Source organism: Muscardinus avellanarius (assembly GCF_963383645.1).
Source record: "Muscardinus avellanarius genome assembly, chromosome: 5".
Taxonomy (NCBI): domain Eukaryota; kingdom Metazoa; phylum Chordata; class Mammalia; order Rodentia; family Gliridae; genus Muscardinus; species Muscardinus avellanarius.
In genome coordinates this window covers 76,706,287-76,814,486 of record NC_137790.1, presented here as the reverse complement: position 1 = coordinate 76,814,486, position 108,200 = coordinate 76,706,287, and the positions used below count along the sequence as shown (strand labels likewise).

Genomic DNA, 108,200 nt, shown 5'->3' with positions numbered 1-108,200 from the left:
TTTAATTCCCAGTCTCTCTCTCTCTCTCTCTCTCTCTCTCTCTCTCTCTCTCTCTCTCTCTCACACACACACACACACACACACACACACACACACACACCTGGGCATGGTGGCACATTCCTGTAATCCCAGTCTTGGGAGACTGAGACAGGAAGATCACCGGTTCAAGAACAACTTCAGCTACTTACACTCTCAGCAATCTATCAAGACCCTGTGTACAGATCATGGGATATAAAACAGTTTTTAGGAACTCATAAACAATGTGTTTAAATGTTCCAGTGTTCCAGTGAAAGTGTTACAGGGGCCCTGTTGGGCTTCCAAACTGTAACAGCGAGAGATGTGCAATGAGATGTAGCTGCGGGTTCCTGTTCTATGTGTAGAAACAATAGCCCAAACTCCTGTAAGCTTAAGCATTTTTTTTTTATTATTCCAAAGATGGAAAGATAGAAAGACAGATTAAGCACTGCATTAGAGGAATAAATGCAGTGGAGTGACTTGGAAATAAGTCACTGAAGAATTTTGGATACAGAGCCTTTTACAGCGAGTCTTCTGACCTGACTAGATCCGCCCCTTTTCCGGGAAGGTCTTTTGATGTGGTGATTCTTTCCTGTAGGCCTGCCCTGTCTCTGGTAAAGACCCCAAGCCTTTTGTTACACCCTAAAATGTGGTAATTGAGTCTGGGATCTCTTGAAGGCTTATGCATCCCCCAGATCCTTGGGGAAGTTTGTTTAGCTTTAAAATGTCAAAGACTTGCTGGGCGTGTAATCCCAGTGCTTGGGAGGCAGAGACAGGAGGATCACGCAGGTCCGAAGCCAGCTGTGCTGGCTTAAGAGACCCTGTTTCCAAATAAAATATAAAATAGGTCTGGAAGCTGGGCGTGGTGGTACACGCTTGTAATCCCAGCATTCAGGAGGCTGAGACCCAAAGGATCGCGGTTCTTAGACAGCCTCAGCTACTTAGTGAGGGTCTCTGCAACTCTGTGAGACCCAGTTTCAAAATAAAGAATAAAAAATAGGGCAGGAGGTGTAGCTTGGAGGTAGAATGCTCCTGAGTTCCATCCCCAGACCCTCAAAAAAATAAAATAAAATAAAATAAGTCTGGGAGTGTAGCCCGGAGGTAGAAGGGTTCCATCCCCAGTACCACCAAAAATTAAAAAAATAAAAATAATAATAAAATAAAAAATAAAATAAAATGTCAAAGACTCTGGGCTTCTCTATTTTCTTGCTTGTCACCCTTGGTACCTGGAACTTTGCAGCCCTTTCCCAATACCGACACATTAATACATTTTGAACCCCTTTCCCAATATTGGCACCTTAATACATTTTGAAGCGCTGTCCCAATACTGGTACAGCCAGCATATAGCTCAAACAAAGCTCATAAGCAGCTTGTCCAGGTGTGCCAGCGTAGAGCTTCAGAAACTTGTCCTGGCACGTCAACATGGGGCCCAGATCAGCACTTCTGTGCTGGGGTTGAAAGTAAAATGCTTTCTCACCTCTGATGGATTTCGGTCATCAATAAATTTGATCTGATGATAAGAGTCTGGCAGATTTGATAAGCCTGGATGAGCTAGCAAAAGACAATAGAAAAAAACAGGAAGCCCTATAAAAGACCCTGGCCTTCTATGAACAGTGTGCTGAGCTTTGGCTTTGCTTATGCCACGACAGTCGACAGTCGTGTGTATGACTGAGATCTAGCAACTGGCTCCAGCAGTCTTGCTCTGGCCAAGGATCAGTGTGACTTCTTCTTCTTCTTTTTTTTTTTTTTTTCAATGCTAGGGATGAAACCCAGGTACATTCAATCTCTGAGGTACGCCCCAGCCCTATTTTTTATTCTTTATTTTGAAACAGGGTCTCACTGAGTAGCAAAGGGCCTCACTGAGTAGTAGCTGAGGCTGTCTGTGAACCGTGATCCCCCTGTCTCAGCCTCCCAAATGCTGGGATTACGAGTGTATGCCACCACACCTGGCTTTATGTGCTGTTTAATACATTTATTCGACCTAAACTGTTAAATTTGCTAGTGTGATGTGTGTTATTTGATGCTCATTTGTTGTTAATCGGCTTTGGCAAAGCAGCCACCCAGCATTCAAACCTAGAACTTAGCTTAACTTTACTTAGCCGATTTCCTGATAAGTTCCTATGGGCTATAACTTTTGAGAGTATTGAATAAACCTGTGATATTGTGGAAGGACACAAATTGTGTGTGACATGACTCATTGGTCATAGGAACTTCAGCCTCACTGCTCATAACACCCTGTTTTAAAACAAAAAAAGGAAGCCAAGTGTGGTGGCGCATGCTTGTAATCCTAGCATTTGGGAGGCTGAGACCAGAGGATCGTGGTTCGTGGACAGCCTCAGCTGTCCTGTTTCAAAATAAAGAATAAATAAGACAGAGAAGCCAGGCGTGGTGGTGCACACTTGTAATCCCAGCATTCGGGAGGCTGAGACCGGAGGATCACAGTTCGTGGACAGCCTCAGCTACTTAGTGAGGCCCTCTGCAACTCAGTGAGACCCGGTTTCAAAATGTAGAATAAAAAATAGGGTAGGGGGTGTAGCTTGGAGGTCGAATGCCCCTGGGTTCCATCCCCAGACCCTCAAAAAAAAAAAAAAAGGGCAGGGGGTGTAGCTCAAAGGTAGAATGTCCCTGAGTTCCATCCCCAGTACCCCTCAAAAAAGCATAAAACTAGTACTCCATTAAGATGCATGACTACAAGGCACCAATAAAAAATATATATCATTCAGGAGGCTGAGACAGGAGGATCATGCCCCTGGGTTCCATCCCCAGTACTGCCAAAAAAAAAAAAAAAAGAAAAACAAAAGAATTAAACCTAGTACTGCATACTCTGTTAAGATGCATGACTACAAGGCACCAATAAGAGAAAAGTAGCATTCAGGATGCTGAGAAAGAGGACTGCGGTTCATGGACAGCCTGAGCTACTTAGTGAGGGCCCTTGCAACTCAGTGAGACCCTGTTTAAAAAAATAAAATATAAAATAGGACTGGGGATTTAGCTTGGGAGTAGAATGTCCCTGAGTTCAATCTTCAGCACTGCAAAAATAATAATAATAATAAATATTAAACATGTAGATGCCCAGAACCAACTTGATCTGTATTGCAACGTTTGCAACGTACATAAAATGTTTTAGCAGACACTGTGCAGTGTTCTTATAAAAATATTTACACCCCAAGTCATCAGCACCCAGTCAGAAAGGTCACAGTCTACAGGCAGCTACTACAAGGGTATCTATTATACAGAGCTCAGTTAAAACCTGTAGTCTTGCTAACAAGTAGAGTGACGAGCAGGAGTGTGTGTGTGTGTGTGTGTGTGTGTGTGTGTGTGTGTGTGTGTGTGACTGAGGATCGAACCCAGGGTGTTCTGCAGGTTCTATCAGTGGAATGAGGCTTTGCAGATATTTGGATCAGCTAATGGGTTTAGAAACGTGCTGCAGGCTCTTGCCATGAACCGGGTATGAGAATCTAGTGCAGCTGCGCTGACCTCCTCCTAGGAATGGCTCCGTCCCTAAATGATGTAGGTTCCTGGGTCAGCCCCGGGTTAGGAAGATGCCTGGTTATATGATGCCATCTTTAGGGGTAACAAAATTCTGGCCTCTGGAATGTTTTCTTCTTTGGTCAAGAGAACCTTTAAGGCAAGGTTGTGAGCAGAACACATAAGGGGATGGAGGGCCTGGATTGCATGAGGTACGGGACAGGTGCATGAAAGCTTTGGCTGTACTGCTTACTTAACTCACTCTAGGTATGTGGTAAAATTTGGTCTGACACTTGCTTTCATTTGTGTGTGTGTGTCACTGGGGATTGAACTCGGGGACATTCTACCTCTGAGCTACACTCCCAGGCCTATTTTATTTTTTATTAGGAAAAAGGGTCTTGCTAAATTGCTGAGCCTGGCCTGAGATCTGCAATCCTCCTGTCTCAGCCTCCCAAGTATTGGGATTACAGGAGTGCACCATCATGTCCAGCTTTGCTTTCCTTATAATTTTGCAGTGAGACTATTAGAGGCTGGTTAACCCTCACTACTTGGAACTTTTTGGGTGGCTGACTTTACAAATAGAATCTAAGCAGTAACAAATTGGCTTAGGTCTATTTGCAACAACTTGTCATGGTTTTCTTTGTCTGTTACTGACGAGCTCAGTCCTTGTGGAGGGGCAAGTCCACTCGCGGCCGGGAGCCTCAGAAAGATGGGGCAAAAGGCAGGTGATGTCCTGCAGAAACTTATCTGCAGCGATTCTTTCCCCTCTATGAATTCCCTAAGTTTTTAGGTACGACGTTTGGGAAAGAATCTGAGGCGGACAAAGGCTTCTTGAGCCAATGACACTTTATTACAAAAACTCCAAGAAATTTATACCCTTCACCAGTAAAGTTAATAATAAGAGAAAAGGGAGGTGGGTGTAATCATTGTGAAATAATAATGAATGACATGTAAACAAAGGTAATAAAACTAGTCCTTCAGCTGGCTGTTGGCCTTCGAGAGATTGACTCCAGATTCTTTTCCAAGGTCTTTGCAGATAAGCAGTCCCAGGGGGCCACTTCCCAAAATAAACAAGCATGGCCAAGGCTTGGGGGTTTCTCGGGGAATCTTCTTTGGCTTTCTTGGAACTTTCCATCTTTTGGGCTCAGTTCATATAGCAAGTGTGGGGAGATGTGGTGATTCAGGTGGATGTGATAGAGTTTCTCCAGGTGTTGGCATTTTACCTTCTAAATCTGAAAGCTTAAGCAAACTCACAACACAGTTTGGCAGGCAAAATACCACAAACAACACCACAGGGTTCTTGGTTTTAATTGTCAGATGTATTTCCTTAACTGCTGAGCACTCTTCTTTAGACAATAAGCCTATTAAAAGCCTACTCATCTTTAATAATCCATTTCTCTGTCACAAACCCTCTGCAACCTGCTTCTAACTTTCTAATTCCTTTCTTTCCCAGTTGGGACGTTCTTATGATAAGCTCTTCTTCATGCAAAAATGCTTTTCTTACTCTTACGGTATTTCATTTCCTTCATACATATATACTTAAAACGTCTGTCCTTTATTTTGTCATATTAACCATGCGGTCAGCCTCTCTGTCTTCAGGAATATTTACACTGGGCGTAAAAGTCACCAATCTTTTTCCTTGAGTCTATTGTATTTGGGCAACTAAGTTGTTTATCAACTAAATTGCTTTAAGGTCACACACAAGGTTTTTATCTTCTCTGTCTCTAGGCAGGATCTCAAGGGTAAACAGAGTTACCTTAAACTGAGCTACCTTACCGGAGTTAATAGCTTAACCTAAATTAGTGATTGGAATGAGGGTCGGAGGCCATTTGTGATTGCTGCAGCTGGAGTGCTTATCACAGCATCTGAGTTCTGGCCAGTTTTTATTATTATTGAGCAGAGCCAAGGACGTTTAAACAAATTATTAGAGAATTTATTTCCTCAGACTCAATTTCTTTCATAGTCCTGTTCTCACATCACCGGAGCAATTCGTGTAGAGAGTTAAAAGAATACTAGAAGAATAATAGTTATGCAAGAATATCTAAAAGTGGAAAGATGCTTTTGGCCAGCGAGCACACCTTCTCTCGGGGCTTATTTCTCACTTTGAGATTTTGCCTATTTAACTGCGAAAATGCAGATGCCGAGAGAGCGTGGCTTTTGCTGGTATCTGCATTTGTCCTTTCTACCTCTTCTCCAAAAGTCTATATAATTGCAAAAGCAACCACGAGGATGGGTGTGGTGTAACCCCCAATACTGGGAGGCTGAGACAGGAGAATCACAGGTTAAAAGCCAAGCCTCATCAACTAGCAAGACCCTGTTTCAAAATAAAAATAAATAGGGCTGGGAGATACAGCCCAGATACAGAATTCCCCTGGATATAATCCCATTACCTCCCCTCCCAAGAAAAAAAAAGCAACCATGAAACTCTGATAAAGTCCATAGAAAGCCAGGCATGATGGCACATGATTGTAATCCCAGCATTCAGGAGGCTGAGACCAGAGGATCGCAGTTACTGGACAGCCTCAGCTACTTAGTGTGGCCCTCTGTAACTTAGTGAGACCCGGTTTCAAAAAATAAAGAATAGGGGTTGGGGATTTGGCTTAGTGGCAGAGCGCTTGCCTAGCAAGCGCAAAGCCCTGGGTTCGATCCTTGGCCCCATAAAAAACAATTGAAAAAAGTATAAAAAATATACAAAAAAAGAATAAAAATAGGGCAAGGGCTGTAGCTTGGAGGTCGAATGCCCCTGGTTCCATCCCCAGACCCGCAAAAAAAAAAAAAAAAAAAAAAAAAAAGTCCATAGAAAAAGCTGGGCATGGTGGTTCACACTTGTAATCCCAGCGTTTGGGAGGCTGAGACTGAAGGATCACAGTTCACAGACAGCCTCAACTACTTAGTGAGGCCCTCTGCAACTCAGTGAGACCCTGTTTCAAAGTAAAGAATAAAAAACAGGGCAGGGGGTGTAGCTCGGAGGTCAAATGCCCCTGGGCTCCATCTCCAGATCCATACACACACAAAAAAAAATTCCATAGATGGACTGCAGTTCTTCTTTTCTTTAATATAGAAACCCCATTTATTATAGGCTAAGGATGTCTTAAATGGTAGAGCCATTGGTCTATCAATTCCTTCAGCCTTCTGATGGCAGACTTGGCTGTGACAGCAGAAGTTGTGTTGTAGGTCCCGGCACCACCAGCCACAGTTTTCATGCAGGAGCCACAGTGCCAGGTCCCTACTGTATATCTCTTCATCTTGGTTTTGCCGCAGAAGGAGCAGGTGTAGTCGGGCGTGGTGGTGCGCACTTGTAATCCCTGCGCTTGGGAGGCTGAGACAAGAGGATCGTACAGGTTCAAAGCCAGTCTCAGCTGTTTAGTGAGGCTCTCCACAACTTAGTGAGACCCTGTTTAAAAAAAAAAAAGAATAAAATATAGGGCTTGGGGTGTATCTTGGAGGTAGAATGCCCCTGGGTTCCAACCCCAGTACCACAAAAAAATAAAAAAATAAAAAAGTAAAAAAGTCTGGGGATGTAGCTCAGTAGTAGAGCTCTTGCCTAGCAAGTTTAGGGCCTGGGTTTGATCTGGGGGGAAGAAAGGTGATATACTAAAGTTCATCTGAATGAGGAATACTAAAACTGTTAAACTGGACATGGCGGCACACGCTTGTAATCTCAGTACTTGGGAGGCTGAGACAGGAGGATTGCAGGTTTGAGGACTTACAGCCACAGAAACTAGTGAGATTCTGATCAACCTAATGAGACCCTGTTTCTAAATGAAAATGAAACAGGATGGGTGGTTAGCTCAGAGGTAGAAAGCCCATGGGCTCAATCCCCAGTACAACAAACAAACAAATAAAATAAAATTGGTACCAAATTATGCTGAACAAATGAGGAAGAGGCATACAATGGCCCTTTTATCTCTTTGCCTTCTCTTTCTCCTAGAAGCACAATGGTAGGAAGTGAATTAGGATATACTAAAATTTATGTCCTTCCAAATGATTCCCCCCCCCTGTTTGTTTGTTTGTTTGTTTGTTTGTTGGGGTTTTTTTTAGAACTGGGAATTGATCCCGGGGCAGTCTACCTCCACATTACACCTATTTTTTATTGTGTGTGTGTGTGTGTGTGTGTGTGTGTGTGTGTGTGTGTGTGGTGCTGGGGATGGAACCTGGAGGCATTCTACCTCCAGGCTACACCCCCAGCCCAATTTTTTTTTATTCTTTATTTTTGAAACAGGTCTCACTGAGTTACAAAGGGCCTCACTAAATAGCTGAGGCTGTCTGTGAACTGCGATCCTCCTGTTTCAGCCTCTCTATAGCTGGGATTATAAGTGTGTACCACCACGCCCGACTTCGACTTCCTTTTTTTTTTATATATACAGTACTGGGGATGGTTACCTCTGAGGTACACCTCCTGCTCTATTTCTTTTTTATTCTTTATTTTGAAACAAAGTCTCACTGAGAGTTGCAGAGGGCCCAAGTAGCTGAGGCTGTCTGCAAACCGTGATCCTCCTATCTCAGCCTCCTGAATGCTGAGATTACAAGCGTGGGCCACCATGCCTGTTTGACTTCCATTTTCTAATGTTATTGACACAGAGTTCTTACCCAAAGTATCTTGAGAAGTAGCCAATTTCTTTTTTTTTTTTTTTTCTTTTTCTTTTTTTGTGGTACTGAGAATGAAACCCAGGGGCCCTTCTACTCTGGGATACACCTCAGACCTATTTTACTTTTTATTTGGAAATGGGGGTCTCACTAAGTTGTTGAGAGCCCAAGTTCCTGAGGCTGGCTTTGAACCTACAATCCTCATGTCTTAGGCTCCCAAGTACTGGGATTACAAGTGTGTGCCACCATGCCCTGTAGTTAATCTAATGCCTGGTTAGCTCCAAGCTCATATTAGGCTAGATGATAACCCTGTATCAGCTTTAATGGTCTGCCTCCGAGGGCTTCTAGAAGGTCGCCAGTCTCCTATATATATTCAACATCTGAGGGGGCATTTGGAATTGTCTGGATTTTTAACCTCTGGTAATGCACGGGCTGATCAATTGGCATTTCAAAGTATCAACATATCCACTTTACAAGAGGCTTCTGCTTTACATGACCTTACACATCTAAATTGGGGAGGATTACACAATAGGTTCCCCTTAGTACCAATAAAAGATATTAAAAAGATTATATATACATGCAAATCTTGCAAACCTTTTCTTAATGTTCCCCCTTTACAGTCAATGGGGGTCAATCCCAGAGGACTCAAACCTAATGTGTTATGGCAAACCGATGTTACACATTATCCTGCCTTTGGAAAGCTTAAATATATTTTTGTGTCCATAGATACCTTTTCTCAGGCCTGTTGGGCAACCACACATATGGGAGAAAAGGCTAAACTTGCTCAGTCTCAGTTTTTACAATGCTTTGCCACATTAGGCCTTCCACAACAAATCAAAAGAGATAATGGGCCCTGCTTTACAAGCTCATCTTTAACTTCCTTTTTTGCTCAATGGCATATTAAACACTTTACAGGTATTCCATACAACCCACAGGGACAAGCTATTGTTGAAAGAAATCATTTAAACCTTAAATACAGCTACAAAAACAAAAAGGGGGAATCGGCCCCCATCAGCAATTGGGTTTGGCCTTGTTTACTATTAATATTTTAAATTTGCAAAAGGGTCGATCTGAATCTAAATTTCAAAAACATTGGGGACACATATGCTCCAAGCCTCAAGTAGAGGTACGCTGGAGGGCCCCCCTCACCCATCATTGGCGGGGCCCAGATCCCTTACTAACAATGGGAAGGGGATTTGGATGTGTATTTCCCACGGGAGAAACTACACCTATATGGGTTCCTGCCAGAAATCTTAAATTCTCTCCCCAGGGTCTGTTACAGGACTAGCATGGCACGGGGTTGGCAAAAACCAATAAGCAAAAAAAGAGAGAATGGTGGATCCATAATGTAGTCAATTGCCCAAGAAAAAGAAATACGAAAAGTAAGTTGTCTTTAAAGCATTGCCAAGGGCTCCATACCCTTGAGAAGGCATTCTCTATGATTCGTGTTTCAGAGATTCCGGTAAAAGATGAACATTTTTCAACCAAGGAAGCTGCCGCATCTTCCACTGATGATCCCGATCCACCTTGCAATCCCTGCACTACCTATGATGATCAACCTACCTATGATGATCAACCCACATCAGCCCCAGAGAGCTCCATGGTGATCAACTCGGCTACAGGCAGTGTAATCAACAGCACAAGAAAGACTGCGCCCGGGACAGGATGGCCTGAGCTTTTCTTTGACCTGTGTGATCTGGCTATAGGTTCACAGGATGTCGGAGACTGGACACCTCAACATCAAGGACGACCAGAGCGCGGTGGCAAAGGCACCTTGCCTCTCACCAAAAATCCTACTCTGCCGGGTTGCTCACATGTTCTAAAAAGACATAGACTGCTACAAACTCCATTTTATGTATGTCCAGGCAGTAACCTCTCTGCCACGGCAGTGAGTGACTGCGGAGGTGCAAATGGTTACTACTGTGCCTCCTGGGGATGTGAGCATACTGGGACTGGACATTGGATTCAACAAAGGGGACAGATTAAAGTTTGTAGGGTCTCCTTGCCTCCCTTATCGACAAACCCTTTATATGGAAAATGTGCCAAATATCAATGTAATCCCATAATGGTCCAATTTACCACCGAAGGCCAACAAAGTCAGGGCTGGGATACTGGAAAACTGTGGGGATTAAGGTAATATAAATCTGGGGAAGAGCCGGGTGTCGTGGCGCACGCTTGTAATCCCTGCGCTTGGGAGGCTGAGACAGGAGGATCGCACGGGTTCGAAGCCAGCCTCAGCTACTTAGTGAGGCTTTCAGCAACTTAGCGAGACCCTGTTTCCAAATAAAATATATAAAAAAGGTCTGGGAGTATAGCCCAGAGGTAGAAAGCCTCTGGGTTCCACACCTAGTACCACAAAAAAAAAAAAAAAAAAATCTGGGGAAGATATTGTTGGTCTTCTTTTTACAATCAGACAAGCTGTTTATCCTATAGACAAAACAGAATTTGTAGCCCCAAACCAAGAGCCTAATCATTTAATGCCAACACAAACTCCAATATCAAGAGTTACAAGAATTGTTACCTCCATTCCAGATATTGACCCGGAAGATAATAACCCGGAACCAATGCAAAATGATAATACTATTCTTTATTCTGAAGATAATAGTATTTATCAAATAATTAGGCTTTCTTTCATGGCTCTTAATCAGTCAAGACCAGAATTAACCAATCCCTGCTGGCTTTGCCTAAATAATAGGCCCCCTTTTTATGAAGCAATAGGGATAATAGGAAATTATACAATAGAAAATTCACATAGTAAGTGTAGGTGGGGAGACCCCTCAAAGTTAACTCCTTCAGGAATAACGTTGCCTCTTACAAATTTAAACATGACTTGTATAGATGCCTCAGAACAAGAGATGGAATGGGAAAGATGTGTCAGTATGTCTACAGAAGACACTTGACATCCCACAGGATAAGGGAGCATATCGGCTTTGCAAGAGAACGGGTTTCACTCCCTGTGTAGCTCTACAGGTGCTGCAGAGTAACCGGGATTCTCGCGTCCTGGTTACAGTAATTCCCTGTGTGTTGTTTAATACTACGGAAGATTTAGAGGCAAAAACACATAACCGGATTAAAAGAGAACCCTTGAGTACCTTAGCCATATCCACCCTTTTAGGACGGGGAGTAGCAGGCACTGCCCCGGGTACCTCACCTCTAGTGTTGTCTCAGTCTGGGGTACAAGGACTTAGGGCCGAATTCGATACCAACTTAGACAAGCTTGAGGCCTCAGTGAGATACTTACAGGAGTCCCTGTCCTCCCTAGCCCAAGTAACACTCCAACACAGAAGGGGCCTTGGCCTATTGTTCATGCAACAAGGAGGGCTCTGTACAACCTTGGGAGAGGAGTGCTGCTTCATTCAGGAGTGGTAACAAAAAATTTAGAAGAGATTCGTAGGGGAATAGAAGAGCGAAAACGATCAAAATCGCAAACATGGTATGAACAATGGTTTACTTGGTCACCTTGGCTAACCACACTAATTTCAACTGCTCTCGGCCCCTGTATCGTCATAGTGCTAATATGTATATTTGGCCCCTGCATTATAAATAAACTAGTGAGGCTAATAAAGGCCCAAACTGAAGAAATACAGCTCATGACCCTCCGGTATCATTGTGACAAGCTACCATCTCCTCCTCGTTAGACCTACCTAACTCAAGGTGGTCTGAGAGTCGACCTAATCCAAGGTGACTCAACTAAAACAAAAAGGGGGAGATGTATGGCACATGTCTAAAGATGGCGCCAGACGGGAGAGCCAAAGGAGGGGCCAAAGAAGGGTTTAAATTAACATAATGTCGGGTGTATTCATTTCGAGTCACCCCCTCATGCCATTTTGGCATGGGGCTGTATTTCTATTTTCTGTATTCCTATCTTTTAATAAACTTCTTTAAATCTTCAAAAAAAATAAACATAATGTCATATGATAGGCTAAAGGTATGAGCCCGTGCATGATCAGCACGTGAACAGTGCTTGCTCGCAATGTCAAATTAAGAAAAAAAAGCCTGCGTGATAGAAGTGACCTGTAAGCCGATTGGTAGACAGCCCCCCGCCTTGGAATTCCCCCGTGCGGTCTTTGCTTTATAAGTTACAGTGTAAATGTAATAAACGGGAGTTCCTGCTTTGACTTAACTCCCTGTCGTGTCTGATTGTCTCCGGGTCGGAGGCTGGGGAACGGGCGGACAGCGCACTTACCTCTCTCCGGACCCCCGCGACCCTAACCTTAGGGTGGTGGGCACTACAATGCCCAGCTAGAGAAGTAGGCAATTTCAATCAAGAGACTCTTTCAAAAACGTTGCCCTCTTCTCCCATTTTATACATAGTACAGTCAAAGTCCTCTTTACCTGGTGACCTTTTATTTTTATTTTTTATTTTTTTGAAGATTTAAAGGAGTTTATTAAAAAGATAGAAATACAGAAAATACAGAAGACAGTTACAGGCCCATGCCATTAAGGAGTGGCATGAGGGGGTGTTTTGAATGAATTCACCCCGGTGACCTTTTATAAAGGTCTCTTTCTGGCCTTAAACAAAGCATCTGTTCTCTGAGCAATTGTATTTATTTATATATTTATTCATGTATTTATGTATTTATTTATTGTGGTAGTGGGGTGGAACCCAGGAGCTTTCTACCTCCGGGCTATACTCCCAGACCTATTTTATACTTTATTTAGAAATAGGGTCTTACTAAGTAGCTGAGGCTGGTTTTGAACCTGTGCGATCCTCCTGCCTCAGCCTCCCAAGTGTGGGGATTACAAGCGTGCGCCACCACGCCCGGCTCTATTAGGGTTTAGATTAATAGACTGATGAAATTCATAACAAGACTGAAGTGCGGGTGGTGTCTAAATCCATCAGGGTCCTGATGTATGTGGTGGCACACGCTTGTAATCCTAATACTTGGGAGGCAGAGACAGGAGGATTGGAGGTTCAAAACCAGCCTCCGCAACCTGGTGAAAGCCAGGCATGGTAGCACATGCTTGTAATCCCAGCATTTGGGAGGCTCAGACAGGAGGGTCAGCAGGTTCACGGCCAGCCTCAGCTACTTAGTGAGGCCCTCTGCAACCTAGAAGACTCTGGTTCAAAACAAAGAACAAAAGGTAGAGCTTAGGGTGTAGCCCAGAGGTAAAATGCCTCTGGGTGCAATCCCCAGTTCCAAAAGGAAAAAAAAAAAAAAAAAAAAAAAAAAAAGGAATGTTTCTGTAGAAAGTAAGTGCCTCAAAAAATTGAGAGTAGCAAATGAGTAGTTATGTTTCATGTTGACTGAATAATATGTGCAAACCCAAACTGCTCTCAAAAGGAGCTATATTACTCAGTACTTGGGGGGCTGAGAAAGGAGGATAAAAGATTTGAGGCTAGCCTCCACAATTTATTAAGACACCGTTTTATACTAAAAAATAAAAGAGCTGCGGATAGCTGGGAATGGCAGTGTATATCTGTAATCCCAGTATTTTGGAAATTGCAGGTTCAGTAATTTAGTGAGACACTGTTTCAGAATAAAAAATAAGGGGGCCAGGCATGGTGGTGCACACCTGTAATCCCAGTATTTGGGAGGCTGAGAGAGGAGGATTCCAGGTTTGAAGACAGTGTCAACAATGTAGTGAATGTAGTGAAACCCTATTTCAAAAATAAAAAATAAAAAGGGATGGAGGTGTAGCTTGGAGGGACAATGCTCCTTGGTTCAATTACCAGTACCACATACACACACAACTACCTTCAGGTCATGTGTATAAGATGTAATTTCTTTGTTTAGACTTGGATCTCATACTTAAGAGATCTCATTATAGATAAGCAAATATTCTAAGCTCTGAAAAAGTCAGAAATCAGAAACACTTCTACTCCCGAGTACTTTGGGTAAGGGATACTCAACCTGTATGCCTGAAATTTTATATCTCCATTAATATTGTTACTTTCAAAATAACCAGCCTTAGCTGGGTGTGGTGGTGCACGCTTGTAATCCCAGCCTTCAGGAGGCTGAGACCTGAGGATCGCAGTTCACTGACAGCCTCAGCTACTTAGTGAGGCCCTCTGCAACTCAGTGAGACTGTTTCAAAATAAAGAATAAAAAATAGGGCAGGGGGTGTAGCTCGGAGGTCAAATGTCCCTGGTTTCCATCCCTAGACCCGCAAAAAAAAAAAAAAAAAAGGCAGGGGGTGTAGCTCGGAGGTCAAATGCTCCTGGGTTTCATCCCCAGGCACCCCCCGCAAAAAAACAAAAACAAAAACAAAAACAAAAAAACCCTTAGCCGGGTATGGTGGGGCATGCCCAGTACTTGGGAGGCTGAGACAGGAGGATCGTGTGGTTCAAAGCCAGCCTCAGCTACTCGAGGCTCTGGGCAATTTAGTGAGACCCTGTTTCCAAATAAAATGTATAATATGTCTGGGAGTGTAGCCCGGAGGTAGAAAGCCCCTGGGGTTCCATCTCCAGTACCACAAAAACAAAGCAACAAAAAAACCACAAACTTTCAAGTTACAAGTTTATATAAACGTGGTCATTGTTTACTGAAAAACTTCACACACACACACACACACACACTTTTTGGTGATTCTGGGGATTGAACCCAGGGGCATTCTACTTCCGAGCTATACCACCAGCCCTTTTTTTTATTCTTTATTTTGAAACAGGGTCTGAGTTGCAAAGGGCCTAAGTAGCTAAGGTTGTCCATGAACCACGATCTTCCTGTCTCAGCCTCCCGAGTGCTGGGATTACAAACTGCACCACCACATCTGGCTCCTTATTTTTTACTTGGAAACAGGGTGTTGCTAAATTGCTGAGGCTGGACTCAAACCTGCAGTTCAGCACACTTTTTTTTTTTTTTTGCGGTACTGGAGATTGAACCCAGAAGTGTTCTACCTCTAATACCTCTGAGCTACACCCCCAGACCCATTTTTTATCCTTTTATTTTGAAACAGGGACTCACTAAATTGCAGAGGGTTGCTGTGAATCTGAGATCCTCCTGTCTCAGCCTCCCAAGTACTGGGATTATAAATCTGTGCCACCATGCCCAGCTCCTGGCCTTTTTTTTTTTTTTTTTTTTTTCAATACTGGGGATGGAACCTAGGGGCATTCTACCTCTAAGTTACACCACCAGTCCTTTTATTATTTTGAAACAGGGTCTGAGTTGTAAAGGGCCTCACTAAACTGAGGCTGTCTGTGAATTATTTTCCCATTACAGCCTCCCAAATGCTGGGATTAAAATCTAGACTTATTTTTTGTGGTACTGGGGATGGAATCCAGGGGCCTTCTGTCCCCGGGCTACACCCTCCAAACCTGTATTTTATTTGGAAACAGTGTCTTAAGTTGCTGAGAGCCTCACTAAGATGCTGAGGCTGGCTTCAAACCTATGACCCTCATGCCTCAGCTTCCCAAATACTGGGTTTATAGGTGTGCACCACCATGGCCAGCTATATTTTTTGTTTGTTTTTGTTTTGGTAGTGGGGATTGAACCCAGGAGGATTTTACCTCTTTTTTTTTTTTTTTGTACTGGGGATGGAACCCATGGGCCTTCTACCTTCAAGCTACACCCCCAGCCCTTATTTATTTTTTTTTTATTACTTTGAAACAGCATCTGAGTTGCAAAGGGCCTAAGTAGTAGCTGAGGCTGTCCATGAATCTTGATCTTCCTGTCTCAGCCTCCTAAATGTTGGGATTACAAGCATGTGCCACCACGTCCGGCTAGCCAGAATTATTTTAAGTTTATTCTGATTTAGAAGAGGGAAAGTCAGTATCCTAGAAACATCCCTAATTTGGAGCTCTGTAATACATTCAAAATAGCTCTTTAGCTGGGCGTGGTGGCGTACGCTTGTAATCCCTGCACTTGGGAGGCAGAGACAGGAGGATCGCGCAGGTTCGAAGCCAGCCTCGCTGACTTAAGAGACCCTGTTTCCAAATAAAAACATAAATAGGTCTGGGAGTGTAGCCCAGAGGTAGAAGGGCTTCCAGAAACCCCAGTACCACCACCACCACCACCACAAAATACAAACAAACACCGCTATACACCATTAAAAGGTTTAAAACAATTATCCTAGCCCAGCATGGTGGCACATACTTATAATCCCAGTACTTGGGAGACTGAGACACAGAATAGCAGGTTTTTTTTTTTTTTTTTGGTGGTACTGGGGTTCCTGGAAGCCCTTCTATGTCCGGGCTACACTCCCAGACCTATTTTTATATGGAAACAGGGTCTCTTAAACCAGCAAGGCTGGCTCCGAACCAGCGTGATCCTCCTGTCTCCGCCTCCCAAGCACAGGGATTACAAGCGTGCGCCACCACGCCCGGCCAGAATATCAAGTTTGAAGACAGCCTCAACGGGTAGTGAAAATTTTACCTAGCAAGACCCTGTTTCAAAATAAAAATAAAAAATAGGGCCGGGAGTATAGCTTGGAGGTAGAATGCCCCTGGGTTCAATCTTAGTGCCCAAAAGAAAATTATCCTAGCTGGGCATGGTGGAGCACGCTTGAAATACCAGCATTCAGGAGGCTCAGACAGGAGGATCGCAGTTTGCGGACAGCCTCAGCTACTTAGTGAGGCTCTCCACAACTTAGTGAGACCCTGTTTCAAAATATAAAAAAAGAGGGCAGGGGGTGTACTTGGAGGTCAAATGCCCCCTGGATTCTATCCTGCCCCCCAACCCCCCAAAAAACCTTATACTATCATGCCCTTTGGAAACCTATTAGACTTTTAAATATTCTTTTATGCTATTCTGATTGAAAAATGGAAGTTTAGAAAAGGTAAGAATGGACATTAAAATAAGTTTATTTCTAGCCTGAAAGAACAAAATTATAGAATGAAGTCTCAAATACAGCAGTTAATGTCAATGTAACAATAATTGAAGGGATTAAAACTAGAAGGCAATATAAAATTTGAAGACAAGTATTAGACAGGCTACTTTCACTTCCATTTATATCTACCAAAACAAGAAAAAAATTAAAAAATTTAAAAACACATTCCAATCAAAGACGTTGAATTTCTTTGATTTCTTAATATAGAAAAATTTGTTTGACAGGATTATCATACATTTTTATTCTTCCTGAGTCTTGCCTCAGCAATATTCCAGAATGATGAATGAGAAAGACTTCAGTTCTTTCAAGGCCAGGCCAGTGCTTGATTCTCCTATGTAACTCCAATATCATCTAACACAGTAACTTTGCCAGAGTGTTCAGTAAATGTGTTGAGTGAGCAAGAAATGTGTATTTTTTATATACACGTGTGTATGCACATATGTATATATGTTATGAAAATTTTAACTGTTTAAAGACCTACTGTGGGAGTAATGGAGACAAGGAAGAAAATCTACTTTTTATATTACTATAAAATTCCGCTATAAAAACCCCAAAAGAATATTCATTTTACCTACCATCTACAATGACATTTTGACACTTCATTGGATAGGGATCTCAGTACATTTAAAAATGTTTAGATTAAAAAAATTGACAAATTCTGTAAGCATCTACTTTTTTTTTCTTTTTCTTTTTTCCAAACTACAGCTACTGCCTGATCAGATCTAAAGTTATTCTGGCTAGAGAACAGTACACAAGCATGTATTTAAGTAGGCCCTACAGATACTCCTAGGTAGTTTAACATCACTTATTAAAGGCACAGGTTTAGTCAGGACTGGTGGTTACTAATGACTTTACAGCAGCTTAATATTGATATGCTGGAGGGAAGTGGAGTCGCGTGTGTGCAGGCACTCGACACAGACAGTGGTCAGCCACCGAGGCACTCGCTTACTATCTCAGGAGGATAAAATGTTCAATGTTTTCTAGGTTTCCCAGTTTTATTGTCCCTAAAAGCAGCAAAAGAAACAAGAGAAGATAACTCTAGGACAAGACAGTTTACAACATAATAAATAATTACTATAGTAATATCGACCTCATAACACGAGAGGACTCCTAATGTAGCTTTTAAATTTAAATGTGAATTTTCATTCTAAAGTGATGACAAAGAGTGAAAAGGCAATTATTATAAAACATGAATTTTGATTCAGATATAACTGTTCTTTTAACAAGATCTAAATATTTTAATTTAAAGTGAATCACAATTCTGAATTTTTAAAAGATTATTTTGTTTAAAAATGACACATTTCAGAATTAACCCAAGTGTATTCCTAGTACAGGTTAGTTTATCCAGTAAGTAACGAATAAACCACAGTGCAACTCCTTTTACCTAGGAGTCAGGTTTTAATGAGTCCGTTGCCAGCAATGGACATGCAGATAACCATCAAAGAAGTTGTAAATACAAATCCAAACTGCTCCTATCAACGGAAAAGCCCTCTGTTGAGCCACAGCACAAGATGGGGCATGGCACGCATTCTGAGGATGTGCTCATCAGACGGAAGGGGGACATGCTTTCTTGGGTGGCCATGAAGATCACAGTCTTATCTAGTTGGTTTCTATTTCATTGGTAGCATCTTCTTGATCAGGATCCATCAGACAACTATTTACAAAGAATGTTCAAATATGGGACTCAAGAGGCACTGTAGCTTTCCAACAGAAATAAACCAGCTTTTTTCTGTAAATTTAGTAATAGGTATAGAAGGTCAAATGTAATTGAGAAAATGAAATCAAGAATTATATTGAAAACAGGCCGTTAAGTGCTCTAGATAAATTTCATTAATTATTTTACTAATTTTTTTTTCTGAAAACTTTCCTATATTACCAATAAAAAGCTGTTTCTCCTTATACCTGTATCTTAACACAGATAAGTTGGGAACAATAGGAAATAAAACCTGCTAGCTTTCCCAACACTCCATACAACAAAGTTCCATTTTTTTCATGATTTGTACTACTGCAGGGTGGAGGGCAGGTGAGGAGCCCACTGGGAGGGGTCGGTGGGAGCAGAACACCACACCAAGCACAGATTCTCACTTTCATGGTTCCAGGCATGTCAGGACAGATGACACTTTCTCCAAAAGCAAAACAACAAAACAAACAAACAAAAAGGAGAGGAGCAGAGGAAAGGGAAAAAAAGACGGGGAAGGAAGGGCACTTTAATATAATGCTACAGGTCACAGACCTTTCATTAAATCTTTAAAATAAAAGAGTATTACTATCAATAAGCACATTTCATTTGTCTTCCTTCTCCAGTTTTTTTTTTTTTTTACATGAACATTCTCCTTGAAAAACAAAAACTAAAGTAACTCAACATCTCAAATGATCCATGAATCCGGCAAGTACTCTGCTATTTCTCATAGTAAAACATTGCTAATGAGTTAGGAGCTCTGTAAAACTCATGACAAATCTCACCTATTTCATGATTCTATTTTAGAACTCAACAAGGTTCAAGCCTCTCAAGTTTGTTTTTTGCTAGTCCCAAATATCCTTCCTTTTAAGTAGATAAAAAGGGTTAAGTTTTAAATTTTAAAAATTCAATGGTTATTTTATTATTTGTCCTGGGGTGGGTGGGGTATAAGTGAGGTGAGAGTTAATTAAAAACAAAACAAAAAACCCTAAAGCCTGAAACTGCAACATATACAGAAACATATTTCCAGAGTGAAGCTAGGAACAAGAGGGCAAGGGCGGGCAGGCACCCAAGTCACAAAGGCCAAGTTAGAACAAGAACAAATTACTTTGGTTTCTGAAGCCAAATTTAGGAAAACAGGCAGAAGGGAAGACACAATTGCAAAAATGCACAGTTGATGGGATTGTTTTTGTTTCAATGATTTAATTATAAATATAGGTTATTAGTCTCTCTATACAAATGCCAAACTCACTACCATAAAATTTCTAAAACTGACTCTTTCACATTTGTTAAAAAAAGGTAAAAACCACATACTGTTCCCCCCACCCTTCTTTCAGTTCTAGTTCTGAACTGAAATTGTTACATGTAACAATAGCTGGTCCTAACTTCTATAAAAAGTTAAACCATATAGACTTTTGCCATTATAAAGAGCTACATAATTTCTCTTATATTTGCTTTGAATTTAGGCATGAGAAAAACTCAAAGCAACTCAAAAGGAGTAAGTCAAAGAAAAGGAAAGCTATGAGGGAGAGAAAAGAAGACTAGCAGATGAAACAAATACTCCAAAGAGCTCGACTCTGCCATTCAAGTATTGAACATACTCCAAAGAGACAATGAATGGGATCTATTGTAACAAAGTCAGCAAAATAAAATGCAAAATCTCAAGCATGATGAGTGGCCTTGATAGGCTGTCTGCTGAAATATGTAAGGCTAGTGATTCAGTACACAATTCCTTTTGGACCCTAAAGAAGGGGTTCATTTGAAAGTCATAATTCTCTTTTTGCAGTTTTCTCTTGGTTGTCTTCAAGAATAGTAGTTTTTTTTTCTTCCATGTTATGCAGACCATCTCTTTTCACCCCCAAAAGAGTAATAATTTTCATATATTAAAAGGCTTCTTTTAGAAAATGGAAAAAAGAACATGAGGCCACAGCAATGGTGTTAACGGTTGCTCTTCATTGCTTCTTTAGCTGCCATGATCAGTGGTGTCAAGCTAGATAATGGTTTGGCCAGTTTCAAAAAGGGGTGCTGTTAGAGAGAGCGGGGAGAATGCACAAAGGTCATCAGTTTAGAAACAATTTATGTTCTTTCAAACAAAGCCAAGACCACTTATGGATTATAACTTATTTAATAAACTAAACACATATTTTAATACTTGCCACAAACCCTCAGTAAGTACATCATTTAAGGCACTGAGTATTGAACCCAGGGGTATTTTACCTCTGACCTACACCCTAGCCCATTTTTTTTTCATTTTTTATTTCACAATAGGGTCTCGCTAAGTTTTTTTTTTTTTTTTTTTGGTGGTACTGGGGTTCCTGGAAGCCCTTCTACCTCCGGGCTACACTCCCAGACCTATTTTTTACATTTTTATTTGGAAACAGGGTCTCCTAAGTCAGCACGGGCGGCTGGCTTCGAACCCGCACGATCCTCCTGTCTCTGCCTCCCAAGCGTGGGGATTACAAGCGTGCGCCACCATGCCGAGCGTCACTAAGTTTTTGAGGTTGGCCTCAATCTTGTGATCCTCCTGTCTCAACTTCCCAAGTGCTAAGATTATAGGTGTGTGCCACCATGCCAGGCTAGCACATCACTTTTATTTTTTATTTTCTGCAGAACTGTGAACCCAGGTGCATTCTACTTCTGAGCTACACCCCAAGTCTTATTTTTATTCTTTTTTTTCTTTTCTTTTTTTTTTTTTTGCGGCACTAAGGATGGAACCCAGGGGCATTCTACCTCTGAGCGACACCCCCAGCCATAGTTTTTGTACTTTATTTTGAAACAGGGTCTCACTGAGTTGCAAAGGGCCTAAGTAGCTGAGGTTGTCTTTGAACCATGATCTTCCTGTCTCAGTTACCCAAATGCTGGGATTTACAAGTGTGCACCACCATGCCAGTTCTATTTTTATTCTTTATTTTGAAACAGGGTCTCACTATGTTGCAGAGAGCCTCATTAAATAGCTGAGGGTGACTGCAAACCTGAGATCCTCCTCAGGTTTCAGCCTCCTGAATGGTGGGATTATAAGTGTGTGCCATCACGTCGGCTTAGTATATTACTTTTATAATTAAAAACAGAATTTAGTTTTTCTAATTTCATAAAATCTCAATTAAATGATATACAGAAATATAAACACACTAGCATTAAACCAATCTGAGATTTGATAATATGTATAAACTTATTATCATGGTATTAGAATTTATCCCCTGCAGATGAAATTGTAGCAGTTGCTTTACTGCTGGTAATTAATTGATAGTGAAATATGATTAATGCTTTGAAAACTTTGTTCGTTACTCAGAGAAGTCAACTTTTTGCAAAAATGGCATCATTACCAAACTTACCTGTAACAATTCTTTGGCTGAACCCCTTTTCTCCACATCCATTTCCAAACATCTATTTAAGAAATCCCGAAATATTGGAGAGAGCTTCTCTGGATTCTGAAGTTCTGGGGTTCCATTAGTTGCTATAAGGTATAAAGCCTATAAATAGAAAAACATCTCTGATATACTTAAAGGGGTTCAACATAGTGATTGTACACTTAATCAAGTTCATGGATTTATTTATTTATTTATTTTTTGTGGCACTGGGGATCAAATCCAGGGCTACATAATTTGTTAGTCAAGCACTTTCCCACTGAGCTATACCTCCAGCCCTCTCTCAATTCTTTAAAGACAGTCATCACGCCAGGCACAGTGGTGCACACTGGTAAGGAGGCTGAGACAGGAGAATCGCGATTCACGAACAGCCTCAGCTACTTAGTGAGGCCCTCTGCAACTCAGTGAGATCCTGTTTCATAATAAAAAATTAAAAATAGGCTGAGGGTGTAGCTGGGAGGTACTATGCCTGGATCTTCCTGCCTCAGTCTCTTGAGACGTTGGGATTAAAGGCATGTACCACTTGTCTGGCAGCTTCATCTTTTTTTGTGTGTTAATGCAATGCAACACCCAGCATTCGGAAGGCTAAGACAGGAGAATTGAGGGTTGTGGACAGCCTCAGCTACTACTTAGTGAGGCTCTTCACAACTTAGTGAGACCTGTTTCAAAAAAAAAAGAGTAAGAGCTGGGCGTGGTGGCATACGCTTGTAATCCCTGCACCTGGGAGGCGGAGATGCGAGGATCACGCAGGTTTGAAGCCAGCCTTGCTGGCTTAAGAGACCCTGTTTCCAAATGAAAAGTATAAAATAGGTCTGGGAGTGTAGCCTGGAGATAGAAGGGTTTCCAGGAATCCCAGTACCACACACACAAAAAAATAAATAAATAAAAAATAAAAAATAAATAAATAAATAAATAAAATAAAATAAAATAGGGCTGGGAGTATACCTCAGAGATACAATAACCCTGGGTTCCATCCCCAGTACCAGAAAAACAAACAAGCAAGCAAGCAAACAAACAAACAAAAAAACCCAAAACCCAAAATAAAGACAAAAACCCAAGCTAGGCTTAGTGGTACATGTTTGTAATCCCAGGGAGGCTGGAAAGGTTCATGGCCAGCCTCAGTTACTTAGGCCTTCTGCAACTTAGTGAGACCCTGTTTCAAAATAAAGACTAAAAATAGAACTGGAGAGCTGGGTGTGGTGGTGTGTGTTTGTAATCCCTGCATTCGGGAGGCTGAGACTGGAGGATTGCGGTTTGCAGCCAGCCTCAGCTACTTAGTGAGGTCCTTCACAACTCAGTGAGACCCTGTTTCAAAAATAAAATGACTAGCTGGGAGTGGTGGTGCATGCTTGTAATCCCAGCATTCGGGAGATTTGAGACGGGAGGATCATGGCTTGCAGACAGCCTCAGCTACTTAATGAGGCCTTTTGCAACAAAGTGAGACCCTGTTTCAAATTAAAAAGACTAATAGAGCAATGGATGTAGCCAGGGAGGTAGAATCTGGGTTCTGTCCCCAGACCTGAAAAAAAAACAAAAACAACAAACAAACAAACAAACAAACAAAACCCCAAAACAAAACACAAAACAACAACAACAAAAAAAAACAGACTAAAAACTAGGGCTGGGGGTGTAGCTCTGAGGTAGAATGCCTCTGGGTTTCATCCCCAGTACTGGGGAAAAAAAAAAAAAAAAGGTGGGGAGGGGGGAAGAGTAGTCAAAACTGACTTCAGCTAGCTAGGCATGTGGCACATGCTTGTAATCCCAGCATTCGGGAGGCTGAGTCAGGAGGATCACGGTTTGCGGACAGCCTCAGCTACTTAGTGAGGGCCTGTACAAATCAGTGAGACCCTGTTTCAAGGTAAAGGATAAAAAATAGGGCTGGGGGGGTGTAGCTCAGAGGTAGAATGCTCCTGTGTTCAATCCCCAGTATTACCGGAAAACAAAACAACAACAACAAAAAAACCCGCCAAAAAAACCCAACTGATTTCAGTTACGAAGTCTACTCTTCTGTTTTGAATGTTTTGAATATACAGTCTTCTCAGAAATAGAATCCTGCTTTCCCGTGTTCTGGACCCTGCAGTATAGAGGCCAAGGTTCAGAGTTGATAACCTGATCTATCTTCCTTCCTATCTTCCTTCCTTCCTTCCTTCCTTCCTTCCTTCCTTCCTTCCTTCCTTCCTTCCTTCCTTCCTTCTGCACTGGGAACTAAACCCAGAGGCATTCTATCTTCAAGGTATACCCACAGACCGATTTTATTTCTAATTTGAAAACAGGATTTCGAGCCAGGCGTGGTGGCACACGCTTGTAATTCCCGCGCTTGGGAGGCTGAGACAGGAGGATCACGCAGGTTCGAAGCCAGCCTCAGCTACTTAGTGAGGCTCTCAGCAACTTAGTGAGACCCTGTTTCCAAATAAAATATAAAATGGGTCTGGGAGTGTAGCCCGGAGGTAGAAAGCCTCTGGGTTCTACCCCCAGTACCACCAAAAAAAAAAAAAAAAAAAAAACACCAGGATCTCACTAGGTTGCTGAGGACCTCACTAAATTGCTGAGGCTGTCCTTGAACCTGCGATCCTCCTGTCTCAGCATCTGTACTGGGATTATAAGTGTGCGCCACCAGGTCCAGCTGACCAGCTGATTCCTATATCCAGGGTACTTGAATGTGTAGGAAAAGGTATCTTAGTTGTATAAAATCATGAGAACCCCTTATTAATCATATGTAAAACAAGAAACCATACAGTTTACTATTAAAAATCTACAAATTCTTTTTCTTTTTGAGTACTGTGTATTGAACACAGAGGCATTCTTCCTCTGAGCTACACCCTCAGCCCTATTTTTTATTCTTTATTTTTGAAACAGGGTCTCGCTAAGTTGCAGTGGGCCTCACCAAGTAGCTGAGGCTGGCCGTAAACCTTAGATCCTCCTGCCTTAGCCTCCCAAGTACTGGGATTACATGTGTGTACCACCATGCCCAGCTAAAAATCTACAAACTCTTTAGCTAACATTTTCAGCTCTGTAACTCAGAAGCAATGATTTGTGGATACATAGTAAGATCAGAGATTAGTTTTTATCAACTTCTATTCTAAACTCTTAGCTGATACCTAACATAACAAGTCATAAGTACATGCATTAAGAAAAGGTATTTTTCTCACAGTAAACAGTAAGGCCTGTGTTTAATTGGTCTTACCCTCAAGGGATTTTCATTGAGGTATGGAGGTTCTCCTTCGACCATCTCAATAGCCATGATCCCCAGAGACCATATGTCGACTTTAGGGCCATATGCTTTTCGTGTGACCACCTCTGGTGCCATCCAGTAAGGTGTTCCCACCATGGTGCTACGCTTGCTCTGCTCAGGGGTGATCTGAGCACAAAAGCCAAAGTCGGCTATGAAACAAAAAACACAACATTTAGAGTTAGTATTTTTCATGGATGATTTTACCAAAAGAGTTCACTGCAGATGACAGTATATTTTGACTATCCAGCCTTTTTTTTTTTTTGGTGGTACCAGGGATGGAAAGCAAGGGCATTCTACCTCTGAGCTACACCCCAGTTCTATTTTTTAGTCCTTTTTATGTTTGAAACAGGATCTCACTGAGTTGCAAAGGGCTGCACTAAGTAGTATCTGAGGCTGTCTGCAAACTGCGATCCTCCTGTGACTCCCGAATGCTGAGATTACAAATCTACGCAACCACGCCCAGCATATTCTCTCATTCTCTCTCTCTCTCTCTCTCTCTCTCTCTCTCTCTCTCTCTCTCTCTCCCTCCCTCCCTCCCTCCCTCCCTCCTCCCCCTCCCTCTCCGTCTCCCTCTCCCTCTCTCTTTGCAGTACTGGGGATGGAACCCAGGGGCATTTTACCTCCAAGCTACACCCCAGCCCTACTTTTTATTCTTTATTTTGAAACAGAGTCTCACTAAGTTGCAGAGGTCCTCACTAAGTAGCTGAGGCTGTCCGTGAACCCCGATCCTCCAGTCAGAGCCTCCCGAATGCTGGGATTACAAGTGTGTGCTACCACGCCCGGCTTGCTTTTCTTTTTTCCCCTTTAACTGAGTAGCTGAAGCTGTTTGAACTGTGGTCATCCTGTCTCAACCTACCAAATTCTGAGATTACAAGCTTGTACCACCATGCCTGGCTCCCTGTCTATTTTTGTTATTTTTTTATTTTGAAACAGGGTCTCACTAAGTTGCGGAGGGCCTCACTAAGTAGCTGAGGTTGGCCATAAACCTGTGATTCTTCTGCTTCAGCCTCCCAAACACTGAGATTGCAAGCATGTGCCACCATGATCGGTTGTTTATGGCCTCTTTATGAAAGAAATGCCTTGAATTTTGCAGACTGGGAGAAATCTTGGTAGTGGCTCTACTCAAATCCCCTAGAGGGAAAGCCGGGCCTGGTGGCACGCGCTTGTAATCCCAGTATTTGGGAGGCCGATACAGGAAGATTTCAGGTTCCCGAACAGCCTCAGCTATACAGTGAGGCCCTTTGCAACTCAGTGAGACCATGTTTCAAAATAAAGAATAAAAAACAGGGCTGGGGTATAGTTCAGAGGTAGATTGTCCTTGGGTCCCATCCCCATATCACAAAAGAAAAAAAAAAAAATCCTTTAGAGGGCATAGCTGGAATTGAGGGATTATAACTGCCGAGGAGAGAAGGTCTGGATTTTTTTCATGACTTTACTGTTTCTGATACATACGATGACTAGAAAAGTGGGATTTCTAGCCAGATGTGATGGGCATTTATAATCTCAGTATTTGGGAGGCTGAGACAGGAGAACTATGGATTTGTGGCCAGTCTCAGCTACTTAGTGAGGTCCTCTGCAACTTAGTGAGAGACCCTGTTTCAAAATAAAGAATAAAAATAGGGCTGGAGATATAGCTTAGAGGTAGAATGCCCCTGGGTTCAATCCATAGTACTGTAAAAAAAAAAAAAAAAAAAAAAAAATCCTTGAGGTCAGGGTCACACAGCCTTCTGATTAGGCCACACTGTACACAATTTTAAGAAGGCTGAAGAGTGTTAAGAAAAGCTAGTTTAACAGATAACAGAAATAGATTCAAGTTTATGTCTATGAAATAGTAACCATACTGTGAGTCCCAGACACTGTCCTAGGCAATGATGTTTAGCAATTTACACTGTCAACTGACCCAGAAGTCTATTATTTTTCTTACTGAACAAATGAGAAAAAAAGATACAAAGAGATTAAGTAACATGTCACAAATTATTCAGCAAATAGTGGCAGACTTTCTATTTAAACCCAGGCTGCCCAGTTCATGGTTCATACTCTTTACCACTAGATTCCCTCCCACATGTTATATTGTAAAAGTATTAATAAAAGAGCTTTTAAATTGAACAAAAGGTAGGAAAGAATAACAACAAGTAAATGCTTTTCTTTGTTACTCACTAAGTTTAACTGATCCTTCCATCCCCAAAAGCACATTGTCACTTTTGATGTCTCTGTGGATCACCTGATTAGCATGTAAAAACTCCAATGCCTGTAAACACTGAATAGAAGAAAACATTTTATTAATGCAAAAGACTTTTCATCTTATCTGAAAAGTCTAAAGCAGGCTCACAAATGAGATTCCTTCCTTCCTTCCTGTTGAAGCAGGGTCTCACTGAATTGCAAAGAGCCTTGCTAAGTACCTTAGCACCCCAAATGCTGGGATTACAAGTGGACACCACCACGCCTGGCTTTCTTTCCTTTCTTTCTTTCTTTCTTTCTTTCTTTTTTTTTTTTTTTTTTTTTTTACTTTGAGACAGGGTCTTGAAAAGTTGTCCAGGTTGGCTTTGAACTTTTGATCCTCCTGCCTCAGCCTCCTGGGTATCTAGGATTATAGGCCTGTGCCACCCCACTCAACTTTAATCAGATTCTTGAACAGAATAAAATTCTGGAAAAATACTTGTACAAACAAATAAAAACAAATTTGCCACAATTTAAAAAGTTTGGTACATGAAAGAGAACCCAAGTGAACGGCAGTTAGAAAAACTCCAGCAAACGCACCTCTCTGCACACAGCAGCGATCTGTGCTTCATCCATGCAGGTTTCTGTGACAACATCAGTGAGTGAGCCCCCTGCGAGGTACTCCATTACCACAAACAATTCATCTCCGACCAGGTAACTACAAATGCAACAGACAAAATATACTCACATTTAATTTTTCTAAGCATATGGCACTCTATGTTGAAGAATTCAAATGTTAAGCACCATAATAATAAAAGTAGAGAGCTGACAGCTTGAGCACTAGGAAGAAAACTGGAAAGCTATATGTTAAAAGCACAAAAAAAGAACTGAAAGTCATCAAGATGTTTCTGAATCATCTTAGTTTGCCCATACTAGTAGTTGAAGTATATACAGATTTTTTTTCCCAATTAGAATAGCCTTGTTTTACAGATAAAGAGGCTTGAGAAGTGAAGAAACTCATCCAAGGTCACATATTTGGGAAACGACAGAACCAGAATCTGAAGCCAAGTCCTGAGATTGCAAAGTGCACGGGTCATCTTTTTTTTTTTTTTTTTTGGATCCTGGGATGGAACCCAGGGGCATTCTACCTCTGAGCTATACCCCCAGCCCTACTTTTTATTCATTAATCCTCCTATCTCTGCTGCCCAAATGCTAAGATTACAAGTGTGTACCACCATGCCTAGCTCCCCAGCCCTATTTTTATTATTTGGAAATAAGGGTTCACAGGGACAGCTGAGGCTGTTCACGAACTGCAATCCTCCTGTCTCGGCCTCCTAAGTACTGGGATTACAAGCTTGAATCATCTTAACCACTACTCCACTAGAACTCAAAATATTTTTTTTTTGGTAGGTCTGGGAATGGAACCCAGGGGCATTCGACTTTTGAACTACACCCTCTGCCCTATATTGCATTTTTACTCTGAAACAGGGTCTAAGTTTCAAAGGGCCTCATTAAATAGCTGAGGCTGTCCACGAATCACGATCCTCTGGTTTCAGCCTTTCTTTTTTTGGTGGTACTGGGGTTCCTGGAAACCCTTCTACCTCTGGGCTACACTCCCAGACCTATTTTTATACTTTTTTATTTGGAAACAGAGTATCTTAAGCCAGCAAGGCTGGCTTCGAACCTGCGTGATCCTCCTGTCTCCGCCTCCCAAACACGGGGATTACAAGCGTGCACCACCACACCTGGCTTCTTCTTCTTCTTTTTTTTTGGTGATACTGGGGTTCCTGGAAATCCTTCTACCTTCGGCCTACGTTACCAGACCTATTTCATATATTTTTCTAAATTTGGAAACAGGGTCTCTTAAGCCAGAGAGGCTGGTTTCTAACCTGCACAATCCTCTTGTCTCTGCCTCCCAAACGCGGGGATTACAAGCGTGTGTCACCACACCCAGCCGATTTTAGCCTTTTGAATGCTGGGATTATAAGTGTGTGCCACCACACCCAGGTGATATAATATTTTTAAAAAGTTTATTTCTGCCAGGTGTGGTGGGGCACGCTTGTAATCCCCATGCTTGGAAGGCCAAGACAGGAGGATAGGACAGGTTTGAAGCCAGCCTGAGCTACTTAGTGAAACCCTGTTTCTAAATAAAGTATAAAATAGGTCTGAGAGTATAGTCCAGAGGTAGAAAGCCCCTGGGTTCCATCCTCAGTACCAAAAAAAAAAAAAAAAAAAAAAAGACAAAAAGGAAAAAAGTTATTTCTATGGTCTCCGTAATTAGGACTAAAGTCTTAAAATATATTTGCTTTTCCCAACCTAAACAAATTTATATATGGAAGAAAATCACCCGTAATCCTCTATCTCCAATACAACCACTAGTATCATTTTCTTCTACTATTCTTTCATTCACATATATAATTACTTAAAAAAAAAAGTTGTAATAATATACTTATATACTTAATTTTCTTTTCTAGCTCTTTCTTAGTTTTTAACACCAATTCCTAAGCTAAATGAGCTTTTGACAAACAAAAAGATTTTCCCATAAAGAATAGCAGGTGAAAGCCAGGCGTGGTGGCACAAGCTTGTAATCCCCGCGCTTGAGAGGCTGAGACAGGAGGATCGCGCAGGTTCAAAGCCAGCCTCAGTTACTTAGTGATGCTCTTAGCAACTTAGTGAGACCCTGTTTCCAAATAAAATATAAAAAATAGAGATGAGAGTATAGCCCAGAGATAGAAAGTCACTGGGTTCCACCCCTAGTAACACACACACACACACACACACACACACACACACACACACACAGCAGGTGAAATAAAAACTGATCTAAAATAACTGTGTGGACAGTCACCTCCATGGGTAGACATGAACCACAGCTAACCAGTCCTTAATGGTTTTGCTTCTGATAATCTGCAATGAATATAGGTACCACCTGCAATGCCCCTCATTTAACTGTCTCCTCTCACTTGCCAAATGATAATCCTTATAGAAAAAGGACCTCCTACCTCCAAGCTATACCCACAGCCCCATTTTTTATTCTTTTTCTTTGCAGTACTGGGGATGAAACCCAGGGGCATTCTACCACTGAGCTATACTCCCAGCCCTATCTTTTTTTAGTTTATTTATTTTTTATTTTTTTTGCGGTACTGAAGATGGAACTCAGGGGAAGTCTACCTCTGAGCTACACCCGCAACCCTATATTTTATTCTTTATTTTGAAACAGGGTCTCACTGAATTGCAAAGGGCCTAAGTAGTATCTGAGGCTGTCTTCAAACCGTGATCTGCCACGCCCTGCCTCCCTTGGAAGTCTGCATGATTAGTGCACGCATGACGTGGTACATGCTTATAAAAAAGCAAGCCCTGAGGGAGCATGGTTCCTGGCCAGACTACTCCTTGCTCTTAGATGTTCTTTCATAAGCTATTGTTCTTTTGGTAATGATTCTATTAACTTTCCACACAAATGGCTCCAGTGATGTAAAACGAAGTCTCAAAAAATCAGGACTGTGGGAGAAAATATGTCTGGGCCCTTAGACTCCCTCTGCCTTGCTCCAAGCTATAATAAAATCTAGTCAGAGCTTAGGTGCTGTGAAGGCATTCGGGCAGGGAGTGATTACAATGCAGAGTTCCTCTCTATCTTTGCCTTTGATTCTAATCATTAACCTATAGTAAAAGCCTTAAGAGTCAACTGAAGCCATTAGCCCTAAAACTACAATAGAGGCACCACCTGGCTAAGGAATAAGTATGTCAGAACAAAAGCCTCCCACTTGTGTATTCCCAAGAAAACTCTCCATCAGATATATTGAGGAGAGGTAATTCTTTAAAACTGGCTTCAAGGTTATTTATCAGAAAACAGTTACAGGAATCAACTTGCCTGTGTCTTCTTGTCATGTTGCTTTTTGGGCTCTGTCTGCTAAACTGTGTTGTGAGTGTTGTCTCATAGGCTTGAAGCTTTCAGACATCAGATGGTGTTACAGATAGGACCTGACAGACATCTATCGCAGACCTTTGGATTGTCATAGATGTACACAGCACGGACCCATCTGATTCCCCCATGCCAACTACATGCATGAATGTTACCCTAAAGCTGGGACCCCCAACTTCATTCCCGTCCAGCTCAAAGAAGTTACTAGACAGAGGAGGACATGGACAAAGCCTACGGAACGGAGGGTTCCGAAAGGGTTAAAGGAGATTCTAAAGGCCGCATTCTCCAAAAATTCTGGGTGTGACTCCTGTCCTTTCTGGAATTTGCCCCTTAAGACCCACCTGCAAGGTCAGGGGGCTGATATCAATCACAAGATCCACCTGCAAGGTCAGAGGGCTGACCTTAATCACAAGACCTGCGATGCCACAGGCCTTAATTTTGTCTTGTTTATGGTTGGTGATTTACATGTCTTTCACTCTATGCTTCACTATTATTCTTTGGTGTTTACACTTTTCTATTAGGAATCTCACTGGAAAAGGGTATAAAAATCTTGATTTTGGAAAATAAATTTTGTCAGTTGCACGAGAGGCAATTGTCCGGGTCCGTCATTTCAGGTCTCTCCCTCCCAAGTCCCGGAGAGGAATCTCCACATTTAGGACCGTGAACAGGGACTTGAAGGAGTTTTATTTGATAAGACGGAGAAATCGCTGCAGAAAAAGCCACTGCAGAACACAGCTGACTCCTTGCCCATCTTCCAAGAACCCTGTCCCAACGGTCCCCAGTGCGCCGGCCGAGCCAGTCCGTCGCAGTGATCCTCCTGTCCAGGCCTCCCAAATGCTGGGATTATAAGCGTGTGCCACCACGCCCGGCTTAGTCTTTTTATTTTTGAAACAGGGTCTCACTGAGTTGGGAAGGGACTGGCTAAGTAGCTGAGGCTATCTGCGAACAGTGATCCTGTCTCCACCTCCCAAATGCCGGGATTACAAGCGTGTGCCACAACACCCAGCCCTATATTTTATTCTTTATTTTGAAACAGGGTCTCACTGAGTTGTAAAGGGTCTCACCAAGTAGCTGAAGCTGTCTGCAAACCACAATCCTCCTTGTCTCAGCCTCCCAAATGCTGGGATTACAACTGTGTGCCACCACGCCCGGCTTCAAGAAAGGACCTTCTAAAGTAAGGTGTTACTGTGTTTGTGCGTGCGTGCGTGCGTGCGTACGTGCGTGCGTGCGTGTGTGTGTGTGTGTGTGGTTCTGGGGATTGAACCCAGGGCTGTTCTATCTCTGAGCTATGTGTGTAATCCTAGTACTTGGAAGGTGCTACTTTTATCTTCCCTCTTCTTCTTTGAAGCATTGATACTTTTAACTAAAGTGGCTATATTCTGCCAAACCATGAAACTATGAATTTCCACATTTTCATTTCCATGTTTGTTTGTTTATTTATTTATTCATTTATTTATTTTTTGCTGTACTAGGGATGGAACCCAGGGGCATTCTACCTTCGAGCGACACCCCCAGCCCTAATTTTATTCTTTATTTTGAAACAGGGTTTCACTGAGTTGCAGAGGGCCTAAATAGCTGAGGTGAACCTACACAATCCTCCTGTCTCCCAAGTGCTGGGATTACAAGCATGTGCCACCACGCCCGACCTCATTTCCACTTATAAACGATACTGATATTTACCTGTCCAAGAAGTTAACTATGTTGGGGTTCTTTAATTCTTTCATCACCAAGATCTCATTAATGATCAATTCCTTCTTTGGCTGTTTCTGTAAATTAATCTGTTTGATAGCAACCTACAATGGAAACAATAAAAACCAATCAGATCAGCTTTCCTAATTGTCTATTAAGTTTCAAACACCAAATGGTTAAACAATTATTGTCAATATGCTGTATTACATGGTGAGAGAAAAAAAATTGTTTGGGCCTATATATTTTTTGTGTATTTGGTACTGGGGATTGTATCCAAGAGTATTTTACCTCTAAGCTACATGTCCAACGCAATTTAATTTTTTTTCTTTTTTTTTTTTTTTTGCGGGTCTGGGTATGGAACCCAGAGGCACTTAACCTCTGAGCTACACCCTCTGCCCTATATTTTATTCTTTATTTTGAAACCGGGTCTCACTGAGTTGCAGAGGGCCTCACTAAGTAGCTGAGGCTGTCTGCGAACCGCGATCCTCCGGTCTCAGCCTCCCGAATGCTGGGATTACAAGCGTGCGCCACCACACCCGGCTGCAATTTAATTTTAAAACAAGGTCTTTCTGGGTTGATGAGAGTCTCACTACTTAATCCTCTTGTTTTAGCCTCCTAAGTACTGGGATTACAGGCATGTGTCACCACGCCTAGCCATAGGTGTGTGTATAATATATATATATATATATATATATATATATATATATATATATATATATGTATAAAAATTTTTTTTTTGCAGTACTAAGGATTGAACCTGGGGGCAGCTACCTCTGAGCTATACCTCCAGTCCTATTTTTTATTCTTTATTTTGAAAAAGAGTCTCACTAAGTTGTAGGGTGTCTCACTAAGTAGCTGAGGCTCAGGGCTAACCTGTGATCCTCCTATCTAAGCCTCTCAAGTACTACAAGTATTACAATTGTGCCCTACCATGCCTGGTCCATATATATATATATTTGCAGTACTGGGGACTGAACCCAGGGCATTCTAACTCTGAGCTACATCCTCTGCCCTATTTTTTATTCTTTATTTTGAAACAGGGACTCACTAAATTGCAGAGGGTCTAAGTAGCTGAGGCTGTCTGCAAACCACAATCCTCCGGTTTCAGCATCTGAATGCTGAAATTAAAAGCATGTGCCACCACGCCCGGCCTTTACAGAGTTCTATTGATTATCCTAACTTCATGTAGTTTTCTCGTACATAGAAAGGTAATTTTAACATCCATAAACATGAAAACATAGCTACCTCTTGTCCCAGTGCCACATCAGTAGCAGTGAAAACTGTTCCAGAAGCCCTAAGGGGAGAAAGACACAATCAGATTTAAGGTTTCTAAATCACTGCCACTTAACACCCAAAGACTACATTTCTTGCAACTGAGAAAGCAACAACAACAACAACAACAACAACAACAAAAACCCCTAGAGAACATTAAAGACTTAACATTTTTAAAAAAGTAAAACCAAAAATAAAAGGTAAAAGAAGAAAGAATAATCCTTGTGGCTGAAACTTATATTTGAAACATTTCAGATCTACAAAAATGTAGAGAAAAACAAAGAAAACAAACTATAATATACACTCAATAATACACTTTCTTGTTTAAGAAACAGAACCACAAACAAACTTGGAAGGACCTGTCTTGTCCGTTCTGACCACACCCTCCTCCTCCTCAAGAGTCCCTGCGTGTGGAGCTTGTCCTGTATTAAATGTGCATCGTTCCTACATGCTCTTCAACACTTCTTTTTTTGGTGGTCCTGGGGATTGAACTCCGGGGTGTTCTACCTCTGAGCCACAACTACAGGCCCATTTTATTCCTCATTTTAAAACAGGGGCTTGCTAATTTGCTGAGGCTGGCCTTAAACCTGCAATCCTTGTCTCCATCTTCCAAGTACTGGGATTACAGGTGTGTACTACCATGTCCTACTTCAGGTAGTTTCATTTTATGTATTTTTCTGCAAACTGCTTTTTCAAATTCAACTTTGGATTTGTGATAGCTATTCATATAGGTATGTATTATTTTTGGTTATTCATTATTGGTAATTAGTCAATTCTTTTTTTTTTTTTGGGGGGTGGTACTGGGGTTCCTGGAAGCCCTTCTACCTCCGGGCTACACTCCCAGACCTATTTTTTATATTTTTATTTCAAAACAGGGTCTCTTAAGCCAGCGCGGCTGGCTTCGAACCTGCGCGATCCTCCTGTCTCTGCCTCCCAAGCGTGGGGATTACAAGCGTGTGCCACCATGTCCGGCTAATTAGTCAATTCTTAAAACATCATTCTTAAAACATTATCATTCTTAAAACATTGAGGTGATTTTCAATTAAAAAAAAAAATTTTTTGTGTGTCCTGGGGATTGAACCCAGAGACATTCTACCTCTGATCTAACCCCCAAGCCTGATTTATTTCTTATTTGGAGACAGGATCTTACTAATTTGCAGAGAGCCTCACTAAATTGTGGCGGCTGGCTTCAAACCTGCAATCCTCCTGTCTCAGCCTCCCAAGTACTAGTATTACAAACATGTGCCACCATGCCTGCCCCAATTTTTTTTATTATTAAAGCTAAGTGCTGTGCCAGGTGTGCTGGCACATGCCTATAATCCCAGTACCCGGGAGGCTTGGACAGAAGTCAGGCCAGTCTTACCAATTTAGAGAGGTCCTCAGAAATTTAGTGGCTCTATGTTTCAAAATAAAAAATAAAATAGAACTGGAAGGTGTAGCTCAAAGGTAAAACACCACTGGGTTCAATCCATAGTACAATACACAGGAAAAAAGAAATACAATGTTTTTAAACTGGGCATGGTAGAGCACTTGTATTTCCAGTACCTGGAAGGCAGAGACAGGGTAATCCAGCTTCGTGGCTAGCCTCAGCTACTTAGCGAGACCCTGGTTCAAAATAAATAACAAATAAAATGGGGCTAGGGAGGTAGCTCAGTGGTAGAATGCCCCTGGGTTCAATCCACACTAAAACACACACACACACACACACGCATGCACGCACGCACACACACACACATCAAAGAAATAAAATGTCTTCATTTGCTCTCAAACAATAGAAGAAAAAGTTTAGTTAGTATAGTTTAAAAACACAATTATTAGCTGGGCGTGGTGGCGCACGCTTGGAATCCCTGCGCTGCTAGGGAGGCTGAGACAGGAGGATCGCAGAGGTTCAAGGCCAACCTCAGCTACTTAGTAGCTGTAAACCTAGGAAATTGAATATATTTATAATATAGTCATAAACACTTACCCTTGTCCAATTTTTTCATATCTTGTGTATTTTTTCTTAGGGTCACCTATGCTCACAATAGTTCCTATTTTAAAAACAAAATTGGAAGCTCAGTCAAGCATTTGAAATGCAAATTTTTATATCATATTCCTTTTAATAAAATCCATTGGTCTTAAAACAGTGATTTTGAAATATCCACTTTCAAAAACAATTTGTTTCAAGAACAAAACACTGAAGAAACCGAAGTAATCAAACTAAAAAGGTAGCTGAAGCTGGGCATCATGGCACATAGGGCATAGCTTAGAGGCAAAATGCCTCTGGGTTCAATCCCCAGAACCAACCAAACACACTGTAATCCCAGTACCTGGGAGGCTGAGAGGAAACAGGAGGATTGCAGGTTCAAGGCCAGCCTCAGCAAGTAGTGAGACTCTTGACCTAGCGAGCCCCTGTTTCATAATAAAAACAAAAGAGGACTGGGGGTGTAACTCAGAAGCAAATTGTTCCTGGATTTAATCCCCAATACCACAAAAGATAAATGGAGGTAACATACTTAATTTTTCCATAATCTCTTCATCTGTCATCTTGGTCTTCTTTTTCTGTTTGTCTGAGGACTTGGCACCACTGTCAACATGAGAATCACCAGCTGGCGCAGGAATAGGGTCAATTACAGACCGTGTGTAAATCTGTGGAGAGACAGTTCATTATTGAGATTGGAGAAAAAATATTTTCAGATATTCTCACTTGTACACTATTTCATTTTTTCAATTTTTTAAAAATTTTCGGTACGGGGGGTGGAATCTAGGGGTACTCTGCCTCTGAGCTACACCCCCAACCCTATTTTTCTTTATTTTGAAACAGGGTCTCACTGAGTTGCAATGGGCCTAAGCAGCTGAGGCTGTCCGAGGACCTGTGATCCTCCTGTCTCAGCCTCCCAAATCCTGGGATTACAAGTGTGCGCTACAACACTCAGCTGTTTTATTTATTTGTGGTACTGGGGATGGAACCCAGAGGCATTCTATGTCTGAACTACACCCCTACCCCTATTTTTAATTCTTTTTTTCTTTTTCTTTTTTGGTGGTACTGGGGGTGGAACCCAGGGGCTTTTCTACCTCCAGGCTATATTCAAGACCTATTTTATACTTTATTTGGAAACAAGGTCTCACTAAGCTGCTGAGAGCCTCACTCCATAGCTGAGGCTGGCTTCAAACCTGTGTGGGATTACAAGCGCGTGCCACCATGCCTGGCTTGGCTTATTTTTCATTTTGAAACAGGGTCTCACTGAGTTGCAAAGGGCCTCACTAAGCAGCTAAGGTTGGCTGTGAACCATGATCCTCTTGTCTCAGCCTCCCAAATGCTGGGATTACAAGTGTGCACCATCACACCAGGCTGGACCCTATTTCAAAATAAAAAAACAAAACAGGGCAAGCTAGGCATGGTGGTGCACACCTGTAATCCTAGTACTTGGGAGGTTGAGATAAGAGGATAGCAGCAGGTTCCCAACCAGCCCCAGCAACTTAGTGAGACTCTGTTTCTAAATAAGAAGTAAAAATGGCTGAGGGTATAGCTTGGAGGTAGAATGCCCCTGCCTTCAACTCCCAGCACCAAAAAAAAGGGGGTGGGGCTGGGTATGTAGATCAGAGGTAGAATGCTCCTGGGTTCTGTCCCTAGTACCACAAACCAAGTAAGCAAGCAAACAAATGAAAGAATTCTAAGTATGATCAGATTTCAAATAATATAACAATGTAGGAAAAATAGCAGTTTAAAACTTTCTTACTAAAAAAGATAAATAAAATGCAAAAAAATAGATATCTTGATGTTTAAAGAACTAATTCCCACATGAAATTTTACACAAATATAATGTCTCTATCCTTTCACTTGAAATAGCCAGTTCTAAAGAATGAAAAATAAATAAATAAATAAATAAATAAATAAATAAATAAAGCGGCCCTTTGTGAGTAGATGAGGACTCGCTGGCAGTCTCCAGAGCTCTTCTGCACAGGTGCACTGTGCAACCCTGTGCGCACCAAGCAGCTCACTGCAAGCACCTTCCCTGCCGGTCACCTGCAGTGTAAGGACAGCACACGAGCAGGTTCTTTTCCCAGGCCACCTGAGGCCTTTACTCTTTTAATTCTCCCTTCTCTGGTAAGGAATCTCACTCTCATTTGCCAATAGAATAACATCAAGGCAGCCACGCATGGTGACACATGCTTATAATCCCAGTACTTGGGAGGCTGACAGGAGGATTGCAGGTTCACGGACAGCTGATTCTACTCAGTGAGGCCCTCTGCAATTTAGTGAGACCCTGCTTTAAAATAAATAAAAAAAAAATAGGGCTGGGGGTGTAGCTGAGAGGTAATGCCCCTGGGTTTCATCCCCAGTATCGCTAAATAAATAAATAGAATAACATCAAGGCTTTGAGAGAATAAAATGGGAGATAAAACACCTAATATGGCAAAATTAATGCTTAAGTTTTAGATATAATAGTTACTATATTGGGAAACAGAGCCAAAGCGAGGTGTGGTGGCGCATGCTTATAATCCCAATACTTGGGAGGTTGAGAAAGGAGGATTGCAGGTTCCTGGTCAGCCTCAGCTACTTAGTGAGGCCCTCCATAACTTAGTGAGACGCTGTTTCAAATTAAAGAATAAAAAATAGAACTGGGGGTATAGTTAGGGGGTAGAATGTTCCTGGCTTCAATCCCCAGTACCTCCCCTTCCAAATAAAGCAAACAGAGCCAGATAAACTCTCAAGAAAAGAAAATGAAATAAAGAAAGTGAAAGACTCAATGAGTTTTTGATACCTCTCTCTCCTCTATCTGTGGACTGAATTTAGGCACATTGTACCCCTCAGCTATACCCCTAGCTACACACCCAGTCCAATTTTTTATTCTTTATTTTGAAACAGAGACTCACTAAGTTGCAGGGTGTCTCACTAAGTAGTTGAGGCTGGCAGCAAACCTGTGATCCTCCTGTTTCGTCCTCCCAAGTTCTAGGATTACACACATGAACCACCACACCTGGCCTAGAAGTTTTGAATATTTTTAGTACTAGGGATTGAACCCAGGGGTATTCTATTCTAAACTATACCTCCAGCACTTTTTATTTTGAAACAACATCTCAATAAAATGTTGAGGGCCTCACTAAAATACTAAGACTGGCTTGGAATCTGCAATCCTCCTGCCTCCTTCTCTCAGGTACTGGGATTACAGGAGTGTTCTACCACACCCGGTTTTATTTTTTATTTGAAACGGGACCTTTTTGCTAAGTTGTTGAGAATGGAAGTATTTTAACTTTTAAAAAAGCTGTTAGAATTAACTAGTTTTTGATAAGTTCTCCTTAGGTAAAGATCTTAGGTTAAATTTCTCCATACTAGAAATTTTTTTTTTTTTTGTGGTACTGGGGGTGGAACCCAGGGGCTTTTCTACCTCCAGGCTATACTCCCAGACCTATTTTATATTTTATTTGGAAACAGGATCTCACTAAGTTGCTGAAAGCCTCACTAAGTAGCTGAGGCTGGCTTTGAACCTGTGCGATCATCCTGTCTCAGCCTCCCAAGCGCAGGGATTACAAGCGTGCACCACCACACCCGGCTTAAAATGTTTTAAACTTGAGTGGTTTTCAAATGATCACTGAAAGTAATATGGAGACAGCTGTTTTTAAAATGCATATGCACAGACACGCAAATTAGGTCACTAGCGAATCACTCACTGATTTTGTATGATCTGGCCGTGGGGCAATGACAGGAGGAGGAGCCTCTTCATCATCGTCATCTTCCTCTGTTACCACTGCTGATGTTTCTGAACTCTTGGTATTCAGCTGCATTCATCACATGAACAAAGAAAAAAAAAATAAGCCAACAAAATGAAAGGGGAAAAATGTGACTATCTCTTTATCTCTTTGGTTAACTACTTTTTTTTTTTTTTTTTTTTTGGTGGTACTGGGGTTCCTGGAAGCCCTTCTACCTCCGGGCTACACTCCCAGACCTATTTTTACATTTTTATTTGGAAACAGGGTCTCCTAAGCCAGCGTTCGCGGCTGGCTTTGAACCTGCGCGATCCTCCTGTCTCCGCCTCCCAAGCGCGGGGATTACAAGCATGCGCCACCACGCCCGGCGTGGTTAACTACTTTTAAGTTTCTTTTTCTGTATGTATGGTACTGGGAATGGAACCCAGGGGCATTGTACCTGAGTTATAACCCCAGCCCTATTTTATTTTGTATTCTGAATCAGGGTCTCATTAAGTTGCTGAGACTGACTTGGAGCCTGTCTCAGCTTCCCAAGTAGTAGAATTACTGACCATGCCTGGTTACTTATTTCTTTAATAGTTCTTTTTTTAATTTTTACTTGTCATACTGGGGATGGAACCCAGGGGCATTCTACCTCTGAGCTACACCCTCAACCCTATTTTTTTTTTTTTTTTTTGCGGGTCTGGGGATGGAACCCAGGGGCATTTGACCTCTGAGATACACCCCCTGCCCTATTTTTTATTCTTTATTTTGAAACCGGGTCTCACTAAGTAGCTGAGGCTGTCCGCGAACCGTGATCCTCCAGGTCTCAGCCTCCCGAATGCTGGGATTACAAGCGTGCGCCACCACGCCCGGCTCATCCCTATTTTTTATTCTTTATTTTGAAACAGGGTCTCACTGAGTTGCAAAGGGCCTTACTAAGTAGCTGAGGCTGGCTGCGAGCCATGATCCTCCTGTCTCAGCCTCCCAAATGTTGGGATTATAAGCGTGCACAACCATGCCTGGTGCTCATTTTATTATTTATTTATTGCCGTACTGGGGATAGAGCCTACCTCCGAGCTACACCCCCAGCCCTATTTTGGGGTGGGGGGTGTTCTTTATTTTGAAACAGAGTCTAAGTTGCAGAGGACCTCAATAAATAGCTGAGGTTGGCTGCGAACTTGTGACCCTCCTGTTTAAGCCTCCCAAGTATTGGGATTGCAAGCATGTACCACCATGCTTGGCTAATAGCTACTTTTATTTTTCTTTTTGCATCCTTTTACTGAGGATGGAACACAGGGGCATTCTAAATCAGAGCTATATCCCCAGCACCCCCCCCTTTTTTTTTGCAGTACTGGGGGATGGACCTGGGGGCATTCTACTTCCAAGTTACATCCCAGCCCTATTTTTTATTCTTTATTTTGAAACAGGGTCTCACTGAGTTGCAAAGGCCCTCACTAACTAGCTGAGGCTGTCCGTGAACCATCGATCCTGTCTCAGCCTCCTAAATACTGTACACACGTGCATCATCATGTCTGGCTCCCCAGCCCTATATTTTATTCTTTACTTTTTTTTTTTTGGTGGTACTAGGGGTGGAACCCAGAGACTTTCTACCTCCGGGCTATACTCCCAGACCTATTTTATATTTTATTTGGAAACAGGGTCTCACTAAGTAGCCGAGGCTGGCTTCGAACCTGTGTGATCCTCCTGTCTAAGCCTCCCAAGCGCGAGGATTACAAATGTGCGCCACCACGCCCGGCTCATTCTTTACTTTGAAATAGGATCTCACTGAGTTGCAAAGGACCTCATTAAGTAGCTGAGGCTGATCATGTACCATGATCCTCCTGTCTCAGCCTCCCAAATGCTAGGATTACAAGTGCGTGCTACCACGCCTGGCTAATACCACATTTTAAATTGATTAAACTGGATGTATGTATGTATGTATGTATGCATGCATGCATGTATGTATGTACATATGTACATACATTATGTATGTATGTTGCAGTACTGGGAATTAAACCCAGGGGCAATTTTATCTCTAGTCTATACCCCCAGCCTTATTTATTTATTTATTTATTTATTTATTTATTTATTTATTTTCCTAGGGAATGAACCCAGAGGCATTCTACTTCTGAGCTATATGCCAGCCCTATGTTATTCTTTACTTTGAAGCAGCGTCTTGCTTGGTTGATGAGAAATCCACTACTTGTTGAAGACTGGAGTGGTGGGGCAGATATACTTGCAAATTCTATGGTGCTCCTGTCTTAGCCTCCCAAGTACTGGGATTACAGGCATGCATCATAACATGTGGCTACTTTTTATTTTTGAAACAGGATCTCGCTAAATTGCTGAGGCTTGCCTTGAACCTGTAATCTTCCTGTCTCAGCCTCTCAAACACTGAGATTACAGGCATCTGCCACCATAACCAACTTTAAACTTCACTGTTTCTAATATCATCAAAGAATAAAAGTGATTTTGTAAATTACAAAAAAGTGTATGAAATAAATGTATATGATGAATATAAAAAATCCTGAGCTTTATTTATGCCCTTTACTAAAGCACACACATATAGTGCCCTAAATGTAAATAATTTATTAAAACCTCAAACAAAGATCCTTTGGACTATGTATTTATTAGAGTAATTTTAGGGTATTTAAAATAGATTAACCATAAAAAATGGTAGATAATGAATCAAGAGGAGAAGGAAACAACAGGTTTCAGTTGTCTAGTATGTCTCCATAGTGTAGGATGTTCAGTAGAATGGTACACAGGAGGACTGGAGTGGTAGGGCAGATATACTTGTAAATTATTTACTTCTATGCTTTTACGTAAGCATTACCAAAAATAACTGAACTATTCTGAAGATCACTATCGATTTTAGTTACTTTAAACATTCTATCAAGGAAATTCTATCTACTTAATGCGGCTTCAACTATGATCAGTGGCTAGCTAAAAAAAAATTAAGTAGTTATTTAACTATAATAGTTGAATTTATTTTAGAGAGCAAAATAAAGACAGATTTGTTTGGGGTAACCTAAAAAGAGCTAAAAGAAGTAAATTATTAACTTACTGCTGGTGTTCCAGAAGGGAAGCCATCTTTTTCTGAATGTGAAACAGAAAAGAATGTTAACAACTGAAGAAAAAAAAAAAAAGCTTTTTTTTTTTTTTTTTGTGGTACTAGGGATTGAACCCAGGAGCATTTTATCTCTGAGTTACACTCCCAGCCATATTTTTTTTTTTTTTTTTGTGGTACTGGGGGTGGAACCCAGAGGCTTTCTACCTCTGGGCTATACTCCCAGCCCTATTTTTATATTTTATTTGGAAACAGGGTCTCACTAAGTTGCTGAGAGCCTCACAAAGTAGCTGAGGCTGGCTTCGAACCTGCGTAATCCTCCTGTCTCAGTCTCCCGAGCCCGGGGATTACAAGTGTGCACCACCACGCCTGGCTTCCAGCCATACTTTTTATTTTGAAACAGGGTCTTGCTAGGCTGATGATTCTTACTACTTGCTGACGTTATCCTCAAACCTGTGATTCTCCTGTCTCAGCCTCCTAAGTACTGGGATTACAGGCATGTGCCACCACACCCGGTTAAGAAAAAGTTTTTACATGACCAAAAAACAACAAAAAAGAAGAGCAAAGAAATTGAAATGTGGTCAAATTGATTTCACTTTAAACTGAATTATCTCAACAGAACAGCAATTTTTTTTAAGGGGGGAAGTGGTACTGGGGATGGAATCCAGGGGCATTCTACCTCTGAGTTATACCCTAGGCCCTAATTTATTATTTTATTTTAAAACAGGGCCTCACAATAAATTACTGTGGCTGACCATAAACATGGGATCCTCCTGTCTCAAACTTCCAAGTACTGCTATTATAAGTATGCACCACCACATTCAACTAGCCCTACTTTATTTTGAAACAGGCTCTCACAAAGTTGCAGAGGGCCTCACGAAGTTGCTGAGGCTGGTCATGAACTGAGATACTCATGTCTCAGCCTCCCAAGTACTGGGACTGCAAGTGTATGCCACCATATCCAGCTCACAATACCAATTTTCAAATAAGAATTAACTAATTTATTTAGTTGGTACTAAGGATTGAACCCAGGGGGCATTCTATCTTTGAGCTATGCCCCCAGTCTTGCTGAGGCTGTCCTCAAACTTTTTATCGTCCTGTCTCAGCATCCCAATACTGGGATTACAAGTGTGTATCACCATGTCTGGCTTCAAATACAAATTTAGAAAAGACTGAGCTAGCCGGGCGTGGTGGCACACGCTTGTAATCCCAGCATTTGGGAGGCTGAGACCAGAGGATCGAGGTTTGCGGACAGCCTCAGCTATTTAGTGAGGCCCTCTGCTACTCAGTGAGACCCTGTTTCAAAATAAAGAATAAAAAATTGGGCAGGGCGTGTAGCTTGGAGATCAAATGCCTCTGGGTTCATCCCCAGACCCGGAAAAAAAAAAAAAAAAAAAAAAAAAACTGAGCTAATTACTTGCAAATTATAATAAAAATCTCTTAATTTTTATTTTGTGTGGTACTGGGGATTGAACTTTTGAGTTACAACCCAGGCTGATTTTATTTCTTATTTGGAAAGAGGGTCTCATTAGGTTGATAAGAGTTTCACCACTTGTTGAGGCTCTCCTTGAACCTGCGATTCTCCTGTCTCAGCCTCTCAGGTACTGGGATTACAGGCAAGCACCACCATGCCCAGCTTCATAAATTTATTAAAACTCACTGAATATGCCAGGCGTGGTGGCGCATGCTTATAATACCAGCATTTTGGAGGCTGAAACCAGAGGACGGCAGTTCGTGGACAGCCTCAGCTAGTGAGGCCCTCGGCAACTTAGTGAGACCCTGTTTCAAAATAAATAAAAATAGAGCAGGGGATGTGGCTCCGAGGTCAAATGCCCCTGGGTTCCATCTCCAGACCTGGGGGGGGGAAAAAATCACTGAATACTTTGGTTGAATTTTACTATACATAAATTATACCTTAATAAAGTCATTAAAATTTAAACAAAGCCGGGCATGGTGGCTCACGCTTGTAATCTCAGTACTTGGGAGGCGGAGACAGAAAGATCTAGGTTTGCAGCCAGCATTAGCTATATAGTAGTGAGGCTCTCCCCAACTTAGTGAGATCCCCGTTTCAAAATAAAGAATAAAAAATAGGGCTGAGGGTGTAGCTTGGAGGTAGGAGGAGGCCCTTGGGTTCAATCTTCAGCACCACAAAAAAAATTTTTAAAAAAAGGAATTATAACTATTGATCTATATTAAACAAAACGAGCTAGGCATGGTGGCGCATGCCTGTAACCCTAGTAACTTGAGAGTGAGACAGGAGGATTGTAGTTTGTAGACATCCTCAGCTACTTTTTTTTTTTTTTTGGTGGTACTTGCTAACCCAGAGGCATTCAACCTCTGAGCTACACCCTTGTCCTATTTTTTATTCCTTAGTTTGAAACAGGGTCTCACTGAGTTGTAAAGGGCCTCACTAAGGAGCTGAGGCTGTCTGCGAACCATGATCCTTCTGTCTCAACCTCCTGAATACTGGGATTACAAGCATCTGCCACTACACCCGGCTCAGCCTCAGCTACTTAGTGAGGCCTTTGCAACTCAGTGAGACCCTGTTTCAAAATAAAGAATAAATAGGGCTGGGGGTGTAGCTGGGAGGTAGAATGCCTCTGGGTTCCATCCCCACTAATACAAAAATAAATAAGTAAATAAATATATAAGTAAAAAATAAAAATAAGCAGACTTGGAAACACACATTTATAATCCCAGTACCTGGGAAACAGACAGGAGGGTATCAGGGTCACAGCCAGCCTCAAAAACTTAGTGAGGCTCTCAGAAACTTGGTGAGACTCTGTTTCTCAATTTAAAATAAAATAGGTCTGGGAATATAGTCAAGAGGTAGAAAGTCGCTGGATTCTACCCCAAGTATCACACAAAAATAAAATGAAAAATAAAAATAAAATAGAGCTGGAGGTGTAGCCTGAAGGTAGAATGCCTCTGGGTTCAATCCCCAGTATGAAAAATATGAAAGAAAATAAAAATATTTTAAAAAATACTTTTTTTTTTGTAGTACTGGAGATGGAACTCAGAGGTTTTCTACCTCCAGGCTACACTCCCAGACCTATTTTTATTTTACTTGGAAACAGGGTCTCACTAAGTTGCTGAGAGCCTCACTAAGTAGCTGAGGCTGGCTTCCAACCTGTGTGATCCTCCTGTCTTAGTCTCCCAAGCGCTGGGATTACAAGCGTGCGCCACCACATCCAACTCATAAACATATAATAAAACAAAAAATTTATTGTTGAGGATACTTTCTCAGAAAATCACCTACCCAGGAATAAAAAATATAAAGCCACTGTTCAAACAATGGCTTTTTTTTTCTTTTTTTTTTGGTGCTGGGAAATGAAACAAGGAGCTTGTTACCTCTGAGCCACACCCCAGTTCTATTTTATTTTCTATTTTGAAACAGGGCTTTGTAAAGTTGTTGAGGCTGGCTTTGAACCTGTGATCTTCCTGTTGCAGACTCACATGTACTGGAATTACAGGTGTGTGCCTCTGTGTATAGCTAAAAAGTTAAAAAAATTTTTTCATAGTACTACGGACTGAACTTGGGAGTGTTCTCCTTCCAAGCCACATCCCCAGGCCTATTTTATTATTATTTTGAAACAGGGTCTCAAGATAAGTTGATGAATCTCACTACCTGCTGAGGCTGTCCTTTAACCTGTAATCCTCCTGTCTCAGCTTCCCAAGTACTGGGATTACAGGCACGTACCAACATGCCCTACAAAGTAAAATTCTTGAGTGAAAAATGCCTAGAGACTTTAATATGTTTATGTTAGATAAGAAGACCTATCATTTTCTTTTTTCTTTTTTTGGCAGTACTGGGGATGGAACCCAGGGGCATTCTACCTCCAAGCTACACCCCCCAGCCCTATTTTTTTCTTCTTTATTTTGAAACCGAGTCTCAGTAGGTTGCAGAGGGCCTCACCAAGTAGCTGAGGCTGTCCGTGAACCATGGTCCTCTTGGCTGAGACAACAAGCATGCCCCATCGCGCCTGGCTGGACCCATCATTTTCTAATCACTGATTTTTTTTTTTTTTTTTTTTTGTGGTTCTGGGGATTGAATCCAGGGGCATTCTACCTCTGAGCTATATCCTCAGCCCTATTTTTCATTTTTTATTTGGAAACAGGGTCTCACTAAGTTGTGAAGGGCCACACTACGTAGCTGAGGCTGGCTGTGAACTATGAACCTCTTGAATCAGCTTCCCAAGCACTGGGATTACAAGCATGCACCACCACGCCCTGCTTGGTTTTTAAAAAATTATTAAGTCACGTACTTACTACTTGACATTAAAGTTCTAAGTACAAAAAGAAATTAAAAAAAAAGTTCTAAGTACAAGTCTGATCTTTTCCTACAGATGTACTAAATTAAAATAAAAAAGATCAAGATCATGATCACTTGGCAAAGAAGTCTCTATTTCTTCCCTGAGTAGAACTCTTATTTTTGTGATGCAAACATATTAGATATAAGCAATTTGAGTTACATGCATGATTTTAACATAATTATATTATTTTTAAATTGCTTTAGCCTGGTCTGGTGGTACATGTCTATAATTCTAGTACTTTGGAGGATTACAGGGTTGCAGCCAGCCTCAGCAATTTAGTGAGGTCCTCTTCAACTTAGTGAGCCCCTGTTTCAAAATAGAAAATAAACAGGTTGGAGGTGCAGCTCGGAGATAGAATGCCCCTCCCTAGGCTCCATCCCTAGTACCGCCAAAAAACAAAACCACCTAAAAAACAAACAAAAAACAACAAAGAAAAAAAAAAAAAAGAAACAAACAAAAATCAAGTCATCTCAACTTTTTAATCTGTGTTGGGGCCAGGTATGGTGGCACACACCTACAATCCCAGTACCTGGGAGGCTGAGACAAGAGGATTTCAGGTTTATGGACTATTTTGAAACAGGGCCTTGTAAAGTTGCTAAGGCTTGCTTTGATAAGCAAGACTATTTCAAAGCCGGGCATGGTGGCGCACGCTTGTAATCCCAGCATTCGGGAGGCTGAGACCTGGAGGATCGTGGTTCGTGGACAGCCTCAGCTACTTAGTGAGGCCCTCTGCAACTCAGTGAGACCCGGTTTCAAAATAAAGAATAAAAAATAGGGCAGGGGGTATAGCTCGGGGGCCAAAAGCCCCTGGGTTCCATCCCCAGACCCGCAAAAAAAAAAAAAAAAAAAGACTATTTCAAAACAAATGATAAAAAAAGGGCTAGGGGTTTAGCTCAGAGGTAGAATGCCCTGGGTTCAATACCCAGTATTACAAAAGAAATAAAACAAAAAAACCCCCATATATATATATATGACTTCAGTCACAGAGAAACATAATTAACTTCCTGGTGATATAATTAGGAAAATGGACACTGAGGTAAACAGGACAAATGATCTTGTTTTAACAAATAAACCACATGGAAGAGAGCCTAAGAAACAGCAGAAGGAAAGAGCGCCCAAATCTCTAAAAACATTCCAGAGACCTATCAACTGCACATGTGAACTTGATTTTAATAATTTAAACAAATAAGCTATTTTTAAAAACCATTATATTACAATTCTCCTTTTCATTGTTTATTTTGAAAGAGGCCCTTGCTAAATTGCTGAGGCTGGCCTTCAACCATGATTGGCTTAGCCTTCCATGAACCGGGATTACAGGTATGTGCTACCATGCCTGGCCAGTTATAATGTGCTTTTATGTATTTTTATGTTTGATGCCTTTCAATTTTTTTTTTCCTTTGTGATATTAGGGATTGAATCCAGGGACATTCTACCTCTGAGCAACACCCCAGCCCTCTTCTTATTTATTCTTTTGGTGTTAGGGATTGAATCCAAGGGCATATCTACATGTTATCACGCCTGATAACTTTAAATTTTTACTTTTTTTAAACATCTGTGCATTTATATAGTAAAACAACCTTCCTTCTATTCCACTGATAATAAACATATCCCTAGTATGAGTATGTCTAAAGTCCACACCTTGTCCTTTTATTGTTGAAAGTCACTTAAAAGAGGAGAGAAAAAACAAAAAATTAAAATATCAACTCCATTTCTAGCAAAACTATGAGATTAATACAACATTCGGAGTCCAAAGTATTCTTAAGAACCACACCATCAGTTTATGAAAGTCAGATCCTACGAGTAATCTTTCTATCTAGCAGTGCGTCACAGTCTCTTCATGTGATTAAGCCTTTCATCATTGTCTGATGCCTTACCAGGAGGAGTAAAACTTAGATATTTCTGCTTCACTGTGTTAGAGTCATAAAACTTTAAGACATCCAGCACAGCCTGAGGGTTTTTCTTTTGCTCTAGTTTGGTGATATTGGAGGTCTGTAATAACCGAGCCCACTGTTCTGGCATGCCCTAAGAAAGAGAAATGCAGAAATTAGTTCAGAGATAAAAAATTAAAAACATAAAACAAATCAATACATATAACTTTAGATTGACTAAATTCTAACAGATCTAAGTTTTCTAGAGGTTTATTTTTATATAAAAGGCTAAACTCTCTAGAAAAGATACATAAAACCACTAACAGTTACATAATATCAGTTAAGAATTGACAATTAACATGTGAATAGAAAAATTAAGATTTCAATACTGGAAAAAAAAAGGGTTTTTTTTTGTGGGTACTGGGGACTAAACCCAGGGGCATTCTACCTCCAAGCTACACCCCTAGCCCTTTTTTATTATTCACTTTGAAATAGGGGTTTGCTAGGCTGGGTGTGGTGGTGCATGCTTGTAATCCCAGCATTTGGGAGGCTGAGACAGGAGAATTGGGGTTCAAAGCCAGCCTCAGCTACTTAGTGAAGTTCTCCACAACTCAGTGAGACCTTGTTTCAAAATACAAAATAAAAAATAGGGCAGGGGGTATAGCTCGGAGGTCGAATGCCCCTGGGTTCCATCCCCTGTATTACAAAAGAAATAAAAAAATAAAGAAATAAAGAAAGAGGGCTTTGCTAGATTGCTAAGAGTCTTGCTTGTCAAAGCAAACCTCAGCAACCTTTTTTTTTTTCCCCCCCCCAGTACTGGGAATGGAACCCAGGGGCATTCTGCCTCCGAGCTTTACCCCCAGCCCTATTTTTTATTCTTTATTTTGAAACAGGATCTCATTGAGTTGCAAAGGGCCTCACTAAGTAGTTGAGGCTGGCCTCAAACCCTTGATCCTCCTGTCTCAGCCTCCCAAGTACTGGGATTATAAGCATGTACCACCATGCCTGGCTTTGAAGAAAAGTTTTCTTTTTTTCCTCTGGTACTGGGGATGGAACCCAGGGGCACTGCACCTTTGAGCTACATCCTAGCCCTATTTTTTAGACTTTTAATTTATTTATATTTATTTATTGTGTGTGTGTGTGTGTGTTACTGGAGATGGAACCCAGGGGGCATTCTACTTCCGAGCTATACCCCTACCCTCTATTTTTTTATTCTTTTTTTTTTTTTTTTTTTTTTGGTGGTACTGGGGTTCCTGGAAGCCCTTCTACCTCCGGGCTACACTCCCAGACCTATTTTTACATTTTTTTATTTGGAAACAGGGTCTCCTAAGCCAGCGCGCGCGGCTAGCTTCGAACCTGCGCGATCCTCCTGTCTCTGCCTCCCAAGCGCGGGGATTACAAGCGTGCGCCACCACGCCCGGCTTTATTCTTTATTTTGAAACAGGGTCTCAGTTAGTTGCAAAGGGCCTCACTAAGTAGTAGCTGAGGCTGCCTGCATACTGTGATCCTCCTGTCTCAGCCTCCCAAATGTTGGGATTATAAGCATGTGCCACCACACCTGGCTTTAGACGTTTTTATGTTTGAAACAGGGTCTTAATGACTTGCAAAGGGCCTCACTAAGTAGCTGAGGCTGTCTGCAAACCTCCGGTCTCAGCTTCTGGTCTCAGCTTCTGGAAAGCTGGAATTACAAGCATGTGCTACCACGCCCAGCACAGGAAAGGTTTTGATGGTTTTCTTTCTTTTTGTGTGTATGTAGTACTGAGATTAGAACCCAGGGGTGTTCTACCTCCGAGCTCTTCCCCACTTTTTTATTCTTGTTTTTGAAACAGGACCTCCCTAGGTTGCTGACAGTCTCACCAAGTTACTGAGGCTGGTCTTGAATCTGCAATCCTCCTGTTTCAGCCTCCCAAATACTGGAATTATAAGTGTCATGTCCGACTGATACAAACAAACCCCAACTAGGTAAACTTACAGTAAATTCTCCAGTAACAGCATCAAAACCAACATGAATGGTGTGCTCAAAATCAGATGGAGGAGAAATCTCTGGCCGTTCTTTTTCTTTCTTTTTACTTCCTAGAAGACATTAAGGAAAATAAATAAATAAAAAGAACTTATTCAAGGAAGGTTAGTAAAGGCCTTATATGTTTATATTTTTCCTAAAACAGATTAGAAATGAAATAGTTCTAGAGAAGTTTCCTAAAAACACAGGCTGATGGAAAACTGGTAAATGAAATGAAGTAAGCTATTTTGCTATAAAGCAAACATGGGACCTGTAAAGACAAGTAGTTTGCAGAGTCCAATTCTTTCCTGGGCACATGTAATCCTTTCTTCTCATCACAGCTAACAACTGCTACATTTTAAAACTACCCAGTTGCCGGGTGTGGTGGCACACACTTGTAACCCCAGCATTCGGGAGGCTGAGACTGGTGGATCGCGGTTGGAAGACAGCCTCAGCTACTTAGTGAGGCCCTTTGCAACTCAGTGAGACCCTGTTTCAAAATAAAGAATAAAAATTAGGTCTGGGGTGTAGCTTGAAGGTAGAATGCCCTTGGTTCCATCCCTAGTACTGCAAAACAACAAAAACTACCCATTTTTTCTATGGTCCCATTGTTTATTATCTTATGCAACATTTCTGCCACCAAACTATCAATAATATTCTCTGTATCCAAACATATTGGTTTCTTCTCTCTAATCCTAATCCCCTCCTCTACAGTTCATATACGTGTGGATCTATTAAAATGATCTGTTTGTCTACCTTTATGACAACTCTGGCCTGCCTTGTTGTTTTATAGTAACCACTCAGAGAACATAGTGTTAATTCACTTTTCAAATCTGCTTGGATATTTCAGATCCTCTGCATTTCCATGTGAATTTTAGGATATTATTGATTTTTACAAAAAAGCCTGCTAGACTTCTGAATGGAACTGCATGAATTTATAGACCATTTTAAGGAGAACTGACTGATTCCCTCCTTCCTTCCTTTGTATGGTACCAGGGATTAAATCTAGGGGGTTCTACCTCTGAGTTACACCTTTTTATTTTGAAACAGGATTTTGCTAAATTACCTCCACTAGCTTGGAACTTTTGATCCTCTTGCCCCAGCCTCCCAAGTACCGGGATTGCAGACATGCACCCTCATTCCTGGCTTAGATTTCTTAGCACCAGTTTTGTGACCACTCCCCATTATTTAGGTCTTCTTTAAAATTTCTTAGCAATGGTTTTGTAGCATCAGTATACAGAGAACATATCTTGTCAATGCTAATTTTTTATGCTATTGTAAATTGCTTTTAAAATTTCAATTTTGAGCTGGGCGTAGTAGCACACACTTTTAATCCCAGCGCTTGGGAGGTTGAGATAGAAGGATCACACAGGTTCGAAGCCAGCCTCAGCTACTTAGTGAGGCTCTCAACAACTTAGTGAGACCCCGTTTCCAAATGAAGTATAAAATAGGTCTGGGAAGATAGCCTGAAGGTAGAAAAAGCCCCTAGATTCCAACCACAGTACTAGATACACACACACACACACACACACACACACACGCACGCACACACACACACAAATTCAATGTTGGGGCTAGGAAAGTAGCTCAGTGGTAGAGCACTTGCCTATCTTACACAAAGCCTTAGGCTCAATCCCCAGAAACATAAAACAAACACCCCCAAATTTTCAATCACTTAATTTTTTTTTTTTTTTTGCAACACTAGGGATTGAACCTAGGGGCATTCTACCTCTGAGCTGCACCCCTAGACCTATTTTTTATTCTTTTCTTTTTTATTTTGGGTACTGGGAATGGAACCCAGGGGCATTCTATCTCCAAGTTACACGCCCAGCCCTATTTTTTATTCTTTTTTTGAAACAGGGTCTCACTAAGTTATGGAGAGCCTCACTAAGTAGCCGAGGGTGGCCGAGAACCCTGTGACCCTCCTGTCTCAGCCTCCCAAGTGCTGGGATTACAAGTGTGCGCCACCTGCCCAGCTACAATTTCAATCACTTAGAGCTGGCATGTGGAAACAGAACTGATTCTTGAAAACTGATCTTACATCCTGATACCTACTAGAAATATATTTATTTCTAGTAGTATTTTTTGCAGCTATCACAGAATTTTCTATAAAACTTTAAACATGTTACCGTGAACAGACAGGTTTACGTCTTCCTTCCTAATCTAGATTCCTGTAATTCTTTTTTTTTTTTTTTTTGGTGGTACTGGGGTTCCTGGAAGCCCTTCTACCTCCGGGCTGCACTCCCAGACCTATTTTATACTTTTTTTTTTAAATTTAGAAACAGGGTCTCTTACGCCAGCGCGGCTGGCTTCAAACCTGCGCGATCCTCCTGTTTCCGCCTCCCAAGTGCGGGGATTACAAGCGTGCGCCACCACGCCTGGCTTAGATTCCTGTATTTCTACTACTAAAATCTTACTAAAATTCTCCAGTAACAACATTAAAGGCAACATGAATGGTGTACTCCAAATCAGAGAGAGAAGAAATCTTTCTTTTCTTTTGTTATGTCTTTGATTTGGGTATCCAGGCAATGGTAGTCTCATAAAAACAAGTTAGAAAGCATTACCTCCTATTCAACTCTCTCTCCCCCTCTCCTCCTCTCCTCTCCTCCCCTCCCATCCTTCCCCCCCCCCCCCCCGGTACTGGGATAGAATACAAGGATATTCTACCTGAGCTACACTCCAGTCCTATTTTATTCTTTTTTTCTGAAACAGGGTCTCACTAAGTTGCAGAGGGCTTCTCTAAGTAGCAGAGGCTGGCTGGAACCTGCCAATCTCCTTTCTCAGCCTCCACGTACTTGGATTACAGTGTGCCACCACCCATGTGATCCTCCTGTCTCAGCCTCCCAAGCGCGGGGATTACAAGAGTGCGCCACCACGCCTGGCTTATGGCTACATTTTTTTTTTTTTTTTTTTGGGTAGTACTGGGGGTGGGACCCAGGGGCTTTCTACCTCCGGGCTATACTCCCATCCCTATTTTATATTTTATTTGGAAACAGGTCTCACTAAGTTGCTGAGAGCCTCACTAAGTAGCTGAGGCTGGCTTTGAACCTGTGCAATCCTCCTGATTCAGCCTCCCAAGAGCGGGGATTACAAACTGGGTGTGCGCCACCACACCCGGCGACATGTTTGTTTTTTTAAAGAGAAGCAAGGTTTTTAGATTATTTATTGCTCCTTGAATAAGCTTTGGAAATTTGTGTTTTAAAAAACATTTCAAGCCAGGCATGGTAGCCCACGCTTGTAATCCCAGCGCTTGGGAGGCTGAGACAGGAGGATTGCATAGTTTCAAAGCCAGCCTCAGCTACTTAGTGAAGCTCTCAGCAACTTAGTGAGACCCTGTTTCCAAATAAAATATAAAATAGGTCTGGGAGTATAGCCCGGAGGTACAAAAGCCACTGGGTCCACCCCTAGTACCAGACACACACACACACAAATCTCATTTTATCTACTTATTGAATTCACTCGTACACATTTCCTTCTCTAGCTCCCTTTTTTGGTACTGAGGATTAAAAACCGTTTGAACATTTTTTCATGTATTTTTCAATTGACACTGTATGTACAAAATCAACACCACCCTCAATACCATGTGTGGAGAAGGGAGGAAGCGGGGTGAGATGGGCACCAAGTGCTCTGTGCATGTATATCTCTATCACTCTAAACTTCATTATGATGCTCGATTACAATGCACCAATAAAACAAGCTGTGATGGGACATGCCTGTAACCCCAGGATTACTTGGGAGGAGACAGGAGGATCAAAAAGGTTTGACCACAACCTCAGAAAGAGGCAAGACTCTCATCAACCTAGATACCCGATCTTAATAAAAATAAACCGGGTGTGGTGTGCACGCTTGTAATCCCAAACTTGGGAGGCTGAGACTAGAGGATCGCACAGGTTCAAAGCCAGCCTCAGCTACTTAATGAGGGTCTCAGCAACTTAGTGGGACCCTGTTTCCAATAAAATATAAAAATAGGTCTGCCCAGAGGTAGAAAGCCCCTGGGTTCCACCCCAATACCATAAATAAATAAATAAATAAATAAATAAATAAATAAATAAAGAAAGTAGGGTTGGGAGTGTGGCTCAGAGGTAGAATGCCTCTAGGTTCAACCCCCAGTATCACCAAACAGTTTTGCACATGCTAACACACACTCTACCACTAAGCTATACTACCAACCCCTATCTACTTTCCCTTTTAATGTCTATAAAATCTAGAGGGAAGCTAAGCATGGTGGCACACACCTGTAATCCCACTACCTGGGAGGCTGAGATAGGACAGATTGAAGGACAGTCTCCGCAAGTAGTAAGACTCATCAACCCAGGGAGACCATTTTCAAAATAAAAACAACAGATAGCCTCAGCTACTTAGTGAGGCCCTTTGCAACTTAGTGAGACCCTGTTTCAAAATAAAGAATCAAGCCGGGCGTGGTGGCGCACGCTTGTAATCCCCGCGCTTGGGAGGCAGAGACAGGAGGATCGCGTAGGTTTGAAGCCAGCCATGCGCGCTGGCTTAGGAGACCCTGTTTCCAAATAAAAATGTAAAAGTAGGTCTGGGAGTGTAGCCCGGAGGTAGAAGGACTTCCAGGAACCCCAGTACCACAATAATAATGATGATGATGATGATGATAATAATAATAATAATAATAATAATAATAATAATAATAAATCAAAAATAGGTCTGAGGGTGGAGCTCAGAGGTAGAATGCCCCTGGGTCTCAACCCCAGTACTACAAAAATAAATAAACAAAAGAGGTCTGGGGATGTAGCTCAGAGGTAGAATGTTTCTTGGTTCAATACCCAGTACCTGCCCCAAACACACACAAACAAACAACAAACAAAAATTCTGGAGGAATGCCACTTTTATTTTTAATTTGGTAATTGTATCTTCCCCCTCCACCTGGGATTACAGGCATATGTCCATAGAGTCCAACAACAAGTACTTCATGTTTTCTTTTCTTGGTATTAGAGATTGAATCCAGAGGCATTTTATCTCTGAGCTACACCCCTAGACCTATTTCATTTGGAAACAGGGACTTGTTAAGTTGATGCAAGTCTTATGGGTGCCACCACGCCCAGCTCAACTGTTCACTTTGACTTCAGTCTTTTCTGAATTTCATTTTCGACGGTTTCTATTGCTATGCCTTCAAATTCACTAATCTTTTCTTCTGCAATGGCTACTCTACTCTGCTGTCCTATTATCTGTTTTTTCTCAACTCAGGGAGATCACCAGATTATCCTGGCTAGTGCCACTGCCTAGAAACTGTCTCCAGGCAGAAAGCTGGACCAGCGGTAGGACTCACCTCACTTATTTCTTCTCTCTTAGGAATCCTATTTGTTCACTGCCTGATATCCACTGTCTTGAAAACTGTTGCTTTGCATGTTTTCTCCAATGCTTTAGCTCCTTAAGGTGAAAGGGTAAATTTAGTCCCTGCTGCTCCACCTTGACTGGATGTAGAGGAAGTTGTACTGTCTTTTCTGTGGTATCATAAAACTTGAGGGAGCTGTGATCTCCATGCACTCACTGTGGTGAGTTCTCAGTGAGTATCTGGGAATCACATTCTTCAGACCTTTGAGACTTTTTCTATTATTTCCTCCACTTTAATTTGTTCATTATTAGTAACTCATAACTGTTACCTTTTCTTTCATATTTTCCATCTATATATTCTTGTATAACTCTCTAGGAGCATTTTCTTGATTAGATTCCAATCCTCTTACTGATACCTTTTGCTTTGATGCTCCTCTCAAACCCCCAGTACTAGAGATTGAACTAAGGGGCATTCTACCTCTGAGCCACACCTTCAGCCCTTTTAATTTTTAATTTTGAAACAGAGTCTCACTAGGTTGCTGAGAGTTCTAGCTAAGGCTGTTCCTAAGGCTGATCTCGAACCTTCAATCGTCCTATTTCAGCTTCCTAACTACTTGGAATTACAGACATGTGCTACCATGCCTGGCTCATTTTGGTACTTTTAATATTGATTTCCCAAAAGTTATTTCTCACTGTTCTTTGAGAATCCCTTTTCTGTTTCATTATTTTCTTTGACGGCTATACGGTATTTGGTGCTTTTGCCATCTGGATATTCTATTTTTGGTTTTTTTTTTTGTGTGTGTGGTCCTGGGAGTAGAACCCAGGGGCCTCCTACCTCCAGACTATACCCCTAGCCCTACTTTGTTTATTATTTGGAAACAGGGTCTCCTTAAATTGCTAAAAGCCTAAGTTGCTGAGGCTGACTTTGAATCTGAGATCATCCTCTCAGCCTCCCCAAGTACTGGGATTACAGGCATGCACCACCAGGCCTAGGCTGGGTATTACTAGTTTGTTAGTTTTCTCCCTACATTATTTGTTTCTTCAAAGTGTCTTTAAAAATCTCTCATGTTTAAAGGGTTCTGGCAAGCTGAGTGTTGTGGAATATGCTTGTAATCCCAGAACATGGGAGGCCAAGGCAGGAGGATCATGAGTTTGCAGACAGCAACTACTTGGTGAGACTTCATTTCAAAATAAAGAATAAGCCAGGCGTGGTGGCACACGCTTGTAATCCCAGCATTCGGGAGGCTGAGACAGAAGGATCACAGTTTGCAGACAGCCTTAGCTACTTAGTGAGGCCCTCTGCAACTCAGTGAGACCCAGTTTCAAAATAAAGAATAAAAAAATAGGGCAGGGGGTGTAGCTCGGAGGTCGAATACTCCTGGGTTTCATCTCCAGACCTGCAAAAAGAAGGAAAGAAAGAAAGAAAGAAAGAAAGAAAGAAAGAAAGAAAGAAAGAAAGAAAGAAAGAAAGAAAGAAGGAAGGAAAGAGAGGGGGGGCAGGGCGTGGGGGCGCACGCTTGTAATCCCAGCATTCAGGACTCAAGAGACTGGAGGATCATGGTTTGCGGACAGCCTCAGCTACTTAGTAAGGCCCCTTGCAACTCAGTGAGACCCTGTTTCAAAAATAAAGAATAAAAAATTAGGGCTGGAACCAGAGCTAGAATGCCCCTGGGTTCCATCCCCAGTACCACAAAAAAAAAAAAAAAAAAAAAAAAAAGAATAAGCTGGGCATAGTGGTGCATGCTTATAATCCCAGTGCTTGGGAGGCTGAAACAGGAGGATCACATAGGTTCAAAGCCGGCCTCAGCTACTTAGTGAGGCTCTCAGCAACTTAGTAAGACTGTTTCTAAAGAAAATATAAAAGAGGTCTGGGAGTATAGCCTGGAGGTAGAAAAGCCCCTGGGTTACACACACACACACACACACACACACACACACACACACACACACACACAGAATAAAAAATGGAGCTAGGGTTCAATCCCCAGTACTGTGTGGAAAAAAAAGTTTTGGCCTCTTATATCCTTAATTATTATTTTCTATCTGTTCATACAAAAAAGTATTAAACAGCTAATGGGGAGATAAACTAGTCTTTTTACTAAAGATAGGGATGGGTAGTACCTAAAATATTTTTCCCCTAGAGCATTTTGTTTATCCAGAGAAAAATCTTTAACCTCTTGTGTTAGCGCTATGAGTCAGGCTACAAGTATTTGGAGAGCAGGGCAAATTTTTTATGCCAATCCTTCAACCTTTCCCGATTCCCCTGAAAATAGAGGCCTCTGGTTTAAATTCTCATGAAATAAATGCAAACATCAGTCCCCCTTCTCCAAGATGGGGGTTATATTTGCATGGCTAAATGGGGTAAGAGAGGACTGAGCCTTTGCTATTTCCTGTGTAGATTTCCAACTAATTCCCTGACTTTTCAGCCTGGCTGTCACACCCTCCCCTCCACAGAGTACTGTATGACTCTAAATCCTGAGTCTCTGGGGGTTTTTAAAGGAAAGCTGCTTCACTTCCCATAGACAATAGGCTCTCCTAGTGCTTAGGGGCTCTTTCGGCTCTGCGTAGCCAGAGGCCTATTTCCCACCATTCTAATCTTCCAAATGTATACTGAAAACTTTACACCATTGTCTCCTCTCCTGCTCTCTGCCCTTATAATAATAATATATATATATTTTCCCTTTTTTGGGTGGTACTGAGGTTCCTGGAAGCCCTTCTACCTCCGGGCTACACTCCCAGACCTATTTTATACTTTTTTAAAATTTGGAAACCGGGTCTCTTAAGCCAGCATGACTGGCTTTGAACCTGCGCGATCCTCCTGTCTCCGCCTCCCAAGAGCGGGGATTACAAGCGTACGCCACCACACTTGGTGCTAATAATAAATTTTTTTACACCCATTTTAGTTGAGTCTTTGGAAGATAGTAAATAGAATGTGGTCAATACTTATGTTTGAATATTCTATAAATTACAAACTGTAAGCCGGGCATGGTGGTGCACGCACACTTTTAATCCCCGCGCTTGGGAGGCGGAGACAAGAGGATCGTGCAAGTTCGACCCTGTTTCCAAATAAAAATATAAAAAATAATAGGTGTCTGGGAGTGTAGCCCAGAGGTAGAAGGGTTTCCAGGAACTCCAGTACCACCAAAAAAAAAAAAAAAAAAAAAAGAAAGAAAGAAAGAAAGAAAGAAAGAAAGAAAGAAAGAAAGAAAGAAAAAACAACTAAACCAACCAACCAAACAAAACCTGTAGCTGGCCGGGAGTGGTGGCACACGCTTGAAATCCCAGTACTTGGGAAGCTGAGACATGGGGATGATGGGTTCGTGGCTAGCCTCAATTACTTAGTGAGGCCCTCCACAACTCAGTGGGACTGTTTTTAAAATAAAGAATAAGATCTGGCTGGATGCCGCCACCGCCGCCATGATCATTCCCGTGCGCTGCTTCACCTGCCGCAAGATCCTGGGCAACAAGTGGGAGGCCTACCTGGGGCTGCTGCAGGCCGAGTACACCGAGGGGGACGCCCTCGACCTGAAGTGCTACTGCTGCCGCCGCATGCTTCTAACCCACGTGGACCTGATCGAGAAGCTGCTCAACTATGTGCCCCTGGAGAAGTGACCGGCGGAGCCGTGGGGCTCCCGCCACGGGCAGCGCCTGGCCACAGCTTCCTGCTCCCCTGAAAGCAGCAGGCCAGTGAAAACTCCTACAGATCCCCTGCATGTCCTGCTGCCTGGCCTGGTCTGTGGGGCTCCCTGTGCCTGTGAACCTGCACCCTCACATCTGGGTGGCCGAGCCCCAGCCTGGCTGGGTGCTGGGCCAGTCTCACCCATGGGTGGCCTTCCAGAAGTCTTCTACCCCAAGGCTCTACATCCCTTTCCTCCTGCCAGTCCATCGGGGTGGACGGCGGTAGACATGGCCTCGCTGCCCAGGGGCGGGCAGCAGCCCAAGCCTAGAAGGTCCCTCAACAGCCAAGAGCACTCGGAGGCCTACATTTCACGCTCATGTTCTGGACTCCAGGCCAGGCACAGAGGCCCACGCCTCTGGGATCTAAACCAGATTTTCAGCCGGTCATGGTGGCGTACACCTGCCATCCCAGTACTTGGAAACTAAAACAGGAGGATTGCAGGTTCACGGCCAACCTCAGCAATATAGACCCTTTGCAACTTATTGAGACTCTGTTTCTAAATAAAAAATGAATAAGCCGCAAAAAAAAAAAAAAAAAAAAAGAATAAAAAGTAGGGCTGGGAGTGTAGCTTGGAAGTAGAATGTCCCTGGACTCAATCCCCAGCACCACAAAACAAAACAAAACAAAACAAACAAAGACAGAAAAGAAAAAATGTTGCCAGGAGTGGTGGTACATGCCCAGAACCCCAGTATGTGGGAGGCTGAGACAGAGAGATCACGGGTTCAAACTAGCCTCAGCAACTTAATGAGACTCTGAGTAATCTAGTGAGACCTTTTCCAAACAAAACAAAAGGGGTAGGGAGGCTGGAGTTGTATCTCAGAGCAAGAATGTCCCTGGGTTCAGTCCTCAGTACCACATGAAAACAAAACACAACAAAACAAAAAAGCTGCTTAATAACTTTGTACATACTTACTTAGAAATGTTACTGCATACCATTCTTTACTTACAAAGATACTAATGATCTAGTGTTTGTAGGAAACTTGTCTTTTTTTTAACCAGTGTTGACAGATTTGTGCTCAGATGTCCACCTCTTCCCTAGGTCTTTGAGGCACATATACTTACTTGTAAGAGGTGTGGCCACAATTAAGAGAGCAGGGCACACCAATCATGGAAAGGAGCAGAGATAAAAAATGCAACTGTTAAGCCTGCAGAAAATTTTGCTGTCTTTACTAAAACATACAATTATATCTACCACAACCAACCTCTCATTTTCTACTAGTCTGTCTCCGAGTAACATCAGGTTATGCCCTCTACTTCTTTTTATGTCCCTTGGCTTTTTTTTTTTTTTTTTTTTTCTTGTATGTTTTTATGGTTCCAGGGATTGAACCCAGGGGCATTCTACCTCCAAGGTATACCTCCGGCCCTTTTTATTTTGTCCTTAAGCCTAAGATCCTCCTGTCTCAGCGTGCATGTACTGGGTAACAGGTGTGTGCCACTGCGCTCAGCCTGTACCTTGGCTTCTCACTCAGTACACTGAATATATGAGAAAACATCTGTTAACCAATTATAAACTAATAGTTTAATTTGTATACTGTTCCTAGCCAGTAGAAATACAATTTCATGTACCTTAGAAATATGTTTCTTATTTATTTATTTATTTATTTATTTATTTATTTATTTATTTATTTTTGTGGTGCTGGGGGGTAGAACCCAGGGGCTTTTCTACCTCTGGGCTATAATTCCAGACCTATTTTATATTTTATTTGGAAACAGGGTCTCACTGTGTTGCTGAGAGCCTCACTAAGTAGCTGAGGCTGACTTCGAACCTGTGCCATCCTCCTGTCTCAGCCTCCCAAGCCCAGGGATTACAAGTGTGCGCAACCACGCCCAGCCTTTTGTTTCTCCTTTAAAAAAAAAACCCCATTTAGTATCCCACTTCTGGGATTGTCCTTTATCCTTTCTCTATGCATATGGCTGGGGAAATGACATTTTCTTATATAACTCTGACACAGATAATTGGTCCAAGGTGGGCATCTAATTCAAGCCAGGTAAGCCATAGTTTCCCATACTGCCAACTGTGGTTAAGTGCTTCAGGGGCAATACATGACCTAAACAGATATCACACCCTGAGAATAAGCCTACCTCCATGATTAAAGTTCTAAGAAATCAAGCCTGCTTTCTGTTGAGGGCTATCATTTCCTAACATACAGAGCAAACCTACACTGAAATAAGAAAGAAACAGAAATCAGGTACATGCAAAGGGAAAGTATAAGATTCACAGCAAAAAAATAATCCCTGGTTCTTGTTTCATTTAAGGGCCAACCACATTTTTCAACATGGGCATGATAAGAATTTAAAGAAACAAATTAAGGAAAGTGTCATGTATGTTAGGGATATAAAATGAAATTACACCTAACAGATTAATCTACTTAAAGGAAAATGACATAATATCCTAAAAATCTGTTCTTGTTTTGTGGTGCTGGGGATTGGACCCAGGGGAATTTTACCTCCAACCTACACCTTCAGCTCTATTTTTAATTTTAATTTTGAACCAAGGTCTTGCTAGGTTGAGAGTCTCACTACTTACTACTTACTGAAGTTGTCCTCCAACCTGGGATCCTCCTGTCTTAACCTACCAAGTACTGGAATTATAGGCATGTACCACCATGCCCATCTTAAAAATCTGCTGAAAATCATTTGTTTCCATAAGTACTTCCTATATTTTAGTATTAATGGGGATATTATGAAACAGTATGTAAAACAAAAATACTAAAACAAGTCTCAAACTGAACAATGTTCTGAAAGGATCTTACTGTATAAACTGGCTATATACTTTAGAATAACCAGAATATAAAAAAATAATTTTATGCAGACATTTTAGCTTTGGAGAGGAAATTGTTCATGTTTTATAAAATAAAAGCAAGTCGCCGGGCGTGGTGGCGCACACTTGTAATCCCTGCACTTGGGAGGCTGAGACAGGAGGATCGCACAGGTTCGAAGCCAGCTGTGCTGGCTTAAGAGACCCTGTTCCAATAAAATATAAAATAGGTCTGGGAGTGTAACCCAGAGGTAGAAGGCTCCTAGGTTCCATCCCCAGTACCACTAAAAAAAAAAAAAAAAAAAAAAAAAGAGCAAGTAAACTTTCCATTTTGCTTATCAACACAATCCTCCACAGGGTATCTCCCAGGCAATCAAATCACTCAAAGGGAAGTATTGGACAACAGATAAAACTTCTTTTAATAAAAAGCACAACTTAAGCCGGGCGTGGTGGCACAGGATGAGACTGGAGGATCACGGTTTGCAGATAGTCTTAGCTACTCTTAATGAGGCCCTCTGCAACTTAGTGAGACCCTGTTTCAAAATAAAGAATAAAAAAGAGGGCAGAGGGTGCAGCTCAGAGGTCGAATGCCCCTGGGTTCCATCCCTAGACCTGAAAAAAAAAAAAAAAAAAAAAAAAGCACAACTTATTAGCGTCCCGGGTATAAGGGGGGGGAGATTCTTAGAATCATTTCCCAACTGTAACCCCAACTCCATTAGACAATAAAAATGGCAGCAGGCAGGCAGCAACCTTTAGCCAAGTGGTAAAGATTCTGAGCCTCATGTTGACAAAAAGTACATTAAAAAGCAGCAGATGCAACCAGGTGTAGTGGCACATGTGTAAGCACAGTACTTGGGAGGCTGAGACAGGAGAATAGCAGGTTCAAGGTCAGCCTCAGCAACTTAGTGAGACCTTGTTCCATAACTAGAAATAAAAAGGAGCTGGGCGTGGTGGCTCACACTTGTAATCCCAGCCTAGCATTCGGGAGGCTGAGACTGGAGGATCAAAGTTCGCAGACAGCCTCAGCTACTTAGTGAGGCCCTCTGCAACTTAGTGAGACCCTGTTTCAAAATAAAGAATAAAATATAGGGCAGGGGGTGTACCCTGGAGGTTGAATGCCCCAGAGTTCCATCCCAGACCCACAAATAAATAAATAAATAAATATTTAAAAAAGGGTTGGAGGGTGTAGCTCAGAGGTAGAACTCCCTTGTGTTCAATTCCCTGCAACACCCCCCCACACACACACACACCCATATGCTACTATCACAACCTTTAGGTTCTTCACCTCTCAGGTTACTGAAGCCCCAGTCCAAGGTTAAGAAAACCCCTATCTGTTTAAAAGGAAAAATGGACTGTTTTTTGTAACAATTAGTGGTTATACTCCTTTGTACTTTTGACTTAGAATAGCTTCATATTGTGAAACTAAATTTTTTTTCTATTACACAAAAGAACATTCTTTAAGAAATAGGTAGAGAAGTATGGTCTAGTATTAATATAAGAATTAGATCTCTGGATAAAAAAGGATGTTTACATATCTATTGTCTTCATAACCAACCAGAAGTGAAGGTGCATATAAGTTAAATAATTAGATGTGAAAACTGTTTTGGTTAATAAATTCTACACGCTAAGCACTAGTTATCTGAATAGAGTTTAGAAAAACATGCCAGGACAATGGCTCACTGCTATTTTCATTATTGAAACTATAAGACTGGCTAAGCCATTTCTCACCTGGGCTACTGCAAAAGCCTCCTAACTAGTTTCCAACTTCAATCTTAGACTTCCAACAAAATCTGTTTTCTATACAGCTATGAGTTTCTCCTACCTAAAACAGAAATGTGACGAGGACTTTCCCCTGTTTAAATTCTCTAATGGTTCCCCAGGAAACAAGACAAAATCTGAGCTGTGTAGCATAGAATACAAGGCCCTTTGTGACCTGGTCTCTGTCTACCTCTGCAGCCCCTCTTGTCTGTAACCCCCTACACACACCATGCTAATTCTCATCTATCTCTCCTCTGTGCTCTCAAGTCCCACTGGACCGCACCTCAGCACCATGACAGTGCCGCGGTCCCTCCTGTGGCTGGGCACTGAAGCACGCTCTTTTCTAGCCACACAACACTTACTGTTGTTTCACTTATTTGTGCTTCAGCTCTATTTTATTAGGAAGCCTTTTCAAATACAACAGATTAGGCAAACATCTTACACCAATCCTTCATCACTCTTCACAGTTCCACTCTAGAATTTGCTTGGTGTCATGAGGGTAAGGACACTGTCTGCTTTGTTTATCGCTGTATCAGATCACTCACAAAGTACATGCAATACATATCATCAAGCAAGTGAAAAAAATTTGTTCAGTCAGGTTGCCATAAAAGATAGAATTTTATGTGCTTTTACATATAAAGAAAAAAGCCTCTGTACAGCAAAGGAAAAAACAAAAAAGATCCAGAGAACAACCTGCAAAATCGGAAAAAACATTTGCAAATGCTGGGCCTGGTAGTACATACCTGTACTCCTAGTATTTGGGAGGCTGAGACAGGAGGACTGCAGATTCGAGGACAGCATCAGTGACTTAGCAAGAGTCTCAGAAAACTAGTGAGACTCTTTCAGAACAAAAAATAAAAAAGGAATGGTGGTTTGGCTTAGAGGTAGAATGCCCCTGGGTTCAACCTCCAATACCACTTACACATTAAAAAATATTCGCAAACTATTCAACAAGGAATTAATATGCAGAATATACATGAAACAGCAAAAATGATACATAATCTGATTAAAATGATCTGAATAAACATTTCTCAAAGACATGCACATGGCCAACAAGTATATGAAAAAATGCTCAAAATCACTAATCACTTGGGAAATGCAAATCAAAACCACAAGGAGAATCATCTCATTCCACGTTAGAATAGTTATTAATATAAAGCCCAAAATAACAAATGCTAGAGAGAATATGGAAAGGGGAATTCTTATACACTGTTGGTAAAAACGTAAATTAGTACAGCCACTATAGAAAACAGAATGGAGGTGCCTCAGAAAGCTAAAAACAAGTCAGGTGTGGTGGCGCACGTTTGTAATCCCAGTATTTGGGAGGCTGAGACAGGAGGATTGCAGGTCTGTGGCCAGCCTCAGCTACTTGGTAAGGTCCTCTACAATTTAGTGAGATCTTGTTTCAAAATAAAGAATAAGCCGGGTGTGGTGGCGCACGCTTGTAATCCCCACGCTTGGGAGGCTGAGACAGGAGGGTTGCGCAGGTTCGAAGCCAGCCTCAGCTACTTAGTGAGGCTCTCAGCAACTTAGTGAGACCCTGTTTCCAAATAAACTATAAAATAGGTCTGGGAGTATAGCCCGGAGGTTGAAAGCCTCTGGGTTCCACCCCTAGTACCACCAAAAAAAGAAAAAAAAAAAAAAAGAAGAAAGAAAATGTGATGTATGTGCATGATGTAGTATTATTCACCCACTGGAAGAAAAAAAAAAAAAAGAAGAATGGAAAGCTGGGGGTGGTGGCACACGCCTGTAATCCCAGTACTTGGGAGGCTGAGACAGGAGGATTGCAAGTCCAAAGCCAAAGCCAGCCTTGGCAATTTAGTGAGGCTCTGAGCAATCTAGTGAGACCCTGTCTTCAAATAAGAAATCAGGTTGGGGTTGTAGCTTGGAGGTAGAAAGCCTCGCAGTTCAATCTCCAGTGACAGACAGACAGACAGACAGACAGACACACACACACACACACACACACACACACACACACAAAACAAAAAGTAGGGCTGGGAGTGTAGTTCGGAGGTAGAGTGCCCTGGGTTCAATCCCCAGTGACACACACACACACACCCCAAAATGTAGGGCTGGGAGTGTAGTTCGGAGGTAGAGTGCCTTAGGTTCAATCTCTAGTATTGCCCCCCAAAATAAAAACCAAAAAAGGATTAAGCCAGGCACAGAAAGACAAATACTACATGCTCATACTCATGTGTAAAATAAAAAAGCTGATCTCGAAGATGTAAAAAGCAGAGGAGTGGTTAATAAAGGCTGGAAAAGGGGAAGAAAGGATGGAGAGAAGTTGAAGTTGGTTAATTAATTATAATTAATTTTGGTACAAACTGGAAAAATAAGTTCTGGATTTGATAGCACAGGAGGGTGACTATCAATAACAATAATTTATTATACATTTTTAAATAGCTAACAAGGAGGATATTTTTTTCTCAGTACTAGAGATAGAACCCAGGGGCATTCTACCTCTGAACTACATCTCCAGCCTTATTTATTTATTTATTTATTTATTTATTTATTTATTTATTTATTTAGTGGTACTGGGGTTCCTGGAAGCCCTTCTACCTCCGGGCTACACTCCCAGACCTATTTTTTATATTTTTATCTGGAAACAGGGTCTCTTGAGCCAGCGTGGCTGGCTTCAAACCTGCGCAATCCTCCTGTCTCTGCCTCCCAAGCACGGAGATTACAAGCATGCGCCACCATGCCCAGCCCCCAGCCCTATTTTTATTCTTTATTTTGAAACAGGGTCTCACTAAGTTGCTGAGAGCCTCACTAAGCAGCTGAGGCTGGCCACAAATCTGTGATCCTCCTGTTTCAGCCTCCCAATCACTGAGATTACAAGCGTGCATCACCACACCCAGCTTAAATTTAAAAAAAAAAATGAAATAGGGTTGCATGAAATTGCTGAGGCTGGCCTCAAACTTGGAATCTTTCTATCTTAGCCTCCTAAATACTGGGATTATAGACACGTCCCACTGTGCCCAGCTTTCCCCACTTTAAATATACTGACTTAATTACTACGGAAGGTGAGGATTTGGTTCTCTCCGGCATATTTCTTTACTTTCTTTCCATGCATAATTTTTTGGTTCATTTTATCTTTCCCTCTATCCTTTAATTAATCCACTCTATCCTCAAGTATGCCAAGTACACACCTGATCATTTCTGTTACATAAACAATTCTTTATTTTTGCAGTACTGGGGGTTGAACCCAGAGGCACTCTATCTCCGAGCTAAACCCCCTAGTCCTATTTTTAATTAATTAATTTTGTAGTACTGGGGATGAAACCCAGGAGTTTTTTTTTTACCTCCAAGCTACACCCCCAGTCCTATTTTTTTATTGTTTATTTTGAAACAGGGTCTCACTGGGGGCTGGCCGCAAACCTGTGATGATCTTGTCTCAGCCTCCCAAGTACCGAAATTACATGCAAGTACCACCATGCCTGGCTCGTAAACTTTAAAAAACACACTTTTGGCTCGTAAACTTTAAAAAACACACTTTTACCAGGCTCTTTGGTTCTAACAAAGAGTTTTTCTGGGGGTTGGGGGAGTGCTAGGGATCAAATCCAGGGCCTCATGCAGCATGTAATTCCACTGAATTACATCCTTAGTTCCTCATGAAATCTTAATAAAATTAGAAATAAGTGATATATGATTATCTGAGTAAGTTTTTAACCGATGATTATATTATCTTGTTTACAAATCTAAAATTTCCAAGATTTTATCAATGTTAATGTAAATTTCCATCAATTATATAATCTCAAATTAATTGCATATTAAGTATTCTTATATTAAAAAAAACACCATTCTTCCCCTTCGGTTTACCTCTCCATGTAGGCTTAGGAGATTTATCTTTATCGCTGCTTATTCTATTAGAGCTGGATTACCATATTATTATGATAAATAAATCCCTTATTTTTATTCAAAGATAACAGTGTCCATAATACCTTATCTAATTCTAAAAAATGAAACAGCTCTGCAGACCAAAAGTTTCTTCCTTAAATTTGACACCAAAACTAATTTAGTGATTTCAACTTTGATGACACTATTTATAGCCTTTATCTCATTCGGTATGATAAGACCAGTGGGTTCTTGCCCCCTGGGGATATTTGGTAATGTCTGGGACATTTTTGGTTTTCACAATTGAGGTAGGTGCTACTGATATGTACTAGGTAAAAACTAGGAATGCTGATAAACATCATAGAATGCATAGGGGCAGATTGCTGCAACCACAAATTATTGGTCCCAAAATGTCAATAGTGCAAAGGCTGAAAAAGCCTGGAATAGACATGTTTTGCTGAAGACACTGATTTTTTTTCGGTACTGGGGTATTTTACCTCTGGGCTACACCTCCAGCCCTATTTTTTAGTCTTTTTATTTCTGAAATAGGGTCTCACTAAGTTTCAGAGGACCTCATTAAGTAGCTGAGGCTGGCCTTTAACTGCATCCTCCAGTTTCCACCTCCTGAATGCTGGGATTACAAGTGTGCACCACCACACCCAGCCACTGATATGCTGATTACTGAGCTGCTTCAGATTCTTCTGAGAGCATTATAGAATACATGATAAAAGATACTACTCAAAAATAAGAAAAACTTTTCATTCCAAAACTTTTCACTGAGGGAACTGTGGCCCCTCAATTAACATTTTTTATAATAATGGCCTTCCTTCCTTCCTTCCTTTCTTTCTGTGGGTCTGGAACCCAGGGGCATTCGACCTCAGAGCTACACCCCCGCCCTATTTTTTTTTTTATTCTGAGTTGCAGAGGGCCTAAGTAGCTGAACACTAAGTAGCTGAGGCTATCCACAAACTGCTATCCTCTGGTCTCAGCCTTCCGAATGCTAGGATTACAAGCGTGCGCCACCACGCCTGGCTATGGTTTTTCTTAAATACTACTTTTATGGCTTAGATATGGTTTGTCCCTATGGTTTGTCCCTGTGAAACCAAAGGTTCATGTGCTAGAGGACTGGTCCCCAGTTAACAGTATTGAAGGTGGTTGGATCTCTAAGAGGTGGGGCTTAGTGGAAAGTAACTGGGTGGTGACCACCTCCAAATAGGTTGTTAGTTCTTGAGTCAGGAGGCTGCCATCAAAGAGTGCACACCCCTTCTGCAAGTAGCTGGTTTCCTTCTGCTACTCTGCCATGCTGTGATGCTGGGGTCCCTCTGCAAAGGGGCCATGATGTTTAGACTTTCCAGCCACTAGACTTGAGAGTCAAAAATACCTCTTTTCTTTATCAAGTTCCCAGCCTCAGATATTTGTTAAAGCTAATGGACTAAAATAAGCACAAACTCCATTAATGTCAGGAAGCCATAAACTATGGCCCAAGGTCTCAGAAAATGGAGATTGAGTATGGAAACCCACAAGTCATAACAAGTAGGATGAGCAACAACTTTATAGCTTTATTCTATTTCAGTTTAAACTAGTCTTGTTTGTTTTTGTTTTGTTTTAGAGACAGAATCTTACTATATTGCCCAGGCTATCCTAAAATTCCTGGACTTAAGAGACCCTTCTAGCCGGGTGTGGTGGCGCACGCTTGTAATCCCTGAGCTTGGGAGGCTGAGACCGGAGGATCGTGCAGGTTCAAAGCCAGCCGCGCTGGCTTAGGAGACCCTGTTTCCAAAAATAAAAAAAATAGGTCTGGGAGTGTAGCCCAGAGGTAGAAGGGCTTCCAGGAAGCCCAGTACCACCCTTCTTCTCAGCTTCCTGAGTAGTCTGGACTATAGGTGCATACACTGTGCCCAGTTAAACTACTGTTTTACAATAGTGCCTACGTACCAGTATCAACTGTCTGTATATGTTCATCATTCTCATCCTGAAACATTAACACAGGTAACATACAATAACAAACCAATGGTGGGGTGTCTGAAACCACAATAGCGATTTACCTTTCTCTGTGCTTGAGAATATGGAGATGATTTTATGCCTGGGCTTTTTCTCCTCTGGAACTGAGGGCAAAGGTTTCAAACTGTGATTGGCTGACAAAGGATCTTTGCCCCCAGTGCTAAAAATGGTACTGCTCATTCGCACAGGAGGTGCTGGAGGCTTGTCTTCTAGTTCTCCGTTGTCAGACATGATTCAGAATTATCAAATGACCTGAAATAGGCAAAAACCCCACACAATTAATAATAATGTAAAAAGCAGTATCAGCAAAATACAGTAACAACTAACCCCAACTCCAAATCAGAAAATGTTATCCATTTAGAGTGACACTGCAAAATCTGGGGGGGAGGGAGAATCAATGTATAATAGGGGAGGTTACTGGAGAGCGAAGCTGATCAAATGATGCTTTTGTGTATGTACAAATATGCCACAATGAAACCCATCACTCTGCACAGTATAGACCAATTTAGAAAAAGGAGCTATTAGCCAGGCGTAGTGGAACATGCTTGTAACCCCAGTACTTGGGAGGCTGAGACGGGAGGATTGCAGGTTTGAGGCTAGCCTCAGCTACTAAAGTGAGTCTGTTTCAAAATAAAGAATAAAATAGGGTTGGGGTATGGCTTGGAGGTAGAATTCCCCGGGTTCAATCTCCAGTACCACATGTAAAAGAGAGGGGGGGGGGAGAAGCTACTTAGGCCCTTCACAACTTAGTGAGACCCTGTTTCAAAATAAAGCACAAAAATAGGGCTTGGGGTATAGCTCAGAGGTAGAACACCTCTGGGTTCAATCCCTAGTACAAAAAAAAAAAAAAAAAAAAAAAAAGAAAGAAAGTAAAAGAAGAAAAACCAACGAGCTGGGTGTGGTGGCATCAACTTGTAATCCCAGTATTTGGGAGGCTGAGACAGGAGGATCACAGTTCAAAGCCACCCTCAGCTACTACTTAGGCCCCTAACAACTCAGTGAGACACTGTTTCAAAATATGGAATAAAGGCAGGCAAGGTGGCGGAGGCTTGTAATCCCAGCATTTGGGAGGCTGAAACCAGAGGATCGTGGTTTGCGGACAGCCTCAGCCACTTAGTGAGGCCCTCTGCAACTCAGTGAGTCCCTGTTTCAAAAGTAAAGAATAAAAAATTGGGCAGGGGGTGTAGCTCAGAGGTCAAATGCTTCTGGATTCCATCCCCAGACCGGTAAAAAAAAAGAAAAAAGAAAAAAAGAAAGAATAAAAATAGTGCTGGGGGTTTAGCTTGGAGGTAGAATGCTCCTGGGTTTCATCATTGGTAACACACACACACACACACACACACACACACACACACACACACACACACACCACACACACAAAGACAGAAAAAGAAAAACCAATGAATATGTTATGTAACTTTTTTTTTTTTTTTTTTTTTTTGGTGGTACTGGGGGTGGAACCCAGAGGCTTTCTACCTCCAGGCTATACTCCCAGACCTATTTTATACTTTATTTGGAAACAGGGTCTCACTAAGCTGCTGATAGCCTCACTAAGTAGCTGAGGCTGCCTTCCAACCTGTGTTATCCTCCTGTCTCAGCCTCCCAAGCGCGGGGATTACAAGCGTGCGCCACCACGCCCGGCCGAACACTACCTTTCTCAACAAAGGTTAAATGGTTAGCAGGGCCGTGGTGTAATCCTGGCATTTGGGAAGCTGAGAAAGGAGGAGCTAGGATAGTGGTTCAGGACAGCCTCAGCTACTTAGCGAGGCCCTTCACAACTCAATGAGATGCTGTTTAAAAAAAAAAAAAGGTTAAATGGTAGCTCTGGAAACCAAGAGGGAAGTATGAATACACTACGTATCTAAAGAAATGCCCCTCATGGTAAAAACAGACAAAAGCTGGATGTGGTGGCGCACGCTTGTAATCCCAGCATTCGGGAGTCTGAGACCTAAGGATCGCGGTTCGCGGACAGCCTCAGCTACTTAGTGAGGCCCTCTGCAACTCAGTGAGACCCGGTTTCAAAATAAAGAATAAAAAACAGGCCAGGGGGCGTAGCTCGGAGGTCGAATGCCCCTGGGTTCCATCCCCAGACCCACAAAAATAAAAAACAAAAAAACAAAAAAACAAACAAAAAAACCCCACACAGACAACATGGAGTCTTGAGAAAAAATTCCAAAAAGGAAGAATATTTATCTCTGATGGGTCCATCTCTAGAAGAAATGGATGTTTGGCCTTTAAACTCATCAACCAAAACCCTCCAACCAGATTCTATGCATTATGAGCCTTGTGACTTAACTGAGCCTTCATATAAACCTTCCTAAAAGAACATGCGACTGATGCAATATTTTGTCTTGGAAAATTTGACATTCTGGCCTAGACACACTAGTTGCTTTTGAGTTTTGCAAAGTGTCACATGAAGCTTGATCAATTTGGACACAGTGACAAAATTAAATTTAGAGCATGAAGCATGGTGGTGCACTTCTGTAATCCCAGTATTTGGGAAGCGAGACAGGAGGATAGCAGGTTCATTGCCAGCTCCAGCAACTTAGTGAGAACCTGTTTCAAAATTAAAAAATTAGACAGGACTGAGGTATAGCTCAGAGGTAGATTGCTCCTGAGTTCCATTTCCAGTACCAAAATAAATCTAGAGCATGGCTAAGAACCAGACTGTGGCCATCACTCTGGTTGTCACTATGTAATGGTCTATCCAGGTAATCAGATAACCACTCTTATTCAAAAGGCTAATTTGCTAGAAATTTCAACCTTTTTTGGGGGGTGTGGTACTGGGGTTCCTGGAAACCCTTCTACCTCTGGGCTACACTCCCAGACCTATTTTTATACTTTTTAAAATTTGGAAACAGGGTCTCTAAAGCCAGTGTGGCTGGCTTTGAACCTGCGCGATCCTGTCTCCATCTCCCACCACGCCTGGCAAACCCCAAACCTATTCTATATTTTATTTGAAAACAGGGTCTCACTAAGTTGCTCAAACCCCAAACCTAGTTTATATTTTATTTGAAAACAGGGTCTCACTAAGTTGCTGAGAGCCTCACTAAGTAGCTGAGGCTGGCTTCGAACCTGTGCGATCCTCCTGTCTCAGCCTCCCAAGAGCTGGGATTACAAGTGTGCGCCACCATGCCCAGCTCCTCAACTTTGTTTACATACACTTATGTTGTGGTACTGGGGAACTAACCTAGGGGCATTCTACCTCTGAGCTATGCCCCCAGTCCCATTTATTTTCTTTATTTTGAAACAGGATCTAAATTGTGGGGGCCTCACTAAGTAGCCGAGGCTGGCCATGAACTTGCAATCCTCCTGTCTCAGTTTCCCAAGTTTTGGGATTATAAACATGCACCACCATTATTGGCCTTAAGTCTTCGTTATTCTTTATCTACACCACCAATTCTTTCAAGGCTCAATAAAAGATTATTTCCTATAAGGTCATTTTCATCTATCTCTGTCCTCTGAATGTGAGATACATAAAAAAAAAATAAATTCAGGGAGTATTAAGTTTATAAAGGATTAGCCAGGTGTGGTGGCCCACGCTTGTAATCCAGCATTTGGGAGGCTGAGACAGGAGGATCCGGGTTCTCGGCCAGCCTCAGCTACTTAGTGAGAGGCCCTTGCAACCTCCAGTACTGGGAAAAAAAAAGAAAAGAAACACAAAATTATAAAGGATTAGAATTTATCTTCCTATTTCCCCTATTTTATATGTAAAAAGTACCAACCCAACAAAAAGTAAATGGTTTGCCTAAAGTCATACAGATTGAATAACTGAGACCAGAATTTATGTTTCTTAACAACTCATAATCTTATGTTCTTTTTTCTTAATTATGCTAAAACAATACACGGGACCATTCTTTGGCAATGAATTGCAACTATGCATTAATTATTATTTCATGTGTTTTTCTAACTCAAGACTTCAAATAATCCAAGGGCACGAGGCAGTAATGATGACTAATTCATGATACCACACTCTGTCCTCAAGTGAAATACAGTTCTTCTTGAATTAGTTCTTTCATCAACAGCACTCCACTAGACAATATATTAACTACCCTACCTTAACATAAATATCTTTGGAAAGATTTGTAGTTTTCCCTCACAGTGGATAAAGCAGTTTTTGTATGTGTATACTGACAATATGAAATGTCTAAAAAGTGCTAAATGAGGCTGTGATAAGGTTCTGTATATGTTCTTCCTATATTTTATTCAGAAACACTATTAAAACAATCATGATAAAATACTGATTTACCTTATGTTTTGTTCTACCATTACTCAAAATGTTTTATAAAAGAAAGCAAATAATGACTTCCAATCTATTCACTTTTTGCTACTTTTCAGTAACAAACAAGTAGGCGAAACAAAAAGTGTGCCCAAACACAACTGTACTCTTCTAACGGTCCATTGTTTAACTGTGACACAACTCAAACAGAAACAATTCTTCAATTGTCCACCGAAGGAGGCGCGGGGTAGTTAAATATACAGCAGAAAGTGAAAAAAGTGGTGGTGTCTGGAACCAATCAATCCAACTAGTGGAAATTATTGAATTTATTATAATCTACTAGGATCACAAGTACGGTACACCAAGTACAAACACATACTACTGAAAAACATTTAAAAAGCACAATTTTAATTTGTATTTTTGCTTATATTTTTTATAAATGACAAACCAATTTTTCAGTATTTTATGACTATAACAACAATAATCAACCAAACCTCTAACAGTCTCTCAATAAGCTGCAAAAGCCAACGGTGGCCCTTCCTCACTTAAAAAAAAAAAAGAAAAAGCCTCCAAAATTCGTGGGAACATAAGCATCAACGAATTGCCTCCAAGTCACCTGATGGTGAACGACACACATTGTAAACAGAAGGTTCACAAACCAGAAGGAAAGGAGTGTCTTCATTTGGTGAAAACAGCCAGAACCTTAGGCTTATTAGTAGCAAGGTTAAAAAGAAAAGAGGAAAAAGAAGTATAGAAAACACAATCAGGGGACTGGTTAAAAAATAAATAAATAAATAAAAATAAATAAAACTTTGCTTTAAAATTAAGTAGATACAGGGCTGGATAACATATAAAAAATTTTTTTTTGTACTGGGGCTGAAACCCAGGGGCATTCTACTTCTGAGCTACACCCCCACCCTATTTTTTATTTTTTTTGCGGGTCTGGGGATGCAACCCAGGGGCATTCAACCTCTGAGCTACACCCCTTGCCCTATTTTTTTCTTCTTTATTTTGAAACAGGGTCTAAGTTATGGAGGGTCTCACTAAGTAGCTGAGGCTGTCTGCGAACCGCCATCCTCCTGCCTCAGCCTCCCAAATGCTGGGATTACAAGCATGTGACACCACACCTGGCTTTATTCTTTAATTTGAAACAGGGTCTCACTGAGTTGCAAAGGGTCTTACTAAGTAGCTAAGGCTGTCTGGGAATTGCAATCCTCCTGTCTTAGCCTCCCAAATGCTGGAATTACAAGCATCCGTACCCGGCAAGGAGGTAGTAAAAAGGAGAGTAATTCTATTGAGCTCAAAGGAAAAAGCTACCAAAGACAGTAAGCAATTTAGTAATCCAGTTTTTCTTAAAGGATTTTGACTAAAACCCTAGAGATCTTATGCTTCCAGTTTAGTGGCCACCACAAGGGACAGATGATAAAACCCAGAGTCTGCCTAAGTTAAAGAATCTAATAGGAGTCTCACTCAATGAGAGGTTACTGTTTAATGAATAAAAAGTTTCTATTTAGGATCAAGCTGGGCGTGGTGGAGGATGCTTGTAATCCCAGCATTTGGGAGGCTGAGACAGAAGGATTATGTGGTTTGTGGCCAGCCTCTGCTACTCAGTGAGGCCCTTTGCAACTCAGTGTGACCCTGTTTCAAAATAAAGAATAGCTGGGCGTGGTGACACACACATGTAATCCCAGCATTCAGGAGGCAGAGACCAGAGGATCTCAGTTTGTGGCCAGCTTCACCTATTTAGCAAGGCCCTTTGCAACTCAGTAAGACCGTTTCAAATATAAAGAATTAAAAAAAAAAATTAGGGCTGGGGGTGTCACTCAGAGGTAAATGCCCCTGAGTTCAATTCCCAGTACCACACACAAGAATAAAAAATAGAGCTGGGGGCGTAGCTTGGTAGTTTGGAGGTAGAATGTCTCTGAGTCCCATCCCCAGTACCACCACCAAAAGAAAAAAAAAAGGGGATCATGAAAAGGCTCTGAAAATTGATAGTGATGATGGATGTACAACACTGTGAATATACTTAATGCCACTAAACTGTATACCTAAAATGGTTGAAATGATATATTTTATGTTATATGCACTTCACCACCACAAAGAAAAACCTCACAGGATGTGAAGCACTTAAGAACACTCAGAGGACTGAATTTTTTACACACAAGCACGCACATACACATACCTGAAAATTAACGAGTTGAGTTTCCAGCCTAAGATGTCCTTCAAAACAGAAAAATAAAACAAAGAAGGTAGGAAGGAAGTAGTAATTACGATCAAAGATAAATTGCTGTGTAGAAAACTAATACACAAAAGAGAAGATCAATAAAACTAAAAGTAAAATCAGAGAGAAGGCAAAAACAGTATCAGCAACGACAAGGGGTTCTACTGGCATTTAGTGAGCAGAAGTCACAGATACCAGATGTCCTGCAATAGGCTCACAATTCCTGAATGCTCCCCCATGCACTGATTACACCTTTTAAAGAAAACCACAAGTAACTGGATCCTATTCTACAGTTTTACATTTGAAAGATACTTTTTGTAGTTTTAACATACACAGAAATTTTCAGATATGTAATCACTATGTAAGCCACATCAGTACCAAAAGCTTGTTCTTTGTTTTGTTTAGACTTTATCCAAGAAGTTAATTTATTCTCCATTTGGAAAATCATGTCACCAAGAGTGCTGAGTCACCAACAGCAGTCTACATGTATGAGGCTACACTGCAGCCAAGCCCCTGCGCATACCAGGGTCTGGTCACTTCACAGTGACTTTTAGGGTAATTGTGATTAAGTATTTACAAATGGAAATACCTATTTTCCTTTTTTTCTATTATAGTTAGGAGATTACATTGACACTCTCACCCCCAACATTCTGTGGGTATAAAATTAATAAATCTATGAATTTCATTTAATAGGAAGCAGTATAACATCATGATTAAAACACAGATTATAGCCAGGTGTGGTGGCGCACGCTTGTAATACCCCGCTTGGGAGGCTGAGACAGGAGGATCGCATAGGTTCAAAGCCAGCTTCAGCTACTTAGTGAGGCTCTCAGCAATTTAGTGAGACCCTGGTTCCAAATTAAATATAAAATAGGTCTGGAAGTATGGCCTAGAGGTAGAAAGCCCCTGGGTTCCATCCCTAGTACCACCAAAATAAATAAATAAATAAATAAAATAAAAATAAAAAATACAGATTAAAAAATACAGATTATAAATTGGATGTGGTGCCGGGCGTGGTGGCGCATACTTGTAATCCCCGTGCTTGGGAGGCTGAGACAGGAGGATCGCGCAGGTTCGAAGCCAGCCTTAGCTGGCTTAAGAGACCCTGTTTCCAAATTAAAAATATAAAATAGGTCTGAGAGTATAGCCCAGAGGTAGAAGGCCCCTGAATTCCATCCCCAGTATCACCAAAAACAAACAAATCAACAACCCCCCCCCCAAAAAAAAAAAACAGGTGTGGTGGCACACGCTTGTAATCTCAGTATTTCGGAGGCTGAGACTGGAGGATCATGGTTCGTGGATAGCCTCAGCTTCTTAGTGAGGCCCTCCACAGATTAGTGAGACCCTGTTTAAAAATAAAGAATAAAAAATAAGGCAGAGGGTGTAGCTTGGAGGTCAAATGCCCCTGAGTTCCATTCCCAGACCCGCAAAACAACAACAACAAAAGAGAATATAACCTCTGACACATATCTTTTTTTTTTTTTTTTTTTGGGGTGGTACTGGGGTTCCTGGAAACCCTTCTACCTCTGGGCTACACTCCCAGACATATATATATATATATATATATATATATATATATATATATATATATATATAGCAAACAGGGTCTCAATCCAGTGAGGTTGGCTTCAAATCTGCTCCATCCTCCTGTCTCCGGATCTGCCTCCCAAGCAAGGGGATTACAAGCATGCGCTGCCAAGCCCAGTGCTCTGACACATATCCTATTTTGATACACTGGCAAAAATACAAAAAGGCATAAGCTGCAGGCTCTAACTGTAGCATTATTTGTAACAACAAAAGACTGACACTAATTCAAATAGCTCTAATAGAGGACTGGCAGAACTAACTACATCACACACTAAAGTATTATGAAGTAGTATAAACAAATGTGAGTTTAGTCTGCAGTGCGTGCACCCCCCCCACACAGAAAATCACTCTGTATACTGCCACATTTGCATATGTGGGTGCACACAATCACAACTGAGAGGCAATCATACCAGCAAGATGAATGTATTGCTTCATATACTGCCATATTCACCAGCATGTAGCAGGTAAAGATGCAAGATGGTGTGTGTGTGTGTGTGTGTGTGTGTGTGTGTGTGTGTGTGTTTGAGGGGGATATCAATATATACATATACACATGCTTATATTTAAAAAAAAAAAAAGGGTGTGGTGACTCACACTTGTAATCCCAGTACTTGGCAGGATCACAGGTTCAAAGCTAGTCTTCAAAGCTAGCCCGGAGGTAGAAAGCGGGTTCCATCCCCAGTACCCTCCCCACACACAGTTTTCCTAGCTTTGTGTTATAGTTGACAGACACTGTTTGCATTCAAGGTATACGATCTTTCATTTCTTTCTTTTTTGTGGTACTGGAGGTTGAACCTAGGGGCATTCTACCTCCCAGTTATACATCCCGGGCGTGGTGGCGCACACTTGTAATCCCCATGCTTGAGATGCAGAGACAGGAGGATCGCACAGGTTCGAAGCCAGCCTTGCTGGCTTAAGAGACCCTGTTTCCAAATAAAAAAAAGTATAAAAATAGGTCTGGGAGTGTAGCCCAGAGGTAGAAGGGCTTCCAGGAACCCCAGTACCACCACCAAAAAAAAAAAAAAAAAAAAAAAAAAAAGCAACAACAACAAAACAGTCTCACTACTTGCTAAGGCTGTCCTCAAACCTGCCATCCTCCTCTCAGTACTCCCCTCTCCTCCCAAGTACTGGGATTACTAGTGTGCACTACCAATTGAGGCTGGCTTAATTTTTTTCTTTTAGGAGTTATTTGGTAAACACTAAAGTTTATATGGAAGACTAACCCCTAACCCTAACGCGTACAGAAGAGTAAAAACACACTAGAGAAATAATAATATGGAATAACTCAACTTGGTCTTGTTATCAACATTTTTTTTGGTACTTTGTATGGAACCCAAGAGCATTCTACTTCTGAGCTACACCCCCAGCCCTATTTTTCATTATATTGAAACAGTGTCTCACTGAGTTGCAAAGGGCCTCACTAAGTAGCTGAGACTGTCCACAAACCGTAATCTTCCTGTCCCAGCCTCCAGAATGCTGGAATTATAAGTGTGTACCACCATACTTGGCTTGTGGCTAGCTTTTCCATGCATGCCTACCATATTAACATGTAACACTGTATCTGAGCTGCAAAAGGCCAAGGTATGTGGCACCCATACAGGTGCAACCTGGTAGTGCTGGAGAGTTAACTGTGGGGGTGATTATGGTGATGGGATACATCACTCCTCTTTCTCACTCTGTTAGATGGTCCTTTAACTTACTTTATACAACTTCCAGGGGATAATACAATGAAAGTGAGCCTTTAGTGACATTTTCCTGATAGCTTTTAATCTTTGTCTCACTCCCTCTTTCTCATTCCTCTGCTCCTTGAAAATGTACTGCCTGGTAAAGTTACATTACTTCCCTGTCCCAAGCTCTGTCTTGCAGGAGTCCAGGTAAAGATAGATAGCAATCTTACAACATACTAAAAAAATTTTTCAGACAAATTAAAAATTTAACATGAAAGGCTAAATATAACCTTTAGTTGCAAAGAGTATCTTTACATAGGAGAATATCTTCATAGCACAGAAAGCACTCTAGGAAAAAAGAATATTAAATATAACTACATTCAGTAGAATAAAAAGCCACAAACCAGAAATTAACTGCAAGAAAAGTAACTAATAAAATTATATTTTGGATGAAGAATTACTATAAAGATTATCCAATAAATAAAAAGCAAATGACCTGAACAAGCACTTCACAGATGACAAAGTAGCAAACGTGAGAATATGCCCAACCTTAGAAATTGTGGAAATATAAATTAAGACCACTAGCAAATGTCATTTTACACCTTCTACATTGTTAAGAATTAAGAAGGTTGACCAGGATGTGCCACAAAGAGAATTTTCTACATTACTGGCATAAATTTGATGGAACCCTATTCTTAAGAGTGTTCATATGAAAATATTTGCACAAAGAAGAGAAAAACAAAATGGGTCAAAGATACAATATTCCATTAGAAAATATCTTCTAGAGCCAGGCGTGATGGTGCACACATTTGGGAGGCTGAGACAGGAGGATCACGGTTCACAGATAGCCTCAACTACTTAGGCCCTTTGCAATTCAGCGAGACTCTGTTTCAAAATAAAGAACAAAAAAATAGGGCTGAGGTGCAGCCTGGAGGTAGAATGCCCCTGGGTTTCATCCCCAGTACTGCAAAATAAATGAATGAATGAATGAATAAATAAATAAATAAATATCTCCTAGCTGGGCGTGGTTAGTGCATGGTTGTAATCCCAGTATTTGGGAGGCTGAGAAAGAAGGATCATAGGTTCATGATTAGCCTCATCAGCTCCGGAGCACTTCTGCAACTTAGGAAGACTCTGTTTCAAAATAAAGAATAAAAATAGGGCTGGTGTATAGTTCAGAGTTAGAATGCCCATCTTCAATCTCCAGTACCCCCCCAAAAAAAGAAAATATCTTCTAAACAATCACTTGAAGAGTACCAAAATTATGCCTAGTGTTGCCTATTTAACAGATATTGTTAGAGCAATAACTCAAATTAACTTCATATAGCTCTGTGTGTGTGTGTGTGTGTGTGTGTGTGTGTGTGTGTGTGTGTGTGTAGTACTGGGGGTTGAATCCAGGGCATTCTACATCCAAGTTTTACTTCCAGCCCTATTTTATTCTTTATTTTGCAACAAGGTCTCACTAAGTTGCAGAAGGCCTCACAAGTTGCTGAGTCTGGCCTTCATATATTTTATTTTATTTTTATTTCTGTAGTACTGGGGATGGAATCCAGATGCATTCTACCTTGAAGCCACAGCCCCAGCCCTAATTTTTATTTTCTTACCTTTTTTTTTTTTTTTTTGGTGGGTCTGGGGATGGAACTCAGGGGCATTTGACCTCTGAGCTACACCCCCTGCCCTACTTTTTATCCTTTATTTTTGAAACTGGGTCTCACTGAGTTGCAGAGGTCCTCACTAAGTAGCTGAGGCTATCTGTGGACTGCAATCCTCTGGTCTCAGCCTCCCTAATTCTGGGATTACAAGCGTGTGCCACCTCACCCGGCTTTATTCTTTACTTTTGAATCTAGATCTCACCTTAAGTTGTAATGGGCCTAAGTACCTGAGGCTGGCTGCAAACATTAGATACTACTGTTTCAACCTACCAAGTACTGGGATTACAAGCATGCCCACCGCTTCATATAGTTTAAACATCAGAGGTAGAAAGTTCTCCAATTAATAAAGTTTAGCATCATTATATCTCAAGTCATTTTTTCCTATAAACAAAGATACAAAAGCAGCAGCAACACCTCCCTCCTATATTCACTACATGGCTACATTTTATCAAGCATTAACAGTGGATCTTCCTGAAGACAATGGAGCCATCTTTCCTTCCATTTACTCATTCATTGGTACTATAGCTTGAACCCACTTGCATACTACCTCTGAGCTACAGTCATTCCCTTTTTGTTTGTTGAGGTAATGGGGATGAAACCCAGAGGTATTCTATCTCCGAGCTACACCCCCAGTTCTAATTTTTATTCTTTTATTTTGAAACAGGGTCTCACTGAGTTGCAAAGGGCGTAAGTAGCTGAAGCTGGCCAGGAACTGGATCCTCCAGCCTCAGCCTCCCAAATGCTGGGATTACAAGCATGCGCCACTGCACCCAGATGTCCATCCCCTTTAAACATTTTACATTTGGATGAAGCCAGACATGGTGGCACATGGTGGTTCGCAGACAGCTTCAACTACTTAGGGAGGCACTTTACAACTCAGTGAGAACCTGTTTCAAAATAAAGAATAAAAAATAGGGCTGGGGTGGAGCTCGAAGGAAACAGGGTCTCACTAAATTAATGAGGCTGTCCCCCAATCTGTGATCCTGTCTCAGCCACCCAAGAACCAGGATTGTAGATGTGCATCCCACGCCTGGCTTTTCCTTCCTTTGCAAGACGTAGACAGTGGGCGGGGGGATGACTGTCTACATTCTAATTTTTCTAATATAAACATATACAGTTTTATAAAGAGAAAAAGTCAACCTTAATTAAAAAAAAAAAAAACAACTAACCTGCCAGGTGTGGTGGCACACACTTGTAATCCCAGCATTTGGGAGGCTGAGACAGGATGACTGTGGTTCATGGCCAGCCTCAGCTACTTACTGAGGCCCTTTACAACTCAGTGAGACCCTGTTTCAAAATGAAGAATAAAATACAGGGCTGGGGATATAACTCAGAAGTAGAACGCCCCTGGGTTCCATCCCCAGTACCACAAAGCAAAAGAAAACACTAACCTACTTATAAGCTCTCTCTCTCAAATATTACTTCTTCCTTTATTGTCATAACCTGGTATAATTTCTCCTCCTTTAAGAATCTACTGTACTTCATACCATTCCCAGGTTGGTTATTTCAAATTCACTGTTTCTGTTTCGCCTGAAGGTGGACCTGGGCCTGTATGTATTCTTCCTTAAAAGCTAGCACAATAGTACCCTTTGTCAGCAGAGGGTGCTGGAGAGACATTTCAGAAGAAAAGTTTTGCTTCCTAGTTTCTGTCTATCTCCAGACTGGCAGGTTCTTTCAGCTTCAGGCTCATCAAGGGCAAGGTGGCTACAGCACTGGGTCAGCTGGGAATAAAACTCTGTTCCAGGAGTCAGCTGGTGGCTTCCTCCCACCAACTCCCATTCTTGTGCAGTTTTATAGCAGAGTTAACTCCTCCCTGTGAACAGCTTCTCCTGACACCAGAGGGCAGATGTCTAGCAACTCTGGCCAACACAAAAGCACTACATGGCAGACTTCTCTGCTCATCAGTGATCCACAGCCACAGTCCCTCCAGCAAGGTCTGCATCTCAGTACTGGGGGAGGGAAGGCTCTTCTGCCCTACTGTAGTGGCTGCTCCTTACTTTTGTTATTTTTATTTCTTATCTCTTCTTTATTTACATTGTTTACTTCATATTAGCAAATTCTTCATTGCTCAACTCCTCTCTTAAATGTCAATTATCCTTTTTATGTTCAAATTAGTGTGTAGCTTCTCTCTTCAGATTGGACTTGGAACAATACAACCCATGCATCAATATGGCACTTACAGCTGGGTGTGGTGGTATACCTTGTAATCCCAGTATGTGGGAGGCTCAGACAGGAGGATGGAGGATGGCAGTTGGAGGAGAGCTACTGAGGACTTCTGCAACTTAGTGTGACTTTGTTTCAAAGTAAAGAATAAAAAATAGGGATGGGTGTAGTTTGGTGGTAGAATGCCCATGGGTTCCATCCCCAGTATTGGAAAGAAAGAAAGAAAAAAAGGTACACATTTCCTTTAACTTTACTTGAGTCACCTGGATTATAACTTCTCTCCTTCTACAAGATTAATTACTGGGTGGCAATGAATACTTTTCATGCTTCTCCATATCTACATACAACATACTGCTCTTTTTTTTTTTTGGTGGTACTGGGGACTGAATCCAGGGAACATTCTACTTTCAAGCTACACCCTCAGCCCGATTTTATTTTTACTTTTGAAACAGGATCTTGCTAGGTTGATGAGAGTCTCACTACTTGCTGAGGCTATCTCCTCAAACCCATGATCATCCTGTCTCAGCCTCCCAAGCACTGAGATTACAATTGTGTGCCACTAAATAAACCCTTTCTAATGACAGTCACATTCTGCTTCAGAATCTTCACTAGAAAAGCATAAATAATTGGATCACATAAGAATGCATTCCTGCCGGGAGTGGTGGTGCACACTTGCAATCCTAGCATTTGAGAGGCTGAGACTGGAGGATCGCGGTTTGCAGAAAGCCTCAGCTACCTTTTTTTTTTTTTTTTTTTTTTTTTTGTGGTACTGGGGTTCCTGGAAACCCTTCTACCTCTGGGCTACACTCCCAGACCTATTTTATATTTTTATTTGGAAACAGGTTCTCTTAAGCCAGCAAGGCTGGCTTCGAACCAGCACGATCCTCCTGTCTCTGCCTCCCAAGTGCGGGGATTACAAGTGTGCACCAACACACCCGGCAAACCTCAGCTACTTAGTGAGACCCTCTGCAACTCAGTGAGACCCTGTTTCAAAATAAAGAATAAAAAATTGGGCAGGGGGTATAGCTTGGAGGTCAAACGCCTCTGGGTTCCATCCCCAGACCCGCAAAAAAAAAAAAAAAAAAAAAGGCACTCATAGAGCTCCTAGACTATAATAAGGTTTAAAAACAGAAAATGGCACCTGCCTACATATTTACACCTCCCTGACCTTATAAAAGAGGAAATAAGCCAGGCGTGGTGGCGCACACTTGTAATCCCCGCGCTTGGGAGGCTGACACAGGAGGATTGCACAGGTTCAAAGTCAGCCTCAGCTTCTTAGTGAGGCTCTCAGCAACTTAGTGAGACCCTGTTTCCAAATAAAGTATAAAATAGGTCTGGGAGTGTAGCCCAGAGGTAGAAAGCCTCTGGGTTCCACCCCCACCACCACCAAAAAAAAAAAAAAAAAAAGGAAATAATCAACTGTTCATGCTCAAAGACCAGTCATGGTTTACAGGCTCATAAGCAGTGTATCAATGATGCCTACTTATTATTATATAAATGTAAACATGAAGTAAAAATTATGCTCAGAATAAGGATGACAAATCATTTGCAAATAAGGCTGGAGTTTTGGTGTGACATGGTTGGAAGAAAAGGCTTTATGAAAAGCTGGAAATTTAGCAGAAAGCTTCCTTCAATAAGTATATTGCCATTAGCACTGAGGAGATCTCCTGTGAGAGAAAAAGTCAGAAGGCCAATGTCACTGACCCAAAGCCCAACCTGTTATCTTTTGGGAAACTGAACTCTCCAACTTAACCCAATAAAATATAACTAGCTTAAGGAAAATCTATACAAAATGCTTATTTCATCAAGTGTCAAAACAGTCCTCTGAGGGATTGTCTCAATACCAAATTAGCACTAGGAGTCAAGAGCTAGAAGTGCAGGGGGAAAAAAATCAATCAATTCCCTTGAGTTCAAATGTGGACAAAGTTGCACACTACTCTTCAAATCCTTTTAGTAATTTAAAGCAGTACCACTTAAAGAGTGGTACGTGGGCCAGGTGCATGCCTTAATCCCAGTACTTGGGAGGTTGAGACAGGAGGATGGCAGGCTCACGGCCAGCCTCAGCAATGCAGTGAGACCATTTCAAAATAAAAAATGAGAAAGGGCAGGGTGTAGCTTGGAAGTAGAATGCACTTTGGGTTCATTCCCAGGTATCAAACAAAAAAACAAAAAAATAAAAAAGAGTGGTGTGTGGACTGACTATTACCTGTTCCCAATGAAGTTCAATAATTGAGAAAAATCATTCAGAAACTTTTAGATCACTCGGTCACAGCAATTTATGTCTCTTGACTGTAATGACAACAAAAGATTAGGCTGATATTTTGGTATGTGTTTTTTACCATTAAAATACCATCTTATGGTATTTTATAAAAGTTATTAGTTCACAACAGAAAGTTTCTGAGACGCACTAATCTAAAACATCCAAATCTGTGTGTGTGCACATACACACACACACACACACACACACACACACACACACGGTTTTCCAGAGCATTTGAACATACATTTCCCCAAAAATATAAAAATGGCTGGCCAGGAATGATGGTGAACACTGTAATCCCAGTACTTGAGAGGCTGAGACAGGAGTTATCACATGTTCTAGGCAAGCCTCAACAGGTCAGAAAGATCCTCAGGAACTGAGTAAGACCCTGTCTCAACATACAAAATAAAAGAGCTGGGGGTGTAGCTCGGAGATAGAATGTCCCTAGGTTCAATCCCTATACCACCAGGAGAAAAAAAAGAAAAAGCTCAGTAAGTAAGTATTACCTAAAAGGCATCAATATCTATCATTAGCCATCAGAGAAAAGGAAATTAAAACCACAATAAAATACCATTTTATAGGCACAGGTTATATAAATAAAAAAGTCAGAAATAAGTGGAAGATATGACAAACCGGAACTCTCATAGACTGCTGACAGGAGAGCAAAATGGTGCAATGACCCTGAAAATATGATCGGGTGACACAGCAATTCCATTCCTATGAATATACCCAGAAGACAGCCGGGCGTGGCGGCGCACACTTGTAATCCCTGCGCTTGAGAGGCGGAAACAGAAGGATCGCGCAGGTTCAAAGCCGGACGCTCTGGCTTAAGAGACCCTGTTTCCAAATAAAAATATAAAATAGGTCTGGGAGTGTAGCCCAGAGGTGGAAGGGTTTCCAGGAACCCCAGTACCACCAAAAACAAACAAACAAAAACAAAAGAAATGAAAACCTAAGTCCACACAAAAACCTGTACATAAATGTTCACAGTATTATTACTCATAATGGTAAAAAACTGAAAACAACCCAAATAGCCAATATGGTGAGTGGTTAAGTAAAACGTAGTATTATCCATACTATAGAAGTATTACTTATGAGAAGAAATGGATCTGGAATCATTGCTTTTCATAGCTGAGTAACTACGTGGAAGGCGCAGCTGAGCTACGTGGAAGGCTGAGGCAGAGATTTTAAGCTCAAAGTCAGCCTGGACAACCTCATGTAGAAAGACCCGGTGTCTTTCTCCCCCTCAAAAATATATCTTAGCCTGGCATGGTGGCGCACGCTTGTAATCCCAGCATTTGGGAGGCTGAGACTGGAGGATCGCGCTTTGCGGACAGCCTCAGCTACTTAGTGAGGCCCTCCGCAACTCAGTGAGACCCTGTTTCAAAATAAAGAATAGGGTGTACTCATTCGAGTCACCCCTCCATGCTAGACTGGTATGGAGCTGAACCTATCCTCTGTATTTCTATCTTTTTAATGAACTTCTTTAAATCTTCAAAAAAAATTAAATTAAATTAAAAATAATGAAAAACTGTGCAGGGGGTGTAGCTCGGAGGTCTGGGTTCCATCCCCAGACCCGCAAAAATAAATAAATAAATAAATAAATAAATAAATAAATAAATAAAATAAATAAATAAATAAAATAAAAATCCTGGTTTTGAGGTCAGTTAATGGGAAAATAGTAACCTAACACTTTACAATGAGATAAGAGCTGATAGGAGTCCATGAAATGCAGTGGAAAAGAGAACCCAGAGCTCCTATTTATACGAGTAATTAGACAAATAAATAAGAATTGCTTTTGTCCATTTATTTATTTATTATTATTTTTTTTTTACAACACTAGGAATAGAACTCAAGGGCATTCTACCTTTGAGCTACACCCCCAGCCTGATTTTTCATTCTTTATTTTGAAACAGTACCTCAGGAAGTTGTGGAGAAGTAGCTGAGGCTGGCATAAACCTACAATCCTCCTGTCTCAGCTTTCCAAGTACTAGTATTACAAGCATGCACTACTACAACCGGCGTCTGTCTGTCTGTCTGTCTTCCTTTCTTTCTTCTCCTTCTTTTATCTTTCTGGAGCTGGGGATCAAAACCAGAGCGATGTATGTGCAAGGCAAGTGCTTTGCTACTGAGCTCCATCCCAGCCCCCAGGACTGCTTTTGAAAGATGGGAAGGAATTTTCCAGGCCAAGAGAATAAAAGGTGTACGTATAAAGGAAAAACAAGTATAAATAAATTTTGTAATTTAGAGGTGCTCTTTCTTTTTCCTTCTTGTTGGCCTATACCCAACACCACAATAAAAAAAATAATAAAATAAAACAAAGTCGGGTGTGGTGATACAAGCTTGTAATCCCAGTACTTGGGAAGCTGAGACAAGAGGACTGAGGTTCCCAGATAGCCTCAGATACTTAGTGAAGTCCTCTGCAACTCAGTGAGACCTTGTTTCAAAATAAAGAATAAACAATAGGGCTGGGGTGTAGCTTAGAGGTAGAATGCCCCTGGGTTCCACCCCCAGTACCACAAAATAAATAAAACAAAAAAAATGACCAACATGAAGGAAATAAAATGGTGAGGCTTGGTGACGCATGCTTATAATCTCATTTGGGAGACCGGAGGATTGCTGTTCACGGAGAGCCTCAGCTACTTAGGCCCTTCAGAACTCAGTGAGACCCTGTTTCAAAAAAATAAAAATACTAAGCCAGGCATGGTGGTGCACGTTAGTAATCCCAGCATTTGGGAGGCTGAGACAGGAGGATCACGGTTGGAGGACAGCCTCAGCTACTACTTAGTGAGGCCTTTTGTAACTTAGTGAGACCCTGTTTCAAAATAAAGAATAAGAAATAGGGCTGGAGGTGGAGCTCAGAGGTAGAATGCCCCTGGGTTCCATCCCTAGTACTGCAATAAATAAATAAATAAATAAATAAATAAATAAAGCTAAGAAAATTAAAAATAGGACTCAGGGTGTAGCTCAGAGGTACAATGCCCCCTGGGTTCTATCCCTAGTACCACAAAAAATAAAAAAATAAAATGGTGAGGCTCATTTTTTTTATTTCCTGAAGGAAATAAAATGTTTCAAAAACATCTGTCACCAGTAGATGAGAGAAGAGGAGAACAATAACAACAAAAACTACTAAAAAAGCATTAGACCTATGAAGTCTATCCTTAAGATTGGCCACCAACTCCAAATGTAATTTTTGGACACATACACACAATTGGTATAGGTAGTGTATATCAGTGGTAGAGCATGTGTTTAGCATGAGCAAGGTCCTGGGTTCCAGTCCAGCAACTGGCCACAAAAAAATGGAAGAACAGGATTACTCTGGCAAATAATGGTTTCAAGTTATCCATGTAGCCTGTGTTCCAGATTTTCAAGAAGACAATTTATATCAGATCTTTGAAGGGTTTCTACTTGCTATTAAGTTCAATCTTTTTTTACCTTTTGTGGTACTGGGCATTGAACCCAGCACATTCTACCTCCAAGCTACACTCCCAGCCCTTTTATTTTTTTTGAAACAGTCTTGCTATATTGCTGAGAGTCTACATTGCTAAATTTGTCCTCAAACCACCGTAATCCTCCTGTCTTCAGCCTCCCAAGTACTGGGATTACAGGCATGCGCCATCATACCTGTTTAAGGCCATTTAATCGTAACTGAAAAAGACTCACAACCTAGCCATGCTCAATCTCATAATACGAAGTTCAACCATCCCCCTAAGAGATGATATGAAGACACCCTGTCCTCTCCAGTAGTCATTCCTTTATAGACCCAAAGTCTGTCTCAAAGAAGCAACCTGGTCAGCCATTCACTGTTATGCAGAGGCAGTTTCTGCGGCCATCCAAGTTCTTTTCTTCTTCTCTGATTTTTCTATAAACAGTGTACTGCCATGCATGTTCTAGAAAACAAACAAGAAATATCTGTGTGTCTTTGTGTAGGGTTCAGGTGAAGCCTGGGTTGAAGGGCAGAAAACCCTGGACTGACAAGCACATCACTTCCAGAAAGATGTAGTCATAAAAGAAAAGTGTCAGGCAACTAACTGCCTGACTTTGGCTAGAACCAGGAAGAGCCCTAAAGCAGCACATTCTTAACATCAAGGATTTTCTCAGGGATTTTAACACATGGCCAGTTCAGAGAGAAACAGAGGATAAAAGCCCACTACCATAACCTGGAATTGCTATATTAGATGAATGAATAATCACTGGAAACCAGTGTCTTTTTTTTTTTTTTTTTTTTTTGGTGGTGGTACTGGGGTTCCTGGAAGCCCTTCTACCTCCGGGCACACTCCCAGACACCCATTTTATACTTTTTTATTTGGAAACAGGTTCTCTTAAGCCAGTTTGGTTGGCTTCCAACCTGCGTGATCCTCCTGTCTCCGCCTCCCAAGCGCGGGGATTACAAGCATCTGCCACCACACCCGGCGAAACCGGTGTTTTTAACCCTCACGAATATGCCTGAATAGGGGTTTCATCGAGAAGGGATTGACTGCAGAGGCAAGGAGAAGCCACAAACATTTCTAACCAAAGCTTGTCAGAGATAAGAGTTACTATTCAATGATGAGTTAGCAGAAAAACATTCAACACTGATCCCAACAGAAAATAAAGCAGCCCAAGAGGAAAGATTACCCTTCAGAGAATCAGGACCCAATTTACTTTAGGACACAGAACTTCCAAACATTGTTGGCAAACTCCATGAAACAGGTATTTACAGAGATAAATGACCAAGATGACAGTAGTTTAAGCAGTAAAAAGAGAGCCGTGTGGTGGTGTACCCTTGTAATCCCAGCATTTGGGAGGGTGAGACAGGAGGATCCGGGTTTGTGGCCAGCCTTGGCTACTTAGTGAGGCCCTCACAACTTACTGAGACCCTGTTTCAAAATAAAGAATAAAAAGTAGGGCTGGGGGGTGTAGCTTGGAGGTAGAATGCCCCTGGGTTTCAACTTCAGTGCTAAAAAAAAAAAAAAAAGTAAAAAGAGCTGTCTCTAGTAGTGCAGAATCTTAAGTTCGAGACCAGCCTGAGCAATTTAGGAAAATTCCTGTCTCAAAGGGAAATATAAAAAGGGCCAGAAGCAGGGAAGAAAAGGGGGCAGGGTGAATTTTAAAAGAATGCATATATATATATATATATATATATATATATATATATATATATATGTATGTATGTTACAATAGTAGAAATAAAGCAATCATGGAAGTAAAAAACGAAAATCAATTAAGTGATAAGGGTAAACATCTGGGCAGCTCACAGGAAGGAGAAAAATGATGAGCCAATCTAACAATTACAATGGTTTAAAGGAAAAAACAGAATAATTAAAGTAACAGCCAAAAGTATTTCTACAAGTATGCCAATCAGAAGTAACTAGAGTTGCAGGCAACATCAGTGAACATTTACAAGATTGATTTGTCAAAAATGTTTCAAAAAGAGGAAGCTGGGCGTGGTGGTGCACATTTGTAATCCTAGTACTTAGGAGGCTGAGACAGGAGGACTGCAGGTTGGGGCTGGTCTCAGATATTTAGTAAGGCCATCTACAACTTAGTGAGACCTGTTTCAAAATGAAGGAAAAAAATAGGGCTGGGGTACGTGTAGCTTGGAGGCAGAATGCCCCTGGGTTCCATCCCCAGCACACACACACACACACACACACACACACACACACACACACACACACACACACCACACACATGCGCATGCATGCACACATGCATGCACAAAAATTATAGAGGAAATTTTCTAATTCTATCTAGACACAGAAAAATGGAGTGGATGGGGGCGGGGGAGACAGTCTGATAGACGGAAACAAAATGACTAATGCAAGATGACACAAAACAATATAGATAGGATTTCTGAGAAAATTAGTGATCTAGTAATTTTTAAATGTGGCGTTTAAGTATTCCAATTAAAAATTTAGCTAGGTGACACACATAAGTCAGTTTAAATGTGAAATTGAGAAAAGTGGCACCTGAATTTAGGTTAAGATTTGAATTCACTTAAACTAGTATACTTTATTTTGGTACTAGGGATTGAATCTGGGGCATTCTACCAGTAAGCTACACTCCATTCTTTTTATTTTGAAACAGGGTCTTGCTAAATTACTGAGGCTGGCCTCAAAACTTCAATCCTCCTGTCTCAGCCTCCTAAATACTGGGATTACAGGTGTGTACCACTGTGCTTGGATTAAGCTAATATACTTAAAAAATAGAAACATGGCCAGGCATGGTGGCGCACGCTTGTAATCCCAGTATTTGAGAGGCTGAGACAGGAGGATCTGGGTTTGCGGACAGCCTCAGTGACTACTTAGTGAGGCCCTTTGCAACTCAGAGAGACCCTGTTCCAAAATGAAGAACAAAAAATAGGGCTGGGGGTGTAGCTCAGAGGTAGAATGCCCCTGAGTTCCATCCCTGGTACCGTAAAAAAAAAAAAAAAAGAAAAAGAAAAAAAGAAAAAACTAAATTAGAAGTAGGGTACAAAGCCGGGTGTGGTGGCGCTCGCTTGAATCCCAGCATTCAGGAGGCTGAGACCAGAGGATCGCGGTTTACGGACAGCCTCAGCTACTTAGTGAGACCCTGTTTCAAAATAAAGAATAAAAAATAGAGCAGGGGGTACAGCTCGGAGGCCGAATGCCCCCTGGGTTCCATCCCCAGACCCGCAAAAAAAAAAAAAAAAAAAAAAAAAAAAAAAAAAAAAATGTAGGGAACAAGAGGCTGGAGTAAGAAGGAACTGGCGGTTAGTTTAACCAGTACAAAGTCTCAGTTGGGGAAGATGAAAACTTCCTGGAGATGAACTGATGATGACGGTTGCACAACATTATGTAGGTACTTCAAGCTGAAAAGCCATACACTTGAAGATGATTAAGATGGGAATTTTATGCTACATATATTCAACAAAAACAAAAAACAAGGTAGCAACAAATTAATAAAAAACCAAAAAGCATTAAATAAAACAAATATATCAAAAGCAAGCATGCATTATGACAATAAATTCAAATGTTTTAAGCATCCCGTTTAAAACAAAAGTGTTAGGTGTGGGGATGTTAAAAGGAGGATAACAGGTTCAAGGACAGTCTTAGTAAACAGTGAGACCCTTATCAGCCTAGTGAGATTCTATTTCCAAATAAAAATAAAATAGGGTTGAGTGAAACTCAGAGGTAGAATACCCCTGGGTTCAATCCCTAGTGTCACAAAAAAGAAAAAAGACTAAAACAAAAATAAACTACCTTCAATTTTAAAAGACCATGGTGGCACATCTGATAATCCCAGTACTTGGGAGGCTGGAACAGGAGGATTGCAGGTTCACAGTCAGCTTTAGCAACTTGGTGAGACCCTCCGCAACATAGTAAGGCCCTGTTTAAAAAACAAAAAAGGGCTGGAAGTATAGCTCAGTGGTAGAACGCCTATAGGTTCATTCTCCTGCACTACACATACATGTAACTTAGTAGGGGGTGAGAGTAGAAGGTAGCTCAGAGGTAAAACGCTCAGAGGTTCAAACCCCAGTAACACAGACAGACAGACAGACAGACAGACAGACAGACACACACACACACACACACACACACACACACACACACGGCAAGGGAAGATAAACCTTAATAATGTATTAAAAAAAGTATAGGCAGGAATTTAAGACAAAATATGAGATGCAAAAATATTAAACTAATTTTATGGCTATAAAGTGTAATGAAGATCTTTACCAATGTAAAACTTACACATGAGCCAAATAATACTGAATCAAAGCCCAAGAAGAAATTATCATTATCAAGAGAATGAGAGACAACCATGGACCGGGGAAAAATATTCGCGAGTAAAGTACCTGATACAAAGGATTGCTTGCCAAAATATATAAAGAATCAAGGTCTAATGAGATATACCTCACCAAAGATGATATACAGATGGTAAAACATGTAAAAAGATGCTTAACAGCTGGGCGTGGTGGCGCACGCTTGTAATCCCTGCGCTTCGTGCAGGTTCGAAGCCACCCTCGCTGGTTTAAGAGACCCTGTTTCCAAATAAAAAGTATAAAATAGGTCTGGGAGTGTAGCCCCGAGGTAGAAGGGCTTCCAGGAACCCCAGTACCACAAAAAAAAAAAAAAAAAAGATGCTTAATATCAATACATCACTAAAAACCTGAAAAACTGAAGGAATAATGAGATACTACTACACACCTATATGAACAGTTAAATCCAAAACACTGGCAACACCACATGCTAGCAAGTACGTGGAGCAAAAGAAACTATCGTTCATTACTGATGTGAAAGGAAAATGGTACTGCTGCTTCAAAAAACAGTAGGTCAGTTTCCTACAAAACTAATTATGTTTTTACCATATAATTCAGCAATCATGCTCCTTGCTGTTTACCCAAATCGGTTAAAAACTTATGTTCATACGAAGACCTACATGCAAGAATCTGAACAGATATTACTTTAAAGAAGACAGGTAAATGGCAATAAGAAAATGCATTGATGTTTCATGTCAGTAATCAATAGGGAATGTATATCAATACTCTAATGAAGCCGGGCGTGGTGGTGCACTCTCTTAATCCCAGTATTTGGAAGGCTGAGATAGGAGGATCATGGTTCATGGAGAGCCTCAGCTACTTGGTATAATACCAATTTCATAGGTTTGTTTGTGCAAATTACATAATAAAGTAGTTTGCAATTGCAATGCTGAAGGGTGGCTAAAAGTCTGCTCTTATAGGTCACAGAAAGTGCTGTTCCAGAGCAAATATTATACTCCTAAACTTAGATTTAAAATTGCTTTCTGAAGGAAGTTGGAATCACAAAGCCAAGTTTTTGGAGCCCTCTGCAACTCAGTAAGACTCTGTTTCAAAATAAAGAATACAAAATAGCGGTGGAGGGGTAGCTAGTAGGTAGAATGACCTTAGGTTCCATCCCCAGTACCACACACACAAAAAAAACCTCTAAACTCTAATGAGACACCACCTCACACTCACTAGGATGGCTACTATTAAAAAAGAGAAAGTATAGCACAGGTTCCCAGCCAGCCTCAGCTACTTAGTGAGGCCCTCCGCAACTCAGTGAGACCCTGTTTCAAAATAAAGAACAAAAAATAGGGCTGGAGTGTAGCTCGGAGGTAGAATGCCCCGGGTTCCATCCCCAGTACTGCAAAAAGAAAGAAAGAAAGAAAGAAAAGGGTAGAATGCCTCTAGATTCAATCCTCAGTACTACAAAAAATAAAAAGAAAGAAAAAGTATTTTAATTCAATGGCAAAATCAGTTTATATATTTCTCCTCCAAAATTATATTTTATTCTCCTGAAAAACAATTTAAATTATGGCTCCAAAAACTTGGCTCTGTGATTCCAACTTCCTTCAGAAAGCAATTTTAAGTCTAAGTTTAGGAATATAATATTTGCTATAGAACAGCACTTTTTTTTTTTTTTTGCGAGTCTGGGGGTGGAACACAGAGGCATTTGACCTCCAGGCTACACCAGTTTTAATGAAAAACAGAAAATTTAGAAGGCCAAACTAAATATATAAATGAACATTATTATTGAAATAACCAATACTGATAGAATTAAGACAGGAAAAACTTAATAGTACCTGCTTATTTTATCCTTGACTACTTATACAAGTTTGCTCATCTCAAAAAAGTAAAATTGAAAGTTTATCCTTAGCTACCCAGAACAAGTTCTAAGTTCTCTCTTTTAAAATGTATAATTGGAGCTGGGCGTGGTGGCGCACGCTTGCAATCCCCGCGCTTGGGAGGCAGAGACAGGAGGATCGCGCAGATTCGAAGCCAGCTGCGCGCGCTGGCTTAGGAGACCCAGTTTCCAAAAAAAAAAAAAAAAAAAAGTAAAAATAGGTCTGGGAGTGTAGCCCAGAGGTAGAAGGGCTTCCAGAAACCCCAGCACCACCAAAAAAAAGGAAGAAAGAAAGAAAGAAAAAAAAGAAAATCAAATATATGTATAATTGGAAAAAAAAAGTACAAACCACTGTTAACTGGGTCTACTTGGAAACCTACCTATCATAAAGTTCAGAGAACAAAAGGAATATAGTTTATTTGTTTAGTAGATAAACAACAACTACAAACTTTACAGTTACTTTATAAATTTGGGTTTACAGTGTAGTATTAAATGTCACAGCCAGGCATGGTGGGTGCACACTTGTAATCCCAGTATTTGGGAAGCTGAGACCAGAGGATCACAGTTTGTAGACAGCCTCAACTACTTAGGAGGCCCTTTGCAATTCAGTGAGTCCCTGTTTCAAAATAAAGACTAAATAATAGGGTTGGGGGTGTAGCTCAGAGGTAGAATGCCCCTGGGTCCCATCCCAGTACAGCAAAAAATAAATTAATTAATTAAAAAATAAATCACAAAATCTAGAATAACTCTCTGAATGATAGTAAGCCTGAAACTAAGGCCCTCAGGGAAGTGAAATATAGAAACTCTTCCTTAAGAAAAACAGCTAGCAGGACATGGTGGCTCACACCTGTAATCCCAGTACTTGGGAGGCTGAGACAGAAGGATCACAGATTCAAGGACAGCCTCAGTAACTTAATGCGCCCGTTTCCAAATAAGAAAAAAATAGGACTGGAGGTATAGCTCAAATTTAGAATACCCCTGGGTTCAATCCCTAGCACTACACACACACACACACACACACACACACACACACACACACAACCCAAAAAAAACCCCAACCAAACAAAAAAAAATTGCTTTTGGGGGTAGGGGATAGAGTGAGGTACTCCTGTAGTCCCAGTACACCTGAAGCAGAGGCAAGAGCCCAGGAGGTCTGGGCCAATCTGGGCAACATAGTGAGACCTCAACTCAAAAAAAAATAGTTCATACAAAGAAGTGGCAAGAGGATGACCTCAACAGACTAAGTTTCATACTCCAACCTTTCTTACTTTCTTTCTTTCTTTCTTTCTTTCTTTCTTTCTTTTTCTTTTCTTTCTTTTTTTTTTTTTTTTGTGTGTGTGGTACTGGAGATTGAACCCAGGCATTGTACCTCCGAGCTATACCCTCAGCTCCATTTTTTATTCTTTATCATGAAACAGGGTCTCACTAAGTTGTGAAGGGCCTCATTAAGTAACTGAGGCTGTCAGGGAACCCAGGATCCTCTGTCTCACCTCCCAAGTACTGGGATTACAAGCGTGTGCCACCATGCCATACTCCAACATTTCTAAACCCCAATCCCTCAGGCCAACAAGGCATCCCATTACATTATGCACATCTGATAATACCAAATGATGACAGTATTGAGTACTCAGTACTGAGTACTAAGCCATTTTTTTTTCCTAGAGCCTGCTGGAAAGGTCAATAGTAGATTATTTAATGAAAACACAAAATACCCTGAATTCAGATCAACCTCTTTCGCCAAATATGAAAGTTAGTCTAAGACTTACATATATTACAGGTCAACAACATGAGGTTCAGTTTCCATAACGGAACTGTAAATCAGTGTCCTTAGCTGATTAATGGCTAGAAAGACTTAAGAGCCAAGGATAAAAGAGTTGCCTTAAATCAGTATCTCTAACACGACATGAAAAAGGCTTTCACTTATACAGAGGGGGTGGGAAGAGATACATATAGGTGAACCTGAGTGTTTTACATATGCCGAAGCTTCTAACAAAGTAGGCAAGTTTTAACCTGCTTTAAAAATTACTATTCACTGCCTTCATCCCAATCTAACTTCATTTAATGTTATTCTTTTGGACAGCCCTACAAAAGCAAAAGCCCCAGAGCAAATTCTTGTACATTTCAATATCCTGCCTACTTATGAGGGCGGAAGAGTCAAACACAGCAGGGGGAAAAATGTGACGTGCACAACCTTGATCCAAAATACAGCTCGTCGTGGTTTAATTTTAGGCCTAACCATTTTGACTATCTTTACAAAGGTTAAAAAACTACGGATCACTTGTACTGAGATGATATGAATGGGAGCTGATTATCAAGGGGGCACAAATCGCGCTCAACGAGAGTAAGCTCATTAAAATCAAGACACAAGGATGGCGACGACCTCATACTGGCAATGGCAGTGCAGTTACTTTACACTATTCAATTCTCGGATGACTTATCTTAAAAGAATTAGTCAAAGCCTAAGTCCGCAAAGGAATTTGTGGCAACTTTATAGATGTGCGCGCTCATGTGTTTCAAAGAAAGCTAAACATGGTGAAAAGCCGATCCGAACTTCACCTAAGTTACCTAAAGAAGTAAATGTTCACCTCCTGGCTGAAGACCAAACAAGGCTGTATGAAGATCTCAGAGTTGCGTTCTGGAGTAGGAGCCCTCGACTCTCCGGAAACCCAGGTCTCTAGCAGCGTGCAATATGGAAGAGAGCGGACAGCCTGGGGTGGAGAAGAGTTAAAGCCCTCGGACGACGTTCCCGAGCTGCAAAACTGCGGCGGACGGAGCTAGCGAGGAGGGGCTGAGAATCGCGAGAGAAAACCCAGGAACAAACCCCGAGGGGTCGGGTCTGCAGTGCGGGGAGAGCGCCGGGCGAGGCGCGCGGGGCCCGGCAGGTCCAGGAAGAGCCGCCCTCGCCGCCCGCCAGCGCCCCGCCTCGGGCTCGCGCCGCGGGGAAGGCGGCCCCGGCGCAGACAATGAGCCGCCGCCCGGAGCGCGGCGCAGGTGCGGCCGGCGGGCGGGCGGGCGGGCGGCAGTCGGTCCCGGGCGCGGCGGCCAGGCCGCGGCGGGCGGCGGGCGGCGGGCGGCGGCACTCACCCGGAGGCGAGGTCCCGCCCCGGCGAGGCGCCTCGTCGGAGCTCCGGGGGCTGCAGCCGCCCCGGGCGGGCAGGGGCGCGCGGAGCGCTGCCGCGGCGGTCGCTAGGCCAGGCGGCGGCCGAGCCCCTCGGCGCCAGGAGGGGAGGGCAGGAGCCTTCGGCAATGGCGACGGCCCGGGCCGGAGGGGAAGCGGAACAACCGCCGCCGCTGCGCGTGGCCACAACCCTCGGGGAGGGCGCGGCGGGGCGGGGCCGGGAGGCCACGCCCACTCCCCAGGCCCCGCCCCCAGCCTGGGCCGCGCCGCCTCCGCGGAGGGCTCGCGCGGGGCTGCTGGGGCTTGTAGTTTAGTGATGGGCGTTGCTTACTTTTTTTGTATTTGTGTTTGTGTGTGGCCTTTAGGGGGAAGAGGTGGGATAATGTTTGTATTGAAAGGGACAGCCAGTCCCTCATTAGTTCAGCATTGTGCATTGTCTCCAGTCAGATTTTTTTTCCTACTGAAGATGCTGGCAGAGGATTGCTGATACTCAAATTTGCTCCAGGACATTTGTTTCTGGGAATTGATCCATCATCCATTTCACTTTTTTATTTACAAACTTTACTATATTTTTTTTGCTAAATTAAGCCCACCACTTTGCAAATTAAGGCCTCTGTATTTTATCAAGAGTCCATCCAGGTATTTACTTATTCTACAAATGTTTAAGTGTACAAAGCGTCATTAGGAATCAAGGGTACAGGTGTAAAATGACTTACCTTGTCTTTGTGGAGCTTATAAATATGAAAAAATAACTAAATTACTAATACCTGGTATGAGGAAAAAACTGAGGGATATTACATTGTATAGAGTGGCCAGAGAAGGCCTTTTTAAGAGGGTGGCATTTACACTGAAGATAAAGGATATCATGAGAAGCATCTACAAGAAAGCATTAAAGGCAGAGCAAGGAAAAAGAGGCTCGCATAGTCACTTAAGGCCTGTGGGTGGCTGGGCATGGTAGCTGATGCCTGTAATCCTGGAATTTGGGCATCTAAGACAGGAGGATCAAAACTTTGAAGCCAGCCTCAGCTACTTAGTGAGGTTCTCAGCAACTTAGTGAGACCCTGTTTCCAAATAAAGTGTAAATCAGGCATGGTGGCCCCGCTTGTAAACCCAGCATTTGGGAAGCTGAGACTGGAGGATCAAAGTTCACGGACAGTTTCAACTACTTAGTGAGGACCTCTGCAACTCAGTGAGACCCTGTTTCAAATTAAAGAATAAAAGAATAGGGCAGGGGGTGTAGCTCGGAGGTAGAATACCCCTGGGTTCTATCCCGGAACTCGCAAAAATCAAACAAAAACAAAACAAAACAAAAAAAACCCAAAGTATAAAATAGGTCTGAGAGTATAGCCTGGAGGTAGAAAAGCCCCTGGGTTCCACCCCCCAGTACTACTAAAAAAAAAAATTAGTTGATTAAATTAAATAAAAATAGGACTGGACGTATAGCTTGAAGGTAGAATGCCCTCAGGGTTCAATCCTCCGTATCACAGAAATAAATAAATAAATAAATAAATAAATAAATAAATAAATAAGGTTACAGATGTAGCTAATGGTACAGCAGCCCTGGGCCATCTCTAGTTTTAATGGCTAGACAAGAGACCTAAGACAAAGGCATACAACTTGTGATCCTGAAAACTCAAAGGATTAGACTCTCTAAGAACATGCAGACGTTTATTTTAGCCTGGGTTTGGCATAGGTGGAAAAAGGATTATCTTTAGAAATTGTAATCACAGCCGGGCATGGTGGCGCAGGTTTGTAATCCCTGCGCTTGGGAGGCGGAGACAGGAGGATCGCGCAGGTTTGAAGCCAGCTGTGCTGGCTTAAGAGACCCTGTTTCTAAATAAAAAAGTATTAAAAAAAAATAGGTCTGAGAGTATAGCCCGGAATTAGAAGGGTTTCCAGGAACCCCAGTACCACAAAAAAAAAAAAAAGAAGAAAAAGAAAAAAAAGAAAGAAATCGTAATCACAGCCAATCACAGCCAGGTGTGGTAGTGCACACCTGTAATCCCAGTACTCAGGAGGCTGAGACAGGAGGATCACTGGTTGGAGGACAGCCTCAGCAAGTAGTGAGACTCTCAACAACCTAGTAAGACCCTGTTTTCAAATAAAAAATAAAACTGGGCTGGGGATATAGCCTCTGAGTTCAATCCCCATTTCTACAAAAATAAATAAATAAGTAAATAAAAATAAGAAAAAGGGGCGGGTGTGGTGGCTCACGCTTGTAATCCCAGCGCTTGGGAGGCTGAGACAGGAGGATCGCACAGGTTTGATCAGCTACTTAGTGAGGCTCTCAGCAACTTAGACCCTGTTTCCAAATAAAGTATAGAAATAGGTCTGGGAGTATAGCCTGGAGGTAGAAAAGCCCCTGAGTTCTATACTCAGTACCACACACAAAAAAAAAAAAAAGAAGAAGAAAAAGCATTGTAATTTCCATAATGTGGGCTTAAAAGTTCCAGTTTATAGCACTGCCCAGGAAACCTCAAATCAAAAAAATGACTGATAGTGCTTAAGACCCTGGAAGAAGCCAGTCATGGTGGCACACGCTTGTACTTGGTAGGCTGAGACAGGAGGATCGTAGGTTCCCAGCCAGCCTCAGGTACTTAGGCCCTCTGCAACTTAGTGAGACCCTGTTTCAAAGTAAAGAATAAAAAATAGGGCTGAGGGTTTAGCTCAGCAGTAGAATGGCCCTGGATTCAATCCCCAACACCACTAAAAAATATAAAATAAAAATAAAATAGGGTTTGGGGTGTAGCTTAGAGGTAGAATGCCCCTGGGTTCAATCCCCAAGAGTGTGTGCATGCACATACACACAAACACACATACACAAAATAATTATATAAAGTAATACAGAAAAAAGATACTACTGTTGTGTGTGTGTGTGTGTGTGTGTGTGTGTGTGTGTGTGTTACTGGGGGTGGAACCCAGGGGCTTTTCTATCTTTGGGCTATACTCCCAGACCTATTTTATATTTTATTTGGAAACAGGGTCTAAGTTGCTGAGAACCTCACTAAGTAGCTGAGGCTGGCTTTAAACCTGTGCGATCCTCCTGTCTCAGCCTCCCAAGCTCTGGGATTACAAGCATGCGCCACCACACCCAGTGATGCTATTGTTTTTAAATGATAAAGCAAGGGGGTAAGGTGGCTCATACCTGTAATCTCAGTAATTGGGAGGCAGAGACAGGAGGATCCCAGTTTCAAGGGCAGCCTTAGCAACCTAGTGAGATTCAGCAAACTTGAGACTCTTTTTCAAAAACAAAAAATAAAAAGCTGGGCATGGTGGAGCACACTTGTAATCCCAGCGCTTGGGAGGCTGACGCAGGAGGAGGATCGCACAGATTCAAAACCAGCCTTAGCTACTTAGTGAGGCTCTCAGCAACTTAGTGAGACCCTATTTCCAAATAAAATATAAAATAGGTCTGGGAGTATAGCCCAGATGCAGAAAAGCCCCTGGGTTCCACCCCCAGTACCATGAATGAATGAATGAATGAATGAATGACAGAGGGTGTGGGTTGGAGGTAGAATGCCCCTGCGTTCAATCCCCAGTACCAATAAATAAATAATAAATACCAAGCAACTTTGAAAAGGAACCAAGTATAACTTTTAGAAATGAAGAATTGAAATTAAAGGCTAATGATTAAGCTGGGCATGGTGGTGCACGCTTGTAATCCCAGCATTAGGGAGGCTGAGACCAGATGATCAAGGTTCACGGCCAGCCTCAGCTACTTAGTGAGGCCCTGCACAATTTAGTGAGACCCTGTTTCAAAATTAAGAATAAAAAAATGGGCAGGGGGTGTAGCTTGGAGGTCAAATGCCTCTGGGTTCCATCCCTAGAACTGCAAAATAAATAAATAAATAAATAAATAAATAAATAAATAAATAGCTAATGTTTAGGCTAAATCCAGATTACAGTTGAAAAGACAATCAGTAAACTAGAAGATAGATTAAAAAAATTTATTGAGAATAGACCAGAGACAGAAGAGAATGGAAGAAAGTTTAAGAGACATGGGGATAAAGGTCTACCACATCTGCCGGGAGTGGTGGCGCACGTTTGTAATCCCTGCACTTGGGAGGCTGAGACAGGAGGATTGCACAGGTGCACAGGTTCAAAGCCAGCCTCAGCTACTTAGTGAGGCTCTCAGCAACTTAGTGAGACCCTGTTTCCAAATAAAATATAAAATAGGTCTGGAAGTATAGCCCAGAGGTAGAAAGCCTCTGGGTTCCATCCCCAGTACCACAAAAAAAAAAAAAAAAAAAAAAAAAGAAAAGAAAAGAGGTCTACCATATCTGTTTTTGTTTTTGTGGTACTGGGGATTGAACCAAGGACTGTTCTACCTCTGAGTTATACCCCCGAGCCCCATTTTTTATTTGGCAACAAGGTTTCACTAAGTTGCAGAGGGCCTAAGTAGCTGAGGCTGGCCACGAACTTGCAATCCTCCTGTCTCAGCCTCCCAAGTACTGGGATTACAAGTGTGTGCCACCATGCCCAACTATAACTTTTTTTTTTTTTTTTTTTGGTGGTGGTACTGGGGTTCCTGGAAGCCCTTCTACCTCCGGGCTACACTCCCAGACCTGTTTTATTTTTGGAAACAGGGTCTCTTAAGCCAGCGCGGCTGGCTTCAAACTTGCGCGATCCTCCTGTCCATGCCTCCCAAGCGCAGGGATTACAAGCGTGCGCCAACATGCCAGGCCAACTATAACATTTTTAATGAGAAGGTCTACCATACCCCAAATGAGAATTTCAGGAGAGAAAACAAAAGATGCACTATATAATGGGATAATGGCTCATCAGATGCTAAAAAAACTTCCAGAATTTATTAAAGACTCTTCAGATTCAAAAATCCACCTGAATTCCAAGCAGGTAAATGCATCTTCTCAGCCGGGCGTGGTGGCGCACGCTTGTAATCCCCGCGCTTGGGAGGCGGAGACAGGAGGATCATGCAGGTTCAAAGCCAGCCGCGCTGGCGTAAGAGACCCTGTTTCAAAAATATAAAATAGGTCTAGGAGTGTAACCCGGAGGAAGAAGGGCTTCCAGGAACCCCAGTACCACAAAACAAACAACAACAAAAAAAGAAACTGCAGAATACCAAAGATAAGGCAACCAGAGAGAAAAGACATTTCCTATAAAGAAACAACTATTAGCTGGGCATGGTAGTGCATGCTTCTAATCTTAACTACTTAATGAGGCACTCCACACTTTGTGAGACCCTGATTCAAAAATAAAGAATAAAAAATAGAGCCGGGCGTGGTGGCATACACTTGTAACCCCAGCATTCAGGGGGCTGAGACCGGAGCATCCCGGTTCACGGATAGCCTCAGCTACTTAGTGAGGCCCTTTGCAACTCAGTGAGACCCTGTCAAAATTAAGAATAAAAAAATTGGGCAGAGGGTATAGCTTGGAGGTCAAATGCCCCTGGGTTCCATACCCAGACCCGCAAAAAAATAAAATAAAATAAACAACTATTAAATTCATAGAAGATTTCTCCAAAGCAACAATGGGCACCAGTCTATTATAGGACACTAGTCCTATAATAGAATAAAATTTGCAAAGTACAAAAAAAACCTTAAAATTACGCAACTTATAGTTGGATATAGTGACACACCCATAAACCCAGTACTTGGGAGGCTGAGACAGGATTATTGGGGGTTTGAGGATAGTCTCAGCAACCTAGCAAGACCCTGTTTCAAAATGAAAAATAAGGGCATGTTAACACACATTTGTAATCCCAGTACTTGGGAGGCTGAGACAGGAGGATCAAAGGTTTGAGGACAATCTCAGCAAGTAGTAAGAATCTCATGAACTTAGGGTATTCTTTTTCTAAAGAAAAATAGAGCTAGGGCTGGGCATGGTGGCACACGCTTGTAATCCCCACGCTTGGGAGACAGAGACAGGAGGATCACGCAGATTCAAAGCCAGCCTTGCTGGCTTAAGAGACCCTGAATAAGGGTAAAAAAAGAGCATACTTAGTTCATACAATTTCATTCTCTTACAGGTACCAACCCCTACATTCAACAACCTGATCCTGACAGTTTGTGTGTGTGTGTGTGTGTGTGTGTGTGTGTGGTACTGGGGTGAAACCCAGGGGCTTTTCTACCTCCAGGCTATACTCCCAGACCTATTTTATATTTTATTTGGAAACAGGGTTTCACTAAGTAGCTGAGGCTGGCTTCAAACCTGTGCATTTCTCTTGTCTCAGCCTCCCAAGTACTGGGATTACAAGCGTGTGCCACCATGCCTGGCCTGACATAGTTTTTAAGGTTGTGGTGTATAAGTATTGGTCACATAAACCTAATTTAGTTTCATACCATTATCATTCAGCATTATTAAAAAACAGATGAATATCCTTAAATAGATAGACCATATTAATCTTTAAAGTCATTACGTTGTTCATTCATTCATTCATTCATTCATTCATTTTTTGGTGGTACTGGGGATGGAACCCAGAGGCTTTCTACCTCCGCACTATACTCCCAGACTTTTTTTATATTTTATTTGGAAACAGGGTCTCACTAAGTAGCTGAGGCTGGCTTCCAACCTGTGCACCTGTGCAATCCTCCTGTCTCAGCCTCCCAAGTGCAGGGATTACAAGCGTGCGCCACCACACCCGGATTCGTTGTTTATTTATTTTAGCACGAGGTTTAAACCCAGGGGCATTCTACTTCTGAGCTACATCCCTACTCTTTAAAAAAAAATTTTTTTTAGAAGCCAGGTGTGGTGGTGTATACTAGTAACCCCAGTACGTAAGAAGGAGGATCACAGGTTTGAGGACAGTCTCAGCAAGTAGTCAGGCTCTCATCAACCTAGCGTGACAATTTCCAAATTAAAAAAAAAAAAATAGGGCTGGGGGTGTAGCTTGGAGGTAGAATGCTCCGGGGTTCCAATATCCAGTAAGTCAGTCTCTCTCTCTCTCTCTCTCTCTCTCTCTCTCTCTCTCTCTCTCTCTCTCTCTCTCTCACACACACACACACACACACACACACACACACACACACATTGAAGCCAGGCATTGAGGCACACACTTGTAATCCTAGTACTTGAAAGATGGAGACAGAGGATCACAGGTTCACGGCTAGCCTCAACAACTTAGCAAGACCCTGTTTCAAAATAAAAAATAAAATAGGGCTGAGGATATATTTTGGAGGTAGAATGCCCCTAGGTTCAATCCTGAGTACCACACAAAAATTTTAGTTTTGAAACAAGGTCTCACTAGGTTGCTGAGAGTCTTACAACTTGCTAAATTGTTGATCAGATCAATGAGGGTGAAATAAAGATTTTATTAAACAAAAATAAAGATTTCACTAACGATAGAGACCTATTAAAGAAACTCCTTAGAAGGTGTAATTTAGGAGGAATGTGATATCAAAAGGTGGGAGATGCAAGATATAAGATTGCCAGCTATTATGTACCATCTAGTCAACCTACCATCATCTCTCAGCAACCAAAAGTGCTAAGGCTGGTCTTACACCTCTGATCCCCCTGTCTTAGCTTCCCAAGTGTGCCACCACACGGGGATCTAAATTCATTATATTCTAAAATCATTAGGGTTGCAATAGATCCTTCCAGTTCTTAAACCATGTACCATTATCAGAAAGCTCTAACTAAATAATTTAAGTTTTAAGGAAAGTAGCTGAGTTAGACACATGTACTTCTCTGTCCCACCACTACCACCTTAGTGGAGGTAACTGTTTCTCCCAGACCCAGACCCGCAAAAAAAAAAAAAAAAAAAAAAAAAAAAAAAAAAAGAGCTTTATCTATTTCTGGCTTTATAGCAGGCATTGGATTAACTTTTCTAATATTTAAGTCTCAAACACACACCTTTATTTAATTTACTTAATTTTTGTGGTACTGAGGATTGAACCTAGGTGTATTCTACCTCCAAGCTATACTCCCAGCCTTATTTTTTAATTCTTTTTTTTTTAAAACAGGGTCTAAGTTGCAGAGGGCCTTACTAAATAGCTGAGGCTGGCCGAAATACTGGGATTACAAGCGTGTGCCACCATGCCCAGCAAACACACAACTTTAAAAGAACTATTATAGCCGGGTATGGCGGCACACGCTTGTAATCCCTGCACTTGGGAGGCTGAGACATGATTGCACAGGTTCGAAGCCAGCCTCAGCTACTTAGGCTCTCGGCAACTTAGTGAGACCCTGTTTCCAAATGAAATATAAAATAGGTCTGGGAGTATAGCCTGGAGGTAGAAGGCCTCTGGGTTCCACCCCCAGTACCACCCCCCCAAAAAAAAAAGAATTATTATGACTAGTCAAGCTATACTATACTATATTCCCAAAGAAACACAATGCTTTATGAAAATGAGCAGTGACAGCATAAATAAGCTGTTTTGTATTCCATTTCTCTATATAAAACAAACAATGCCAACACAACCCAGCTTCTGTTGTGGAAGATGCTTGCCATAGTTTCTGTAATCCCAGTACTTTAGAGCTGAGAGAGGAGAATTTTGGGTTAGAGGACAGCTTCAGGAACTTAATAAGGCCCTCTGCGACTTAGTGAGACCATTTCAAAATAAAAAATAGGGCTACAGGTATAGCTGGGAGGTAGAATACCTTTGGGCTCAATCCCCAATACTTCAAAAAATAAATAAGCCCATGGATTTATTTTCTTATTGTTCTCAGAGTATAATAGTAGGTCAAACCTGAAAGTCACCTGAAATTCCATTTTTCATAAATGTACAGCTTAATAAAAAATTTTTTGGTACTGGGGATGGATTGAACCCAGAGGCATTCTACCTCTGAACTATACCCGTTAGCCCTTATTTTTTATTTTGAAACAGGATCTGACTAAATTGACCTTAAACCCATGATCCTCTTGTCTCAGATTCCCAAAGAGATTATAGGCACGTTCCACCATGCCCAGCTAAGAAAATATGTTAAGTGACAGTCTGAGTTGTCTTCTTTACAAACTCAATATTAATTCTTCACTAATTTTGTGTGTGTGTGCGCGCGCGCATGTGCGCGCGCTGCTGGGGATGAATCCCAGGGACATTCTACCTCTGAGCTATACCCTCAGCCCTAATTTTTAATCTTTTTTATTTTTGAAACATAGTCTGAGTTGCAAAGGGCCTCACTAAGTAGCTGAGGCTGTCCGCGAACCGCAATCCTCCTGTCTCCATCTCCCGAATGCTGGGATTACAAGCATGTGCCACCATGCCCAGCTGCACTAAATCTTAATAGTCAGTTTGATTATGCCTTTTGCCAATTCATACATTCAAAATAAATATTATAAAAGCTAAAAAAAATGGAAGTGCTTCAAAGAATGATCAATTTTGATATTAATAATTTTTAGGTGTCATACTCTGAACAGATGGTTTTAATGAT

The 108,200-nt window shown here is 41.6% G+C and overlaps 2 protein-coding genes across 2 annotated transcripts; one reads left to right on the top strand and one right to left on the bottom strand.

Annotated features, from left to right (window-relative positions):
• Positions 1 to 20,317: 20,317 nt before the first annotated feature.
• On the bottom strand, positions 20,318 to 70,630 carry PAK2 (p21 (RAC1) activated kinase 2; the record flags this gene model as incomplete). The annotated part of the gene is made up of 14 exons (XM_080696375.1): positions 20,318 to 20,539; positions 21,847 to 21,984; positions 25,064 to 25,260; positions 27,269 to 27,368; positions 27,869 to 27,986; positions 32,868 to 32,980; positions 34,122 to 34,170; positions 36,115 to 36,178; positions 36,644 to 36,776; positions 39,801 to 39,908; positions 42,886 to 42,917; positions 49,076 to 49,223; positions 51,042 to 51,142; positions 70,444 to 70,630. 14 exons carry the CDS (start codon positions 70,628 to 70,630, stop codon positions 20,453 to 20,455), a joined length of 1,575 nt encoding a protein of 524 aa, XP_080552501.1. The 3' UTR covers positions 20,318 to 20,452.
• Positions 59,784 to 59,978, top strand: LOC308263378 (DNA-directed RNA polymerases I, II, and III subunit RPABC5-like; the record flags this gene model as incomplete). The annotated part of the gene is made up of 1 exon (XM_080696376.1): positions 59,784 to 59,978. The coding sequence occupies one exon, from the start codon at positions 59,784 to 59,786 to the stop codon at positions 59,976 to 59,978; it is 195 nt and encodes a 64-aa protein (XP_080552502.1).
• Positions 70,631 to 108,200: the final 37,570 nt, after the last annotated feature.